At 51.1% G+C, this 142,146-nt stretch overlaps 2 protein-coding genes across 2 annotated transcripts; one reads left to right on the top strand and one right to left on the bottom strand.

Annotated features, from left to right (window-relative positions):
• Positions 1–2,486: 2,486 nt before the first annotated feature.
• On the bottom strand, positions 2,487–5,429 carry POU3F1 (POU class 3 homeobox 1). Its single transcript, XM_086716521.1, has one exon. The coding sequence runs from the start codon at positions 5,390–5,392 to the stop codon at positions 4,034–4,036; it is 1,359 nt and encodes a 452-aa protein (XP_086572647.1). The 5' UTR covers positions 5,393–5,429; the 3' UTR covers positions 2,487–4,033.
• Positions 5,391–74,133, top strand: LOC147577929 (uncharacterized). The gene is made up of 3 exons (XM_086715167.1): positions 5,391–5,483; positions 5,605–6,274; positions 73,605–74,133. The coding sequence occupies exons 1-3, from the start codon at positions 5,391–5,393 to the stop codon at positions 74,045–74,047; spliced, it is 1,206 nt and encodes a 401-aa protein (XP_086571293.1). The 3' UTR covers positions 74,048–74,133.
• The last annotated feature ends 68,013 nt before the right edge of the window (positions 74,134–142,146 follow it).

Below are 142,146 nucleotides of genomic sequence, written 5' to 3' on the forward strand. Positions count from 1 at the left end.
ACACACATTCATACACCAACACACAGGTTCACATGGGGAGAATGAAGCTCTCTTAAGGAACAGAATCTGTGTCCACATGATCATAGATAATAATTTTCTTCAGGTGAGAAGGGGAGAGAGCTGGGATCAGAAAATTCCAAATCTGCTTGGGAGGGCTTAGGCTTCCCTGAAGACTGATGCTAGGGCCATCTGCCTCTCTTGAATGCAAGGAAGTCTGGGGCCCTCGGGAGTGAGCGCGTAACTCCACGTACACACGGGATGGAGAAACCTTTCCTAAGCTGTATTGTATCCAAGGAGGAAGACTCCAGGACAAAATCTGCCTCTCTCCCTGTGGTTTCTCCTCACACAGTCAAATGTGCTATGGTTCCTATGGCCATCCCAAGCTGGAGACTAGGGAAAGGACCTCTGGGGGCTTCTGTGACCAAGGGGTCGGTCACCGGGTAGCTGTCCCAGGCTGGTGCTCATTAAGTAAAATCTAAATCTTCACAAAGTGGAAGCTTTTCTCCCATCCTTGTTTCCACTTTTTTTTTTTCTTCATTTTTTTGTTCTCCTCAGCTGCTGCTGGTTCTTGGGAGGCCACATTGTTTTGCTGTTTTTGAGTTGACTTGCTTAAATAATAAATCCACCCTCTTGTACAGGATTAAGCAGACAATTAGGAAATCAATCAATCAAGGTGTCAGCTGCAGGCAGAGGCCAGTGAAAGGCCTGGTCTTCCCTGTTGCCTTTCCAACCTCCAAACCTGCTGAGGCTCAGGGTGGTGCAGGCGGCAGGGAGCTCTGAGCTTCATTTGCTTCCATTTCAGGGCCCCGAGGCTGGGACAAATCCAGGAATGGAGGAATGAGGAGAGAGTGTGGGGGAGTGTGGGGCTGATTCGAAGTTCTCCACTTAGTGGAGCAGGAAATGGAGGCCATGCTGTCACCTGGCTGTTACATTCCCGGCCTCGTATTTAAGCGTTGAGAAGGCTCGCTGGGCCCACCAGCACAGGCAATGGCTGGGACACGGGCGCGAATTACAGGGCTAATTGCCCACTAGGCTGGACTGAAGAAGGGAGGAAAAAGAAACCAGCAGTGAGAGGCTGAGCCTTGGAAAAATCTTGGCGGCCTGTGTACTTGCAGAGACAGTTCCTCCTGAGGGTCAGAGCCCAGAAAGTCACCAGGGACTCTCAGCATGGTACCATCATCCTAAAGCCTCAGCCTAGCCAGGTACCACTGAACTGGCGGCCTAGGAACACCTCTCTGGGTGCCCAAGATGCGTCGGCTGGAGCCAAGGCCTCTCCCAGCCCCTGGGCTTGGGCAGCTTCCCTGGCAGGAGGGGGCCACGCATACACGCTCACTAGGGACACAACTTATCCCCACCCCCCAACCCTGTCCAGTGCTTGTGCTGCTTCAGGTTTTGTGTCCATGAAGAGTAAGAGAAACCTCATTTAGTTCCTCCTGAGAAAACTGAATCCATGTTTTATGCGTATCTTTAAAAGTTGTTTTAAAGGAAGAAGAGAATCTTGACCGGGATACAGGTAACCTTGAGCCCTGGCCCTGGAATCCAGATCTTCCCCCACCATCATGACTTTGAGGAGGTGGTGGGGAGACATTTGCTGCTGAGAGCTTGAACGGGGAGATGTCTGAGACTGCATCTTTCCCCCCAGGTACATGACTGTACCACTGTTGAGTCTTCCCACAGGCATAGGCATCACTCCCTGAGTGGGGGAAGGGGGGTTTCCTTGGGGACCCATCCCTGGAGAGATGGAAGGGCCTTCTGGTGGCACAATTGTTTTTGCCCTCATTCCTCCACCAGAGAAGCTGGGGCAGGTGGTTTGTTTGCAGAGAAGTAGGACTGGCTTTGCCTAAGCAAACAGGCAGGACTCCCTCCCCAGGCCCACTTAATTCCCGCAGGACCACTGTGGAAGCTGTTAGAACTCCCAGTGGATCCAGGTAGGTTCAGGCACCATTTGTTCTGTGGGTGGAGAGCCAGCTGGGGTGGGCTGGTGGGGCCTGACCCTGCTTCCGACTGCCCCATGACCTGGGAGAGTAAAGCTGGCCTGGATGCCACACACGGAACGCAAAGGGAGACCAAAGTCAGGGTCTGGGGTCTTGGGTGGGGAACACAAAGATGCCAGGCTGGTGGTCCACGTGAGACAGGCAATTCTTCCTTGGCTGAGAAGCAGTTGTGCCTGGGGAATGGCTGTCCCGAAATCAGTGTGGTGTCTGTGGTGTCTGCAGTGTCGTAGGTCCTGGTCTGGTCTCAGGATAGTCTTGTTTACGGGAGGGGACACGAGGCAGCTTCATCTTCCCTAAAACTCACTCGCCTAAAGGCAGGGGCCCAACTGTTGCCCAAGTAACAGGCAGTCCTCATACTGGCCTGAGAGAAGGTCTGCGTGGTCACCTTGCTCCAAGATAGTGTGGCTAGAACTTTAGAAGAGGTTAGCTAGGGTATCCCAACGCTTTACCCGCAAACCAACCCAACCCTCGTAGTAAAAAGGACAGGACACAGCCCTGGGGTACATGTTTATGTGAGTAATAAAATATTTACTATAACATAAATATAAAGGGAACTTCCCAGTCTACATTATTTTTTTTTTGCAATAAAGATACAAAGAATGCACCAAAACATTGTTCCAAAAAATAATAAAAATAAAATAACAAAATTTAAATCCAAACTGTAACAAACAGAACAAGAAATGGAGAAGGGGGGAAGCTCCAAACACATCCAGAAAATAAATAGAGATGGGTCAGAAATTTGGAAATCATATTAAAATATTTTTTTTTTCGGATTATTCGGTGTACAAAATCCTTTAGGATGGGGATGGAGGGCAACCCGGAAAACCAAAAATAAAAACCAAGCACAAAATGTTTCTTCTCCCCGCCAGTGTGTACATATCTCACATATTTACATGGTTCCCACCTCACCCCAAACTTGGGGATTTCTCTCCTGGCCGCCCAGCATCCCGCATCCCAGGTGGGGCTGGAAAGGGAGCAGGCGGAAGCTGCAGGGAATCAGGCAGAAGGTTCTCAGGGAACGGCTTATTTCTACAGCTGGTCCAAAAATATCTCCAACTTTGTCAAGTTTCGTTTGTTTGTGGCCAGGAGGGCAGGGCCCCGCGGGGAGCGGGGGCCCTGCTGTGCAGCGGTCAGTCTGCAGCGGGGCAGAAGCCTCTTCCCATGGACTATGTTGTGGGAGCGCAGACCCCTCCCGCGTGGCCGGGAACCGAATCGCAGCTCGGATAAAACGAAACGAAAAAATGAACACTCGAATCTTTTTTGTTAGTTTTTTTTTTTGTTTGTTTTTGTTTTGCTTTTTGGGGGTAGGACAGGGGAAGGTAAGGGGAAAAAAATAAATTAGGCTAGATTAAAGCTTTGGCTATTTCCTGCTTTTATACACAGACGCGGCTCTCGCGGCCTCCCCTCCGGGGCCCCGATAAATACAGTATACAGCGATTTAAATTAAGGGCGCGGGCGGAGTTAGAAGGACCCCAGGAGCCGAGAGGCTCCGTGAATAAATAAAAACCGTAAAAAACCAAGCCCGGAGGAAGGGTAAGGGGGGGGGGGTGGGGCGCATCCTTATGGGAGAGAAGAGGCGTGGAGCGAATAAAGTGACAGTCCCCCACCCTCAACCCGCAGGCTCGGGAGTCCGCGCCGGGGAGAGGGACAGGGCACCCTCCTCTCTTCGTCCTCTCTCCCGGGGAATCCCTAACCCCGTACCGCGTTACCTGTCGCTGTGGGGAGGCCGCTGCCGGGATCCGGCCCCGAACAGCCCGGGGGGGGCAGGGGCGGGGGTCGTCGAGGGGATGGGGGCGGGGAGCAGGCGGCGGGCAGGATGCCCGGTGAGTTGGCGCGTTTCGGATCTCCGGCTCCTCTCTCCCGGGGCTCGGGCGACGCAGCCTATCGGCCGTCTTCGCCGCTCGCCAGAGAGGGTCATCCGGGTGTTTGGTTTTGTTCGAAAGTTTCTGGGCTTTTTGTAAAATCCAAAGCAACCGAACAAAAAGAGTTCAGGCCGCGCGGCGCCTCGCCGCGCGCCGGCGGGGGCCCGGCCCGCGGGGTCACTGCACCGAGCCGGGCAGTGTGTGGTGGTGGTGGTGGTGCAGTGCGGCCGGCGGGGGCGGCGGGGGCGCCGAGGGCGGCGACGCACCGCCCCCGCCCGGCCCCAGCTCGCCCGGTGCGTAAACGTCGTCCATGGGCGGGTGGCCGGCCCCGGCCGCCGGGGTCATGCGCTTCTCCTTCTGCCGCCGGTTGCAGAACCAGACGCGCACCACCTCCTTCTCCAGCTGCAGGCTGTCAGCCAGGCCGGTGATCTCGTGCGCCGAGGGCTTGGGGCACTTGAGAAAGTGGCTCTCGAGTGCGCCTTTGACCCCCACCTCGATGGACGTGCGCTTCTTGCGCTTGCGGCCCTGCGCCGCGATCTTGTCCAGGTTGGTGGGGCTGCCGCTGGACGAGTCGGTCTCCTCCAGCCACTTGTTGAGCAGCGGCTTGAGCTTGCACATGTTCTTGAAGCTCAGCTGCAGGGCCTCGAAGCGGCAGATGGTGGTCTGCGAGAACACGTTACCGTACAGCGTGCCCAGCGCCAGCCCCACATCGGCCTGCGTGAAGCCCAGCTTGATGCGCCGCTGCTTGAACTGCTTGGCGAACTGCTCCAGGTCGTCCGAACTGGGCGCGTCCTCGTCCGAGTGCTCGCCCACCGACGAGCCACCGCCGCCCGCGCCTGGGTGCAGGTGCGCCGCCGCCGCGTGCAGGCCGCCCGCGTGTGCATGTCCGTGTGCGTGTCCGTGGGCGCCCAGGTGCGGCGGAGGCGACGGCTCCAGCTGCGCCTCGTGGCCGTCCTCGTGCAGCGCGTGGTGCAGGCCGGGCCCCGCGCCGCCGCCGCCCGCCGCCAGCATCCCGGCCAGGCCGCCGCCGCCGCCCCCCGGGTAGGCCGCCTGCGCGTACAGCCCGAGCGGCTGGGGCTGGTGGCCCCCGCCAGCTCCTGGGGACGGCGACATGGCCGGGCCCAAGTGGTGCGCCGTGCCGCCCTGTGCCCATGCCGCGCCCGCGTGGGCCGCCCCCTGATGCACCAGGCGCGCGTGGAAACCTCCTCCGCCGCCGCCGCCGTCGTCGGCTCGGCCGGTACTGCCGCCGCCCGCCTTGCCGTGTTCCAGGTGCGGGCCCCCGGCCCAGTCGCCGCCGCCGCCTCCTCCCGTGGGTAGCCATTGGGGGTGCGCTAGGCCCACAGGGTGGCCCGCGCCCGCGCCCAGCCACTCGTGGTGCATCAGCTTCTGCACTTCGCGGTACGCGGCCCCCGCGTGCAGCCGCTCGGCGGCCGCCGCCGCCGCAGCTGCCGCCGCGGCGTCCGGGTGCATAAGCGGTCCTGTGCCCCCGGCTCCGCCGCCGGGGCCCCGCGGCAGGTACTGCGCGGTGGTGGCCATGCCGCCCCGCGCCCAGCGCCGCGCCGCCGCCGCCGCTCCGCTCCGTCTGCGGGCCCCGCCGCCGCGCTCCGCCGGCTTAAAGCCCCGACCCGCTCGGCGCTCCGGAGCCCCACCCCACCCGCCGCCCATTGGCTGCCCGCGGAGCCGCCTCCCGCCCCCCGGCCACGGCCCCCGCCCCCCGCGTCCGCCTGCCGCCCGGCCCGGCCGCCCAGAGCTCGCCATTGGGCCTCGCTCCCGGGGTCCCGCGCGCCGGCCGTGCTGATTGGCCGCTGGGGCTTCATTCACGGCCCCCCTACCGTCCGCTTACATACTCACGCCCCGGGGGCGCGGCCGCCACGTGGGGAGTGGCGCGGGGGTGGCACTGGGACCGCACCCCCTCTCGTCCTGGCTGCGTGGGCCCCGCTTACCCCCGGTGCAGGAGACTCGGAGCCCGGCAGGTCCCACACTCCACGCGAACTGAATTCCCGCCCGTCTCCTGCCCGGGCGGCCAAGAGGCGGCGGCGGGGATTGCGGGCTCCGGGAGGCGCTCAGGCTCCGAGAAGCAGCTCAGCCCCGCGCTCCTCCCTCCGCAGTGCCGCTGCCGGCGGGCCGGGATTCCCGCGGGTTTCGGCGGCTGCGAGCCGGAGGCGGCGCGGGTCCCGGCTCGGTTCCGGCGCGGCTGCTCACCTCGGCCGCCTTGCCTCCCGCGGCTTCAGCCGGCACAGAGCTCTCCTCTGCGCGCCTCCCCGGCCCGTCTCGTTTTCCCTCTTCTCCTTCTAGACCCAGCGTCGCAACTCCGCCGACCTACGCGGCCCCGAGAGCGCGTCGGGTGCGGGTGGAGTCGGACCGGCCCTGGCTTCCCGCCTCGTGCGGGTTCCCCTTCTTCCGGACTCCGCGGACCAGGTGAGTACCGCGCGGGCGGCTCGGGGCCCGCATGGCCGGCGGCAGCGATGCTTCGGGAAGGCGGGAGCTCCCGTATCCAGGCCGCGTTCCGGGCTTCCGGAGTGACAGGACCTTGAGGTAGAGACCGAAGCTCCGGCGAAAACGCCGCCGACGGGGGTGGTGGACGTACTGCGCCCACGGGTATCTGTCCCATGCCGCTGCCGCCTCCTCGCTTCGTCTCTCTGCGTGACCGGCTCATTGGTCGGGGTCATGACCGGGTCACTCGCGGACGCGAAACTTGCTCCAGGTGAGGAGTGGCATGGACTTGGGGAAGGGCGGCTGGCACTTCAGAAATGCCGCGTGCAGGCCGGGAGCTGTCCAGCCTCGCATGGAGCCCGGGCTGGAATTTAACGGACTTGCCCGGGCTGCCGAAAAGGGAATTGAGATCGAAGAAGTCTTGTTAGAAGGGTGAGGTGTACAGTGTGGGGATCTCCTCATCTCCCCAGCTCTTTGAGGGCTCCTTGAAAGATCCTGAGTGGACGTGGACCTCAGTGCAGCTACTCTGTGCCTGTAAGGCCAACACTGGGCTGGAGGCCAAGAGGAGTGAGCTGCAGTCTCCATCTCTTTTCTGCACTGAGGTTTGGGTCCCAGGGAGTCTCCCAGCTGACGGCTCACCGCCGCCCCCCCCCCCCGCCTTGCCCCCCCTGGATCCACAGATTCCAGGGCCCTGGGGTCCCAGATCACAGAACTGAGCTAGGGGCCCAGCTAGACCCTACTGGGGAATTTAGAACTGCAGAATGGAGCCTCAGTGAGTAAATAAGGGTGATGGGGGCTCAGATAGCAGCTGCATTGGGAATGGTCCTTGGGGTAGCTGGGGCAGAGGCCACAGTGATAAGGGTCGTCCTGGGCACAGACTATGCTCATCCAGGCCTTGAATGCCCTAGACCAGCCTCTGGCTAGCCCTCAGGGGATGGAGTGGGACAAGGCAGGGCCCTTGTCTGGCCATTGGCCACTGTCCTGAGCAGTCATCTTGGGTACCACCCTTGCTTCAAGAGCTGTGATGGAGCTCTGTATGAATCCAGCTGGGGATGCTTGGCTTTCCTAGACTCTGGCCCAAGAAGTGGTCACCTTGAGTCACCTTTCCTTCATAAGATCATAAAACACTTGCCTTCCTGGCCCCTCCTCCAAGCCTAGGAGTTAGGGCCAAGGTGGGAGTTCTGTAGTGAAGGCTACTCTTATGCCAGCCCTAACCAAGGCCAGCATGACATTGAAGCCTGGGCTTCCTACCTGGACCTGCCACCATCTTCCTGGGCGAGAATAACTCTGGTCCAATCCCTGTAGTTCTTGGTTTTCTTCCCTGTAAATTGGGAGTAACGGTACCATAGGCAGCCCACCTGTCTCACTGAGGGAAGTCAGATGGTAGTCTGAGACAGTGGGGGTGAAAAACTCTCAGGAAGGGCTTTTACTCTGGTTGTTTCTATTGTGAGTGCCCAACGAGCAGGCATGTTACTCTCCTTCCCTAATCAAATCTCAGTTTCCTTATCCATCAAGTGGCATTGTGGAGGTTTGGACCAGCTAACCTCTCAGTGCCTTGCAGCTGTGATGATCAGATTCTGTGAATCTCTCTGTTCCTGTTGGAGGAAGGGAAGTGTCTGGACAGTGGTCAGGTGTTACAATGTCTGGCCTTTGAATCGTCACTGAGACTTGAAGAACAGTGACCCATGGGCACAGTGCTTTATCAAGTGCTTAAAAAAATTTTTTTTTAATGTTTACTTATTTTTGAGTAAGAGAGACAGAGCACGAGTGGGGAGGGGCAGGGAGAGAGGGAGACAGAATCCGAAGTAGGCTCCAGTCTCTGAGCTGTCAGCACAGAGCCCGACGTGGGGCTCGAAACCACAAACTGTGAAATCATGACCTGAGATCATGGTCAGACGCTTAACCGACTGAGCCCCCTAGGTGCCCCTATCAAGTGCTTTTACATCCATTCACGTTCACCTGCACCTCCCAGCCCTGTGGAGGGGCCCTGAGATTGTTATCCCTAGGGCAGAGATGAAGAAACTGAACTTGTCCGAGGGGTGCAGAATCTAAGAGGTCCTGCTTCTCATTGTGCTCCCATTGCTGTTTGATGGGGGGGACACCTGTGGGGACAGTGGCTTTGGCTGTCGCAGCAGAGAGAGCCCCCCGGCCCCATCTCTGGTAGCTCTCTGGGGAGCGGAGGTTGGGGAGGGCAGGCCTGGACCATCTGGGGCTTCTGAAGCCCAGTTCCCATGTGTGTGCTGAATTGAGGGGTGTCTGCAGCAAAGCCGGGCTCCGAGGTTACCAGCTTGTCAGCCAGCAAGTCTCAGTCCTGGTCCCGTCTCCTACTCTCCCACTAGCAGCCCGGTGGCTTTGTGCTAGCTGCTTCGCCTGTCACAGCCTCGGTTTATTCATCTTAAAATGGGGACAGGACTGTCTGCTTCTTAGGCCTGCCCTGAAGTCTAGTGTTAGATACTGCCCTGGGGCGAGCCATGTGGACTAGGGCAGGGTAACAGTCCCGTCTCTGTTTTGAAAGTTTTAGAGCCTCTACAATGTATGGGTTTGGTCTGGAGTCAAAATTTTCTTGTATTTGAGAGTTAGGCTTCTGCCAGAGGTCTCGACATCCTCCTTGTGTTTGTTCCTGGAGATTCTGTGTAGAACTCCAGGGACTCTGACATGCCTGTTGGCAGAGATGCCTGCAGTTAAACAGCCCCTCTCTTCCAGGAGCCCTGCCCTCCCAGGGCCTGGGGAAAAATTGGGAGACAGAAGTCAGACACCTACCTGAACCCATGTAGGCGCTGAATGGTTGAGGCGTGTGAACAGACATGCGTTCATACACATAACACACAGGTACACACGTGCAATTTAGCTTAGGGACGAACATAACAGATTCACAATAGGGACACAGGGAGTCATCCTGTTGGGTCAGAATTCACAGTCGCACAAACAGACACACAGTGATAAATACAGGCGTGTGTCTAAAAGGAAACATGCATAAAACCTGCACATAGGCTCAGGGAGGCTCAGGTAGGCATCCCTTCGGTGACGCGAAATACAGGAGACCTGCAGGCCCCTGGGGTCACAAGCATGGACGCTCTCCTCTGGCATGCCAGTTCACACAAACAGGCACACCCTGGTGTTCGCAAACATGAACGCACAGACACATGCACACTCTCCCCACCAATGCACAGATACAAAGAGGCGAACCCCGCCTATCACGCAGACAGGCTAATGCATACACCCACACCCTATGGAACTAATATATCCCGCACAAGGGATCAGAAGCTGGAGGAGGGCCCATGCCCTGCTCAGAGTTTGGTTCATGCCCGTCAGCAGCAGTGCTAGTCCCAAGGAAGCAGGGAAGCCCTTTCTTTTCCTATTCCCCCCCCCCCCCCAATTTCCTTGTCTGTGGAGGGCAGCTCCCAGCCAGGCCGCCGCCAGTCTCAGAGGCTCTGGGGCCTCCCTCCCCAGCGGGGCCCCTGCTCAGCCCGCCCCCGGGCTAGGAGCTGCTGGGCTTTCCCAGAGTGGTGCGGTCTCCTCCAGGCTCTGGAGTGTGACTGAGCGCCTGCTCATTTGACACAGGTCACCGAGCCTCCAGCAGATGGGGCCCTCACTGTGGGGGGTCTCACAGCCTGAGGGGGCTGCAGGGAGGGGGGGCGCGGGGGGGGAAGCTCCGAAGGGATGAACTCCAACCCCACACAGTCTTTCTGCAAAGCCCTGAGTCGCAGACGCAAACTCTGTAATCTACATTCATGCTTCCGCCCAAGAGAGTCAGACACGGCCTCTAGAAGACAGCCACACTCACCATCAGCACCTGTGCGGCCACATATGCACTGTGATATCCCAGACACACATCCCAGGCTGGTGAGCCGGCACGCGGAGCAAGATCTGGGAGGGAGGAAGAGGGGGCAGCTGGGTCTGGCTGCTTTCCCCCTTGGACTCTGAGCCCCTGCGCTGTGTCTTCTCAGTCTGGTCGGTGGGTGCTCGGGAGTCCCAGAAGCCCTGAGAGCAGATGTGTCTGCAGACCCAAGGCCTCTCACTGCTGGGGGAACACAGGCTCCAGGACGCTCCCCCTGGGTTCCTCACTGGAAGTCATGAGTGCTGAAAAGAGCTAAGGAAAGGCAGATCTGGGCTACTGGGGGAGCTAGTGTCTGAGGACACCCTTCTGTGTGCAGTGCATGAGCTTTGAGGTTTTGCTGAGGTGGCCGGGCTGGGGGTAGGGGGACAGGACTCGGCCAGCACTCACAGCTGCTCCCTTTCCCTTCTGCCAGTTTTCCCCTCTCACCCTGGATCCCGCATTTTCAGAGTGTCAGAGGTCCAGGGTTCCATCTTAGCTCAGACTCAGGTCTGCTGGATGACATTGGACGAGACTCAGCCTCAGCATCCTCATCTGTAAACTGGGCAGGGTGGTCCCTGTTGGGTGGCTTATGGAGGCGAGATGAGACCACTGCCCCGATGGAAGTTTGGAAAGTGTGGTTTGCTTTTTCTCCTGGGCTGCCTGGGGTGAGCAAGAAGCTCTATGGACAGGAGTGGAAACTGCCTGCTCCCCAACCAGTTCCTGCTAAGCCGTGTCAGGAGTGACCACACCCACACCCTGCTCTTTTCTGGGCTGCAATGTGTTTTTGATTGAAAGAGTCTGGCAGGGTCCTGCTGTCACAGATTCTGACCTGGGGCAGTGCCAGGGTCATCGTGTCCATCCGTTGCCTCCGTGCTGACTGGTGCCAGCTGGACAGATTCATAGTGTTCACCACCATCCAAAAAGCTGTCCCATATGGGATGTGATCACTGTTCTGAGCTGTCAAGCCCCCACATCTTCCCCTCTAAACTCAGCCCCTCCAGGTGTCCTATCCCTTCTGTCCTGCCTGTGCTGGCAAAAGCCTGGTGTTGGGGAGTAGAGGGGTGGGAAGGGCATTGCTGCCTGTGGCAGAGGAGGAGGAAGCAGCCTCACCTATTGAATCTAAGGCTCCCTATTTCTCAGTCTTGGTGAAAGGCAGGAGGGATGGAAGGTGAAATATCTCTTAGGGATGAATCTGTCTTTGCATTCTTTCCCCTGCCTCAGCCCCTAAGTCTATGGGTGGGGGTGGGGGGTCCTCCCAGTGCATCTGTAGAATATTCAAATTAGGGGTGGCCAATTGCTCTTAAAATTGACTTTCATTTTTAGCAGAATGGCAGCCTCTGAGCTGGTGTTAATGCCCACCATCCGGTTATGCAGAACACGCTCTCTGCAAATCGGTAAATCATTAGCAGGGATTAATCACTCTGAAAGGCTGGGGCTGGGTTTGAGTTTCTTTCTCTTTCTTTCTCTTTCTTTCTTTCTTTCTTTCTTTCTTTCTTTCTTTCTTCCTTCCTTCCTTCCTTCCTTCCTTCCTTCCTTCCTTCCTTCTTCCTTCCTTCCTTCCTTCCTTCCTTCCTTCCTTCCTTCCTTCCTTCCTCTCTCTCTCTCTCTCTCTCTCTCTCTCTTTCTTTCTTTCTCTCCCTTCCTTCCTTCCTTCCTTCCTTCCTTCCTTCCTTCCTTCCTCTCTCTCTCTCTCTCTCTCTCTCTCTTTCTTTCTTTCTTTCCCTTCCTTCCTTCCTTCCTTCCTTCCTTCCTTCCTTCCTTCCTTCCTTCCTCTCTTTCTTTCTTTCTTAACACACTTTTTATCTGGATGGCTGCAAAATTCACCACCGCAGGGTGGGGTGGGAGCAGTGAATGATAATTTAAGTGCTTGTCACCTTCAGTAGAAGAGTGAGGTGGTTTCCCGGGCCTGGTGTTGACTTGGTGCCCTGACTGAAGGTGGGGAGTGGGCAGCTTGGGTAGGGTGCAGGGAAAGAAGGGGGGATTCCCTTGCATTTGTGTGTGGTACAGCATTTGCAATAGTGTGTTGGGCTTGCTGGGCTTGTGTATATGGTGACTGTATATCGGTGTGCTCGCATGAATCCATGTTTGTACCTTATACATTTCCCTAAAGTGTTTGTGTGCTTGGGTTAGGGTGCTGGTGCTTGGTTTGTGTTGATGTGTGTGCATCAGTGTTGGTCATTGTGTCAGAACGTGTTTCTGTTTGACAGGGGTTTTAAAGACCCAATTCACCTTTCTCAGCTTCCAGGTAGCTTTTCAGGGGCAGTAGGTAGAGCTGGAAGGAAGGTCCCACCCTTCACCTGCTGGGGGTGTGGCTCAAGGTTAATTTACATATTCATGAACTGCTGCCTCCCTAGCTCTTCTCTGTAAGAGACTTAGACCAGTAGGGAGGCCCCTCAGGGCAGATGGGGCTGTTAGGCTCTCACTAAAACCCCTCCTCCCCATCCCACCGCTAGCAGCTCCCTCCTCCACCCACAGACCGGGAACATTCAGCACTCCACGGTTTCTGAACCCCAACTTCTGCACAACAGCCGTCCATGCAATTCTAGCTCCTGACAATAGCTGTGTGGTTGTGAGGGGAAAGGTCTTTTTCCTTCTGGATCCCAGCTGCCCCTGTGAAGGCTCCTAGAGAAGGGGGGGTTGGGAGTGGGGGCTCATTCTTCCAGCCAAGCTGATGAATGGAACTATCTTCCACTTTGTGTCCACACTGGGGCCGGCCTCCTTATTCCTCTCTCCCTAGCCTAATGCTGTCCAGCTTTGGAGAAGTAATTACCCTCAAATGACTGAGTAACGACGTTTTTAGGGTGTTGGGCAGAGATGGGAATTTGCGGATGAGGTCACAGGGCCTCTTCCCTCCAGCCGGTCCCAGAGCGTTGGTTAGAAGTAAGACTTAGTGGGCCTGGTCCTTACATCAACCCACTCCTTCCTTTAACCCCCCAGCCCCCTCTCCCTGAGGTCAGCTCGGGTAGCCCAGGCATTACTGTCTGCCACACCACAGATGGGACAGGTGCCCTGTACTCCTGTGCCTGTGCCTCATTCATCACCCCACTCTACGTACCTTTCTCCCTTCTGTGTAGCAGACTAGCCTGGAGCCAGAGGGAGGGACAGGATGATAGGGCTCCTTGGCCGTTACAAGTTGGGGGCTCTGGAGAGAGTTGGCTGGGCTCAGTGCTGGCCTTCCTCAGCTTTCTTGAGGGTAGCAGGTGGAGGGGGGGGGAGTGGCAAAGGAGGATTTAGGAATTATATTTTCCCAGGGACCTCTTAGCATCTTTATGTATCTCTGGTGGCAGACATCTGTCTGAGCTTAGGGTAGCATCTGCCTGGGCTAGAGACAACATCTGTTTGAGGCTGGGACACCTGGCTGAGCCCAGCACATTATCTGGCCCCGGGATAGCTTCTGTCGGGGCCCAGGACATGTGTCTGAACTTGGTACAGCATCTGTCCGGGCCTGGTGCAACATCTTCCTGGCCTGGGGGCAATGTCTGTTTGAGCCCTGGACATCTGTCTGACTTGGGGATGTCTGCCGAGTCTGGAACAATACCTGTCTGAGCCTGGGGGTGGACTTGTCATTGTAGATAAAATCACCCTCGAATCTCAACTTTGCTTTGTGGCTGGGAACAGAGTATACGTTAGACTCCTATCCCTGCTGTCCTTTCTAAAGGACCCTCAGGTAGAGTGCCTTAGTTTACCTCCATTTGTAAGCCCATCGGCCTCCTGGCTCTGAGCACCTCAAGGGACAGCCAAAGCCTACACCTCAGTGGCTCCAGGAAAGTAATGTTAAAAGAATGTGTAAGGGGAGTAGATAAATCCTCAAATCTAATGACTGGTCTAGGATGAGTCTCCCTTCCTCTGGCCCCTGTGTTGTGTCAAGTCAGAATGCTTCCCCAAGACACAACTTGGACCTGTCACTTGCCTCCCGAGAAGCCTTCCATTTCTCTTTACTGTGCACATTGTTACATCCAAAGTCCTGTCCCACCTCTGCGTATCCTCTGAATCCAGCAGCTCGGAGCTTCTGCCCCCCCTCCCCTCCACACCAGGCCCTAATGGCTCCCTACCTTTGCACACGCAGTTCCTTCTCCTTGGAATGCTCCCTCCTCGTATTCTTCAAGTCCTAGTTCAAGGGTCTCATGCTCTGGGAAGGCTTTGTGCTCCCACTCGAGACTAAACCATGACCTCTGCCCTGCTTCCACTCCGTGCTAGCATTTTCAGCCCTGCATGGTCATGCATTACCCTTTGTGAGTCTGTCTCTCCTATGGAGCTGTGAGCTCCCGGGGGTAGTTGGTTCTGTCTCTCCAGCACCCTGCCCAATTCCTGGTCTGTAGTGGTACCAATAAAGAATGGCTGCTGAACGATGAGCACATGGTTGTGCCACTACGATCTCATTTCCTTCATTTTTAAAATTGGGGTGGGGGGAGTTGGAGGGGAGATACTGGCTTTTAGTATCAGAAGGAAGTAGACACTGGCTTTCAGTCTTAGAAGAAGGGGGCTTCAGAGAAGAGGGTGTATCTTTAAAAAACATTTTTATTATTATTATTTTTTTTAGAGAGAGGGAGTGCAAGCAGGGGAGAGGGGCAGAGGGAAAGAGAGAATCTTAAAAAAAGTTTTTGTAAGTATGTATTTATTTATTTTGAGAGAGAGCAGCATGAGCGGGGGAGGGGCAGAGAGAGAAGGAGAGAGAGAATCCCAAGCAGGCCTCACTTTGTCAGCGCAGAGTCTGATGCGGGGCCTGATCACATGACTCTGGGATTATGACCTGAGCCAAAATCAGGAGTCGGACACTCAACGGACTGAGCCATCCAGAGGCCCTGAGGGCGTATCTTCTTATTTGTACCTGGTGAGCTGACTAAAGCTACAGGGTGCTGGGTGATAGGCCCAGGGCACTCCGGACAAGGGCCTGGTCCTGCCCAATGTTCTTTATCCACGACATGGGTGAAGATGCGCAGGATCTGAAGATCCCGCACATTGGCCGCAGATAGGAGCAGGGAAGAGCAGCAAAGTTCAGGGGGCCACAGTGAATCCAGACATAATGGCCTCTCTGGGGGTCATGGGGATGGGACCGGATCTAAGCAAGGAGGCTTCTGCCCGGGTTCAATCCTTGAGGGCAGGTGGGAGAATCAAGGCCTGGCTTAGCTTGTGTGGAAAAGTTCCAGGGTTCCTGGATTCACTTGTCCTGCCGGATATGGGGAGGTCATGGGAGGGGTTATGAATGTAAATGTCATGTCCAAAGCGAACTGTTTCCCCTGGTCGAACCTACCTGGCACTTGCCAGGTTTCGAGGGAGGGGGGTCCCCAGGAGAGTAGAGAGACAGGCAGGACGATGGGGAGGCAGCTGAGAAGTGAATGGTCCCATGACAGGCTCTTTGCCTTGATAGCTTTTATTCCACTGAATAGGAATGTCTTTATAGTTTTTGCTGATGATAAAAGCTTATTTGTAAAAATTCTTTCCCTCAGAAACATACGAAACAGAAGGTGGAAGTCCTCCATTAATCTCTCTGCCTCACCCCCTCATAACTACTCCTACTGGCTATATCTTTCCAGAATTTGTTTGGATAGACACACTCTATTTAATAATAATAGCTAAGATTTATTGAGTGCTTACTATGCGCAGGAATTATGCTAAGTGCTTCTACCTGGGTTTATACATTACAGCCTCACCAAAACACTCAGAAGAAACTGAGGCTCAGAGTTGGTAGTAATTGTTGTAGTCCAAATATAGTGGGTATTTACTCGGTGCCAGCTGCCAGTCTAGGCACTTTACGTGCCATCTCATTTAACGTCTGTAGGAGCTAGTTGTCTGGGCGACTGCATGTGGTAGGCGATCAGTAAATGGTGGTGGATACTCCCAACTTGGAAGTTTGAGAATCTCAGGTGATGAATCTGGGATTGTTCGGTGGACCTCGAGAATGAGAGGTGCTCTTGTCCCGAAACTCCTGAGCACTGAGGCAGGCAGCCTTCCCTGGAACTGGGAGATGCTGATTCTGCAATGGAAGATGTAAATTCCCACCTTGGTTTGCATGTGATTTATGCATATTTATTTATGAGTGTCTTTGATTGATGTCAAAGTGCCTCCGTGATTTTTCTGCCAACCTTCAGGGTCCTGCAGAGGGCATGGCTAGTGGGCACGGGCTGTAGGCTCTGAGTGTGCACGTGTGGGCTATTGGACGGGGTGAAAGTGACAGCCGTGGGTAGGTGGGCGGTGGCCGGAGGGTTGAGTTGTGGGCAGTCTGGAGCCCAGGGTTCTGGAGTGGGTGCTTTGGGCAGCTGGTATGAGTGGGGGGGGAGGTGCGTGTCAGTGTATGGCAGGGTCCAGATAAAGGGCTGGGGCAGAGTCAGAGCTTCAGACACTGGGGTGGGTGACTGATGAGCCTGTAGGTCGCCACCGTCTTGGAGAAGCCAGGGTGCCAGCCAAGCTTTCTAGGTAGGAACTCAGACCCAAGGAACTAGAGCAGGATCTTGGGTTCAGGGTAGGACACATGGTGGTGGAAGGCTTCCAAACAAAGCAGAGGATCAGAGGTAGGAAGGGGCCTCCCTCTAGAGTCCCTCCCCCTGGTGCTGCCCAGGGCAGGAGTCCCCTGCTTGGGTGCCTCCCGGGAGAGGGAAGGGAGTGCTGTCTGCAATCCAGGCCTGGGGAAAATCTGCCAATCAGCAAGAATATTCTGTGTGTGCCGGTTGTGCCCAGCCCTGTGCCTGGCACCACGGGGAAGACCAGTCTCAGCCTGCAAACCTTGGCAGGGGAGCTGGTGAGATAAGGAGGCAAGGGCAGGCCCCGGCCTTGATTGAAGGCTGCATGCCTGACACCGGCGGCACTTTCATCCATCACCTCCTTTGATCCTCAGCAGGATCAAAGGCAGTGGCTGTCTTATCTCCTCCTAACAGAGGAGGAAGCAGAGACTCAGAGAGCTGTAGTGACTTGCCTAAGGCCACACAGCAAGTGAGTGGAAGAGTACAAACTTGAACCCAGCTCTGTCTCATTCCAGAGCCCCAGTTTACTTAGCCACTCAGCCAGTTTATTATGCCTCAACCAGGTATGAAGTAAAGATAACACCTACCTTGCTTAATTGTTAAATGAGCTCAAGGGTGTAGAGAGGTTAGCACAGAGGCTGGCACACAGTAAGTGCTCAGTAAGAGTGTCTTTTTTCCCCTTAAGTGGTAGAGCAAGGATTCTTAAATCCTGGTCCAGTGGACTCTACTGTTTGCATGCTACCATGGTTCTTGCCAAGGCTGATTGGGAGGGTGTGGGCATGGTTGGGGACAGAGCATGATCTCCTTTGTGGGTTGGGTGAGCCCTTGTCATGCATGCACACACACAGTCACCAGTGCATGGGAGGATCATCTGTCAGGCCCAACAGAGCCCCTATTGGCTCATGTTCTAGCTCTGGGTTGGGCAGGGACACTGACTTTGTCTAGTTAGGATTGCCTGGATATGTGTGTGTGTGTGTGTGTGTGTGTGTATGTACTTGGTGAGAGTCGACTGAGGAAGGAGACACAACTTCGGGGAGTGGGGGAGCTCTATCAGCAGACACTGGTAAGGGCCCTTTCTCATTTCCAGTGGCAGAGATTGGAATCAAATGAGGACGTGAACCACGTGAAGATGCGATGGAAATCACTCATGGCAGAAGGGACAAGGGCACGGGCCCTGGGGTTGGAATGAACTTCATATGTATATCTCCCTTGGTAGTTATAGAGACAATATTGATTTGTATCTTCCAATGTTTGATGTAGAGGAGCAAAGTGGGAGCAAGATTCACTCATTCATTCATGCTTTTTTTTGAGGGAGGGAAATACAGAAAATTTCCTTTATATATATATACACACATATACATACACACATATGTGTGTATGTATATATATTATTAAGTATAATGGTATAGCATAGTGATTTGATATTTGCATACACTGGGAAATGACCACCATAATATCTAGTTACCGTTCATTACCATACAAAGTTACAATTTTTTTTTCTTATGATGAGAACTTTTAAAATTTACTCTCCCTGGCAACTTTCAATATACTACAATATTACTGACTGTAGTCACCGTGCTATACCTTACACCTGCAAGACTTATTTATTTTATAGCTGGAAGCTTACACCTCTTTACCCCCTTCACCCATTTCGTTCACCCCCCAGCACCTCCACCCCTGGCAGCCGCTTTTCTGTTCTCTGTATTTATGAGTTTTGTTTTGTTTGTTCGTTTGCTTTGTTTTTCAGATTCCACAGTGAGACCATATGGTTTTTGTTTTTCTCTGTGTGACTTATTTTACTTAGCATAATGCCTTCCAGGTCCACATTCATTCATACATTAATTCAACAAATATTTAGTGCCCACTTTGTGCCAGGTACCATCTTAGGTGCTGATGGCTAATGCTTATTGAGCACATGCTCTGTTTTCTAAGCATTTTACATTTGTTAAACCTTCACAACAACACAAGGAGTTGGGGAAGCCTGGGGAGACTGTTGGGCTCCCTTCCATTCCTCCAGCCTCTTTCCATCTCCCAGCCACATTGGGGCACCTAACGTCTGCCACCTGGAAAGACCAGGATCCTCACAGTGGATGAAGCAGGGCGGTCCTGAGAATATCAAAGCTACCCAGCAGACTGAAGCTAGAGAGGGTGAGGTGCCTAACTTAATCCCATCCAGCCTGGCCTGCCTGAGAACTTCCTCTCCCTGGGGCTCTCAGCCACATCTTCCCGTCTCCCCTCTACGGCTTAGCACCTGGCTCTCTCCAGTTCCCTGACTAGCTCAAGCCCTGTCCTCTGGGCTCTGCTCAGGGAACCTAGTCTCAGCTTGGGGCTGAGGTTCCTGGCAGGGAGAAAACAAGGTTCCATTCCTGCTGTCTGATGGCACTGTCCCAAAACACTCCCTGTGCTTTGCTAACTGTGCTGGAGGCAGCATGGCTGGTGGTTACCCTGCCTGGTTCCCTCTGTCCTTTCCTTAATATAGTCAGTGTATAGGCCTCAGCCAGAGTGGGCCTCTTAGTTCCTGACCACCTACCTGTGTCTGTGGTCTAGGCTCCATTTTTGCCTCACTCTCTCCTGCAGGAAAAGGGACAGAGAAGAGGAAATAGAAAAGTTACTGGAAATTCAGAGGCCAAGGGAGGAGTCTGGTGCCTTAGTCAGTCTTTGGTGAATAAAGAAATCTGGCAAAAGGGGTTTTCTGGGTGGGATGAAGGGAAAGGGAGGTCTTATAATGATGGGCTTCCTAATCTGCAAATCATGACTCCACCCGTCTACCTATCCACCCATCCACTTACCTATCCATCCATCTATCTGTCTGTCCATCCACCCACCTGTTCATCTACCCACCCATCCATCCACCTCTTCCCCCATTCACCTGTCTCTCCATCGGTTCATCCATCCATCCATCCACCCACTCACCCACCCACCCATCTATCCAACACACTGCTGACTGAATGCCTATCGTAGTCACTGGTTCAGTTATGCTTATCGAGGGCATGTGTTAGAGAGCTTTTCAGTGTTTATACATTCGTGACCCTTCTGTTTATGTATTTCCTCTCTCCACCTGCTTCTTAGAAAAGCTCCTTGAGAGGTGGGGCTCCCATCTCTATTGAACTTGTCAGAAATGCTCTGTCCTGGCTGTAGGGTTGTCAGCAGCTGCCAGGCTTGGGCACCCTGGGGTCCTGGGGAAATGGGCATCTTGCACGCCGCTCCTACCCCTCCTGGGCCGGGCTTGTGACCCTCATCGGGGTCCAGCCTAGAGGATGCTGTGCTGCTCCAGGGGCGGGGCCTTGCTGCTTGGCGGCCTGCCTGCGGCTGCTGCGGGAGCCGCTGGCCCCTTTTGCCAGCACCCAGCTTGAGGAATGGTAGAGTTGTGTGGCTGTGGAGCCTCTTCACACCACTGTAGTTAAACAAACATGCTGGGAAGCAGGGTCAGGGGCTGGCTGCCATGCTGGGAAGAGCAGGAGCTGAGGAGGAGCGGAGTGTGGCCTCAGAGGGGTGGCCGGGTGAGCTCGGAGCTCAGGAGCTGCTGTGGAGCCAAGAGTTCAGGCCAATCGCCCCCCACCCCCCACCTGCCCTCCCTGCCAGGCCTGGCCAGGACAGCAGACGTGGGCGGCCAACGTCTGTGGGGTTGAGTTGGCCCGGCTGGAGGTAAAACTGCAGAGGAGGGGCCAGAGACAAAGACCCAAAGGAGCACAGAGTGACTCGGAGGGGCAGAGGGATAGAGAGATTGAGGTTCAGAGAGACAGAGAGAGAGACTCAGAAAGACAGAGACAGACTCAGGTGGGAGAAGGAAGGTGTGAAGGGCTGGGAAGAGAATGGCCAGGGGAGGGAAGTCCAGGGCAAGGAGAGAAAGTGGTGGGCCCAGGGGAACAACAGCTCTTCCAAAGGCAGGAAGTTTGGAGCTCATGAAGGGCCCCCTTCCTTGTGGATGGCACCAGCAGTGAACAAAACTTTTCCACTTGCTTAAGCTCATTCAAGCCTCACAATGGCCTGCTGAGAAGGACTTGGATGGGGGCGGGGATGGGCCCTGCTGTGGGGAGCAGTGGGGGAGGGGAGCTGCAGAGCCAAACTGGGACCTGGGGACTGGCGTGAGGGGACCCGCGGGATGGAGGCGGGGTGGCGAGTGATTTAGAGACAGAGCCCCCGGCTGGGCCCGCGTCCCTCCAGTGACTGAGCCTTCCCTGGCCGTGCTCAGTGGCTATTTATGGACTTGGCTGGCTAGGACTTGATGCTCCTGCCGCTGTGACAGTATTGCTCCTGGGAGGAAGAAGCTATCCAGGAGGCCTCTCTCTTGTCCCCTTTCTCCTGTCCCCAGATGGCCTGACTGTAGTCATGTGGGCTGTTGACGACTGCTAGCTGAATCTATCTCTGGGGATTGACGTTGGTGATTTGGTGGAAAAGGGGCACGTCGCCCAAAGTTCTGACCCCTCCCTGGGGGCGGCTTGCCTCCCGGGGCTGGTCAGTTGTTGGGGGGGGGGTGTGTGTAAAGGTCAGGTCCCCTTGCTTCACCTTGGGATGCTTGTGAAGGGCCATCCCAGCCCCAGAGCTCCTCGTGAGCCTGGCCCCTTTGGTGCGACTATATCACACGTCAGCTTCTCCCTTTGCCGAGTGCTGTTCCCCTGTCTTACTGTTGTTCTCAAGAGTGCATTCCAATAAGTCTTCATGCAAATTTCATGGTCTCAGAGAATTTCCAGGGAATTTCACCTGCAGCACTAATTCTAAGCTCGGGGCTCCAACCTGGGCTCAGCTCAGCTCCACTCTCCAGTAACCTTGTCTTTGTTTTAATCCTCTCCCCCATCAGATAGGGCTGGATTCTGCATGCAGGTGTCTGTGTATATCTGGGAAAAGTCGGGGCAGGAGGGGATGTCCAGGTAGCCACCTCCATCCTGGGCAGAAACCCCCTCCCCAGCCCCAGGAGAAAAATCACAGGGAACTTGCCACCTGGCTCATGGGAGGTACTCAGCAGTTTTGAAGAGGATGATTTTGGTGCCCGTCTGCTCTCATCAGAGAGGCAGGAGAGCATAGTGGTTAAGGGTCTGGAGCTGGACTGCCTAGTTCCACAGCAGCCTGCCAGTCAGAAGCTGTGTGACCTTGGGTGATAAGGGAGAAGTGACCTAACAGATGTATAAAAGTACTTAGCACACAGGTGGCCCGTGAATGTTCACTATCGTGTTATTTTTGTTACTCGTAGAACAACATCTGAACCTGTAGGTTGGTGAGGCTGCACAGCCCACGTCTAAGAGATGCATACACATGAGGCAAGCAGTTACTTCCTTACGTTAGCGAGGGGTCTCGTGTGTTATCCAGCATGCCTGTAACCCGTGCTGTGCAAAGCCCTCACTTTGCAGACGAGGCCGAGCAGGCGGCCCAAAGCCACATGGTGCTTCTGGGGTTAGGGAGACCTAGGCTCTGGTGTCCAGTTCCTAGGCTAGGCTCGAGCGTCTTTTCTCCCGTATCCTTGGGGTCCTGGCTCAGGGGACTGGGCAATGGCCCAGCAGTCTTAGTAGTATCTGCAGGCAGTGGAGCTATGCCTGCTCAGGAGTGGGATTATCTCAGAGGTGACAACTGCTTCAAGATCATACCCTTGACCCCGGTTCTGTCCCTGGGGGCCAGGGACTGGCCTCTTTGGGTTTCTAAGCGATCAGATGAGAGGTCACTGAGGTTCTAAGGATTAGCCCCTGGCACTGTGCCTGCTGCCCAGTTAGTGTCTTCAGGGGTCAGTCAATTTTAAGTAATAATACCAAACAATAACAGCCAACCCTCACCCTGTACCCTGCTACGTCCTACCTTCTTTCCTCCTCACGGTGATCCAGCAAAGGAAGATTTGCTCTTTCGACGGTGACCACTCAGTTCCAAGCCCCACCTCTCCATGTCTGGCAGTTGCCTCTTACCCGGTCTTCCTGTTTTCACTCCTGACCCTCCAGAGCTCCGCTGTCCCTCACAGTGTCCCCGTGTCGCTAGTGGGCACTTGGAATGGGACCAGTCCCTACTTGCAGATAGGCTGCAAGTACAAAGTACACACTGGATGTCAGAGACTTGGTATGAAAAAAAAATGCATAAAATATCTCTAATCATTTTTCGTATAGATATATTAAGATGATAATATTTTGATGAAGTAAAATATATTACTAAGATGAATTTCACTGTTTCTTTGCTTTTTTTTTTTTTTTTTTTTTGCAAGTGGTGGTTAGAAAATTATCAATTACGTGTGCCTGCATTGTATTTCCGTTGGACAGTGCTGCCCCAGAGTCTGTTGTTGACATAACAACCAGAAAGATCCTTTAAAATCTTGGATGGATCATGTCCCTTTTCTGCTTACAACCTTTAAATGCTTCCATGTCACACAGGATGAAAATGAAGTGCTCACCATGGCTTTCAGGGCCCCGGATGAATGACCCTCTAGCTGCCTTGCAGATCTTTTTTCCTATTATCTTCCCCCTTGTTTCCTTGTTCCAGGCCGCCTGGAAGTCCTTAAATTTGCTAAGCTCATTCCTACCTCAGGGCCTTTGCACTTGCTATCTCCTCTGCCGGGAGTGGCTTCCCCACCTCTTCACATGCTCATTCCCTCATTTGATTCAGATTTTTGTCCAACCTGGCTAAAACACATGCCTTCTAGTTCCTCTCTCATCCCTTGGGCAGAGCATTTACCTTCATGTAAGTTACATGGTTGATTCAGTTGGTTACATTTTGATTGTTTGCCAAGTTAGAATGTAAGCTTCATGAAGCAGGGATTTGGTCTGTCTTACTCATCAAAATTCATCCTAGAGCTGGACCCAGAATAGAAGAGATGGTCAATGAATCTTGGCCGAGTGACTGAAAGTCACCAATGGCAAAACAGATCCAGAAGGATGAAATTGTGCCCAAGGTCACACAGCCAGGCAGGGACAGAGCTGGGACTAGCTGAGGACTGTCTGAAGCCAGATTCTATAACTCTGTCCACTACAGGTCCGGTCTGCAAGCATCTCTCTTTCCCCCTTGGTCCCACTCAGGAAATACAGTTGTCACGTTGAGGAGAGGGGACCTGACTGTGCAGAGGCAGCAGACTGTTTCTCTGGCATCTCTGATTTTCTGAGTGCTGGAGACTTCCATATCCACCGTCCATTGTTCGTTCCCTTCCCCATGCATCCAGACTCACAGGCCCAAAGAAGACCCTGGGGTGGGGGGTGGAGGGAAACAGGACTATAGAGGATGGGCGTGTGGACTTCCCAGGGCTCAGGCAAGAGCACTGTGCTTCTATGCTATGACACTGCTTAGTATTGTGCCTAGTGCTGAGTGTGGGGTACAGGAAGCAGGTTGTGACCATGAGTGAGGAGACCAAACATCACAGACCTTGGGTTTGGGCAGAAAGGAGAAGGGAAGAGAGAAAGCCTAGAAGCCCAGCATGGGGGCTGGAGCAAATTGCAGGGCCCTCTGCCCAGTGAGCCACCCTGTAAGGATCTCTGCTGCTTTGGCACCTGGGGTGGCTCAGGTGTGTTGAGGTTGCCCTTGACCCACTGGCCCACCCACAAGGGGGGTGAGAGTGCTCTCTGCGCTCCGACTAGTTTTCCTATCAGCCGTATTCCTTAGAAGGGGCACTTGGGTGACTCAGTTGGTTAAGCGTCTGCCTTCGGCTCAGGTCATGATCTCACAGTCTGTGAGTTCGAGCCCCGCGTTGGGCTCTGTGCTGACAGTTCAGAGCCTAGAGCCTGCTTTGCATTCTGTGTCTTCCTCTCTCTGCGCCTTGCCCGCTCGTGCATACACACTCTCTCTCAAAAGTAAATAAACATTAACAAAAAAAAAAAAAAAAAAAAAAAAAGAAAGAAAGAAAAAAAAAAGAAAGGGCACCTTGTTCAGAATGAGTAGGACTTTGGAGCCCGGGATGCTGGTCTGTCTTTGCTTGGGGAACTCCTACACATCCCTCCAGTCCCAGCTCAAATGCCCTCTCCCTTGTCCAGAGCCCCTGACTCTCAGGCAGACTTAGTTCCGCCCTCTTCTGAGCACCCAAATAGCTCCTTATTCCTACAAGTGTGTAAGCATTCCTTGCTTGCCTTGTAGTTGTTTGCTTTTATGACAGCCTCTCCTGCCTGACGGCAAGCTCCTTGAGGGCCAGGTCTGTCTTTGTTTATTTCTGTGTTTCCAGCCTGAAGCTTGGTGGTGAATAAACTTTTACCACCACCACCACCACCTTCGTCATCGTCATCAGACCTGAAGCCTGTTGACGTGCTCTTGGCACATGCTAACTACTTCCTCTAAAGCAGACCATGTAATCCTCACTGTGACCCCATACAACGAGGCGGGGATTTTATCATCCCCATTTGAGGAAGTGAAGGCTTTGTGAGGCTCTCAGGGTGGCATTGTCAGTAAGTGCAGAGCCAGGACTTGAACCCTGATCTTCTGACCCCAAGGCCAGTGTTCGCTGTGCTTTAGGGGACCAAGGGGTGAAATGACCCTCTCTTCTCTATGGTCAGTCATTCAGGTGAGGCTGCAGGCGGCTGCGGGGAGCTGGGTGGCAGAGGGAGTGCGGTGGTTCCTGAGGCTGAAGCACAGGGTGTGTGTAGGGCTCAGAGGAGGTGCAGGGGGGGATGGTCAGAGGGAAGGTCTGGGGCACACGGTGAGTTGGACTCAGGCCTTGCTGAGTTTGAGGTGCCTGTGAACTATCAACATAGAGATGCCCTGTGGGCTGTTGCATCCATGGGTCTGGAGCTGGGGGGACGTCTACTCTGGGGAAGGAGGTTTGGGGTTATTGGCATCAGGAGAGATGAGTCTGTGGGTGAAGGGGGAGATCCAGGGAGAATGTGGTGTGGGAAGAGGAAAAGGTCAAGAATTCTGGGGACCCCTTCATTTAAAGGGTTCATTGAGGGTAAGGATCTCACGTAGGAGCCTCAGAAGGACTAACAGTAGAGGGAGGATCAGGGCAGAGGGCTTCCTCCAAAATGTGAGAGGGCTCTAGAAGCATTTGTAGAACGAATGAATGAATGAATGAATGAGTGAATGAATGGACTAATGAGTGAATGAATGAATGAATGAGTAAAGGAATGAATGAATGAGTGAGTGCAGATGGAAAAGATTGGTAATCCCCCCACTGGCCCCCCACCCCCTCAGCCCTGAGCTCCTCGTGATTATTTGTTGATGACTCAGAATCAAGGCTTCTTCTCTCTCCCCAGGACACTCTCGCTCTTTCTTCTCCCCTCCTGGCCCTGCCCTCTGCTCACCCCTTCCTCAGGGAGCTAAGAGAGGATTGCTACATCATAACTAGGGAAACTGAGGCCAGAGTGGACCAGACACCAGGCACCCCCGGTCTTAGTGCAGGTGTATTCTGGGGCAGGGGTAGCATTTCCAGAGAGGGGGGCTACCAGAGGGGTGGGGCATCTCAGGGGCTTCTGAGACCTCATCTGTGGCCTGGGGATTCTCATTCTGTGGTCATGGAGATCCCACCGGCACCTGGGGGGCTCTTGGAGATCAACCTCCTCATTTTATAGATGTGAAGATCAAGGCTCAGGGGAGAAGAAACTTGCCCAAGTTCATAGTCACAAAAATAATAATGCCCAGCTGCCATTTTTTGAACAACTACTATGTGCCAGCGGTGTCACACCTATTCTTTGGTTTATTCTCACCATTTCCTTAGTGGTCTCTGATTTTGTAGATGAAGAATCGGAGGTTCAGAGAGGTAAAGTGATTTGTCTAAAGTCACACAGTAGGTGGGGCTTGGGCCAAGATTCCGATCCAGATCAGTTTAACATCAAAGCTTGTGTTACACCTGACCCTCTGTGGCCTCCCAAGTCCCAGAACCTGGTCTCCTGTATCCCAGACCAGAAAGTTTTCTCTACCGGCTTGCAGCTTCTGCAGGACTCAGACAGTGTTTCTGAGGAGGGAAATAACAGTCAGCAAAATGGAGGGAGCTCCAGTGTCTGGCCTTGAGTGCTGGACGTGCACAAAGCAAATGGGAGAAGGAAGAGAGCAGCTCCCCCTGCCCCTACCCCTGCCCCGTGGCCCAGCCAGGCAGGCCCCCAGCAGCCTGGCTCCCTCCCTCCCTGGGGGCTGGGGCTGCCTCTCCGCCTCTGCCTGCCCGCCTGATCGGGGGCAGAGCTGGCTTCATGTATTATTAATAGCACTGCCAGCCTTCCTGTTTTCACGCTGATAAACCTGCTGGGGAGGGTGGGTGGGAGGGAGAGAGCAAGGTGGCAAACCCGGAGCTCGAGGGCCCCTCCCCACTCAGCGCTCAGCGGAGCTGCTCTGCGGGGGCTGGCCCAGCCCCAAGCCTCTGAAGTTGGTTTCCAGAGCATCCCCATCTGAGCCCACAGGGGGAGACTGGGGCTGTGTGCAGGGAATTCGTGTGGAAGGTGGGCCTCCCTCCCTTACTCCTCTAGGATTCCAGGGGCTCCAATCACCTTGGCCTCTCCAGAGGCAGATGTGCTCATAATCCAGGTGGCCACTGGGCTCAGGGTTGAGAATTCAGGTGTGTGTGTGTGTGTGTGTGTGAGAGAGAGAGAGAGAGAGAGAGAGAGAGAGAGAGAGAGAGAGAGACTAGTTCCCAAGATTCCCTGGGGCAAGGGCTAGACATGGACCTCAGGCCACATCTGAGCTGGTGTTTCCCTGCCCCCAACCCCATAGCCTAATCGGTTTCCCTTCTAGAGCCTAACTTGAGGGCCAAGGGCTGGGTGTAGAGGGAGCTGGCCCTGTCAGGGACTGGGGTGGGGTGAGGTGGATGGAGGCCATCCTTCTGAGCCCACCCGCAGGCTGAGGTCGCTGTGTGGGCCCGCATGTCCCAATTACACATCTCTTCCCAAGTTCTTGTTCAGCGATGTCACTTTGGTGGTTTGAAACTGGCCTTGGTGGGAGTATTTACCCTACAGAAATTGACAAATGTTGCACATCAGCCCTCCCCCCTCCCTGCGCCCCCCCCCCCCCCCCAGAACCTATTGGTAGACTTTTACTAGCACAGTCCCGACGCTGGTATGGAAGCCGCTTCTCTAACCTCAAACATGCCTGTACTTCCGTCTTTAACCTCTGCCCAGGTTGCTCCCTAGAATTCTTTTTCCCTTGTCTGTCAGTTTTCATGAACGACAATACAAGCAGCGATAACGATGGCTCGCATTTACTGTGTGCTTCTTAGTTATGTTCTGGGTCTGTTCAAAGGACCTTACAAATTCGATTCATCTTCACAGCCATCCAGTGAGCAGGCACTATATTATGTCCATTTCACAGATGAGGTAACTGAGGCACGGAGGTGGAGGAACAGCTGAAGTCACACAGCTGGTGGATGGCGGCGCTGAGGCCCACAGCTGGCTCCGTGGCCTCTGCTGCCAGCTCTCGTGTGGTTTCCGCGTGGCTGCGAGAGCCACTTGTGGGCGCCTGCTATCCCAGCTCCCAGACCTCCCTGGCTGACTTCCTCCGTCGTCTCCCAGGGGCTGTGCTTCGAACACTTGGAGCCGCTCTTCCCGAGTCTGGGTTTCTCCTGCCCCTCCCCAGACTGGGAGCTCCTTGAGCACAGCGCCTGACTCTGATTCACCTGGTGCCCCCAGTACCTGACCCAGGAGCAGGCGCCCAGGGCACCTGGTAAATGAGCCATTCATGGAGGTAATCACAGGGACCCTTGGGCACAGTGCTCGGCATCCTGTACATACTTGTTTGTACACTCCGGAAGGGCATTTATGCTGGTTGGGGGTGAGGCTCAGCCACCCAGCTAAGTTTGTACTAGTGCCTTCCGTATGCCAAGCTCCGCGTTAGGAACTGCGGATTACAGTGACAAGCATGACAGACAAACGTCTTTGTCCTCCGGGAGCTTTTGTTCTCATGGGGGAGGCATGCAATGAACAAGATACATATAATATAAAGCATTTAGTGATACATGCTAAGGAGAAAAAAATAAAGTGGGGAAGGGGGATGGGGAGTGTCTAGGAGGAGGTTGAAATTTTGATGAGTCAGACTTCTCTGAGAGGGTGATATTTAAGGAAGGGAGGGAGTGGGGCGCCTGGGTGGCTCAGTCCGTTAAGCTCCGACTTTGGCTCAGGTCACGATTTCACAGTCCATGGGTTTGAGCCCTGTGTCAGGCCCTGTCCGGGTAGCTCTGTGTCCGCAGTTTGGGGCTGGAGGCTGCTTTGGATTCTGTGTGTGTGTGTGTGTGTGTGTGTGTGTGTGTGTGTGTGTGTGTGTCTCTCTCTCTCTGCATCCCTCCCCCCCACCCCCGCATTCTGTCTGTCTCTCTGTCTCTCGAAAATAAATAAACGTCAAAAAAAATTTAAAAAAAGGAAGGGAGGGAGCTAGCTGTGCTGCTTATGGGGTGGGAGAGAGCATTCTAGGCAGTGCAAAGATCCTGACACAAGAACTTACTGGGCGTGTTTGAGCAACAAGGAGGCCATTGTGCTTGGAGTAAGGTGAATGGAAAAGAGAACAGGTCAGAGTATTGGAGCTAAGAGAAGCAGGTGGAGGAAAGGAAGGCTGGTGGGAGTTACATGGAGAAGAGGCACAGAGAGGGTCATGGTGGGCAGTGGCTTTGTCCTCTGCCCAGGAAAGGGACAGATGTGAGGGAAAGGCATAGGAGAGCGCTCTACTTTCTGTAGCTAAAAACAGTCTTGTAATCTTGACTGGGTTTTTTTGCAGCTTGTAGGCCCAGATGCAGCACCGAATTGCCTCAGTTTCCCCTCTAGACTCCTACTAGCTGTTCCCCTGTCCTGACCACAAGAAAGTCCTGCCCACTGCTCCTCTGGAGTGGCACCTCCTTCTCCTTGGGTTTCTGCTACCCACTCTGCCTGCCACCTCATATCTTGGGGAAGACTTATTCCAAGATCAGGTTCATTAGGGGCTAACCACGCAAGCTTCTGCCTTCCAGCCACTCCCCTCTGTGCTTCTGAGGTCCAGCCTCCAGGCACAGCCTGCCCCAGAATGATACAACTGTCTTCCCAAAGATAGGGAGATCCAGCGTTTGGAGAGGCTGGCAGTACCGAGACGAGGTTGTAAAGTGTGAAAGAGCCTTGCAGGCAAGGGGAGGTTGTGAGTTCAGTGGGGGTAGGGATGCAGCAAGGTCTCCTAATCCTAATTATCAAGAGTCTAGGCCGGCTGAGTGGAAGTGATGCCTGGGCGGCGGGGGTGGGGGGGGGGTATGTGGACTGGATTTATTCTTCCAATCCCACACCCCACCCCAGAGCCCTAAGTGCTCAGCCTCGTAAATAAAACCTACCTAATAAATCTCCCCTGTAAATTTTCTGCGTAGAATTTCATTACTTGTCTCGTTTCCAGTCATTAGGTTTTAGTCCAATTTGGAGTTGCCCCGATGGCTGTGTAAATCATGCCTGCACTCTGGGGAGCGTGAACTCTGGGGAGAGATCACGCCTTGCCTGTCGGGGTGACAGCTTGAGCCTGGAGATCGGGACCCTGAGCAGTCGCCCGTGGGGTGTCAGCTGCTCTCAGCAAGCTCCCGCTGTCCTCCGCGCCTTGGGAAAAGGGGAAGGAGATAACATTAAGTGAGCACCTTACGTGCGCTGGGAACTTTACACATGTCGTCTTGAACCCTCACACAAGCCCCACAGTGTGGGAACTACTGTTTCTGTCTTACAGAATCAGACTAAGGCTCAGAGAGGGGAAGTGACTTGTCCAAGGCTGGTCTGCCTGGATGGTCTGCCTTTGAGCCCAGGTTTACCTGACTTCAGATCCATTGCATCCACTGCCTCCCAGCTTCATGGATGGAGGAAGCCGTGGAGAACCTAGCACAATGCAGCCTCTTCCATGAAGTGCTCCTTGGTTACCAGCGGGAGTCAACCCCTCTGTCGTCTGTTGCCCCGTATGAACTTTGAAAGATGTTGGGAACTTTTATCACATCCAGTGGCCTTCCATGACCTTTCATGTGCTGTGTTCTCTAACACATGGCTCCCCGGGCTTTTGATTCATATCCCTTTGCACACCTGTAATTATACATCCAGTTCTGTGATTGTCAGGTTATTGTCTTTCTTCCCTTTTAAAACGTAAGCTCCGTGAGGGTAGTGACCACATCTGCTTGGCTTACCAGTGCATTGCCAGTATCTGGTACAATATATAGCACGTAATAGGTAATCAATAAATTGTTCATTGAATAGACAGATGAAATAATAAATGAATGAAGCAGTCATTCCAGGATGGGGAAGAAGGTGTCAATATACCAGTGTCTCCATTGTGCAGGTCAGTTAGGGTCCCAAAGCCCAGTGGAGGTCTGTGTGGGCAGGGAGGATTCTGCCGCCCCATGCCCAGCCCCTGACTCAGTGCCGGTCTCAGTTCTCACACCAACTTCAACCTTTAGCCCCAGACCCAGCTCAACGTCCAACCCCAGCCACAGCACCTAACTCAGCTCTGACTCTGGTCTCAGCCCCAACTGGAACACACATCCAACCCCAACCTCAGCCTCACTACCAGACCTCAGCCCCATCCTAAATCTGATCCCAGCCTGAATTTCAACCATAACCTTGCCCCCAGTTTCAGCTGAGTCCAGCTCCAACCTTAACCTCAAGATCACTAGCCTTGGGACAGCGGTGGTTCCTTCTGGCCCATGGGTCGGGAGCAGCCATGGCCACCGGACGGTGGTCGTCCCGGCGGTCTGCCGTATTTCGCCCACTGCCTTAGAGAGGTCGCAGACCTGTTGGCTCCTTGTGGGGTCTCAGTAATAGTTTCTCATTGCTGTGTTGTGGTTACAGTTTGCAAACCACGTACACATTTGTCAGCCTACTAGATCTTCGAACAGCTTGAGAAGTGTGCGTTTCTTTATGTTACATGGGAGGAAATGGGAGATTATTAAATGCTCTAGCTGGTTTGTGGCAAAGGGGGTGCTATAAACCAGCTCTTCCTACTCTGAGTTCCAAGCTGTCCCTAGTTCTCCCTGACCTGCTGGGAAGATGAGAGGGACTCTTGGTTCTGTGGTGTGTGTGTGTGTGTGTGTGTGTGTGTGTGTGTGTGTGTGTCTAAAGGAAGCAGGGACCACCCTGGGGTGGCCTTCACTAAGGGATGTGACAGAAGCAATCTTAGTATTTCCGACCCTGAGTTTAGGAGAACTTGAAAGGAGAGAAGGCTGAGGACTATGGAGGATCTCGAAGAGAGTGTGGATGGGGTTGAGGAGTGTTTGGTTAGGGTCCTGGCAGGAAGCAGAATTCCCTTCAAATGGTTTACATGTACAGACTATAATGGATGGGCTACTTACAAGGCATGGGTGGAGTTTATTTTATTTTATTTTTTCTTAAGTGTTTATTTATTCTTGAGAGAGAGAGAGACAGAGACAGAGCGTGGGCAGGGGAGGGTCAGAGAGAAGGAGACACAGAATCCGAAGCAGGCTGCAGGCTGTGAGCTGTCAGCACAGAGCCTGACATGGGGCTTGAACCCACGAGCCATGAGATTGTGACCTGAGCCGAAGTTGGACGCTTAACCGACTGAGCCACCCAGGCGCCCTGGCATGGGTGGAATGTAGGAAGCAACAGGGGATGGTGAGGTCCCAGAGGCTGGCAATAGTCTGAAGCCTTTGCAACCTTTAGGGCTGATGCAGCAAGGTGGGGGAGATGGGCTGTCACAGCCCAGGAAGGGCTGGTGCTGTGGAGGACGGATGCCTGGTGCAAACTGTAGTCACGGAGAAACATAGCCACTGCCAAAAATGTTGCCCAGGAAAGAGGGGGTGGGGAAGGAATCCCTGACCTCCTCTCCCCCCTCCCTGTAATCTCTGCCGGTGTCTCCCACCAGCTGAACCCCACCTAGGGGCACCCAGGCCATGCAGTGTGCTGGGGTCAGCCTCCCAGGGCACAAAGCGGGGCTGAGAAGGGCAGGGATTGAATGTGGAGCAGGGGATCAAATGGCGAATAAACAGCACGAGGAGCAAGAGAGACCGAGAAGCAGGTCGTCAAGGAGAGACAGACAGACAAAGAGAAACTGAGCGAGGTGGAATGTGTGTGAGAGAGGCAGTGAGAAAGGGCTCAGCCTGTTTGTCTGGGCAGGTCTGCTGAACCCAAATCCGGCTCATCTGCGTCTCCTCAAATAAACTTCTGGGAAGTGAATGCCTGAAGCTGGCAGAGTGCAGAGAAGTCAGCAAATATGTGTGCAGTGAATTCTAAGCCTTCTGTTCCCAGCTCCTGGGAAGAGCAGCAGAGTCTTGGGTGTCCCTCCTCCCCCCCCCCCCCCCACCCGGCATCCCAGTCCCCTGCCTTATTGCTCTGATCCTGGGAATGGCCCCCACCACAGGTGCATGGAAATAAGGAGAGAAATCTCGCACTTAGCAGATCTGGGGTCCAGAGAAATACAAGTAACACTGAGCAGTGAAGCTTATCTCTGAAGTTATGCAAGCCTTCACATGCACGATTTGATGGCACTCTCCTAACACCTCCGTGAGGCACGCTGGGCCAGGATTGTTGTTCCATTTTATAGGCAAGGAAACTAAGGCTAATAGAGAAGGGACTTTCCCAAGGCTGTTATGAGTTAGTGGTGGGCTATTGATTAGGACCTCACACTGAGCCCTAGCCCAGGCCCGGACTGGCCCTGAACCTGGCCCAGCACTAACCCCTGAACATGGCCTCACACTGAACCTCACATTATCTGGGCCAAGAGGTCTTGGTGGCCCAGGGTACCCTCGAGTGTTTTCATACTAATTCTGCTGTGGACAGACTCCTGGAATACCCTCGAGGCTTGGAATTTTTCCAAGAGAAACTTTTACTAAAAAAAGATCACTATTATTTTTGATACATATTCTGTCCTGGGCACCATGCTAAGCACTATGCTTGAGTTATCTCATCTAATCTCAACAATTGATCATTTTGGTACTATTATTATCCTCACTTTTCACATGAAGGAACTGGGACTCTGAGAGGTTAACAAGCTTTACAGTATCCCTCAGCTAGTTCCTGGTGGAGCTAGGATTCAAATCTGGGGGTGGCCTGTGATAGAGGAGACTGGAGAGGGTTGCCTTCCTGCACCCCCAGGGGAAGGAGAGGAGGTCCAGAGGACCTGTGGGTCATGGAAAGAACATTCTCAGTCCTTCCCCGGACAAAGTATCTGTAGTCATTACACTGCTGGGCACAGTCCACAATGCATGGACATGTGTACTAGTCAGGGTCCTCCAGAGAAACAGAACAATAGGATATATCGAGATACACAGAAAGAGATTCATTATGAAGCTTGGCTCACACAATTATGGGGGCTAAGAAGTCCCATGACCTGCTACCTGCAGCCTGGAGGCCCAGGAAGTCCAGTGGAGTAGTTCTAGTCCAAATCCAGAGGCCTGAGAAGCAGGAGAGCCAAGTCCAAGTCTGAAGCACTGATGTCTGAAGGCAGGAGAAGACGGATGTCTCAGCTCATCAGAGAGCAAATTCGCCCTTCTGCCTTTTTGTTCAATTCAGGCCCTCGATGATGGGTTGGATGAAGGGTGATGTCAGCTCCCCCCTCTCCCACCAGGTGACGGTGATCTTCTCTATTCTGTCTGCTGGTTCAAATGCTAATCTCTTCTGAGAATGCCCTTGAAGACATTTCTAGAAATAATGTTTTACCAGCTATCTGGGCATCCCTTAGCCCAGTCAAGTTGACACACGAAACTAACCATCATAGAATGCTACACACTTGTGAGAGATATATGTCTGCCTTCCAAGAGAAGGCACTGATGTGTGTCAGGAGCCTTTCTACCCACCTTTGCAGTGCCATGCACAGTGCTAGGCCTGGGAATGGCCAATTAAAGCCTCAGCTCAGAACTGCGAGGAGAAGAGATAAGCAGAGGACACTGTCCAGAAATGCTGGACCAGGGCTGAACCCCAGGGAGAGCTCAGGTCTCTTGCAGCCATCTAGTCCCTCAGGCAGCCCTTTCCGGGGTCTCCTTGTGCATCAATAACTCCCCTCCTGTGTCCTACCTCCTAGAGAGTCCCAGGAAGGAGAAGGGGACTCAGAATTTCCACGCTTCTATCTGTAGGGCAGTGTGAGATGTGGAGAGGCTGAGCTTGGAGACCTGGCATCTTTATGCTTATGGGCAAGTTCCTCACCCTCTCTGGCCCGTTTTCTCACATGCAAAGGGAAGCAGCGTGCTTCAGTGATTCCCGGGATCCCTGCACACTGATTTCCCCCGCTGGTCCTCCAGCCCTGAGCCCTGCAGCATCTCCTCTACTTGCTCCTCCCCACCCTTCTCCAGCCTCTGGGCAGAGACTCTGGCCATGGTGCTGAAGGCGGCCATGGCCTCTACACGGGCTTGGAGGTATGGAGGTGAGCAATGTACCCATCCCAGGATTTGTGAGGGCAGAGGAAAACTACCTTAACTGAGCGCCTGCTGTGTACCAGCCTCTCTGCTCTTCACTTTACCTTCGTTGTCACACTGGCTGGTCACAGTGTCCCTTGGAGGAAGAGATTATCATGGGGAAACTGAGTTTCAGGAGTGTGGGTCCCACAACCTTCTAGAAATCAGAAAGCTACTCTCCTGACTTTGGATTTCGAGTAGCCTTGGTTCCCAGAGATGGTCCTGGGACAATTAAGGGCAGCTGAAAAAACAGTGACACGCAGAAATGGTTGATAAAACTGTGAAGGAACGTCTGTTGGCATTGGTTCTGAGCCCGCGGCCAGAGATGAATGATTGAAACACCAGGCTTGTTAAAGCGAGAGCACGTTTGATTTCTCTCCCCTGCACTGCATGCGATTTCGCTGGAGGGAAGTTAGCAATCAGCTAATTGACATTGAATTAACCATGAAACTCAGCCCGTGCCTTCTCTCTGAAGCGCTCTCCAGCAAGACTTTATCAAGGCTTTGAATTATTGATTATTACTTATAGCTCTGATGGGGTGATTTACTTTTATTTGTTTTCACGTTGGGTGTCCTTCATAAGTGTCCCTGAGAGTGGGAGGCACCCAGACAGCAGGGCTTTTTACCTGAGGAACAGGGGAGAGTCTAGGGACAGAGGTCTGGAGAGTCCCTTCTGCCCCAGAGAAATGAACCTGTTCTGGTCAAACCATGGAACTTTTGTTTTTTGTTTTTGGTGCAGTTACTGTAGCAAGGCCTAGCCTAATCTAACAGGGACTCTGAGGGCTGGCTTCCTTCCCGATTCCTTATGATACCAAGCTTAGAATCTGTGTCCTTACCCCTGCCATCTGAACTCTGTCTGTAAAGACTCTTACTGGATGTCTATTTCAGCTCCTTCAGATACCTGAATTCTTTCATAGCACCCAAACCAAATGGCTTTCTGGACTCTGCCTGCATATTCTGCATATCCTCGAGGCAGGGAATCCACTCTCTCCTGAGTCAATCTTTTCAAACGTGCTCAGCTCTCGACTGTCTCCCTTGTCCGTGTAAGTTCCACTTGTCTGGGAGGACTCTGCTCCATGGAGCCCCACAGAGTAGTTTCATTCTTTTCTGTCCCATGACAGCTTTTTAAGAATCTGAAATTAGATATCTGAAGCCGCTCCTCTTCCAGGCCAAACATGTTTTCAACTCTTCCTCACAAGACTAGATTTCCAGCCCCATCTTTGATTTGGTCTCCTCTTTTGTTGGGAATCCGTGTGTCTTGGAGGCTCTGAAAACACAACACCTAGAACTGATACAGCACTCTAGATGTGGCTGGAGAGTGGTCGAGCTCTCAGAACCATCAGCTTCTTCAGGTTGGATGTCAGACCTTTAATGATGCAGCCCAACTGAGATGGATGGCTTCATCCTAGGGCAGAGGAATGTACTTCTCATTGAATTCACGTGCTACTCATATTTCCCAGCTTCCTTATGGCCAGGCAGAAGAACCATGTGACCAATCTGGCCAATGGTCTATGAGCTGAAGTGAAATGTGACATTCTGGAATGAAACATTTAAGAGTTGGTGAATGACATTCCAGCTCTTTTTCCTCGCCATGGTGACCTGGAAGCCTTGTGTTCCAGATGGTGTTGCTGTAAGACACAAGCAACTTAGATCAGATGCCACTTTAGAGATGGGCAGCACACATGGGCAGATGTCATGTGGAGATAGTGTGCTCTACAGGGGTCACTCCAGGCAGATGTCATTGTGCCGATGCACACCGATTTTGAATGCCTAATGTCCTTGTGGAAGAAAAGAAGAGAGGGAGCTTACATATTTGAGCACCTACTATGTGCAAGCTATAAATGATATCTAGTTTGTTTCTCACAATTCTGTGGGATAAAGATTATTCGTATTTAAGAGATGAGGAGGCTGAGGCCTAGAAAGTGTGTGAGCTGGGAACTTGACTTTAAACACTGCCTGCTTTTAATCACCACCAGACTCCCAAGACGTGCCCTCGGCTCAATCTCTCATTGTCCTTCACCTTGACAAATGCACCATTTCCTTTCTTTCCTAAAATATTTCAGAATCATGAGGCACTGTGGTATGTTTCGAGCCTCAGTTAACCCTCCTGAATTTGGGGATAACACTAGTACCTACTTCTTAGGGTTGTCCTAAGGATTAATTGAGTTGACATGCATAGAACCGTTAGCACAGAATTAACATTATTTAAGTGTTAGTTAGTCATATAGTAGTAGCCAGTATATATGGGGTACTGCGTGTACTACGTGCCAGATATATTGCCAAGTGCTTGCTTCATTTTATTTAATCCTCAAAATGACCCTTGAGGCAGGTGTTAGCGCCCTCATTTTCAGCTGGGGAAATTGAGGCTTTAGAGAACTTGAGTGAATTATCCAAGTTCACATGCTGAGGCAGTGGCAGTGTAGCACTCTGAATTTTGGTCATCTGAGGTTAAGGCTGTGCTGTGTGAGGTCAGAGCAGAAGAATAATAATAAGATGGGAATAACTTCTATGTACTGAGTGGTTATTATATGCCAGGAACAGTGCTCCTGTATATAATCTTAATTTTCAAAACTGTCCTCTCTGAGGCAAGTCCTGTAATGAGCTGAGTCTTTTGACACGAGAGACAGAGTAAGCGAGAGGAGGTAACTTACTCAAGATCTCCCGACCGGGACATTGCGGTGGGGATCTGGACCCATGTTGTTGACAGCTCTTGCACTCACCCAAGTAATCACCTTAATAGCAGGGAACGTGTGCATGTTACCTCCTCCGACTGTGATGGGATGCTTGGATTAAAAAATGCATTGTAAGGGGCGCCTGGGTGGCTCAGTCGGTTGAGCGTCTGACTTCGGCTCAGGTCATGATCTCGCGGTCCGTGGGTTCGAACCCTGCCTCGAGCTCTGTGCTGACAGCTCAGATCCCGGAGCCTGTTTCGGATTCTGTGTCTCCCTCTCTCTCTGACCCTCCCCCGTCATGCTCTGTCTCTCTCTGTCTCAAAAATAAAAAAAAATAAACATTACAAAAAATGCATTATAACACTGTATGTTAACCGTACTGGAATTAAAATAAAAACAAATCATACCGAAAGCAAAAGAATTCAAGAAGTTTTAAGAGGAAGGGACACAAAGCTCCACCGGGCAGAGGCCAACACAAAAGAACTGGGTGTTGAATTGCTGGCCTTCCCATGGCTCCAGGTGGTATGAGCAGGTCACAACCGGTTTGATTCAACTTCATTGAGTCTTGGCCAGCTCCATGCATTTTGAGCTGGCCCCGACAGGTCTGGTTTGATTTGAGCCAGCTTGAATCAGTTAGATCTAGTTGCAGCCAGTTGGGACCAGCCTGAACTGGATTGACCTAGTTTAAGCGTGTTTGTCTCTTCAGCCGTAGCGTTTTGACTCCCTGTGGATGTACTTCTCTTGGACTCCCTGGTCAGATGGCTTTGGTTGGGACGCTAGTGAGAGAGAGAGTATAAGTTATTAACCTTACAGGGGCCAGCCCTTGTACCCACGGGGGCCTGCAGCTGGAACACCTCGGTGGTGAGCCCTGGCTTGGCCAACTCTGCCAGACCACCTGTCCTTCATTTCCCTTCTCTGTCCCCATAGAGTCCCCTGACCCTATGCTCTGACCTCACCCTTTCCTACCCTAGAAGTCAGCCCTTCCTTCAATTTCTTTTTGGGGGTACAAACCCAGGGGATCCCGGCATGCTGATCTAGGATGGTCCCTGAGCACAGGCTTGTGCCCATGTGGGGGTGGTGCCCCCTGTAATGTGTGACTTGCTAGTGTCGCTCACTTTATTGCCAGACCCTGAAGCAGATGTGACTTGCACCACTACCCTGGTGATTCAATTAAACATTGATGTGCATGGGGGCTGGGGGAGGAGGGTGGGCAGAAGGGGCAGGTGCTGGCTAATGGGATGCCACATCACATCATCATCCCACAGAAACCACGCCCCCTTCAGAGAATCATGGTGGCTGAAGGCACCATGGGACTTAGGGACAGGGCTTAGGGACAGGGCCTCCGTGTGGGCTTGCTGCTCTGTTCCCAGCTGGACCGGACAGCGATGGAGCTGCGGGACTGAACAGAGCCAGGAAGAGTCAGAAAACCAGCACCAGCCGTCGCCTAGAGCTGACTGTCCCCAAGACTGGCCATCTCCTCCTTCCCTGTCGGTGCCATGCCCAAGGCTATGAGTATTTTGGTTAGTGACCAGGGATGGCCACCTGGTCGGGAATGTATATCCTTGGAACTAGAAGAAACTTGTCCGGCACAGGTACCCATGGCCACGCAGACTTTCAGTAGCAGGCCAGCCCATGCTCCTTCCACAGGCCTGTGGGATCCATTCCATATATCTAGAGAAAAGAGAGCAGAATAGAGAGAAGGAGGGTGTCCCGCTCGAGGTCAGAGCCTTTTGTACCATGTTTTGTGCACCCTCCCCTGCACTGAGGCCAAATCACTGGACAGAGCTACTCTCTGCTTCCCCTGCCCCCGATTCCCCTATCCTGTCACCTCCCCCTGCCATGAAGCAGGCCATGCCAGGGCTCTTGGGACCCTAGAGGATCCTTCCTATTTCCTCGGTGGGTCCCAGTTCTTCAGGCCCTAAGAGGAGGGATGGGGGCCACAAAGGAAAGGGGTGATGGGTCTATGCATGTTAATCGGCGGGAGGGGTAGGGCGGATCTCAATGGACTGTGCCTATCCAGTTTGTCCTAAGGTCAAAGACAGACTCCAAGGGACCAACTGAGCCCAGAAACAACTGTGTCCAGAGAATGACGGCTAGTTGTGCCTAGGGATTGCCCTGCCCAGGGGCTGGTGACTGTGCCCAGGGAGTAGCCATATCTAGGGATTGACCATGCCTATGGAATGGCTATGCCAGGGACCCACAGTTCCCCAGGACCAACTGAGCCTAGAAACAACTGTTCTCAGGAGAACAACTGATCTCAGAGACCCTCGGAGGACTCCCTGTGTGTGGAGCTCATCTTTGCCCTGGGACTGACTTCGTCCACCATGACTGCCTGAGGGCTGACTGGACCCAGGGGCTACCCATGCCCAGGGACTGATTATGCCAGAGGATGTCTGTGCCTAGGGACCAGCTGTGTGTAGCCTGACTGTGCTCATAGACGGTTTCCAGGGACCATCTATGGCCAGAGACTCACGTTGCCCGCTGACCAATTGTGTTCAAGAACAGCTATACCTGGCAGGGGCACCTGGGTGGCTCAGTTGTTTAAGAGTCCGACTTCAACTCAGGTCGTGACCTCACAGTTTGTGAGTTCGAGCCCCGCGTCAGGCTCTGGGTTGACGGCTCGGGGCCTGGAACCTGTTTGGGATTCTGTGTCTCCCTCTCTCTGCCCCTCCTCTGCTTGCGCTCTGTCTCTGTCTCTCTCAAAAATAAATAAACATTAAAAAAAAAAAAAAAGAAGAGCTATACCTGGCAAACCAGCTGAGCCCAGGGACTGGCCCTGCCCAGGACTGTACTGGGCACAAGGATGAACTGTATCTGGACATCTAAGACCCACTGTGCCCAGGGACCAGCTGTCCCTAGGGAGTCTGGTGGCGAGCAGAAGCTTTTCTACCTGGAGATAGTCATGCGCCTGGCATACGGGCTGCCCGGATGCATGGCACGATGCCTGGTGTGGGGGCCTCTGGCAACAGCTTTTCTTCTGGGACAGTGGGAGGAAGCCTGTGCCCTCAGTGCAGGCAACCTCAACCCACCCCCACTTCCCCCATTTCGGAGCCCAGTGAATAGAGAAAGAGAGAGAACACAGAACTATTGAGCACCTATTCTGTATCAGCATGCTCGGTCCTTCCTTGCCATTATGTCATTTCATCCCAGGGACAATCCCAGAAGGTAGTAGGTATCATACTCATTTACAGGTAAAAAACCGAGGCTCACAGATGTGAAAATTCTTTGCTGGCCTTTCGACTCCAGAGTTCTTAGGCACGCTGCTATTCTGCCTATAAGACTGTGGCTTACCGCACTCCATGTGGCGCCCCCCCCCCCCCGCCCCCAAACAGAGGGAGAGGGTTGGGGCCTCCCCCAGCTTACAGAAGAGGAGACTGAGGAAGGACCTGAACCCGGACATCTAGTCTGCACTTGGCAAGTTAAACCCGCTCCTGGCAGCGGCCCTGACCTCTCAGGCATGGGAAGAGCACTTGGCAGGCCTGGTAGGAAGGGCTTCCTGCGGGCTGCATTCCTGCCCGCTGTCTTGGAGGCAGGCAGGCTGGGGTGCGGAGGCCGTCGGCCTCACACAAGCCCCCTTTCATGATGCCCAACAAGGCTCCCTCAGAGCCGGGACTCGGCTGTGCAAACACGCACATCTGGGCTGCTGGCCGGAGCAGGGCAGCGGAACTCCCCCGCAGCTGGCCAGCTGCTCCTGACCTCTGGACAAAGGGAGCTGTGGCCCCGTGGGGGCTCCCAGGGAACTTGGGGCTCTGGAGGGTACAGCCCCTACGCGGCCCTCCACGGGGAACAGTCCTCTCTGGCTGCTGCCTGTCACTTTCATCAGGGCTGGAACTCGACACTGACAGCGTTTCCTGCTGAGGGCACGCTCTCCCCCGCCCCCCCCACCCCCACCCCCAGCCGGGCCCACACCCAGCCAGAATGAAGAAAATAGCACAAAGGCTTCAGGCAGCGAGGGGCTTGAGTGGCTTCAAAGAAGCCTCTGAACAGCCACCCCATCCGCACGGAGTTTGTTATTTCACGGAGGAGAAAGACCCGAATCAAATAATCGCACACGCAGAAAAACAATGATAAATGACGGCGAACTCTTACATCTGTGTTTTTCAGGTTCTAGGCGTTGCGTTTGGTGCTTTACACATTTCAACTCATTTCATCCTGATAACAACCCCCTGAGGGCAATATGATTATTATGCCCATCCGTACGTATAGATTAGGTGGTTGAGGCACAGAGAGGTTCGGTGACTCACTCAGGGCCACACAGCTAGTAAGTGGCAGGACCAAGATTTGGACTCCGTGTACATTCTTAACAATGACACACATTTATGGATCCCTGTAAAGGCAGTGACGGGGAAGGGGGATGTCACTGGAGAGGGAAATAGGACTTGAGTTTAGGGAAGATCGCTTTGGTTGCTGGGAGCAGATCTGAGGGTCTGGATCCTAGGCTGTCACAAGAGTATAAATGAGAGACGGTGGAGGTGTGGCCTGGATTAGGCCTGAGGAGAAGAAGATGGGTCTGGGGGAGATAGAAGCCTCTGGAATGGTGGTACCTGGCAGCTGACTGGGTGTGGGAGTGAGGACTCCACCCTGCATTTGGAGGTGAGCCAGCTGGGTCCCAGGTGCCTTCTTCACATGCCTGGCAGGACCCCTTTGGCTCTCCCACCTGCCCAGAGGCAGGAGGAGTGGTCTGTGGGGCATGTCTGTAGTGCTCCAGCTCCAGGAGCTGAGGGAGCAGGGGGAGAGGTCAGCGGTGCAGTGGAGGAAGCTCCACATTGGGCATCAAACATGGATTTAAATCCTGCCTTCTCTGGCAAGCTGTGGGACTCTGGGTGAATCGCCTGCGTCGCAGAACCTTCATTTCTTCTGCAGTCGGAGAAATGGTGCCTCCCTGGCAGGACTCGTGTGAGACATGAAAGGAGCTGCAAAGAGAGAGGCTGAGACTGTTGCAGCTGCTTAAAGCTTCACTTGAGGCCCCCTTCTGTGTGACGGGGGGTGGGCAGGGAGGGTGCAGGGGACCTGCCTGGCAGGCAGAGAGAATAGTCCTGCCTGAGTTAGTACCTGGAGTGGGGCCAGCTGGAAAGGGCATCCCTCATTCATTTCAGCTCATCCTCGCATTTAACAAACGTTTAACTGAACATCTACTAAGTGCCAAGCCCCGTCCAAGGGGCTGCACTATCGAGATGAAGCGAGGTCTGCCCAGTCCTGGCTTTCGAGAGCTCCCTTTCCAGTGGGGCCAGCCGGTAGCGCTGAGCAAGAATAATTAACCAAGAGGGTCGTGAAAGCCCCCAGTGAGGTAAGGAGAGTGACCGGGGAGAGGGGCTCCTCCAGCTGAGGCCTGGCTGACAGAAGAAGGCAGCCTAGAGGCGCCAAGGGGAATGTCTGGCCCGCTTAGGTGTCTGGTGAGAAAGGAGGGGTGTGGTGGCAGAGGCCTCGAGAGATAGGAGGGAAGCCAGCTGCCTTTCGGCTCCGCAGGCCCTTCTAGGGAGTGTGAACTTGACTCCAGGAGCGATGGGAAGCCTTTGAAAGGATTAATGCCAGGCCAGGGCAGAATCGGATGCACTGGTTACTCCAGTTGTCTTGCAGAGAACCAGCTTAATTGGGGGAAGGATCCTGATGCGCTCCAACTCCTGCTCCCTTCCCCCAAAGGACCACACCTCTGTTGGTGTAGGCCTTACCTGCCCTCCACGCCCCCACCCCTCTTTCAGACTGCGGGCTCCAGAGGTGCCGTGGCCCCCCAAGAGCACCAAGAGGCAGAGGGCTGAGGCGGAGGGCTGGCTGACTGCCCCGGGCAGGCTGGGCTGGAAGCCCACAGGCGGGGACCCAAGTGCAAGGGCAGTGGGCGCACGCCGGGCTGCCCTGCCAGCTTCCACCCACCATGCGGGGCAGGCCCCCCACCCCCACCCCGCATGGGGCTTTTGAATTAAAAAGTCTTAACTTTTTCTTTTAAATGGCAGCTCTGTGTACTGTACATGGTAATTAATACATTAGCATTTATGCAAAATACCATCGCAGCCGGGCTGGTATGTCAGCTGCCTTCCTGAGCTGTAAAAATGTGAGCGCCCCGAGGTACCTCAGACGGGCCCCCCCCAGCCCCCCTGCCCACCCGCCCCCAGCAGACAGCTCCGTCTGACCTGCGCCGTTCACTAACACCCACCGGCGTGTGTCTGCACACGCTGGCCAATGTATATGGGTCCTCTTACGAGGGCCTGCGGGTGGGCAGACCTGTCCTCGCCTGTGCACGTACACACACTGCCTGCGTTCGGATGAATGCGCGTGTGTGGTACACGAGGGCATCTCTGTGTCTGCATGTGCCTGTGTGCCGGTCTCAGACGTGTGGTTCTGTGTGAGCATCTCCGAACGTACATGTGTGGACATCTCTGTGTGCCGTGTCTGCAGGTGGTTTTGTATTTGCGACTAGGTACCTGTGCGGGTCTGTCTGTGTGTATGCCTGGGCAGTGTCAGTGTGTGTCCGTGTGCATCCATGCGGGTTATGCACGCACGTACCTGTGGGCACGCGTATGCCTGCTCATATTCATATGTGTGCATCGCTGGGCGCTTGTGTGTCAGAGCCTAGGTTTGGGTCACTAGGCATGCCTGTGGGGGTCTGCCATTTGTGTCTGTGCATCTGGGTGTTAGTAGGGCTCTGTGTGCCTCTGTATGTGTTTGGATATACCCGTGTGTGCTCCTATACATGCAGAAGTGTGTGTTTGTGTGTGTGTGTGTGTGTGTGTGTGTGTGTGTGTGATGCTTGCTAGAATGGCTCAGAAAGGTGAACAGTGACACTTGGGGTCAGGCTGGGGCTCTGAGGGGCAGAGCCTCTCTGGGGCACTTGCTAGCTCTGAGGTCTTGGGAAAGTCACACCTCAGTGTCCTCATCTGTAAACTGGGACTAATGAAATCTACCCTGCCCCCAAACAACAATAATATTCACTGGGCACTGGATGCCCTGCAGTCAAATGGGGGAGATGAACCCATAAGCAGGTGATAGCTCAGGGGGCTGCAAGGAATGTCACTTAGCCCCGACAAGGAGATGGGAGATGGGCTTAGGGAAAGCGTCTCTGAGCAGGCAATTGTTGAGCGAATCTTGGAGGATGAGGAGGGGTTAGCAGATGAAGAAGCCCAGAGGGTGAGCCAGCCTGAAGGAGTGCAGATGTGGAGTGGTCTGGCCCATTCCGATTGGCTGGAGACCAACCAGCAGCGAGCTGGCAGGAGTCGGGGACCTGCCTGGTGGGTCATCCAGGGTCGCCCATACTGGGGCAATGGGGGGCCAGTGAGGGCCTTCTTAAAGGAGAGGGTCAGGGTCAGAGTAGAGCCTCACTCTAGCTTCTGCAGGGAGGAAGGACTATGGTGGGTGCCTGTCTGCTGAGGGGTAACCTGAGCCCAGGCAGTGGGGGAGAAGAGAAGGCGAATGGGTCAGAGGGAATTGCTGAGTCAGCATCCACAGTAGGCAGAGATTGATTCGATTATGAAGTGCCGGGAGGGAGCGGGAGAGCTGGGAGGGGGCCCACTCCATCTGTGGCCCCAGTGATTGGGTGGTTGATGAGGCTGTCCACCGAGACAGTGGACACAGAAGGAGGAAGGAAGGGGGTCTCTCTGGAGGGGGGGTGGTGAGTTTTAGACCTCTTGAGGCTGCAACACCCATGAGATATCGTTCATTCATTTCATTTACTCATACATTCCCCGTGTATCAGGCATCTGAGAGACCAGGATGAACAAGACAGAAGATTGTCATAGGCAGAGGTAAAAGCAGGTGCTGAGGCCCAGTAGGAAGATACCGTGGGGTCTGGGAAGAGTAATAATGAACGGCTCAGGAAGGCGGGAGAATGTAGGAGAGGGGGGTGAGCACTTGAAATGTTTGGGGATGGCAGTGTGGGGCAGGCACTGGCGGTTGGGGGTTGCATTTTAGGAAACCCTTTCTTTTCTCTTCTTGCCCATGTTTGTAGCCCGCTGAAGGATCCCTGGGTTTCTGATTTGTGAAATGGGGCTGATGCGCTGTACAGCGTTGTAAAATAGAGCGATGCTGGGCCCTGGTAATATGTCCCTGCCGTCAAGGAACTTCCAGAAACAGACACTACGTGTGGTAGGTGCCCTGAGAGGGGCCAGTGCGTAATAAGTGGCCAATACCCGCTTGTTGAGTAAAGTGCCCATTGAATGCATAGTAGCACAGGGGTCTGGGGAGCTGAATAAAGGAGGCATCGATGGATGGGATCCATCTGGGAGCAGGGGAGTTATTAGGGAAGACTTCCCAGACGAGGTGACTCCCAAGTTGGGTCCTAGAGAATGAGTAGGAATTACCCAGGGGAAGTGGGGTGGCGGCGGGGGGGGAGCAGCATGGGCCAAGGTGTGGAGGTAGGACGGCACGGAGGGCTGGGGGAATTGTAAGTCATTCAGCGGGGCTGGAGCACATGACTGTGCAGGGTGAAGAGTGTAGATGGGTGCGGTCGGAGCATGACCAAGGTCTTGTCACAAAAGACCTTGAGTGTCAGGCTAAGGGGCTTGGATCCCCCGGCTACCCTCCCCACATGGGCAGTGTGGAGCCTTAGGTACCTTTTAAGCAGAGGAATGGCTGGTGAGTAAATTTTGTAGAAATCATGCTGGGTACTGCGTACTGACTGAGGGAGGGCAGGGCTAAGGACAGGGAGCCCAGTCTTTTGTGGCTTCGTTTGGAAGTAATGACCGTGCTGCTATACCTCTTGGATTTATCTTAAGGGATGGGGCACCAAGGCTTTTAAAAATTATGGCATGCACTGGGCGAGCAGCAGGAACCCTGGTTTCAATCCTGCACCCTGCCATTATCTTGCCCTGTGACCTTGACTTGGCCAAGTCAATTAGCTTCTGAGAGCTTTAGGTGGTTCGTAGGTCAGGAGACCGGCAGGAGGTGATCCAGGTAGAAAGGGAGGGTTGCTGGGAAGGGCTTTGTTTCCCTCACCTCCTGGGCACCAGGGGGCAGGGAGGGGGCCTGCTGCTTCCCTCCTTCCTTCTCCTCCTAAGGAGGAGGGTGAGGACGAGGACAAGGGCAAGCTCATGTATTTTCATGCCGTGGCCTCGACACTCAGCCCCACAGTCCCAGCTCACAGAGGCTGGGAGGCTGCTCTGGGGTGGGTCGACCCCGCCCACCAGCAGACACTCCGCTATTGTTCAAAATGGAATTGGTCCCAGGAAGCTTGGAGCCTGTGAAAACCACCATGAATTTTGCAAAACAGCTCTGAGGCGGTAAAGCATGTCAGAAGAATCAAATGTGGAAATCCCTATTTAGAAACTCCACTCTGGACAGGCATGATGTGCCCGGAGAAGGGATGGGGCAGGGGCTCGGGCCCTAAACGTCCTTCCGCTGGAGCCTCGGGAGTGTGCCCAGCCGACGCCAGAGGAGAGACAGCCCCTTGGCCCGGGCTTCTGCCTGGTTCACCTGGCCTCGGATCGAGTCCTTCCCAAGGCACCCGCCCCCCCCATCCTTGCCCAACGTACCTATACTTTCTTTCTCTTTTGAAAGCAGCTTTATCATTTTGTAAAAAAGGATACATATGCTCGTTGCAAAAAATTCAGACAATATGGAAAAGTTCAAAGAAAAATGTAAAAATCACCTCAGATTTCACCATCCAGAGATAACCACATAACATTTTGGTGAACGTCCTTCCAGACTTCTCTCTGTGCATAAATATACACAAATAGATTCCACGTATGCAATTCTACCCTGAGTGAGATCAGACGCCACATGCTGTTCTGTCACCTGTTTTTTTTCCCCCACTCAGCAATATGTCATGGGCATCCTTCATATCAATACATGTAGATCAACCTCTTAGTTTTAATGCCTGCATTATGCGTGTGGATAGACCTCACGTTACTTACCCAGTCCCCAGCTGATGGTGATATGTGTTTTTCCAATTGGTTTGCTTTTACAGATATCCCCGCAATGAACTTCTGTGTGCATACATCTTTGTGAATTTCATTCATTCATTCGTTCATTCGTCCGTTTGTTTGTTCTTTCGTTCATGCCACAGATGTTACCAAGTGCATTCTACGTACCAACCCCGGGACCAGGCTGGGGATAGAAAGGGCGAGTGAAACAACGTGGTCAGTGCTTGCTTTTACAGAATTTATGACGTAGTGAGGAGACAGGCCATTCAGCCCCTGCCAGCAGGGGAGACAGCAGTTTTCTTTGCATGGAGCTTGTGTCTTAAGTGCTTCCACAAAATAATGATCCAATAAGCATGTGATGCGGAGTGCACAGAAAAAGTGCTCAAAGCATGAATGAAAAGTTCCAGCTGTGAGCGAGTAAGACCAGAGAAGATAACCTAGACTGGGGAGTCAGGGAGGGCTTCTCTGAGGGGTTGGCACTGAGGTTGAAAGATGAACGGGCAAGAGGCAGGGTCAGCGGATGGACGAGGGAAGGGTAGGTGGATGCGGAGGGGAACAGCGTGAGGATTTCACTTGGGGGGAGCGGTAGTTTCAATTATTAACATGCAGAAGATTCCTAAAGATGGAATTGCTGGGTCAGAGAGTAAAAGCAGAGTCTGTGTTTCATCTCACGTTATATCTCGCTGCCCGCAAAGGTGTTCTGAGATTCAGTAAGAGCGGGCACAGAGGGTTAAGCCCAGCGCTCACGTACAGGAAGCGAGCCGGTCACTGCTGTTGCCATTATTATTATAATTATCTCTGCTAATATAATCGGTGAAAAATGATATCTCATCTTTGTTTTTAACCAACGTGTCTTTTTTTTTTTTTTTTTTTTTTTTTTGACTCTGCAGGAAATGAGCCCTTGGGGGGAAATGAACTATCTTTCTTTCTTAAGTCACCTTTGTCAGAACCTTCCTGTGCCCCTTGGCGGGGCGGGAAAGCTCTCTCTGTCCCATCCTCACAGCAGAGCGCCGGGGACTTTGAGATGACTCCAAAGCCCGTGTGGCTCAGGGTGTCCCAAAGCAGGTGCCGCTCGGAGAGGAGGGTGGCTTGAGACCTGTGTCGGCTGGCTGGGTGTTATGCCCGTAGGGAGGGACAGGCAGAGAGGTGGGGGCCCCAGAGGCAGAATCCACGTGCTATTAGAAGTGCTTAGAGATCCCCGGAGCTTCTGGATGATGTTAATGCAGCTGTATGAATATTAACAGAGTGGCCATTAATATTGATGACAATAATAAGCAAGTGTGAGTATTATTCTTAAAGAGGGCTGCTGCTTCAGCTGTTGCCTCCCTTCATTGAGACGCTTCTGAGGTTCTCGGCCTTCCTCTTCCCAGACCTCACGCAAGACTCAATGGCATCCTCGTGACTTCTGCCTGGGCAGGGACTGAGCCAAAAAGGCATTTCCGACACTTCGGATTGGACGAGAATCAATGCAGGAAACCCGAGTTTCCGTCCCAGGCGCGCCGTGGGCCGTGTGAGCGGGTCGGGGGGCGGGCAAGGGATATATCTGCTTGTATATGGGCCGCCAGCTGTGAGGACTGTGCTTCTGACCCGCTCGGGCATAAGGCCCCGCCGTCTACCACCCCAGAGGAGTGTGGGCAGGGGGCTTGCAAGGGGCCCATCTCCAGGTGGCTGGAGGAATTACCCTGCTAAAGTGGTCATGAATTATAGAAAGGAAGAGGTGGGGGGAAGGCCCAGAATATCATATGTGTAAATAAACCAGAGTGGCGGTCAGACATAAAAGCCAGCCACCAAGCTCTTGTACCCAGGGCGTCCCTTCTCTTGCCGACCCACTCGTGCCGAGTACACAGCGCGTCGCTTACAACCTCCTTCTCCAAAGGATTTGTTAATAAGTCAATGACGGAACATCTAAAGGGGAAAAATATTTCTCTTTATAGTTGGAGATAATTGTCCCAGGAAAAAAAAAAAACAACAAACCTTTAATTACAACTCACATGGAGAAAGCTTGATTTGTGGGCAGAGCCCAAATGCTGAGGAGCTAGATGTAAAATATTTGTAATATTTAGGGAACCTAGAGTTTTACATAAAAGTAAACAGCATTGCCTGAAGGCACAATTTCCAGCAACACAATAAAATGTGCAGTGAATTTATGGCGGCCATCCATTAGCTCTTACCAAGGCAACGTCGCCCCTATCTGTCGTCCATCATTATAATAGAGGGTTAATGCACCGAATTTACATAAAAAAGTCATATTGTCTGCATGAATTATTTACACTCGAAGCTGTTTTTACAGCTTGGTTTCAAGCTGGATTCTGGGAGAGATTCTGCCAGTAAATTACTCTGTGGAGACCTGGTTCTCTAACTGCGCGCGGAGCCAGCAATGAAAAGAAAGGAATATGGGCAGGCCCTGGCGGGTCGTTGGCGCTGACGCCTCTCGGGTGGGGGCTGGAGGCGGCGGCGGAGGCTTCCGGAGGCTGTTGGACCTTGCCGCAGACGGGGCTCTGTTTCTGGGCCCACGGCTTCACGGTTGCTGCCCGGCTGCCCAGCTGGTCAAAGCCAGTTTGGGCCCGCGGGAACGCAGGGATCCTTCCGAGGTATCCGGGGCGGGTGGGGTGGGGGGAGCTCTTGGAGGCTGAAGTCAGAGGTGTTTTAGGGGATCAGGGTCCAGGAGGGGAAGAGGAGCGCCTGTGTTTTAGGAGCAGGGGCCTGGTTCGGCAGTGTGAGTGAGACCCATGGTTCCCATTGTACAGATGGGAAGACTGAGACCTCGGAAGGCACCTACTCAAGAAGCGGGAAGCCCATTCATTCCAGGTGGGCCCAGGGAAGGTGGGGACATACGGACACGTCAGGCAGAGTGGGATGGTGATGGGGCGTCCATCGGGGGACAGGCACAGGCCCCAGGCCTCCCACCTCAGTGCTTATGTTTTCTAGACCTTTGAGTGAGTGGAAGGCAGTTTCAGTGCTTGGGCTGGGGATGAGCTGTGCTCTTGGCACAGAGTTCTTAAATTCTCTTTGCTTTAGGGTTTGGGCTGCTGGGGAGAGCTGCTCGTGCCTCCCGGTGAGGCGGAGGTGGGAGAGCCTCGGCACACAGTGGAAACACACCTGGATTTTTAAGCCCATGCCTGCTGCGTGGCGTTGGGCAGGCCCCCTAGTATCCGGGGGGACTCAGTTTCCTCATCCGTACAATGGGATTCCCAGTCCCGGCTCCCTCAGCCTGTTCCCCAAATGAGGGGAGGCTCGAATGGGATGGCATGCTCTGGGAGGTGTGCAGTGTGTCACAAGCACGGCCACAGGTGACAGGGGTCAGCAGAGGAAAGCCTTGAGGTTAGAGCTGATAGAGGGATAGACAGATGGAGAGAGAAGACTGGAGAGATCAAAGAATCCCAGAGACAGAGAGAGAGGGAGAGACAAAGAGCGATCACACAGAAACAAAGAGAGAGGGACAGAGATGGAGATGGGCAGGAGGTGTAGACCCAGGAAAAAAGAGTCAGGCAAACTGCGTCAGGCTGTGACTTCCTGGAGCCCCGATGGTGTTTTCCTGGCCAGCGGACAGCGTGGCAGGCTGGGGGCTGCCCTTTAGCCTGGACTCTCTCTCCATCCAGGCCAAGAAGTTCCCCGGGCTTCTCTCTGGCCTGGGGGTTCCCGCCTGGTCACCCTCTGCTTTTCTGTCGCACAGGGAAGCCTGAGCTGGCTGCCAGCCCCGTCCTCCCCCATCCCCCAGCGCCCGGGACCGGCTGGTGCTCATTGCTGCTACACTCGGGTCTCCCGCTCCAGGAGCAGCCACAGCAGGTCCCCAAGGGCCTGGAGACAACAAATGACTCCCCGCTGACGGGTTGCTCGCTGCCTCCTGCCTGCGAGCCCGTTCGGCTGCACACCGCACGCAGATAATCATGTAAGGCAAGGGAACCCCTCCTGCCCGTGGTGCTGTGATTTAAACCTGAACTTTGCTTTGCTTTCATCCCCTGGAGAAGCGAGATTTAGATGATAAATTTCTCCGTCTTCCCGGGAGCGTGCACACACATGTGCGCAGACCTGCGCCTCCACGCACACGTAGAGGTGCTCACACATTGCGGAGCCCCCGTGCACGAGCGCTTACAGATGTGTCCACCCCGTTGCAAACCGCACGTGTACACATTCACATGTGATGCATTTGTATGACACGCATGCCATCCCGGGGGGGGGGGGGACCCGCGGCCCCCGGTTAGGGCAGGAGGAAAATGTCTCGGTGGCCGGAACGGCTAGCGTGCACGGGGTGGGTGGGAGAGGGTGAGGAGGACAGGCAAGGCCGAGACCGGAAGACGCTGTCCAAATCTCGCCCCACCGTGCTGCCTGGAAGAGGGGAAGGAGGTTTGTGTTTTTGTGTGAGTGTGCTTGTCTGCACGTGTGTCCCTGTGCACGAGTCCGCGTGCCCATCTGTGGGTGTTGACAAGCGTGGGAACCTTTGTTGCACGCTGAGGTTGGCGGCCTACGGGCAGGGGAGGGTGCGGTGCGTTGGAAAATCACACCCCCGCTGCCGCTGGCCCGCTGTTGGCCTCGGGCAAGCTGGCACCCCTCTCTGGTCTTCCTTCTGGCCACCGAGGGTCCAGCCAGTTCTGACTTTCTAGTCTGTCTGTGAGAACGTGAGGGTGTGTTTCTCTGAGTAAGCTGGGCTTGGGTGTGCGTGTGTGTGTGGTGAGTTTGAGAAACGATCTGTGTGTATGTTTCACTTAGGATCTGTGAGAGCGAGGACATCCTTGTTTTAAATTGCACCCCTCTTACTCCTGGTCGCCCCTGAACGCCACTGTACTTTTGCTTATTTATGTTGTGTATGGTTTCCGTCTCCCTGGCGGAACGTAAACCCCACAAGGATCGGACTTTTAGCTGCTGTGCTCACGCGTGTATCCCCCCGTTAGAACCATCTCTGGCACAGGTGGCCTCGTGAAACTTCAGTGCATATTCATTGAATGAACAAATGAATGAATGAACAACCTTATCAGCTCCCTCAGGTGTTCTCTTACGGGTCACTTGCCTTCCTTTCTCGAAAATGCTGTTAATCATGAAGTCCTGTGTGTGGGCCAGTAGAAGTTGACATCGGCGAGGGGCAGATCAAGTGTGGAAAGCCAGGCAAGAGGGAAAGGTACTTTTTAAAAAATGTTTATTTAGGGGCGCCTGGGTGGCGCAGTCGGTTAAGCGTCCGACTTCAGCCAGGTCACGATCTCGCGGTCCGTGAGTTCGAGCCCCGCGTCAGGCTCTGGGCTGATGGCTCGGAGCCTGGAGCCTGTTTCCGATTCTGTGCCTCCCTCTCTCTCTGCGCCCCCCCCCCCCCCCCGTTCATGCTCTGTCTCTCTCTGTCCCAAAAATAAATAAAAAAAACGTTGAAAAAAAAATAAAAAATGTTTATTTATTTAATTTGAGAGGGGGAGGCAGAGAGAGAGAGAGGGAGACCCACACACAATCCCAAGCAGGCTCCGCACTGTCAGCACAGAGCCCGATGCAGGGCTCGAACTCATGAACTGTGAGATCGTGACCTGAGCCAAAATCAAGAGTCGGATGCTCAACTGACTGAGCCCCCCAGGCGCCCCGGGAAAGATACTTTTTAAGAAAGAGAGTGCTGTGTACCTTCCCAGGAGCAGCTTTTCTGACGGAGCTCTGAGGACGGAGGGGCAGATTTCAGGGTGTGGGAGGAAGGAGGGACGAGGGAGGAGGGAGGTGAGGGTAAGGTAAAGACGGTGGTTTAGGTAGTATGTGCAGGAAATGAGAGAAGGCATTAGCTGGAGGAGGCAGTGGGGTCCTGTGGTCATTCCCACTAGCTTGGTGACATTTATCAACCTTCTTGTCGGGAGTGGCCCACGTTCCTGGTAGCTTAAGTAGGTCTTCTGGGATTTGAGACAGAGAATATCTACCCGACTGTGGGAATTCATGTTGATGGAAACGTCTAGAACTATGTGTCCGATGCAGGAGGCACTGGCCACACAGATGTGGCTGTGGAGCACTCAAGTGTCACTGTTTAAAAAAATAATTTTTTAATGTTTATTTATTTTTGAGAGAGAGACAGAGCGTGAGCAGAAGAGGGGCAGAGAGAGAGAGAGAGAGGGAGACACAGAATCCGAGGCAGGCTCCAGGCTCTGAGCGGTCAGCACAGAGCCCGACGTGGGGCCCGAACCCACAAACTGTGAGATCATGAGCTGAGCTGGAGTCAGACGCTTAACTGACTGAGCCACCCAGGTGCCCTAAGTGTCACTTTTTACAAAAAAGTTTTATTTATTTAAGTAATTTTCACATCCCACGTGGGGCTTGAACTCCTGACCCTGAGATCAAGCGTCACACGCTTCTCTGACTGAGCCAGCCAGGTGCCCCCCTCAAGTGTCACTTTTTTAATGAGGCCCTGACCACCCTACTTAAAATTGCTGCCTGCCTCCTCCGAGGCACCCAGATTCCCCTTGTCTGATTTTAATTTCTCTTTCGCCCTTATCGCCTTCCAATACACTAAATGATTTATTCATTTAAGCTTGTTTTTTGCTGTTGGTGTTCCGGTGAGAACGAGAGACCTTGCAAGGGCGGGACCTTCGTCTGGTTTGGCCACGGATGTATCCCACGTGCCCAGGAGAGCGCCTGGCGTGTGGCAGGTGTTTCGTCAGTGTTTGCTGAGTGATTGGCTGCACTTCCGCCCGAGTGGATTTGTGAAGTATGTTTTGTGAGTGGGCTTGTAAAGTAAGTGCTTGCAGGATGTGAGTGTCAAGGGGCTGTGGGTTTTTTTTTGGTTGTTTATTTATTTATTTATTTTGGGGGAGGAGGGGCAGAGAGAGAGAGAGAGAGAGAGAGAGAGAGAGAGAGAGAGAGACAGAATCCCAAGCAGGCTCTGTACTGGCAGCATGGAGCCCAGCGTGGGGCTTGAACTCACGAACTGCGAGATGGTGACCTGAGCCGGAATCGAGAGTTGGATGCTTAACTGATTGAGCCACCCGGGCGCCCCAAGGGGCAGTGTTTTTGCTTGTGGGGGTGACTGACTGTGTTTGGGAGGTGGGTGGGTTTGCTCCAGAGCTCTGTCCTCTGGGGCCTGGGGAGCAGTTCTCTGATAGAGGCTCTAGGATCTGGGCGTCTTGACTGGACATCGTCAAGGGTCTGCCAACAGGCCCAGGATGGCTTCCCCTGGAAACTCCAGGAGTCCTTTCCTTGACACGCTGCCCCATTGGTGGCCATGGGCCTGAGCCCTAGCTCTGGGAGCTCCCTCGGTCCGCTCTCTCCTTTCCCCATGGGCAGACCATGCCCCAAACTTAGGGAATCCCCGCACCCTGTAGCCAGTCTGCCCCCTGGGCTGGGAGGAGTCAGGGGGGTGAAGGCCGGTAGTCAGTACTGGAGGACAGCCGTGCTGGGTGGCTGGACTCAGCATCTGGATAATCTGGACGTGTGGTTGGGAGGAGGGGCCTGGCGGTACCCCTTGGGCAGTGGTCAGTTCAGAGGTGTCAGGGCTGGGCAGCAGGTGGCTGGGCCCGGGGGGAAGGGCTGAGGAAGAGGGGCCGGGCTGGCCTTGTGCTTAGGCTATGGGGGGTGGTGGTCAAGGGCCCAGGAGTCAAGAGCTTAGGATGCCCATGTGGAGGTCAGCCTCTAGGGCCAAGACAAGGAACCCAGTGGTCCCAGTCTTCAGGGAGCAATGGGCTTTGGTGCCCCAGTTCATTCCCTTTTATGTGAAGGTGGTGGCTACAGAGCTGCCGGGAGGTGGGGGTGAGGCGTGGCCACCCCTGTGGATGACAGCATCGGGACCCAAAGGCGCTCAACCAAGTGACCTCGGTGCCAAGACCCAAAAAGACAAGTGCACTAGGGCTGGAGACAAACTATCCCCTCAAGGCCTACATTTAGGAAAAATTGTCTACTATTGAGAGCATGGTGTTTGGGGTCAGACAGAACTGTGTGTAGCTTTCACACTTTCCAGCTGTGTGACTTTGGAAAGGTCACTTAACCTCTCTGAGCCTCAGTTTCCTCATAGGTAAATGGAGATACTTTTCTTTCTTTCTTTCTTTCTCTTTCTTTCTTTCTTTCTTTCTTTCTTTCTTTCTTTCTTTTAGTGTGAGAGTGGGAGTGGGGCAGAGGGGCAGAGAGAGAAACAGAGAGAGAATCATGAGCAGGGTCCACACTCAGCATGGAGCCCAGTGTGGGGCTCAATCTCACGACCGTGGGATCATGACCTGAGCTGAAATCAAGAGTTGGACCCTCAACTGACTGAGCTGTGCAGGCGCCCCGCTACTTTTTTTTCATAGTGGGACTGGAAGGATTAAGCTGTCATTATGACTGTTGCTATTTTATTTAAACGACCGCACAGATCCAGGAAGGGAAGACTGCTTTGACAGGAGTTCACCTCAAAAAGACCCAGGGCTTTGGCTGATCTCAGATTAATACGAGGGCCTCGTATGGATGGTGACGTCTGTGATTAGAAAAGAAGGGGCAGCTGGTGGCTTGGTCGGTTAAGCGCCCGACTCTTAATTTTGGCTCAGGTCATGATCTCACGGTCTGTGAGTTCGAGCCCCGCGAACTCAGTTTGGAGCCTGCTTGGGATTCTCTCTCTCTCCCTTTCTCTCTGCCCCTCCCCTGCTTGTGCTCTCTCCCTCTCTCAAAATAAATAAAAACAAGCATTTCAAAAAAGAAAAGAAAAGAAGGTAGTCATCCCCGGAGCCAACATGGGCTCAGCAAGACCAGGCGAATCTTTCAGATTCCGGACAGCTTAGCGATTGGGGGAATCTGTTATTTATTGGGTGCCTGTCGCGAGCTGGATACTTCACATATATGATCTTAATCTTCACAAGTTGTGCTCTGGATGTGACAGTATCCATTTTACAGATGGGAGATTGAGGCTCCGGGAAGTTGAATGGCATTCCCAAGACTGGGGGCGCTGGGATTCAAGCCTGAATCTGTCTGGCCCTTCGTGTCATATCGCGCTGCCTCCTAAAACACTGGATAGGGTCTGTCATGCTCTCTAGGACATGATGGCTGGCTGGGAGGGCATCGAGGGGGCTCCTGTCTGGCTGAAAGACCGCCACAGAATGTTCATAGAGTCGGAACCAGGTCAGTCTGCGTGGGTCTTTAGAGGTAGCCGTGGGGCTCTGTCTTCTACCCTGTTCTGACCGATATATGCCACAGACCCAAAAGGAGGTATAAAGGGTGCGGGCCTGTAACAGCAAGAGGTGATAGAACAGAGAAAAAGGACAGAGCAGAGCTCAGATAGCAAAGTCAGGATCCTGAAAGATTTCAACAGGCTGGAGTGGTCAGGTGGGTTTGGCATGATGAAATGTCCCAGGGACAGTAAAGGCTGGGGCCTGTCTTGACTACTGGAAAAAATGAGAAAGGGATTTAGGAGTTCAAGGGCCAGTGAGTTCAGTATGTGTCACTAGGCTACATTAAGAAAGGTATGGAGTTTGGAACAAGGGAGGGGGACCACTGTCCTGGCCCAGCCTGCTTTCTGCCCTGGGGCAGTCTCTACTGTGCATATTTGAAGGTCATGTGTGATTTTCTGTCCTTCATCTTTTTTTGCAGGGGGGGGGGTAGTGGTGCGGGGGGGCGGGTGGCGGTTGAGGTAGGCAGAGCCCTTCTGGAGTTTGGCCCTTGGATTCCATCCAGAGTAGCCTTCCAAAATGCCACCTTTGGAGGTGGGGAAGTAGCAGCAGATTTTCTGAACTTCTGTTTGAACAGAAAGTTCTGGATCTGGTCTTTATGCTCTCTGGGCAGAGGAATGTGCTGGTCCCTGAATGCTGAGGAACTGGGAGGGGTCCTGGTCCCCTTGGCCACTGGCCAGGTGGGTCCACTCCCTTTCCAGCTACGTCCTTCTCCTCTCAGAGCCTTATCCCGGAGGTCAGTGCTTCTCCAGGGCCTGGCAGCGTTGGGTCTTCTGTGCTGGAGGCGGGCAGGAACAGAGAGCCTTGTAAGTTGCTCATGTCGGGGCTGGATCCCTGCTTGAGCTGGGGTGTCACCTGCCAAGCTGAATTCGGCACAGGAAGCGCCTGGCTGGGAGACGTACTGTTTAATTTGGAGGTTCTGTTCCACTCTGAAACGCACTGCTCCTGCCAGCTGCAGTGAAGGGAAGCTGTTCAGCTTTCCTCTCTCATGCCAGGATCACAGCCACTTTTTCCTGAGAAAGAAACAGGGCTGCAGACAGTTTTACTCATTAAATGCTTCTTTTCCTTTTAAATCTGTTTTTACAAAAAAATTTTTTTTTTTTTTGCACGAACAGAAAAGCGAAACGAGTGATATTAAAATAAACAAGGCATTGGAGACAGGAAGGTTAAAGCAGATTGTTGGGGGTGGGGAAGGGGGTTGGAGACGCCCCACGTTTCTGCACACAGGCTGCTCGTAGCCCGTTGAAATGCGAGCGAGAGAAAATGTCCAGGAGTCTGCCCACCTCCCAGCCCAGAAGAGCTTTTTTTTCCCTCAAGTGTCTTGGGGATTTACCGAGAAAGAAATGGGGAGGCGAGCTCTCATTTATCAAGAGCCCACTAAATAAATGCTAGACCTGTAATCTGGGTGATGTCATTCAGTCTTCCGAGGAACCCTGGGGGATAGGGCCCATTTTATAGATAAGGAAGGTTGAGGCTCAGATGTATTTTTTTTTTTTTTGAGAGAGGGAGTGTGAGAGAGAGAGAGGGCACAAGTGAGTGAGGGGGGGAGAGAGAGAGAGAGAGAGAGAGAGAGAGAGAGAGAGAGAGAGAGAGGCAGGGCTCACCCGGGGTTCGGGTTCGTGTTTTACCTGAATCAGGGCTCGAGCTCACCTGAAGCAGGGCTCGGAGGCTCACATGGGTTAAGGTTAACCAGTCGGGGATATACGGACCTGGGATCTGACCTTGCATGTGCCTGACCTCAGATGCCATGCTCTTTTGCGCTATCCTTTGTCACCCTGAGCAGTTGTATATCCAGCTGGCGGATGCAGAAGGAGGAAGAGGAGAAAGATGAGATGTTGGCCAGCCCTGAAAAGTGGGTGTCCTACCTGGCGAGAGAGCACAAGACACTGATTGCTGTGAGTGAGCCAAACCTTAGTTGCTGGGTTCTGACAGATACAGGGGGTTGGGGGAAGGGTGTGGGGTGTGGATGGGGTTGGCTTGATAACCAGGATAGGTTTCCCGGAGGTGGCCCTCTGGAAGTTGAATGGAGGTGAGAGAATGGCCTTGAGTAAAGGCAGGAAAGGTGCTAATCTGGCTTGGGTGTGAAGAGGTGAATCAGGGTGGGGTTGTCCGGATGGTTGCGTTGGAATCAGGGAATCAGGGTGGAGAGTGTGATGCCAAGAAAGAGTCTTGGACTGCGAGGCAGGTGCCTGGTTCTTGTCCTGGAGCTGCCACTGCTCACTTGCTGTGTGGTCTTGGGAAAATCCCTTTCCCTCTCTCGGCCTCAGATTTTTTGTCCGTTAAAATGGTGGAATTGAACTTGAGAGCCCCTACAGACACTTGCAGGGTCCCATGAAGACAGGTGACTATAAAATCCAGAAGGCCTTGAATTAAGGACTTGGCATTAGAATCATCATGAAATATTAGTCTAAGAGGCCCCCAGAAATCACCTTCTAGATCATCTTACTTCAGTCTGCAACGGGTTTTCGAGGTGAAGGGAAGGGAGGTGGGAGAGGGAGGGGCCTCCAGAGGCCTGGATGACATGCAGAGGACACCGAGGGGTCTGGCGGGGTTTTACATGCATTCTGCACCAACATGCGGTGGACCAAGAGGTAAGGGGTCAAACAGGAGAGGGAGGTGAGGCCAGACCGTGGAGGACCAAGGGGCTTCCGTTCTATCCTCTGGGTAGTGGGGAGCCATCGAAGGAGTGGGAAGGACCTGCACAGAGGGGCCACTTTGACAGATCACGTGTTTGATGATGTGTTTGACGGGGGCTGGGAGTCGATACAGGCCAGGGTGAGTGCCGGGAGGGCAGTTAGGGCGCCGCGTGTCCACTCAGGGAGAGATGGTGATGGTCTGAGCCGTGGGAGCAGAGTGGGCATGTTGAGGACAACATGCATTCAGGAGGAACCGGGAAGGGGGGGGGGATAGGATTTGTTGATTGACTGCACGTGAGGAGTGAGGCAGAAGGACCCCAGGTTTCTGGCTCCATGGCCCTTACTGAGATGGAAACACTGGGGGAGGGACAGATTTTGGGGGGAAGAAGATGAATTCAGTTTTGGCTTTGGTGAGTGTGAAGAATCAATGGAACACGTATGTCATGACTTTTTCATTCAATTGATCACTCCTTTCTTCATTCATTCGCCATTGAGCATTCACTGTGTGCCAGGCACGGCTGGCTGCTGCCTTCCCGAAGCTGTCAGTCTAGAGGGGCACCCAGAAAGTTCTTCCTCATGCTGAATTTCAGTCTGCCGGATTTTTGGTCTTCTTCTGCCCTTCAGGACCTCGTGGGACTTTTCCACCTTCAGAGAGTAGAGACCAGTGGTCGTGGCTCCCTGCGTTGCTTCTGGTTCAGGGAATATGGGGCTATGCAGGCCATGTGAATTTAGAAAGTTGCATAGAAATGGATTTCGGCCCTGAGTGCCTTTTTGCATGGCCTCATCTGTCGAGTGGGTTTAATCAAGCCTCTCTTACAGGCGGTGGTGTGCTGGAGTGGGTTCCTACTGGCTTCCAGAACCGACTGAAGGCATCTCTTCTCAACTCTGTGGTCAGTGACGTCCCATTAGTAGCTCGAAGTCAACCACGGTGGGAATATTTAGACCATGGGAATTGGCCGCTGCTACAAGCCGGGTCTCTTTCTTTCTTCCAGACTGCTAGTTGGTAAATATCTGCCAGCATCCTACTGCTTAAGGACTCACGGGCAGGATGCAGGATGTTGAGCACCTGGTGCACGGCCCCCGTGTAGGCACACCTGCTTGGCACACAGTAGGAGCCTCACAAACGTGACTCCCTTCTCCTTAGACATCTCTCTTGTAGGGGCAAAGCGATTGTTCCATTCACTCAGAGCATCACCTCCCTTTCAGCCAGGGACGACTCCTCTCTTCTCAAACGACGTGGTTCCAGCGACAGCTGCCCTCTACTTGCTCCCTCTGGCCTCGGCAGAGGGGTGGATCCAACAGGATGAGGAGTTTGGAGTCTTATGAATCTGGATTTGAATCTTGGCTCTGCCCCCTGCTAGCTGTGTAATAACCCTGGGCGAGTTATTTAATTGCTCTGAACCTCAATTAAGTCACCTGTAAACTGAGGACAGACATGCCTCCCTCATTAAGTTGTTGTGCAGATGGAATGAGGTAATGGGTGTGTGTGGGTGCACGAGGCCCTGGCAGCGAGGCGGCAGTTTCAGTGGGAGCTTGACCGACGCTGGTCTCCTTCCCTGAAAAGTCCATTGTGGACTCGGGGTGGGGGGTGGGGGCGCTCTGACAGCCGGCAGGGGGGCAGGGGAGGCAGCGGGGAGGCGGAATCAGGGCTGCATCCTTGGGAAAGCTATTTCCTGGTGGAACGCATAGGCCCGGAGTGGCTGCGGGCCGTAGGACCCTCCAAATGCATTCCGAGTGCAGCGGAGGGGAACTCCCCAGGCCGAGGTTCACGCTTCCAGACCGTCACCTGCAGATCTGCAGATATAACCGCCTACCAGCAGCTCGGCTCGTGGGTTTCTGGAGCGGCTGTGGCAGCCTGGGCTGCGCTGATTTACCACCCCAGCCCCAAGCAGATTAAATCACCCAGAGTCATTTGAATTGTACCTGGCCTTGTCACACAAATCTTAGAAACTGCTGTCTGGCAGGAAAACTTTCTCTGTACTCTTTGGAGGAAGTCTGAGAGCTCTAGAAATTGAGGCAGAGTGGGAAAAAGAAGGTGGTGCTGGGAGGGGGAGGGGTAGGTTTCTGCATCTTTGGGTCAGGCCTGAGTTGGTGGTTGGAGGAGAGACTGTGGGGTGTGTACCCGTGAGAGAGCAAGCGAGCAAGCGAGCGAGAGAGAGAGAGAGAGAGAGAGAGAATGAGAGAGTGCGAGCTCATTGCAATGGCCTTTGGGGGCAATGTCATCTCTGGCTGTGTGACACAGGGCAAGTCACTTAACCTCTCTGAGTCTCAGTGGATTGTTGTGAAGGTCAAAAGGGCTAGCTTGCTAGTGTTTTGTAGACTTTATTAATCAGCTGGAAAGAATAGACAAATGACTATATAAACAAATTATATATGGCCGTACTTACCATATGTTGAGCAGAGAGTAGGGACTCTGGGAGTTAAAAGAGAGTGGGTCCATTATCAGAACTCTGGAGCTTGACTTGGGCCTTAAAGGAAGGCTAAGTCCCAGGAGAGTGATGTGGAAGAGGTTATAGTGCAATTAAAATTGTCAGCCCCCCATCCATCTCCCATGGTGTATGTGGCTTTGGAGTGGAGTCCTGATTGACTTCGCCAGTCAACATAGTCCTTCTCCCCAAGTCCCATTTTTGACACATGGATTGGTTCTAAACCAATCAATACACACATTTCCCCAGTCACAGGAATTGGTTTAGATTGGCCCAGTGAGACAGAAGGCCAGAATTTTTTTGTTAGATGACTGGAGAAAGACATCCAGTCTCTCTATCTGGATTTGAATGAGGTAGCTTGTGGATCTAATTCCTGGCAGGCATCTGGTGACTGGGAACACAACCGGAGATTACTGTAAACATATGGATGTGGGAAGAGCCTGGAACATCACAGAAGAATTCTGTCCCAGCCCTGATCAAACTGTGCCTGAAGCCTGTTGCATCTGGACCTTCTATTAAGTGAGCTGATGAATTTACTTTTAAAAGCCCACTTAGATTTTAATTTTGCATTATTTAGAGCTAAAATCTGATACAGGGATCTGAGTGGAGAGTGAGGACCTACTTGGTATCAGGCAGCCATTAGTGAGGAGAACATCTAGGCTGGAGGAAAGGGTTGGGAGGGGTGTGTGATGAGCAGGGGTGGCAGGAGGCCACAGGTAATAAGGCTGGAAGAAAGTTTGGAGTTGAATAATGGAAGATCTCAGACACAAGTATAAGAATCTGGGCCTTCATTCTGTAGGCAGTGGGGGATATTTGAAGACTTGTGAGCTAGTGAGGGCATGGTAGGGTGCTGTGAGCTGAGTGGGATTTGAGAAGGTCAACCTAAGAGTAGGATATAGGTGGGACTGGAAGGAGAAGTTGGGGGCTAAGACCTGAGAACATGATCATTTACTGATACTGCACCCAGTGTGTGGATTATCTCACTTAGTTCTTATAATAACTCCTCTTTTCTTTTCTCTTCTTTTCTTTTTTTTCTTTTTTCTTTTCTTTTCCTTTCCTTTCCTTTCTTTTTTCTTTTCTTTTCATTTCTTTTCTTTCCTTTCTTTTCTTTTCTTTTCTTTTCTTTTCTTTTCCTTTCCTTTCCTTTCTTCTTTTCTTTTCTTTCCCTTTCTTTTCTTTTCCTTTCCCTTCCTTTCCTTTCCCTTTTTTCTTTTCTCTTTTCTTTCTTTTCCTTTCCTTTCCTTTCTTTTCTTTTCCTTTCCTTTCCTTTTCTTTTCTTTTCTTTTCTTTTCTTTTCTTTTCTTTTCCTTTCCCTTCCTTTCTTTTCTTTTCTTTTCCTTTCCTTTCCTTTCTTTTTTCTTTTCTCTTTTCTTTTTTCTTTTCTTTTCCTTTCCTTTCCTTTCCTTTCTTTTTTCTTTTCTTTTCTTTTCTTTTCTTTCCCTTTCTTTTCTTTTCCTTTCCCTTCCTTTCCTTTTTTCTTTTCTTTTCTCTCCTTTTCTTTTTCTTTCTTTCTTTCTTTCTTTCTTTCTTTCTTTCTCTCTCTCTTTTCTTTCTTTTTCTTTTTGTTTCAATAATCTTCAATAACTTGACAAGACCGTATAGTTACTAAATGACAATCAGGACCCGAATACAGGTCATCTGACTTCAAAGCCTGTACCTTATTCACATTTGTGATGACACAGGTGACAAATGAATACAAGCCAAACCAGGATAGTGGTCACAGGAAGGGATGCATGGGAGACATTAGGCTGGTGACCCCTTAGATATGTTCTCATTAAAGTCAGAAACTAGACCAGGGCAGCTGTTGTTATCAGTATTTTAAAAATCACTTTTGCGGCACCTGAGTGGCTGAGTCGGGTGGACATCTGACTTTGGCTCAGGTCATGATCTTCCCACTTGTGGGTTGGAGCCCCAAGTCAGGCTCTGTGCTGACAGCTCAGAGCCTGGAGCCTGCTTCAGATTCTGTGTCTTCCTCTCTCTCACCCCTCTCTTGCTCGCACTCTCTCTCTCAAAAATAAATAAACATTAAAACATTTTTTTCTTAATAAAAAAATTTTAAAAACCCACTTTTCCTAGGGGTGCCTGGGTGGCCAGTTGGTTAAGCGTCTGATTTCAGCTCAAGTCATGATCTTGCGATTCATGAGTTTGAGCCCCTCATCAGGCTCTACACTGACAGCACAGAGCCTGCTTGGAATTCTTTCTCCCCCACTCTCTCTCCTCTTCCCCTGCTTGTGCTCTCTCTCAAAATAAAGAAAATTTAAAAAAAAACCCCACTTTTCCTAAGGTGCTAGGCATTGTAATTAGACAAGAAATAAAAAGAGATACATATTGGAAAAGGAGAGCCAATAATCATATCTAGCAGATATGATTATTATTTATCTGTAAAAATTCAAGACAGTTTCATGAAAACAACTGGAAAAAGTAAAGTTTGGTAAAATGGCCAGTAACAAAACAACATATAAAAACAAATAGCTTTTCTATTTATAAAATGACTACCTAGAAGGTAAAGTAAAAGGCCTCATTTGCACTGTCAAGAAGAAAATAGTAACACAAAATGCCTGGAAATAAACTTTATTAGAAACATGTGGGATTTACAGGAAGAAAACCAGAAAACTTGCCTGATAGAAAAGAGACTCGGATAAATATGGCATGTCCCTAGTTCTTGGGTGAAAAGATTTAATGCTTTAAGTTTGTTCGTGCTCCTTAAGGGAGTGTACAAAAATGAAGATACTCCAATTAATACTGCAACAGGATTTTTAAAAAATTTGACAAAAATAATTATAAAGCTAATCTGGAGGAGTAAAAAAAAAAAAAAATAGAGTAGCTAAGGGAAATTCTGAAAAAGAAAAATGATGAATACTTACCCTCTCAGATATTAAAATGTTTTTAAAGGGACAATAATTAAAATTCTTATGTAAGAATAGCAGATCACCAGGATAGAATAGAGGGTCTGGAAATGGATCCAAGTATTTAAGGGAATTTTGTATACGATAAAATGGCATTTCTGTTGAGTTGGGAAAATATGGGCTGGTTTATAAATGGTGTTGGCATGGGCCAGCCATTACAACACAAGCTGGTTTTCTGTCTTTCTCCAATAAGACCAAGGCATGAAGACTACAGAGTCTTCATGAATACGAATGAATAAATATGAATGACTATTTTGGTCATCTTAACGTGGTGATGTTCCTTCTAAGCATGATGGGATATCCAGGAATCATAAAAGAAAAGATTGATACATTTGAATATATGAAGATGGAAAGTTTAAGACCATTAATAGTAAAGGAGAGGGGCGCCTGGGTGGCTCAGTCGGTTGAGCGTCCGACTTCCGCTCAGGTCATGATCTCACAGTCTATGAGTTTGAGCCCCGTGTCAGGCTCTGTGCTGACAGCTTGGAGCCTGGAGCCTGCTTCAGATTCTGTGTCTCCCTCTCTCTCTGCCCCTCCCCTGCTCATGCTCTGTCCCTCTCTGTCTCAAAAATAAATAAAAACATTAAAAAAATAGTAAGGGAGAAAAGGGAAAGTGTATATGATAGATAATTGTTTAATCTGATTCTCAAATGTGCAAAGAACTCTTAAACCATTCATTAAGAAAAAGATAAATATCTCATTAGAAAAATGGGCAAAAGACACGAACAGGCAATTCACAAAGAAAATAATTACAAATGACAAAAAAAGAAGAAAAGATACTCATTTACTTTCATTAATAATTTAAACAATGCCACTAAAAATGAATGTCTTTTGCCATCTGTTGATTTGACCAAACATTAAAACCTGGGGCTAGTGAGGGTGTGGGAAGATATGCTGGGACACTGTTGATGGGAAGTACATTGTACGTTTTCAGAAGGACAGAGTGGCAAAATTGGAAATAGTGTACTCTTGCAGCAATTTCCTTTGTACGATTTTATCCTAAGGAGATAATTACAAAGAATAAGCAAAGAGATATGTACATGGATATTTACCACAATATTGTTTATGAGAGTAAAATCTTGACAACGTTCTAAAGGATCAATAGAGACCCAGCTAAATAAAGTATGATACATACATACAATGGAATACTATGAAGTAATTAAAATAATTTTGTAGAGCTCTATTTATTGACATAGAAAGATGTCTATGACATATTGTTGAGAGAGAAAAGCAGGTGTCAGTGAGAACAGTATGTATAATACAATCCCTCGTCTATAAATTATATACATAGATCTCTATGTGTATATATGCATAGAGATATGTCTGGAAGGCTGTTCACCAAAATGCTGGAGTGGTTATATCTGGGTAGTAGGATTTTGAGTGATTTTTACTTTCTTTTTCCTACTTTTAAGTATTGGTTTGATTTTTTTAAATTTTTTTTTATACTGAGGATATATCATGTTCTTCAATCAGAATAAATAATAAAGCTATTTTTATTTTGGAAATTAGATAAATATTAAATAAGAGGACTCGGCACATCGTGATTTAATGGATGCAGATAAAGAGTCAAGATGCTGCCAAGAATTTGATCCTTGAGCCTGGGAGGATTATGCATCGTGGAGAACCTGGAGTGGGAGCTGATTCTGGAGGAGAGAGGAAGTGCTGGGATTTCGGAGCTTTGGCTTGTTGCTGTGGCCTGTAGGCAGCAGGACGGCTCTTAGGAGGCTGATCCTAGGGGCACACTTGAGGGGCACAGAGGGCTTTTCCCAAGGACCAAGCTGTGGATGAGATCTCGGAAGGAGGGGGTGTAGGAGCAAGAGAAGGCTGGAAATCGGGCCCTGGAACATGGCCACATTGATGTGATGGAAGAAACTGCATTAATGGTCAGAAAGGCAAGGAACCACGGGGGGCGGGGGGTGCATAGCTTGTCTTGGAATTCCATAGGGCGGGGGTGAATTTCCAGAGAAAGGTCAACCATATCTAATGCTGCAAAGGCACGGACACCAGGGAGAGGGTACGGGACTTGACAAATAGGAGTCTGTTGGTGACGTTGGAGGGAGTGGTTTGGGTGGGGGAATGGGGCCATGTGTGGGTGTGTGTGGGAGTTGGGTGTTTGTTAAGGGAGAAAGGAGGGTTGTAGCTTGGGGGAGTAGTTTTGAGGGAAAGGGACTGAGCCTTGCTTGGGGGGGTGGCATTAACTGGCATGGGCACCACCCTGCCCACTCCCCAACACTGGCAGGCATCTCTAGACATTCTGCGCAACCTGGGGAAGCTTCAACACCTTTTTCCCAACAGCCAGACCAGGGAGCCACCAGAATCTATTGGACTTGGCCGGTGAGAGGAGCCTCTTTTCCATGCCTGGGCTTGAACACATACTTGAAGGATGATGGGAAGGCAGGCATGGAGGCTGTGATTGAAGGTGCAGGGGAGAGGCCTGGTGGAGCCAGAGGCCCCCAGTGCAGGTGTGGGCTGTGGCTTCAGCCCCAGAAGACTTCTGGGTCTGGAGCCCAGGGTGATTAGAGTGCTCTGTCTGTGAGTGTGCGGTGACTAGATGCATGCTTTGTGTGATGCTGTGAAAAAGCCCGGCTGCATGTAAATTACTAGCTGGTACACAGATATTGGGGGCTCATCATGGCTCACCATTTTGCCATCCAGGGAAGGCAAAGCAGGGACTCATTGTTTGGACACCTGGCCTAAGGGGAGTCTGCCTGTGGGCTCCAACTGCAGGGTCTGAGAGCAGAATAAGGAACTGAGATTCAGTCGTGGCTTGCTGGAGGAACTTTCAGGAAAGACACTCAGTGGGGTTCAGCTGCCATCCTCCCAATGGTGTTTTGATTGCATCAGTGAGAACATGGGGTCCTGGATACTGGAGGGAAAGGCTCTTCTGGACCATCCCTGACCAGAGCTTGTCTGGAGCAGTGGAGGAACACAGGCATATGGCAGAGCTCACTGACAGCAAAGGTCCAGAATGGGGAGAGACCCAGGCATCACGCCCAGTGGAGGAGAAATGTTGAAGGAGCTCAGGCCAAGGAATTAAGTGTTTGCTTTTAACATTCTGAAGCGGTGTTTCCTAAAATGTGCTTTTAGAGCCCTGGTTTCTTGAGGTTGTTCCACAAAAAAAAAAAAAAAAAAAAAAAAAAAAAGGCTTCTGTGAGCAAATACATTTCATGAAATGCAGCACCCTCAGCTGGGTGCCTGTGAGCACAGTAAAGGCTCAGAGAAGTCCTGCAGCCAAGAAACGGATGCAGAAGTTTTCCAAACTTATTTGACCACAGAAACTTTTTCAATTGCAAAATTGAAATTTACCTTCTGCGAGGTCAGTGGCTGACCTCGGACAGATGCAGTGACATGTCCTGTGTGGTGCCACGGGCAATGTTTGGGCCAATTCAGGGATGTTGCAAAGAAGCAGACTTTGGCTCAGTTCAAGGAAGAACTTTGCAACAATTGCTGATATTTTGTTTTATTTTTTTTAATTAAAAACATTTTTTAATGCTTACTTATTTTTTAGAAAGAGAGAGAGACAGAGCGCGAGCAGGGGAGGAGCACAGGGAGAGGGAGACACAGAATCCGAAGCGGGCTCCAGGCTCCGAGCTGTCAGCACGGAGCCCGACGTGGGGGCTTGAACTCACAAATCGCGAGATCACGACCTGAGCCGACGTCGGATGTTTAACTGACTGAGCCACCCAGGCAGTAAAGGACTTTCCGTCCCCGGAGGCCTTGAGCAGAGCCAGGCTCCAGGTGGGTGTCACCCTTGATTTCTGGGGGTCCATGAACCCTGAGAGAGGGTCTCTTTGGCTACTGAAAGGTGGTACTCCTCCCTTAGAGCCTGTCGCTTGGCTTGTACTGCTTCGTACTCGGCCCAAGAGTACTTGGGATACTTGAAATGAGCAGTCTGTGAAGGTAAGATGTGAACACATAAATATCCTCATTAAGTCCCAAATACACATCCCAAACTTTACATAACAGGAGCAGCAGCTGGAGACGCCCACAGCCCTAATTGCTTCTCTGCACTAAGAGAACATCCTCTCTCCAGTTCTGCTTTTTCCATTCATTTAGGTAATTACTGGAGGGAGCCAGCTGTGGTAGACCGGCGGGCAGGCGGGCTGGTTTGTGACACCACGGGACGGGCGCCACCACGAGGATGGGGTGCTGAGGGGCGCTGGAAGCTCTCAGCCCTCTTCATGGGGAGCAGGGACCTGGGGACGGGAGGCCGGCCACTCAGTGCCTGTCCCGATCCCACTGAGCTTCTGGGACAGGATGCCTGACCTCCTGGGGACCTGACCAGCACGTGCAGGGCAACAGGAAGGACCCAGGGCCAGGTACAGGCACGGGGACAGGAATGGACGGGCGTAGACGCCCCTGTGTAACAAACTACTCAAGATGCCTTCTCGGAATCTTGTGCTGGGCTGGCACGCTGAGGCCACAGTCCCTGCCCCCGGAGCCCACAGCCCGCGGGTAGGAAACAGCCACAGGCGGGAACAAAACCGGATCAAGGCAAGCTTTCAGGCCCGGGAAGGTGGGTGCCTGGGACCGAGAACCAGACTCTGTCTTAGAGAAAGTGGTTAGAGAAAATCTCCTGGAAGAAGAGGCAATAGGATTGACCCAGAGAGGGAAGTTGCCCGCATTTGGGGGGTACCCTTCGGCAAAACGGGGCCACGGCGACTGTGGACTTCTGGGTCCCAAAGTAACACCTGTTTTGCCCCCTCCCCCCAGCCTCTGGTCTCTAGTAACCATCCAGGATTCGTGAAGACCGTCTGGGAGACACCTTCAAGGATGTGCGAAGCCTGGAGCTCTCTCAGCTGGGAGCTGGGCCCTCGGTGGTCGGCCAGAGAGGACACCCTTGAACGGTCAGATCGATCCCCTCTTTGGAGGGACACTGGGGAAGGCTGTGGCCCAGGCGCGCTGCCCGCCAGTCTTCCCGTGGGTGGCGGGTGTAACTTTTCTTCCTGGTTCTCTCTGAGCCGCCAGCTCTGCTCCCCCAGCCCCGAGTGGCGGCTCCTTGGGCCGGAAACAATGTGCTTTCTCCACGCCTGGGAGTGGAAGTCAGCAGTTTGGCACCGTCTGGCTGGCAGCCTCCACCGGCTTCCTTTGGCACTTTATTGGCAAAGGCGGTGACATTTCTTTCAGTTGGGTGGGTGGAGCTGTTATGCAGACTCTCGCTCTCCTCATTCGCCAGATGAATATTCATGACTCAGGCAATCTGTACCAGCCAGACTTTCCTGAGGGCGGCAGCTTTTCTTCTCTTCCTCTCTCTCTTTTTCTTTCTCCTTCTCTCCTTCCCAGCTCTTTGGAAAGCTGGAGTACAGCTATATTTAATTTACAAATACGGAGCTATTTAGCTTGCCTTTTGGGGTGCAGGCACTGGGGAGGAGATGCCGGGAATGGGAACAGTGGAAGCATTTGGTCCCTGACCCTGGGCTTCCTGGTCCCAGTGTCCAGCCCCCAGCCTGGGAAGCCTTATGGATCCGGGGCTCCCTTTGAACTTGGCATCTTGGTGCCTGCATGCCCGAAGGTGCGGCAGCTCTGTGCCACCTCTTTCCGTGCTGGCTGCCGAGGTCAACGTGGACGTCTGAGAAACTGGTGCCTTCCTGCCCAGTGCATGGCAGACCCCAGCGATAGATGAATGCTCCCTCGGTCTCCCTACTGTGCTCTCCCGCTTGTCAAGGCCCACTCAGACCCTGCTCCAAGCCCTAGACAAAACCCCAGAAGGCACTGGGGCATTTGCTAGTCATTTCTTTCCTAGAGGAAGAACCAGTCCCTACTTGGGGTCCCCGTTCTCTGGGGATACACCTGCTCCTTCCCTGGGAAGGGTGGCTACCTACTTTCTTTTGTCTCTTCCCATAGAGGCACCAGAAACTCTGGCAAAGGGCTCAGAATTTCCAGAATTTGCCAGGGAATTTGGTCTTAGCAAGGATGTTCTCGTGTATGTCTTGTGTGTGTGTGTGTGCGCGCGTGTGTGTGTGTGTGTATGTAAATATTTACACACAGCTTAAGTGAGTCTGTATGCCTACATCTATGTTCGAGTGTTTGAGTGTGTGTCTGTATGTGTAAGGGCGTGAATGTGTATGTGGCGGGAAGTCTGGGAATGTCTGCATGTGCGAATGCGCCTCTCCAGTTAGAGTTGCGTATGTATCGTTGTGGGTCTGGGTGTTGTGTGTCAAGGTGCTCCTGGGGGGGGTGCAGAGGCTCGTCTGTGTAGTGTGTATGTGTGCATGTGCTAGTGAACTGTAAGATGTGTGTACAAGTGTATGTGTGCATGAGAGTCTGGAGGAGAGAGAGAGAGAAAGAGAGAGAGAGGGAGAGAATGATTCCCCCTGACCTCCATTCTCTCCCAAACCTCATCCTCTAGCGAGGTGGAGGGAGATGTCCCCCCCCCCCCCCCACTTTGCAAGTGTTACAGATTCTATCCAAGGACGGGAACAGAAGGCTTCCCAGCACAGAGCGTCCTGAAATTACTTTATATTCCCCCCTCCTTGTTTCATCTAATCAAAATAGCGTTAGGCTCACCCATTCTCCCTGCCCATCCACTTAGCCCCGAGGGAGGGAGCGAAGCGGGCCATCTTGTCTGACCTCCTCTGAGAGCACCTTGCAGCCCCAAGCCAAGGAGCTGTCTTCCAAATCTCCTCGTTCCACGGCCCATGCTTCAGTGGCAAGAGCCAGCTGCCTCCCTGCCTGCCAGCAACCGCCAAGCTCTTCCAGAACCCACATCCAGGCTCAGCCTCATTTACAAATATGCAAATTTGCATCTTTTCTGGTATGCAAATGGAGACATGACAAATAGCTAATTAGGGTCAAAAGAAGCACTCTGAACCAATTAGTTGTAGGGTCAATTCCTTTCTGCTGGGAGGAGACTGGCCTCTCCTGCCCCCCTCCATCCCTGGCTCCCCCAGGCCCACACACTCTGGCCTGTCCCGTCTGGCTGGGGCCATGGACGGTCAAAGAGCACTGAAACAGGGGTTGTTGCTTGAATCACAGTCCCACTCTGGGTGTTAGCTGTGTGACCCTGGACACACTCACCGGGACCTCAGTGTCTCCCTCTGTGAAACAGAGCAACGGCAGTGGCTGTCTTGTCCCTAAACCTCCACCCCAGTGTCGTGAGACTTTGGGGGGACTTGGATGGCAATAGCCTCTGGAAACTGTACTAAAATGCCTCTGATAGGCGCATCACTTGTGTTCTTCCAAAGTATTCTGCCCTTGATTTCATGTAATCGTCACATCCACCCTCTGAATTAGATGAATTAGATGTAGCGACAGCGTGGCAGTGAGTTTCATCCTGGGTGCCAACTCTGGCCAATTACGATTGTCTGCCTGGAGCGGTGCGTTGAGAAGGATGTCAAGGCCAAGTCTGGATTCCCCAGGAGAGAGACTGTGATCGATTAATGATGTCTGCCATGGGCAAGTCATTGGGCTCTGGCAGTCACGTGCTACATATTTACCGCCCAGGAAAGCTGTGGAGTTCGGAGCAGGCACCCGGGTTCCGGTCCTGTCTGCTCCCTTGAGTAAGTGACGTCCCCTTCCGGAGCTCCGCTACCTGGTCTAACCCAGGCACAATACAGCCTGGGTCTCAGAGCTATTGTGAGGAGGCAAACGCTTTCTTTCATCCGGGAGGTGATGTGGACACTTAATTGACACTTCAGTGGGACGGGCGTGCTGTCCCATTACAGAGGCGGGGAGCCCAAGGCCTGCGGAGGGTGGATGACTCGGAGAAGAGGAAGCCAGCAGCCTTACCAGGCAGGCCCGCACGGGCGGCTGGGGCTGCTCTTCTCTCTGCCACCACAGGATCTTGGCTCCCTCCTGCCTCCCCTGCGCTGATGCCCCAAGCAGGCTGCAACAAGCCCCGCTGGCCTGGCTCCACTTCTGGGTGTGAAGTTTGGCTGAGTCGGCACCTGGGAGAATGGGGCAATTGCCATCCTGGAGCCCAGGGCCTGGCCCAGGGCCAGTGGGCGGACGAGAGATGGTGGGAGGGCCCAAGGACCAGGGAGCCAGCCAGAGCTGGGCGGCTGGCAGGAGAAGGTCAGGAGAGCACCTGGCTTGAAGGGGGCCGGCTTGGGGGTGCTGAGAGCCGGGGCCTGAGTGCCGCACAGGGCCCAGCTGTGTGCGTGTCCTGGCTGTTGGCAGTGCCCGAGCACGGCCTTGAACGTGCCTTTGTGCGTGTGCATGCGTCTCGGGATACATCTGCGAACGTGTGTTCTTATAAGTCTTTTAATGTGTATTTATTTTTGAGAGAGAAAGAGGGAGAGAGAGACAGAGACAGAGCGTGAGTGGGAAGGGGCAGAGAGAGAGGGAGACACAGAATCCGAAGCAGGCTCCAGGCTCTGAGCCGTCAGCACAGAGCCCGACGTGGGGCTCGAACTCATGAACTGCGAGATCGTGACCTGAGCTGAAGTCAGCTGCTCCACCGACTGAGCCACCCAGGCGCCGCGCGTGTGTTCTTATAAATGGGCATAGATGCATCACCTAGCAGTGTAAGAATAGGCGTGATCTATGTAGTTGTGCACATCTGTGCATCAAGGTGTGTCCGTGTGTCCGCGTGTACCTGTGTGTGCGTGCCTGGCCTGCACCTCTGTGTCCAGGTGAGCTTCTTGCATGTACACGTCAGCATCCGTGTGTGTCTGTCTGTACGTTTCTACCCGAATGTGTGGGTGTCCATTTGTATGTATCTTTCAGTATCCGTACAGGCGTGTGCACACTGGTGCGTCCGTATTGGTGCACGCGTGCCCACCTCCGTCAGTATCCATGGGTATCGCTGTTCAGCGTGTGTGTCCTGTCTAGTGCCCTGTGCCTCTCTGTGTCAGTGTCTGTAAACCCGCCCTGTACCTGCACTCGCGAGTGCCTCTGTGGCTGTGCCCATGTGCTGGTCCATTTCTGGGTGTGCACGTCTCCCTAGGAGGGTGTTGGTATCTACTTCCGAATGCAGGCATGGCTGTATCAAGGTGAGCAGGATGGACTCTTCTCTGTGACTGCCATAGCTCCCTTTTGTCCTCTCCATTTTTCTCTCCTCTCCTCCTTCCTTTCCTTGCAATTCACTCGAAGGGACCTGGCTGGCCCAGGCTGCTGTGGAGGTGACAGATGAGTCTTAGAAGCCCACTTCGGCCTCTAGAGAGGGGCTCCCTATGTCCATCTCCCATGTGGGCTCAGCCCCAGAGCCACACAGGCGTCGGGCTTTTTAAAATGGAAGTTGTTGCCCGCCCCCCCTCCCCCCCGCCCCGCTGCATATTAATCATCGGCCCCAGCAGCAGTGAGAGCGACAACTCATGACTTTTTCTCCTTCCCTTTGCGGCAGCACTCCCGGACTTCCCACCTGCAAAAGGGCGGCCCCACCACCTGCCGGAAGATCTGCCGGCTTGGGCTTTGGAGCATGAGTGCTCCAGCTCAACTGTTTGCCTGTCGACGGTCCCTCTGGCATCGCTGGACCTTTTCTGGGATTGGACTTGGGACTCCTCTCCTCCTGGCTGTGTTTGGATTCTAGCCTTCCCCGGTTGGACCTCCCTGCTCAGTTCCTTGGGTCATTCCCAGGCAGCCTCGCCTGGATACGGTTCCCCTCCTGTGCGGGCTGCTCCCCCAGGGACTGGGGCTGCCTTCCCCGTCTGCCCCAGGCTCCCTGGCCCACGGCCTGGCCCACAGCCGTGCTGGAACACGAGCGTGATGGATGATTCCAGTGCCTCAGCTCATATCTTGCAATCATCCGATGGCTCCCCTCCCCTTACAGTCTTCTCCCTTCACTGATGGTTTTGGATGGAATTTAAAATAAAAAAGATTGATTAAAAGTTGGAAACTGTGTAAGTGAAAATAAAAGCACTTAAGACCAATAAGTATCATTTGAGCTTTAATGGAAAGAGAAAGCATGGTTAAGATGGCATTTTAGGGACATTTCTCAGCGGGTAAGTGTCCTGACTTAGTTCCCCATTTCTGGGAGTCTGTGGCTAGATATCCTCCTTGTTGGAATCCTGCCCAGGCAGGCGCCGGAGCAGAGTGTGAAGAACTCGGGCTTCAGGCTTGGAGAAGCCTGGGTTGACTCACTGGCTGTGTGACCTTTCTGAACCTCAGTTTCCTTTTCTGTCCTTTTCTACAATGGGGATCAAGGACCTGCTTCACAGGGTGGTCGCGAGGATGACGGAAGATAACGCCAGGACCAGAAGCGACGCCTGGCACGTAGTCTTTCCCCTTCAAGAACACACCCCAAACTCAACCACCTCCCTCCACCTGCACTGTCATGGCTGAGCACCTCCATCCGTCCCCTCTCCCGAGCCGTCTATTCCCTATGCTGCGACACAGCGATCCTGTTAACATTCAAGTCACAGCACGTCACTCGTCTGCTCAGAAACTTCACTGTGGCCCGTCTCAACGTGGTGTTAAGCCGAGGTCATCACAGCAGCCTCAGGGTGCCACGTGCTCAATCTCCCCACCTGCCATTGTCGCTATTTCCCCCCTTTCACTTCCCTCCAACCACACTACCCACCTGGTTCCCCAAATGTACCGGCCACATTCCTGCCTCAGGAATGCCTTTGTGTGCGCTGTGTCCTCTGCCAGAATGCTCTTCCCCCGGATCTCCTCATGGCTCCCTGTCATCCCCTTCAGGTCTGTATTCAAACGTTACCTTCTCTGGGGCGCCTGGCTGGCTCAGCCGGAAGATCATATGACTCTTGGTCCTAGGGTTGTGAGTTCGAGCTCCACCTTGGGTGTAGAGATTACTTAAGTAAACGAAACAGAACAAAAAGCTACCTTCTCTGGGAGGAACACCCTGTTCTTTCTGACTTAGTGTTATCTATGGCTCTTAACACACTCAGCAATACCGTATTATACTTTTTACTTATTTATTTTCTATGTTATTTGTCTTCCCAAGAGAATGTAAGCTCTTTGAGCACAGGGATTTTTGCCTTTGTTTCCACCATCCAAATAATACCTGGCAAGTAATGGGCACTCAATACATTTCTGCTGAATGAATGAACGGCTCATCATAATGGAGAGTGTCACGTAGCCATCTACCGGCTTGGGCAATCAGGGGTTGTCATTGTCTGCCAGCTCTGGAGGGGCGTTGCTTCAGAATGACTGCCTTAGCAAGGCAGTGGGGGCCCTTGGGAGGAAACCTGTCCCATGGGCCTCCTGCTTGGGGGCAGCCAGCTCAGGAGGACGCACCCAAATGCTGATTCTTGACCCAGCCTGAGAGTCAGCATGGTCCTTGTGGGCCAGCCAGAGGTCAGGGCTGCCCTCCCTGGCATTCTCTTTTATATCCATGCACCACAGCTACAAGAGCATCCAAGGCCAAGGTGGTCCTTCTTGGAGACTCACACTCAGCTGGGTCTCTCCATGGGAAGAGGGCACTCCGCCTAAGGTGGGTAGTCCCACCGGGCACTGGAAGGCTGAGGGAGTGTTAGCTATTAGAAGGGCATGGGACAGGCACTCAGGCTCAGGGAGCACCATTGGCAGAGCTGAGCAAGTAGGAAGCCTTTGGTGTGCTAGGGAAGGGCAGGCAGCAGGGCGTGGCTGCAGTGCGCCTACCTTACCTGGTGGGAACTTCTGGAAGCCGGGATTGGGTTCAGTCCCTCTTTGCCAGCCCCTCTCGAACGTGCTTAGCCCTCAGTAGTGCCGTCAGTGTCTGCTCAGATCCAGGAGTCTGGGAGTCTGGTGGTAGAGTCACCTCAGAGCACAGAAAAAACACGATGGGAAGGTCAGACTTGGGAGTGGGTCTCGATCTTACCCATCTTTCCTTAAGTAGTTTCTTCAAAGGTTGGGATGGGGGGGGGGCTTCTCCAGGGGTGGGAGACGCACCCAGGCCAGAATGATCTCTCCACACAGCACCTTCATGGCTAAAAGTGGCCTTGTCTGGATTCTGGAACAGACTTCTTAACTTTTTGTTTGTTTGTTTGTTTGTTTTCTTCAAATGCCATGGACTTCTTCAGCAGTCTGGTGAAGCCCATGGAACCTTCTCAAACAGCAGAAACTCATTCTATTGAGCTGCACTTGTCACCATGGACCCCAGGTTGAAATGGCCAGTTGTGCTCTTTGAAGACAAAGACTCCGTGCTTTAAAAAGGGTACAAACCCTGGCTTCTCCTCCTGCACGCTGGGAGGGCGGGGCTGGGGAAAGCTGTTGGTGCACCTCTTGGCTGGCTGTCCTGGGAGGAGGGAGGGGAGCAGCCCTCTCCCACCGTACTCAGAAGGCAAAGTGTGGACCCTTCGGGAGGAAGCCACAGGGAGGGGGACATGCTGGGCTGCCTGGGGGGAAAGGAGGGAGCTCCCCTACCTCCCGGGGATGGCAAGCTGGAGGCCCATCTGCCAGGGGTTCTGGGATCAGGCTGTGGTGGGTGATCGCTTCTTGGGTGGGAGAAGATTTTGGCAGATTTAGCCCGAGGTCCTTTTGGAGGTGGATCTAGGAGGGGCCCATGGCTGCCGGGTCTTTCTCCTTTACCAAGCTCCGAGCCACCTGCTACCTGGGAATGGGATGGTGGGCACTCTCTGCTGACTTCTGTTCGCCAGGCCCGCACTAGGGATCTGCATCAGTGTCACTAATTTTTCCTCGGAACCAGCAGCTGCTCTTAGTCTTTATTTTTTAAATTTATTTATCTTGAGAGAGAGAGAGAGAGAGAGAGAGAGGACACGCGTGCCACACCAAGTGGGGGAGGAGCAGAGAATCCCCCTGACAGTGTGGTGGAGCCCAATGCGGGGCTCGAACTCACGAACCACGAGATCATGACCTGAGTTGAAGTCGGACACTTAACTGACTGACCCACCCAGGCGCCCCCTGCTCTTGGTCTTTTGAAGATCCTGGGATCAGGGCTGGGGAGATGTCTTGCTATTCTGAGTCTGTCCCCCCAGAACCATTCCTGGGCGTGGGGACGTGAAAACCATCTCGCCCAGCCTCTCCGCAGCTGTCTAGAGTTTCAGTTCGGAGCCTAGGATGGGGTCCCTCCTTACCTCTGTGGCACTTTGGCCGTCCCCAGCAGCTTCAGGGCCCTCAGCAGAGCCTCACGCAGTCTGAAATTATCTGGGCCACACCCCTGTGGTGTGGATGGGGTAAATGAGGTGCGGGAGGGTAAGGGCTTAGCCCAAGTCACATAGCCTCTGGGTGGCAGAGCTTGTTCTGGAACACCAGCACCTGACTTCCTCCCCGCCGCTGAGCAGAGGCAGCCCAAGGCGGGAGAGAATCAGTAGGAAGGCAGCCTTGGGTCCCCCTTGACAAACACATCATGCTTCCCACCTAAACCACCTCCGTGGGTGGGGATTCGGGGACTGGTCTATTAGCTTTCTCCCGCTGTCCCCCGAGGGTGCATTTGTCTGTTTTGCATTTTTTCCAGGCTGTAGTTAGACAACTCCCGGTCCTGGGGGGAGCGCTGCAAAGAGAAAATGTCAGGGCGACACGCCGCCAAGATAACATTAGCGAAATATCAAGTCCTTTATGATGTCAGGAGGGATTCCTTCCCGCGGCCGAAGCTGCCTAATGACATCATAAAATAGGCCTGCGGCAGCCACAGTCCCCCTGAGTCATCAATCAGGCCTGTCTGTGGAGGGCCCCGGCACTGGGGGGTGAGGGGTAGGAGGGGGGGGATGCAGGATTTGAAACTTAAAGGGGGCCCCAACACAGCAGCACCGGGGCTGAGCTGAGGGGCTGAAGGCACCCACCACCCCTCGGAAGTGTCAGCCCCCTGAGAGCAGGCACGTCCCCTGAGCCCCTCCGAGATCCTGAGGCCAGTTGGCCGGCCACTAATGGCTCTCTGGGAGGCCTCTGTCCAGGTCACAGCACTTCAGTGGTGCTGAGGGAGAGGAGGGGGTCTAAGCCCAGGCTTCCTGTTTGCCAATATTGTCCGGCACAGACCTAGGCCCCCTTGTCTGGAGCAATGGGACCAATGGGGACAGGGCGGCGGTCCTTGACCTGCAGGTTGTGTGTTTGCCTGTGTGTGTCCATCTATCTATCTATCTATCTATCTATCTATACCTGGGGGTGTTTGCAACACATACACTGTACGTGGATTATCCGTGTCTGCGTTTGTCTGGCTGTGCACACTCACATCTGCAGCCCACTCCTGCCTCCCGCCTCTGCGTCAGTGTCTGTCCCTGTGCCTCTCTGCATGTCCACGCGCTTGTGCTCTGATTGTGTCAAATGTCTGCAGCTGCGGGCAAGGGGACATAGAAGGGGATCCGGAAGACCGAAGAAAGAAGGAGGACCCCAGAGGGTGAGGGGGGCTGTGGGGCGTGTGTGTATGTGTCCCACACTTCTTACCACCCTTGGCTGAGAACTTTGGATTGCACTAGAATCACCTTGGGAGATTTAAAGACCTACCCATGCCCCAGTCTCACTTCAGATCAATTAAATCACAACCTCTGGAGGCAGGGCTTAGGTATTGGTATTTTGATTTATTTTTTGAAAATATTTTCTAATGTTTATTATTTTTGAGAGAGAGAGAGACAGAGAGAGAGACAGAGAGACAGAGCATGTGAGGGGGAGGGGCAGAGAGAGAGGGAGACAGAATTCAAAGCAGGCTCTAAGCTCTGAGCTCTGAGCACAGAGCCCGACGCAGGGCTTGGACCCATGGACCATGAGATCATGACCTGAGCTTAACCAACTGAGCCCCCCAGGACCCCCAGGTATTGGTATTTTTGAGAGTCCCCCAGGTGGTTCTGAAGTGTAGCCAGGGTTGAAGTGTGTCCAGAGACTTGCCATTCCAAGGTGGGGGTGGGGGGAGGGTGGTCTGAGGACTAGCCTCACCTGGGAGCTTCTAGGAAATGCAGAGTATCAGGCCCCTCCCAGACCTCTGAGTCATACTCTGCACACCCTCCCCCCTGTAATCTGTATTTTAATGGGATCCCCATGTGATCTGTACATCCATTGACGTTTGAGAAGAGTTGAGAGCGGTGCTTCTCAACTAATTCACATCTAAGAGTTTCTGATTTAGTAGGTCTGGGGTGGGGCCTAAGAATCTGCTTTTCGCAGGAGCTCCCAGGTGATGCTAATGCAGCTCATCTGGGGACCACACTTGGAGACCGCCCCCCACCCCCGGCTTAGCTCTTATGCAGAGGGAGGCAGACAGCAGGAGAAGGAGTGGAGGCGTGTGTGTTGCGGGTGTGGGGATGAGAAGGAAGGGGAAGTCACTGGTCACCCAGCCAGATCATGGGTGGCCCTGCCATCATCTTAGGTCTTCCATGTTCCTGACTCAGGGACTAGTCTAGGGATGAAGCCAGGAGAGAGAATGGGTCTCCTGAGAGCTGCTGGCATTCATTCCCCGCCCCGCACCCTTTCTGGTCCCTTCCCCACCCCACCATTGTGTTAAGAAAAAGAATCCGGGGCCGAAAACAACATTAAATAGGGGCGCCTCACTGGCTCAGTCAGTCGAGCATGCGTGAGACTTTTGATCTTGGGGTCGTGAGTTCGAGCCCAGGTTGGGTGTAGACATTACTTAAAAGAATTTTTTTGATCCAGGGCTGGACACTTCTTCATTCCCGAGAACCCCGGGCCAAAGAGTCAGGTTTTCTCAGAGCCTAAGCTCATCAAGATGCCCACGTGCCTTCTTGGGGCCCCAGCGCAGAGCGGGGGCTCCAGTTGTTAGGGCGGTGGTCTCCAATTCGCCCAGGACCATCTCAGCGTGTGATGTCAGTGTGTGATTCTCAAAAGTTTACATGATAAACCAGGTTCCCTTAACTGCTAACGGCTGCTGGAATGACTACAGTGTGGTGGCGGTAGAGGTGAGCAGGCCTAGAGGTGGGGTGGGAGGTGACTAGGGGTGTTCCCAAGGGGAAAGCCCTCTGGAACCTGACCCCAGGCTCCGTCCTCCTGGCCTGGCTTCCTGGGTGAGCAGTGGGAGGGAGGACAGCCAGCCACCAGCCACAGGACAGGGTTTACTCTGGTGGAGGTGGTGTGCTGGGGTGGGGGTGGGGGCAGCTGGCCCTGACTGTCCATCTGCTGGGGCGGCAGGAGGAAGGACGTGGGTGGCCGTGGGAGCCACAGGCCGGGCTCAGCCACGGCTCCTCCTGCCTCCTGCAGGCTCTGCACTATCAGCACCTCTTTGGGCCGCATCTCGCATCTCGGCAGTGGCGGCAGCGGAGTAACCTGAGGGCTAGGGCAGGAGATAGCGATCAGCTGGAATACCAGAGGTGTGAGGCAGGCATGACCTCACCCAGGGTGTGCCTGCTCTCGGAGCCTCATCAGGCCACCCTCCCCACCCCGCTCCCAGGCACCCCCAGGCCGGCTTAGACAACAAGCTTCAGCCAGCCACAGTAGGGGCGTCCCTACGCGCTGGGCTGGGTCCCAGCCAGGGCTCAGGCCAGGTAGCTCTCTGGGAGGAGCCTGTAGGCTGCCTGGGGGCCAACGCTGTGGTCTCTAAGGGCATCCGGGTCCTTCTCCGGCTCCCTGGAGAAGCTGAGTGGGAGGGCTGAGGCTGGGGAGAGCTATCCAGGACTGAAACGTGGTCTGGAGTTGTTACTGCCCAGTCACCAAGGGAGCTTAGAGACCTGTCTCAGCTTGGGGCCGGAGGTGAAGGCCAGGAAGGGGCAGATCCTGCCTCACAAACAGCAGGGGGTCCTGCTGTGTGTGTGTGGGGGTGGGGGGGTGGGGGGGTGGGTGGGGGTGGGGCGGGCTGGAAATCAAAGCCAAAAGTGCCCAGAAGAGACCGGGGGAAGTATTCACTGAACCAGATGTATTGGAACACTTGTCGGCAACTCCATTGAGCCTGGTGAAGCAGGCTGTTAATGTCAGGTGGTTGACCGTGGGCTCTGATGCGAAGGTCCCCTCCCCTGCCAGGAGGATTTTGCCCTGCAAATCCCTGAGGTCTCTAGGAGAAAATACCCCCACCTCTGATGGGCTAGAGCAGAAAGTGAGCAAGTAGCAGCAGCGGGAGCTGGCCCCGAGCCTTGGAGTTGGGGGCTGCCCTTGGACCCCTCCCACCGCCCTCAGCTGTTCCCACCTAAGCCCGCAAGCACCCCCAGGTCCTTCCCACACACGCTCATCGTCCCACTCGGTCTATAGCCGCACCCCCTCCTGATCTACCGACACTCGTGCCCACTACCTCCCTGTACACCCCACACCCACAGGCACACTCACAGGGAGGCAAGCAGACCTCACCGAAGAGCACTGCACAAACAGCCACTCTGAGACACCTTTGCATAAGGAATGAATGGATCCACCTGTGAGCTGCTGGCCTCTTCTGGGCATGCTGGGTGTCTGTGGGCTCAGAGTCCCAAACCTAGCAAGGCCGACCACATTCGTCCCAGTGCCCGAGGCCACAGCCCTGCTCCGCACAGTGCCTCCTGGTGGCCGCCTTCCCCCACCTCGTGGATCTCAGCTGCCGTCCAGAGTGCAGAGACCCTTTCTTCCATGCGCTTATAAGGCACCTGGCCGTATTGCAGTGCATCTTGTTCTCTGAGTTATTTATTCAGCTCAGCAAATGTTTCTTGGGATTTCCATGTGCCTGGCCCTCTGCTGAGCTCTGGGGTCCGGAGACAAGGAGAATAACTCATCATTTTCAAAGAGCATCTGGGGCTTAGCAAGACCCTCAGATGGGCTCCCCCCGGTCTGTCGTGGGATTACATCCTCCCTAGACCCTCCCCCCACCTGCTCACTCCCCCATCTGCCCTCACACACACTTTTCTCTGCCACATGACAGCCACCCTCCTCCTCCTTGTCATTCTCTTGCTTTCTTCATCCCCCTTGTTTTCTTCCTCCACACTGGCTTTGCATGGATGATGTCACCTGGTCATGCCCTCTTGGTTCTGGGGCAGCGTGAGGAGGGTTGTGGAGAGGTTCACATTGCTCCCCAGCCATCTCTCCCCCCTCGCTTCCCGGCTTTGGCTCTGGGCGACACAGAGCCGGGCAGACCCCGAGGGGCGGGGGTTCACAGGGATGGGAGAGGGGTGATGGGGGATGTCCTCACTGGGTTCTGGGTGAAGCGCTTAGCTTTTTGGAGGCCTGAAGCATGGTGGGAAGTGGACACAGGAAAGAACGACAGGGAGGAGGGGGAGAGCGGAGAGAAGAGGGGAAGGAGGGCAGAGGAGGAGGGGAGCCAGGAGGGAGATACAAACAGAGTTAAAGAAAGTCACGGAGACTGAGAAAAACCACAGGGACAAACAGACCCAATACAAAGAGGTTCTGACCTGGTCACCAGGCACTTCTGACAAAAGCAATCACCCTCTTCTCTTAAGGGTGAACTTGGGTCTCTCTCGGTGCATGCCGGGACATTACACACACCACACAGGCCTGGAACGGGCCTCAGAAAGGGGGGCTGGGGTCAGCCCTGGACCCCTGCTGGACTCAGCTCCTGGCCTGCTGTGAAGGGCAAAGGTTCTGTGGACAGCAGCAGTGAGGTCCTTGGAGGGCAGTCTAGCCGGGGGACCCTCCCATCGGGCCCCTGGCTTGCTGTGGTCTCGACACCTTCAGCTCAAGCCTTCAGGGAGTTATGTCAGAGATGGGAAATTTCGCAAATTCCCAGCAGCCTCTGGCCCCACCTCACGTGGGCGTGATCTCAGAAGCTGAATCCTCAGAGCCCCCTTCTTTTGGCTCTTGGTGCCACCCGGGACCCTATGAGTCCCCTTCCTCTTGTTCCTGTGAGGCTGCCTGGGGTGGGAGTGGGGGCCCGAGCTTAAGAGCCTAACCTCTTCTCCTTCCCAGCCCAACTGCCAAGCAGCTCCTAGGTGGGTACTGATCTGACCCAACCTGCTCCGCAGCGCTCCTGGGGCCCCTCCCCTTTGCCCTTGGCCTGGGGGACCCCTCCCCAGCCCTGGCCAGCGCAGAGGAGCCCTGTCAAGAGCCATGAGCCGTCTCAGGAACCCAACAAGGGATGTATCAGGAGCTGCGAGTCCCGTTTCGTCCCCGCAGCACGCAACCGCCCCAGGACAGAGGGGCCTTGGCAACCTCCAGCCTGGTTATCTGATTTGGGGACTGATGGGGCTTCTAATGGAAAACAATATGGTAATTTCAGAATGTTCCTGATTAGATGAAAATGATATTGCATCAAAGTTACTTCCTTAATTTATTCAGAAAATAACAAGAGAGAATTCTCTAAGATCCTTAATTAAACCAGAGCTTTCGCTACACAGGCAAAGCGGGAGCTGAGTTCCAGGTGTGGGGACAATGGGGGTTCCAGGATGGGTCTGCCAGGGGCTGTCCTTGAGCTGCAGGGTCTGCACAGGTCTTCGCCCACAGAGACTGCCTGCTCTGCCCGGAGGAGGTATGGGCAGCCAGAGCATGGGACGAGGCTCCCTCCCCTGCAGGGAAATTGGGGTGGCCATCCTCGAATCATTCCAGTCCCTTCCTGTCTTCTCTGACTTTATCTTGCGAGGACTCAGTGACCCAAAGCCACAGGGACTCAGCAAAGCAGGGTTGGCAGGGCCGCACGCCCAGGGTGTCTTTAAGACACAGAACACCCGGCTGAGCATCGGAAGATGCTGGTAGGTCCAGTCATGATCGGCACTGGGATCAGCATGGGAAAGTTGGCATACCCGAAAGGCTTGAGTGAGGATAGTTGGATTTGAGAGGGAGAGGCAGGTGTAAGAGACACAACAAAGGCTGGTGAAACGTCTGCACATTAGGGAGAGGAAGCCGCGGCTACTCTTAGGCCTGAGCAAGAGAAGGAGGGACAGAGAGAGGGGCCGCCTGACAGAGCTGTGGCCCTGGACCATCACAGCCAGTGCCAGGATGTGGTGAGTCTGGGAAGAGACGGGGATACATTCCCAGCCTCTCTCTCTTTTCCTGCCCTCCCGTCTCCTGCTGGTGCTGAACATTAGCTGGACTGGACTGGAAGCCAGTGGGTGGGTATCCAGGGTGACACCTTTCAGGTTAGGGAGGCTCCTGGGACACAGAGGGGGGCATCAGGTGGATCTGGGGGAGGGGGAGCAAATGGAGGATGATTAGCACAGCCCCCGAGGTGACAGTAAACAATCGTTCATTGTCTGGTGCTTCAGAATTCTCTAGCATATTTTTATTCATTTTCCTGGTCGCACCCCACACAAGGGACCTAAGTTCAGATTCTTGTCTCCAGGAAGAAACAGGCTCAGAGAGATCAAGTGATGTCCTGGAAATCACCCAGTAGGAAGGGTATGGATTTCAACTTGCTTCTGTCCCACTCCAGGTTTCCTCTCTTTCCCCTGGAATCGAGGCTTGGGTGCATAAAAGGGCGACTTAGCTGGATGTTTTGAACGCTTCCTGGCGTGAAAGGGCCCTGTCTAGAAGCTTCTGTGACGTCGTGAGAGGAAGTCTTGCCTACCACTCATGAATGAAGCTCTCCAGTGCCCTCAACTGTAGAGCAGACCATGACAAGCTGCTCAGGGAGTGGACATTTCCAATTCTGGTGGGACCTCCTACCCCTGGTCTGGTGTGCAGGGCTGGCTGGGACAGCCTGGCTGGAGCAGGAGCTGAAGGAGGAGGCAACACTGCAGAGTTGGGATCACTTTGGAAGGAACTCCCCATTTGCCGGGGCTATCCCCATTTGCCCACGTGCCTGCTGATCTCACTGCACCAGCCCCACTTCCCTTTCCAGCAGGCACCGGCACCCCAGCCACTGAGCAGTGTAGCTGGCCAGGTTCTGGCTGCGGGCATGCTGTGCCTGATTCTCTGGGAGACAGTAGGAGCCTGGGCAGGGCTCTCGGGGAGTTCCTGACTCAGGATTCGGATGTGGCAAAAGGGTAGGGAGGTAGATAGAGCCCGGGGCCCCCGACGCTGTGGCTGCAGGGGACCTCAATGTGCAAGAAAAGTTCTGGGGGTGGGAAAGCTTTGCACACGTGTGTGTGTGTGTGTGTGTGCCCATGTGCATCTGAATATGTGAATCTGGGTGCATCCGTGTGAGAGGATGTGCGCGTGAGAGAGGTAGAGAAAGAGGGGGAGAGAGAGAAGAGGAAAGGAGGGAGAGAGGATTTGTTAGGGTCATCAAGGATCAAAGTCAAAGAAGGTGGGGCTTAGATGGGCCATGTGAGCGGAGGAGGGGGGGGGGAGGGGGAGAATGATAGGTACAATAATAATGGTGGCAGGTAACATGCAACGCTTACTATATGCCAAGCCTGTTCCAAGCCCTTTACATATATCACCTCTATATATCCTTACAACCAATTTAGGAATTAGGTATTATTATCACCCCATTTTTTACAGATGGGGAAACTGAGGCACAGAGGTTTTGTTTCGTTTTGTTTTTTCATGATTGGCACCAATACCAGAGCTAGGAATTGGGCCCAAATCTTAACCCCGGAGAGGTACAGCCTGCCGGACATGGAGGGTGTGACCCCCGGTCTCTGATTCACGTGTGGAGCCTCTGGGAAGCTACTTCGATTCTGTATCCCTGTGTCACGTTCTTTGTTCTCAGCAGGACTTTTTGTGTCTGTGGGGGGAGGGGGGGGTGGAATATGAAGTTGACCCTATAAAGCCTGTGTATCAGACAGGTGGTCCTAACTGAGCCACAGCAGGGAGGTGTCAAAGGAACTCGGGTTCGGGAGGGCCGGTTATTCTGTGTGGTTGACGTATGGGGTGCACGGGGGTGAGTAGGGTGGCTCGTGAAGGGTCTTTGCAGGCCAGGCTACGGTGTAAGGCGTCCATCCTCTAGCATATGGGTGGTGGGAGCCGTCCAGAAGGCTTTCAGGCAGGAGGGTGGCCTGGTTACCACGGAAGGGCACTCTGGCTACAGCACAGAGCAGAGAGACACGGGAGCCAGGGAGGCCCGTGAGCTGAGTGGGACAACCATCCAGGTAAAAGGGTGGTGAGGCTTAGGCTGGGGTAGGGTTGGGAGGGAGGAGATGAAGGGATACACTTTGGGAGGTTGAAACCTGCATATCCGGCGATAGCCTGGACATGGGGGTGTGTGAGGGAGTTGCTGAGAATGACTCCTGGGTTTGCAGGCATCTGGGAGGACGGAGAGCATGGGGGGAGAGCAGCTCCAGCCACACCCATGGGTCCCTCCACAGGGCGGGAAGCCTGTGGCCCCGGTGGCTGAGACAAGGTGCCAGGGCATTGCTTGGCTCTGGAGAGATATGCATTGGCCCCATAGTCTCTCCTGAGGGACACTACAGGCTGGGGAGGCAGGAGGTCAGAGCCATGGCCAGTGGACTCATCAGGAGATGCGGAGTATGGATTTCCCCTCAAGTACTTTTCATTTTCTTTAGGTGTCCCCATTTCTAAAAAAAGTCACCTGGGATGGTACACGATTCGTTCTTAAGTCGCAAGTACTAGAGAAGCCCTGGGGTACAGTGGTTAGAGCTCTCATTCTGTGGCCATTGTGGCGGGGGGGGGGGGTTCAAGTTCCAGTGTCACCACTCTGTAGCTGTGTGTTCTTGGGCAAATCACTGCACCTCTCTGAGCCTTGGTTTGGTCTTCTGATAGTTAGGGATCATCCCCAGTGCCTATCTCGTAGGCTTGTTGTGAAGACTGCCATGAGTTCAGCGCTGGTTATGACCGCCCAGATCTGGCAGGATGATACAGCATTTCTTGCAGGGCCCCTTCCCTCTATTTCCACCCCCCCACAGGTAGGGATGCAGCCTTCTTCTGGGCCGGGGAGGGCGGACGCCTGCCAGACAGGAAAGGGGAGGCCTTCCTGGCCAGCGAAGGTTCCCGATGAGCCTTTGCTGCCTGGCACCCTTCCTCCAGCGAGCCCCTTCCCCTTTCCGGTTTCCCCAGGCCCTGCGTCTCTCCTGCAGTCCTGGAACCAGACACAGGCTGCGACTCAGGTGCCCATCACCCCACTAGACTCAGCCTCCCCAGAGAGGGTCTGGACCTGCCAGCTCTCAGCCCACCTTCTCTCTGCCTCAGCTCAGTGCCTCAGACTCCAGGGGCCCCTGTGCCCACTGGCCTGCAACCCCGTACTCTCTCAAATGTCCCAGGCCCCCCTCCCCCCGCCACCCCGGCAGGGCCCAGTGTGGCCGCCGACCCCCCCCCCCCAGCCTGGCGCCCAAAGAAGCCGTCAGGAGAAGACGGCTGCCTCCCTCCCCCGCCCCTCCGCACCCCCTGCTCCCCAACGGGGCGGCAGGGCCTGAGCCCCAGGCTGAGCTCAGCTCTTACCCCAACCCCAACTCGGAGAGTTTGCTGGCAGCAGCGTAGATGACTTTGGTGTAGTTTCTGTGGTTTAATAAGCTACAAAAACGGCATTATTTTAAGCCAATCTGGATATAGCACAAAAACTCTCACCCCGTCTGTTCTGTGAAACTCAGATACCCTGACGAGAACACAGCTCACAACCAACTAATACAATATTCCACCGGGCTCGCTGTCAGCGGGCCCCACGCGGGAGCCGGCTCCCCGAGGACCGCCCAGGCGCGCTCCCCGCGGCCGGGAGGGAGGCGGCGGCCCAGGCGGGGGGGAGGGGGGGGCGCGGGGGGGGGGCGCCTCTCCCCTCTCCCCTCCCCCCTCGGTGAGGCGCTGGGCCGGCCGCAGCCCCCACCGCGGGGACGGGAGAGGAGAGGAGTGTGTCTGGCCTGCTGACAGCAGTTTTACTCCCACCACGGGCATATGTCTGATTTCGAAGCAGGGAAGTGTGTCCAACACACCCAATGCAAAGACAGGTTGTTGAATATTTTTTCTCTCATCACTAAAAAGGATTCCCTGCTGGGTGCAATCAAGATCCATAAACTCACGGCTCGAGTCGGTGTGAAAGCAGCGCTCCAGCCCAGACTCCCTCGCTGGCGCTAAATGCAGGCTCCGGGCGGAGATGCACAGACATCCGCTAGCAGTCTGGCCTTGCGACCGGCAGTTCCCGGCACATTAGGCAGCGCGCTTATTTTGGGCTACGCTTCAGTGGATTAACTTTCAGTGTAAAGTTTCGGAGCTCGGGCATCGTCCCTCTGGCGCTGCACGCCTCTCCCCGCCCCGCCCCCCGCCTCCTCGGTGGGTACCGGGGTTGACAGAGCCAGAGGCAAGGGGCTGGCTGACACAGGTCCTCAGCAGCCTCAGGATTCAGCCCTGGGAAAGGAAGGCGGGCAGGGGCCCCCACTGGGGCTCCTGGCAGCCCCGGGGAGCCCAGCTCCCTGACCCAGCGCACCCCAGGTCCACCGGATGCGCGAGGTCTAACTTTCCCAACAGACACTGAACTTGCAGGCTTTGAAGGTCATGTGGTTTCCTTGAAGGGCTGATCCTGGGTGAGAGTTTCCCCTCCTCTGGTTGTGGCCAGTCTGCCATCCACCCATACCTTCCCAACAGGGGCTCTGTCCTCCCAGACAGGATTCCAGGACGGGAACTGAAGGTTAGAATCCTGTTGTTTATGTAAAACAAGGGTGCCTCCCTTTCCTTCTGAGATGCACCTTCCATCCCTCAAGCAAGGTGACCGAGGCAGAAAGGGATGTGGCTGGGGTCTTAACTGGGGGGACCTGCTGGGAGTTGTGGACAGGGGAGAATGGGAGTAAGGGAACACCATCAGCCCCCGCCTCCCTTCCGATGGCTTGGGAAGGAAGACCTCAGCATTCTTGCAGAAACGGAGGGACCCTTGTCACCCCAGCATGGCCATCCATTGGGAGGTGCCTTCAAATCCAATGATTTAAAATCCTAGCTCTCATGAATTCTTAAGCGGCAAAAGCACAAAACCCTCCTCTCTTCCCCTGGTATCCCAGTTTTCTGGGAGCATAGGAGGTATCATATAGAACCAGAATGAACTTCAGAAATAGCGTGTGGAGTGAAGGGCAGCTTAGCCAGCATGTGGAAGCCCGACAGGGTGTGGAGTCTGTCATTCACTTCCTCGTGTCTCCAGAACATGTAATCCGGGCTGACGTGGTACAAGTTCCTGGCTCAGGCTGTGGAGACACAAGAGGTCTCCGCCCAGGGAGGAGACAGATACATACCCATTCTTCCGTTTGTTCATTTGTTAGCATGGACTCTGAGCCAGGCACCGTGTTTGGGCCCTGAGTGCAGGAGATGAATGAAGTTTGAGTACAGAGCAGAGTGTGAAGGAGGCTGTTGTGCCGGAGAGAAGGGGGCTCTGGGAGAGGCAGCGCCACCCAGGTTCCCTCTCAACCAGCTTGCAGCCACGCTCAGTGAGAGTTCCCGGTCCACATCCTTCTAAGATTTCCACCTGCCTCCGGAGGCCCACAGGGGCCATTTTGCCTCGGAGTTACATGGAGGCAAAAACTAATGATGAGAAAGAGGAAATGGTGAGGTGGTTTTGGAAAGCCCTGGATTAAAAAAACTCTTCTCCTCTCTTGTATATCATAAATCTCTCTCCCTCCCCCCCTCCCCCCACTCCCTCCTGCTCTCCCTCTCTCCAAGAGATCAGCACATTGCAAAGACAGGTTGTGGAATATTTTCTCTCTCATCACTAAGAAGGCCTCCCTGCTGGGTGTAATCAAGAACCATAAACTCGCCTACGGCTCAAGTCGGTGTGAATCGAGCCCCGCGCCTCTAGCCTCGATTCAGACACGCTCGGGCCAGCTGACAGCAGCCAGGCTGCTCCCCCAGACGCACCCCGTCCCCGAGGGGCGGTGGCGAGGGGGCTGGGCTCCAGGCTCTGTTCTGGCATGGAATTCAGGGCACCTCTCCTGAAAGGTCAGGAAGAAGAGAAATCGATGCCTGCAGACAAGGAGTCAGGGCGTTGACAGGTGCCATGGGCACTCCTCGGCCTTCACCCCATGTCCCCAGGTCCCTAGGGAGAGGAATCAGGAGGCAGGGTGGCCTCTCAAACTGGCTGTTATTGCCAAGGGGCCGTCTGACCAGACGGAGTGGTTTCTGACTGGTCTTCAGAACTGTCCCTTTTGCGTGGAACAGGGCAGGGACCTGGTGTTGCTCCAGAGTTCTGGAAACAAGTGGGGGGGGGGGGGTGGGGGCCAAAAGGAGAGAGGAGAGCAAAGGAGAAGCACCGGGGAGGCTGGGCTGCTGACTGCTCCGCTAAGTGCGCCATCCGGCTCTTTGTCTGAAAATCCATTAGTCGGCTTGGGAGCCGTCCTCGGATGCAAAGCTGGAGGAGCCTTTCTTACCTTTTCTTGACTTTCTACCTCTGCCATGACTCTGTCCGAAATCACAGTCACTGCCTGAATCCCTGGGCCTGGTCACGCCTCCTCCCTGACCTCCCTATGTCCACTGTGACCTTTCCAAAACACGAATCTAACCATAACATCCCCCTCTCCCCACCTGCCCCCAAGTGCTTCCATGTGGCCCCATGCCTGCAGAAAATGAACCCAGGTGCATGATCAAGATCCACCCCCAGCATTCCTTTCAAACACCGACGCCCCCACCCCCACCCCCAATCTCTCATCTGGGGATCCTTCTGGACACAGGAGCAGTTTCCCAGATCTGCTCTGTATTTTCTCACCTCCAGGACTTTGCACTCACCATTCCCCCTCCTCCCTGCCAGGCCCGCCCTTCCCTCTCTTCCTAGTGACCTCCTCCCTGCCCTTCCAGGCTCAGCAGCTGACTCCTCCTCTTCGGAGGGAGCCGTCTCTGACCCCCCAGGCAGAGGCAGTCCGTGCTCCCTGGGCAATTTGCGCAATTCAGCCCTCACTATCTGCGCTGTGACTGTCCCCGTCTGTGTCCCTCTCCCCACTGGGCGGAAGCTTCTCCTCTAGGGCTGGGGCTGAGTCTGATGCAGCTCGGTATGCCCAGGGCCCAGCACCTCGTTTGTTGGGATGAACAAAAGCAGCAGTTTCATCACCAAGTTTCAACACTGCTCTCTGTCTGTACCTGCAGACCTGTGTGCGCGCGTGTGGGCACGTCTCCTGCCTACGCTTCTCCCTCTCTCCTGACCAGACCGGGAGCTCCTTGAGGGTAGGATGGCGTCTCGTTCATCTCTGAAGGACAAATGAAAATTGAGCACTGGTAAAACTTTGTGGAAGTGGCTTTGAATTTTGCTACAATGGAGCAGCGCAGGCTCAGCCCGGGAGATGGAGGGTCTCACTATGCAGTGTTGGTGATGGTGGTGATGCGGTTTTCCGTGAACAGTCTGCCGGTGGGGGGGGGGGGGGTCGTTGTGCAGGGTTTAGACGCTCAGCCTTCGTTGGAAGGGGTGTAGTCTTCCTGTTCAAGCTTGGAGGGGCTGCCGACCCACGACCCACACAGGGTTTACAGACTCACGCTCTCCAGGAGACAAAAGGGCAGGGCTGATCCTGCCAGCCTCCTTCCTCTCTTTTGGGAGGCCAGGAGCAGGGGCTCCGATGAGATTGGGTTTCCTCTCAGGCAGACGGCATGCCCGCCCTCCCGCCTCTGCAGAGGCCACGGAGATATTGCCCACCAGCTCCAGGGCTCTCATAACTCTTTCAAGACAATCACTTTATTTATATGAGTTTGTTTTAAAAAACCCACAGACGACCCACCGTGGGGACCTCTCCTACCGCCTTGGCTTGCTTCTCCCCTATCCTCGGGGTCCATAACTCTTAGTCTTTTGATTCTCCCAGTCCACAAACTATAAAAATCTTATTTCTATAAGGTCTTTTATGGTTACCAAGATAGTCAATAGTGTCATTTTCATTCATATCATTCTGCAGGGAAGTTAGAGGAAACGAACCAGACAGAGGAGAGCTATAAATAAGGCTCAGCTACACAGGGCCCCAAGCGGATCCCGCTGCGTTCTTTTAAAACGACTCATGCACAGAACACACACACACACACACACAATATACACATATTGTATATGTACACGTATGCCCACTCATGCACAGACAGGTGCGCCCATGCACACAGATGCTTCTGTGCACGGTGCTTGCTTACACACACACACACACACACACACACACACATACACACATACACTCGTGCATGTATGTGCTTACACAATTTGGCAGGCTTAGAAAAAAGCTCTTTTGGAATTTGCCTGGCTTTGAAGGGCCAAGAACAGGCAGCAGCACTTGTTATGGTGAGATGGGGGCACTGAAGCAGGCCAGCCTGGAGAACACATTCCAAAGCCATGAACTGCAGGGTTGGGCACCCAGCCACTCATGAGCTCATGTGAGGGAGCTTTCGGATTCCCACGGACACGGGAGTCTGTGCTCCTGGCCGGGTGCAGGGGCAGCCACACAGCCAGTACGATGAATGCCGAGATAGCTCTCAAGGCCTTCTCTGACTGTCTGTTGGGATTGTCTAAGGACCCAAACCCTCATTCCTGGAGGCTCGCCGGCCAGCTTCATGATTCTGATTTGTGTCTCGGTGCCACCTACCTGAACACATGTGCACAGCCCTACCGCCAATGGCTTTGCCCTTCAGGCAGGATCCCAAAGCAAGAGCCCGGGGTGTGATATGGGAGCAGAAAGTTGGGAGTCTTGGGCAGAGGGAAACTTGGCAAGTTTGCGTCCTGGGGTGAAGGGGGATAGCCCAGACCAAGGCTGGCAAGGATGGAGGGGGCAGACCCAAGTCTGGGGAGGGGGACCACCTACCCTCCCCAGGTCAGTGCAGTCAGGGCTCAGTCTCTACCTCTTGGGAGCAGGTGGGGGAAGGGAGGGGCCACATGCCGAGTGCAGAGAACCATGCTCTCCTCAGAGAACTCTGGGCTCATTGGCCAGGGGTGCAAAGGAGAGGATGGTTGCTGGAGTCAGCAGGCCTGGGTTCTAGTGCTAGCTCTGTATTGCTGCCCTGCCTAATGGTGGGCAAACACCTTCTCATCTCTGGGCCTCCTTACCCCAATGAATCATAAGGAGGGATGAGCACTCAGAGCCCTTATAGTTTTGGAGGTGCAGGTGAATTAACTGTACCCCGGAGCCCTAGGGCAGGTATGTCTCCTTAGTTTCCCCATCTGTGGAATGGGATGATAATTTTTGCCATTGGCAATATCCAAGGGATGCTGTGAGGGGAGTTGGGCAAAGGTCTAGGAGCTTGGATGAGTTTGTTTGGGAACTGGCAGGTTTGGGACTTGTAAAGGATGCAACCCATCGGGGGGGGCACGAGACCCTGAAAAGCCCCCCCTTTTCTCTTCCCTCCTTACCTCTCCCAGCACCCCCAAACACTGAAGAGTGAGGACGGAGCCCAGGGCTCTGAGCTCACAGCCTTGGAATCCCTCTGTTTCCCCTCCTGCTTTCTTCAAGGGAACTATTAATTGTAATTTAAGCCTCCTAAGTTAAAAGCGGCATGCAGATTTAAGGATTCTTTCATCCCAATTACACATCGTTTCTGGCTGCACTTTAGTGCCAGGCTTTTATCTGTTGTTCTGTGGAATCACTTATCGGCCAGAGCAGCGGGCTCCACGCAGATTTCTTCCTGATTGTGTTTAATGGCAAATGGAGAGTTAACCACCCTCCCTCCCCTGAGCTGTGTCGGTAGCTTCCCAGGCCCAGCCTGAGAGCAGCCCAGGGGAGCAGGAGGGCACGGAATGGGGGAGCTGCAGGGACTTTGAGGAGACCCATGTGGTGCAGGGTGGCTAAGGGGGCATCCCACCCCACCCCCACCCCCGGGGAGACCCAAGTGCTCTCTTCCTAATGCTGGTAGCAGCTGTTTGTATATTCTACACATTCCACAACTATAGGCATCTACGGTGGGTCAGGCCCTGAGCTGGCATCATTTGCTCACACATAGCAGTGTGCATCTGACTGCCGGAGCCACTGTGACATTCACATACACATTTGCACACTCCAAGGTGTGTCCAGCCCCTGGATCTGCACTGCCACTTGTACACACACTCATAGAAACTTGCACATACACACAAATACACACACTCATAGAAGCATATGTGCATGTGTACATACACACTATAAGAAGCATGCATACACATATGCACATACACTCAGAAGCACACGTGTGCACACATGCTCCGATGCACGCATGCACACGTATGCTCAGAAGCACGCATGCACACATACCCTCAGAAGCACGCACGCGCACATATGCTCAGATGCACACACGCGCACGTATGCTCAGAAGCACGCACGCACGCATACCCTCAGATGCACGCACGAACACATATGCCAAAGAAGCACGCATACATACTTACAGTAGCATGCACACGGGCACTCACACATACTCAAAATCATCACCTCCTTACACAGGGACACACTATTTGCACAGACCCCCTATTCTTACCTCCAAATACACTCTCAACTCTGTCCCACACGTGCACATAGTTTGACTCTCCTTTATTGTCCCACGGAGGCTTGTCTTTCAGTATTTCTATCATTCCCAGAATCAGGCTGCCACAGGAGCTTGGAATGGATCTTGGAATATCAGGTGACAGGATTACAGTCAGGCCCTTGTGCCACCCACTCCCACTATGTCCTTGAGCCCCGTCTGTTATAAGTATTTGGTTTGGACCCTGTCATGGAGCTCAGCTGGCTAGTTGGTCCGGGGTTGTTACTCTGTAAATCTCAAAGTCACCATGTTCAGAGTGGAACTCCTGGTCTCCCTAAACCTGCCTCCCCACAGTCTTTCTCGCTTCAGTTCTTGGCAAGTCTTTCCTTTTATTGCTCAGGACATAACTCTGGTTCTCATACCAGTTACAACCCATGGATGTTTTCCTCACATCACCAAGCATTGTCTAGCCGGTGTCCTATAGTTCAACCCGTTTCTGACACCGTCTCCCTGGAGATAGCGTTGGATCCTACAGGTTAAGGGCTCGGTCCCACAACCCTGTCCCCCACTTTAGATGCTCGTCACTAGTCCTGGTGGTCACCTGTGCTTCTGAGCAATCAGCTACAAATCAGAGGTGCCCACCAGCCCTCCTTGGGTTTGATTAATTTGCTAGAACGGCTCACAGAACTCAGGAAACCAATGTACTTACGAGATCACCGGTTTCCTACAAAAGGATATAACTCAGCAACAGCCAGACCGAAGAGACACATACAGCAAGGTATGGGGGAAGCTTCCATGCCCTCTCTCCCCGCATCCCACGTGTTCACCAACTCAGAAGCTCTCTGAACCTCGTCCTTTTTTTTTTTTTTAATGGGGTCTTCATTAGTTAGTCACGATTGATTAAATCATTGGCCTTTGAGGACTGAATTCAATCTCTAGCCTCTCCACCCTCCTTGGGGATGGGGGTGGGGGAGTGGGTTTGAAAATTCCAAATTTTTAATCCCGTGGTTGGTTCCCCTGGCAACCAGCCCCCATCCTGGGGTAACCTAGGGGCTTTCCAAAAGTCATCTCATTGACATAACAAAAGACACCTTAATCGCTGTCAACACTTAGGAAATTCCAAGGCTTTTAGGAGCTCCTGTGCCAGGAATGCGTACCAAGACCAAATATATATATTTTTTATTATAAATCACAATATCACAAGCATCGTTCTTGGCATCGTTCTTGATTCCTCTCTGTGTCTCACTTCCTACATCCAGTCCATTGGCTGATTAAACTGGCTGGATTTTAGAGGTGCGTCCCTACTCTGACCGCTTTTCACCACCACCTCAGCCACCACCCTCTCTGACCACATCAAGCCCTCTACCTATTTTACTGAAAGGACCTTCCAACAGGCCTGCCAGCTTCTGCCCTTCTCTATGCAGCAGCCCGAGGAAGTTTCAAGTCAGGTCATGTCAGCTCTCTGCTCCTTTCAGGGGAAGAGTTGAGGACCTCACTCCCTTTCCTTCTTCAAGTCTTTGCCCGATTATTACTTCTTCATGCCATCATCTTAACTTTTATTGAATTCTATAATCCAATGTGCCTTCAGTCCCTACCCTCCCAATGCCTCTTGCTCGGTGCTGGTTTGTTTGTTTGTTTTTTCTCCTATAGAACATAGGGTTCTGTGCACGGGGAAACAGATGCCCATAGAGCCTTGCTTGCAACAAGTTTACTGGGGAAATATCTCAGACCAAGACCTGTGGAGGAGGGGGCCCTGGTGCCTTTGTGACCCTGCTATGGACCAGACGTTGGCTGTGGGCTGCGCAGGGAGGGGAAGGATCTTGGGGCAGCTATCTTCTCTGAGGACAGTTCTGGAGGAGCTAGGTGCCCAAATGCCTGCCAGGGGCTCCCAGCACTCCCGAGCTGGGGTGCGAGTGCCTCGGTGGGGAAATTGGGAGCCTTACATGCAGCTTGTGCGGAACCTTTTAACATATGTAAATAAGTAAACGTTACTGTATTATTGTTTATGTCTGTCTCTCCTGCTAGAAAATGAGCCCCAGGAGGGCAGGGCTCTCCTTGGGCATAGTTCCCTGATATTTCCTAAAGTGGCTACAACAGTTTTGGCCCTAAATATTTGCTGACCGAGCCGAGGAGCTGACCCAGTTCTCAATGCTAATCAGCCTTTTTGGAATCCCAATCCCCTGTTCTGCTGCTGTGGGCACGTCTGTTTAACTTCTGGGAGCCCCTGCATCTTCATCTGTAAAATGGGATAATAGAAATACCCATCTCACAGGGTGTGGAGAGGATGCAACGAGCTAATGCTTCTACAATACTTACCAGGTACCCCAACAAAGCTGGTAATTGGTAAACATTAACTGTTGTTGGTGCTGTTCCTGTCTTGGGATCTCCTTGCTTTGGGTTCCTGCCAGGCTTCTGATCAGGCTTAAAGACAAAGCTGAGATTCTAGCTGGGGTACTTTGACCTTCCAGGTGTCTGCTTCTGCCAAATGTGACCTGCAGAACTCAGTTTTTGGTTAATGAAGACAGAGACCTGCCTGCAAGCTGATGGCTGAAATCTGCACTTCAGGAAGTCTCAACGTGTACCTGAGTGTGGACATGTGTCTATATACATGTTTGTATGGAGATAATGTAGGCTATGCTCGGAGCCATACATCCTAGGTGATAACTTGTTCTAGGCATTGGGCCCACAGAAGAAGCTAGCCATTAGCGGGGTCTGAAGAGGTCAAGAGTCATCTCCCTTTTCCCACCTTCTGTTCACTCTTTGCTTCCTGCAGGGGCTTCTCCCTCACTGTTCCCCTGAATGAGATGGCTTCCTAGTCTCCAGGGACCTCCTTGTGGTCAAATCCAGCGGACACCTACTTGACCTCAGCAACAACAGTCACAGACCATGGCTCTCCATCTTGCATTGCTTAAGAGCACTCTCTGGGTAGAGAGGATGCTCTGGTATGCCCTCAGGTTCCTCCCTCGGGACTGACATACTCACTCTCCCAGCCAATGGGAACACTGGGGGCCAAGAGTATTCAGTTGCATCTCTCCTTAAGAATTGTCTTTGACCAGGGGCGCCTGGGTGGCGCAGTCGGTTAGGCGTCCGACTTCAGCCAGGTCACGATCTCGCGGTCCGTGAGTTCGAGCCCTGCGTCGGGCTCTGGGCTGATGGCTCAGAGCCTGGAGCCTGTTTCCGATTCTGTGTCTCCCTCTCTCTCTGCTCCTCCCCCGTTCATGCTCTGTCTCTCTCTGTCCCAAAAATAAATAAACGTTGAAAAAAAAAATTAAAAAAAAGAATTGTCTTTGACCAAAGGGAAAGGCCCCTCCCAAGGTTACGCCCCTCTTTGGAGACAGTTCAGATTCAGTGACTGAATGAATCATTCTCTTTCCATTTTGAGACATCTCTAAAAGGCCATACCTGCTCTAGAGATTTCCATGGGACTGACGGACTTCTGTTGCAAATGCACCAGAGTTCAACTTCTCCCTCTGCCCAGTCCTGCTGTCCTCCCTCTTTCACAGGTGTTGTTACCGAGATCCCAATAAACCCTCTGCGTGCCAATCTCCATCTTCCATCTGTTTCTAGAGAACCTGACTTACTACAGTTGGAGCTAGGAGTGGTTCCTAGGAAACAGACTCTCAAGTGGGATTTCGGAGTTGTATCACCCACTGGCCAGTTGGTAATGGGAACCTTCTCCCTGGAGGTGGGCGGAAGTACTAATAGCCCCTGACATTCTCTAGCAGTGCAATTGTTGAAACTTTTACCGGTGGTGAATTGGGATGGGATGCTGGTGGAAGGGAACCTAGGGGTTGGAGTATTATCACCAGCATCTGAAAGGCTCAAAGGAAGTAGTAATTATAAAGTCTATGGAATTAAACGATTGTTTCTGGGGGCTATGGGTCTATTGGAAAAAGACAACTAAACTCTGAGGGTGATTAATCACCAATTTAAGGTGAAGTGTGAAAGCCGGAGGGCCTCCTTGCCATTAGATACAGAGATGTTCTTCTGTAGCTGGAGGGCAGGAAAAAACACTAAGGTTTGGCTCAGGAATTAATTATAAGGGTAGCAGATTTCCAGAGAAAATTGAATTCTCAGAGTAGCAAGTTGGCTATGCCTTGATTGGTCAGGGCCTTGATTGGAAGGAGTGGGGTCCCAACAGCTGGGACAGGGTCCTCTGGGTCAATGCACTTTCTTGAAATCCTGGTCACGCTGAGCCCTCTCAGGCAGTAGAGTGTCCCATGCCTTCCCCATGCTTGAAGGTAATGCAGAGGCTTCTACCCAGCAAGGTGTCCTGTATCACTTGATGTCCCCTCCACCTCCAACCACCTCTCCAGGGTCTACTTCCCCTAGCCTCCTGGCAACCCAACATCACCTGCCCCTGGACAAAGTCCACATTTTTGTGTTTGGTGTTGCTTCACCTCTTGCTCCCTTTCCTCTTCATCCCTCTTTTTGTACTTGCCACGTATGTTTCCACATCCGAGCCTTTGTTTTTGGTGTTTCCTTTGCCTGCAAACCTGCTCCTTTCCCTCGCTTCAACAGGCACTTCCCTGTCCCCATTCAAGTGCCACTGACTCACTTCCTGTGGAAGATACTGTGTTCTCACAGCTCTCCTCTTTTGGGCTAGTGCCTCTATCCTCAGCTACTGAGAATACTGGCTCGGAGGGCTCACAGCTGCATCGCTCCATGGGGACTATCCTCAGCTGCAGAGAGATGTCTTGACTAAGGTTATGCCTCTTGCTGGGGCCAGCCCACAGTTGATGCTGCTGCCTGAGGAGGGGATACAAGACCCAGCCCCCTTTGCCTCAATTTGGGAAAACCCTGAATTTCTTCTCACCTTTTTTTCTTTTCATCTTTCTTTTCATCTTTTTTAAAAACTTTTTTTAACGTTTATTTATTTTTGAGACAGAGAGAGACAGAGCATGAACGGGGGAGGGTCAGAGAGAGGGAGACACAGAATCCGAAACAGGCTCCAGGCTCTGAGCTGTCAGCACAGAGCCCGATGCGGGGCTCGAACTCACGGACTGCGAGATCATGACCTGAGCCGAAGTCAACCGCTTAACCGACTGAGCCACCTAGGCGCCCCTCACCTCTAGAGCATCTTATAGGATTGGCTGAGGCCTCAGATGCGACCACATTGTTAGTCCAATCCTAGCTTCCTCGCTTCTATAGGTGTATTTCTTCAGGGCGATCCACATGACCCAAAAAACCTTGTGCAACTCTATTTCAACATCTGCTTCCAGAGAACCCAATCTAAAACACCTCTGAAGATCCTTTTTCTCTGGACTCCCCCAGAACTGTGCAAATACATCTGCTATTGTGTGTGTTTCCTTCATCTGTTGCTGTGAAACAAACCACTGCAAAACTTTAGTGGTTACAAGTGATGATTGACTTTTGCTCATGATTTTATGGGTTGGTCAGCCTCAACTGGGCAGTGCTGCTCTGTCTGGTGTAGTTAGGTCACCTGTATGGCCACACTCAGCTTGGAGCCCTGCTGTGACTAGACTGTCCAAATGGCCTCTCTCCTCTTGGCCTCCAATCATTCAGTAGTTTAGCTTTGGCCTCCTTACAGTATGGTGGCTGGATTTCAAGGGGGAAGAACTAGAAGTAGTCATTCCTCTTAAGACTTGGGATTATAAAGTTTAGAACTTCACTTGGGTTGTATTCCATTGGTCAAAGCAAGTCACAAGGTCTGCCAGATTCAAGGAGAGGGGAAATACGTTCCACCTGTTGATGGGAAGAGCATCATTTGTGTCTGGGAATGAATGAAAGTGGTTGATGGCCATATCTGGAAACTGTCTACCGCAGCACATAAGTCATTTTGTTGGGAGCTCCTTGAGGGCAGGTATTCAACTGTGTATCCATTGCCCCTAAGTTCAGGCACTTCTAAGAAATGTCAGAGATTTTTGGTGACAGGGTGAGCTCCAGCCCCAATAAATCTCATGCTGTGTTGGTCCCCATAGAGCCTGGGGAGGGGGTAGAGAGGTAGTGGAGCCAAGCCCCAGGCTGTCAGCTGCCTCTATTGGAACATCTCTTTAATTTCCAAGATAGATGATTCAAATGCTGTTTGGGAGTCTATTTCTGGGCATAGACTCCACCCCCTGGGGCATGAGTGGGGCACATTTTATTCAGCCACATGGTTGCACAGGGCCTGGGATCCAAACACAGACTTAATAATTAAAGCTCGTATTTCCTCTCTCTTGTTATTGTACATTTAGAGCATGTGGAAGTCATTAGTGTTGTTTGTCAAATATTTCTGGCTATGCACCTGCTGAACACATGGAAGGATTGTACTTCTTGGCCCTCTTGTGGTTGGGTGAAGCCTGGTGGTTAATTCTGGCCAATGAGTTGTAAGTGGAAGTGACTTGTGCCATGTCTGGGCATTTAGTTGCTGTGTTAAGCCCTCTCCAGAGCTCCTTCCCTCTGCCTTGGTGACTGGGAATGTTGGAAATGATGTCTGCTTCATTAGTTGGGTGAGGAGACATGGAGCAGAGCCCCAACCAACCCAAGCCATGCAAATGACTTGAGTAATAAATAATCTTTGTTGTTTGAAGCTGCTAAGATTCAGGGGTTGTTTGTCACAGTGGCATGACCTTGTACCCTGGAGGATACCAGGGTTCTGGCTTGACTCAAGCTGAGCTCATCTTAGCATTCATGTAGGTCTGGAGTGGGATGGGGGCAGGGCTCTTGGGAAAGAACTCACCTTCAGGGAAGGGGGAGTATAGGCTGGAATAGATGTTGAGGTGGGAGTCCTACATACAGGCCACCTAATGTAAGAGACTAATATGTTAGTATGTGTTAGAATTATAAAGGCTCGCTATTAAAATGGAATGAAATAAATATTCAGGGAAGTAGGAGCATTTTAAAGATTCCTACCCTTTACCTGTATGTATTCATTATTCCCCACACCCCCAACCAACTCCCCCCACCCCGCCCCCACCATTCACTGCTAGGGATTTGAATAGTTGTCTTAAGCACAGAGAGATATGAATGTGCAGACATTTGCATGTGGGCTTTCCTTCTGTGACTTTCTTTATTCTAGTTCAATGCCTCCCTACCTTTAGTGTGCCTAAAAATTCTTCTTCATGGCTGTGTAAATGAACTCATGGATATTGGACTTTATGAGTAGTTTAAGAGTTTTTCAAGGATACTTTTGACTATACGCAATTCTTGTTTTATGCACAGGCTTAATACCCTCACCCCTATTAAAATGAGATTCCATTGTTCAAAACCAAAAGAACCTTGAAAATTTTATGAGATGCTGAGAGCACAAGATGTCAGCAGCAGCTGCTCTTTGCCCATTATCCACCCACTGCCCAGGTCCTGTTGATTTTACACCCATGGTCTAAGCCTTCATCATCTCCTGGAATACTATGAAGGGCTCATCACTTGCCTCTCTTTCTATTCCTTCTGCTTCCAATCCATTGTCTACACCACAGCCAAAGTAATCCTTTCCAAACACCAGTCTGGTCATGTTATTTCCCACATCTAAATCCTTCACTGGCCTCTCGTTGGTTTTACCAGAGAGACTGAACTCTTTAATGGGTTTTAAGGCCCAAAGGGCCTGGCTGTTGCCTGCCTCCCAGGCTCATTTCATGGTTGTCTTCCCCTTGGCCTCTATGATCCCTCCATGCTGGCCTTTTACTTCCACCAATCCTTTCATGTCCCTGTCTCCCCATTGCAGAGCCTGGGCACCTGTTATACCATCTGCTTGGTATGTTCTTCCTCCACTCTCTCTCTTTTGCCTGGTTAACTCCTACTCATGCTTCAGATGTCAGTTCAAGTGTTACGTCCTCAGAGAAGCATTTAAACCAACTTATTCATTATTTGCTCTCATAGAATGGTTTGCTTTCCTCCAGAATATTTACATAAGTTTGTAATTATACACTAATTTATTTGATTATCTGACGAGAACTTGTTTCTTCCACTGGAGCAGGGGCTGTGACTTCCTGGTTATTCTTGTATCCCTGTACATGCAATATATTGCTGCATGAATGATTGAATAGTGCTGATAACGGTTCAATGACAGCAATAGTGGCAGTGACATTGACATACATGATGGCACATCCATTTCTGTCTCTTTTGGGTTATTATCTGATCTAATTTTTACCTCTGGCTTGTGTGGTCTGGGAAATAAGAATTACCTCCAGATGCAAAAACCAAAACCCAGCAAGTAGACAAGACAAAGGGCCAGTGAGCAGCTGAGTCAGATCCAGGATTCGTCCTCCAGACTCCAGATATTGAGTTCTGTCTCAACCATGATACTACCCCTTGGGCCTTACTAAAACGAAACAGGAGGTACCTTCTAAAGTGTCCATTGTGGGTAATATGTGGGATAGAGAGAGTGGGGTAGCATCCTTTACAAATAGTCCTCTTGGCTCTCCTCCTCTTTCTCCTCTTCATCTTTTTCTTTCTCCTTCCTTTCTCTTTGATTCAACGATCTCCCTGCCACCCCTGCTCTTTTTTATTTTTTTTGGAATAGAGCATGAGTGAGACTCTTTGAAATGATGGGAGGATAAAAAGGAACTGGGGTGAACACAGCCTGGCCCAACTTGTGGACCAGTGAGGACCCATAGTAAGGCTGAAAGCTCAGACTCCGGGAAACGTATTGTTAGATTATTATTTAATTATATCGCTGGGGCTTTAGGACTGATCATATCTCTCTGGGAGGGGGGTTGAGTTTTTTTTTTAAGGACTAAGATTACCAATTACAATCATCCTGGGAGAAAGTTAATCCTGGAGCAAAAAATGACAAGGTATGAAGTAGAATTTAGCTTTGAAGGGATTTTCCTCCTCTTTCTGGAGCCTTGAGTCAGTTTGTTCTGGGTTTTAAGGCATGGGGGTAACTAGAGCATTATATTTTTAAGGTTAAATAAGTTAAGGTAACTAATATCAGTTATAGCCAGCTGCTGTAACAGATAAACCTTAACATCTCAATATCTTAACACAATAAAAGAATATTTCTTGCTTCCAAAATAGATGTTCATGATCACTGGTGACTTTCTACCAAGTGGCAGTTAGGGACCTAGGCTCCTTCCAACTTGTGGCTCCCCATCGTCATATGAACTCATCAACATATGAGTTCCAAGGTCACCATGGAAGTAGAAAAACTAACTGGGGTCAGCTTTCAGCATAGCTTGAGCAAAGGAGTACAGATCCTGCTCCAGAAGGAAATAGCTTATTCACCAAAAAAGCTGCATAAACTGTCAATATGTACCAGTAGGGGCCAGGAGAATACAATAGAGGTAGATCCTGAAGGTTTTGGAATAGGAAGGGGGAGGGTGGGAATAGAAGTTGAGATTATTAATATAGGGATGCTTTCCTGGCAATCAGAATTTATTGTCTGGCAAGGATATTAGAGCCAGTGCTAATATACTGATGAAATGTCTTCGTGAAGCTTGGACATGATAGTTGCCAGCAGTAAATTAGGTAAATTAGGTGAAGATTCTGGAATGTCCTGGTAGAGTATTGAGGAAATGGTCAGAAGCTGGTATGAGACTATGAGACCAACTGACTGTGTTTTCTGGAAAGATTCAGAGGATCGTTCTTTCATGAAAACAATAAAGAATGTGCTAGTCAAGAGTAAAAGGCGAAAGATTTATACGATCTGAAGAGAAACCAGAGCATAGTCAAGAGTATACAGTATCATTGAGGGGCTCAGTGGTGGCTATATTCTGAAGGTGAGGGTTGAAGGCAAGAAATGCTTCCATGGAACTGAGCTCCCTGATTACAAGAAGGGGGATAGAATTTCGGAATTGCAGAAGTTAGGTGCCAGCAGGTAACTGACAGAGGAATGGGTCAATATCATAATAAGCAGCAAAGGCTGGAGTGGTAGCTAAGGGTGTTGCCCCAAAGGGGTCTTACTGATAGCTAATAGACCATGCTCCTAGGGGCTTGCTATATGGTCAGCCAACAAGGATATTTTTTGGCTTGTGTAGCCAAGAAAAGATTAAGAGCAGATGAGTAAAAGGCTTATGGCACTTATGGCAGTCTCTGTAATAGAAAATAATGAATCCTTACCCATTTTTTAGATCAAAACCACTGATCTGACCGAGTCCATTGATTGAAGAGGAGGCCAGGTCCCCTTGAGGAAGGACACTGCAATATCGCTTCAAGTATATACAATAAACATTTCCCCAGTCTTCCTCCAAAGGGACCTATGGCTATTCTTTAGAATAACATTAGGGGAAAGGAAGAACGTGAAGCTTTTTTGAGGACCATTGGATTTAGGGTCTGAGCTGGGAGCCCAAATGTTGCAATGCCTCCCATGTTAGAGTTAAGGCATATTGAGAGCCCTAGCTTAGACTCTTAAACCCACATAGACTCTGTCCACTTCCTGGTTTCTGAGTGTAATTAGAATAGATATACTTAGTAGCTGCCAAACCTTTCACATTGGTTCCCTGACCATTATGGTAAGAAGCCCAAGAGGAGGCTTTAAAAAATGCTCTCAACTTCTTGGCCAAGATGTGAAACCTTAGGTGGCATAGTAGAAATTAGGGTTACCAGCAAAGACTTAAAAGGTTCAGGGTTGATTTTCCCCATCAGATTCCCATTCAGTTCATTGGTATAGCCTCTGAAAAATTCAGATTGGTCATGGATGGTGACAGTGGGTTACCAAAACAAATGGGAGCCCCAGTTGTAGCTGCTGTGCTGAATACGGTATCTTTACTAGAACAGATCAACATAGCCTCCAGCATTTAATATGCAGCATTTTATCTTTTCAATTCACACCAGGAAGAAGGATTAGAAGCAGTTTGTATTCACATGGGAAGGACAGCAATATATATTCACTGTCTTGCCCCAAGGCTATGTTCATTTTCTTGCTTTCTGTCATAACATAGTCTGAAGGGACCTTGATTGTCTGCTATTCCAAAACAACCATGCTGATCCACTATGTTGGTGGCATCATTCTCACTGAACACAATGAATAGGAAGTGGCAAGTACTCAGGATGCCCTAGTAAGGGACAAGCATGTCAGGAAGTGGGAGATAAGTCCTAAAAAGATTTATAGCTGGACACATTGGTAAACCTTTTAGAGGTATTGCTCCTTGAATCTCCTACCACTAAGAAAGAGGCACAGTGCTTGGTGGCACTCTGGAGTTTTGAGGAAGTGTATGCCACACTTGGATCTAGTGTTGTAACCCATTCGTTCAGGGGCTCAGAAGGTTGCCAGTTTTGAATGGGTCCTAGATCAAAAGAGTGTTCAACAAGTCCAAGTATAGGCTGCACTGTAAACTGCCCTGCTGCTTGGGTCATGTGACCTGGTAACTACAATAGTGTTAAATATATCTGCGGTGGATTCTGGAAAGCCCTGTTACAAGAAGCATTGGGTTAAAGTTATGGAGCAAAGCTATGCCTTCTGTCGCCAAAACTACTCAGTGCCTGAAAACCAACTCCTAGAGTGTCAATGGGTCAGCACCTGATCATGGACTATCAAGTGACTGTATGGCCAGAGCTGCCTGTCCTGAGCTAGGTATTATCAGATCTGAATCATAAAGGTGGGTCGATGCATCACTAATCCATTGTATGATAGAAATGGTTCATTTGTCTGATCTGAACAGGTCAAGAGGGCACATGTCAGTACAGGTCAGGTGGCTTAGCCTCCTATGTCTTTGAACCAACTTTGAGCCAGCCTCCTGTCTTTGTTGAATCAACACTGTCCTCTCATCTCATATCTATTACCTTGTGAGGAGATTCCCATGACCAACTGATGGAGAAGGAAAAATCCTGGGTTGGTTCATAGGTGAGTCAGCTCAATAAGTTGGTGGCCTTAAAGGACAGTGCTGAGAGAAAATCTTCAACTAGGTAGAGCTACAAGTAGTATATTTGGTTGTTAGCTTTTTATGGAAGGAGATGTGGTCTAAAGTGATCATACACATAGACTATTGGGCAAAGGTGAATTGCTTGGCTAATGGTCAAGGGCCTGGAAGAAGCAGAATTGAATATAAAGAGGTTAGAAGTCTGGAAATAAGAGGTGTGGATGGCCCTGTGGGAACGGACACAAGATTTTCAGATTTTTGTATCTCACATTAATGCTCACCAGACAGTATCCAGTGTAGAAATGGCATTAAACAACTGGAAGACAGGAAGACTTGTTCATTGGGTGTCAGCCAGTCTCTGTCCTCAGCCATTCCATGCATACACTATGGGCCCACATGAAGAGTAGCGTTGTGGTGGGGATGGAGGCTATACGTAGGCCCAACAGCATGGGCTCCCTCTCACCAGGGCCGACCTAGCTAATGTAGCTGTTAAATGTATGACCTGTCAGCAACAGAGACCAACACTGAACCCTCGGTATAATACTGATCCTTGTGGAGAATGACTGCCCACTTGGTGGCAAGCACCCCTACAAGGGGCAGCAATTTGTTCTTACTGAGAATGACACTCTAGATATGGGTTTGTCTTCCCTGCCTGAAGTATCTATTCCAGCACCACTATCCAAAGGCTTGCAGAACGTTTGATTTACTGACATGGGATTCCACACCATCTCAGATTAAGGGACACACTTTACAGCAAAGGAGGTATGACAATGGACACATGACATTGGGATTCATTGGCTCTATTATATATCATATCACCAGGAAGCTGCCAGCCTGATAGAATGCTGTAACAGCCTCTTAAAAACTCAGTAAGGTGACAGCTTGAAAAGTGGCACCTTGCAAATTTGGGATTCTGTTTTCCAGGATGCAGTATATACATTATACTAATGGCCATTAAGTGGTGTTGTGTTGCCATAGCTAGAATATATGGATTTGAAAATTGAGGGGTGAAAATGGGATTGGGTGCACTCACCATCCTTTCTAGGGACCAACTTGGGGAAATGTGTGCTTCTTGTCCAGAATCTTAAAGCTCTGTGGGACTAGAGGTCCTAGTCCCTAGGGGTGAGGTACTTCCACCAGGGAAAATGGTAAAGATTCCACTGAACCTAGCACAGAGATTTCCAGCTAGTTTTGGATTTCTCATGCTGTGGTAGACAAACATACAAAAGAAACTAGGGTTGCTGCTACATAATGGGGACAACAGGGAATAAGTCTAAAACTTCTACTTCCTATGAATTATCCCCATTCCTTACTTTACTTGTGTTCCTTGGGACTATCTCCTGCACCCAAACCTGTGTCTCAGAGTTTGCTTTTGGGAGAACAGAGTAAGATGGTAGGATTTTAAATTTTGTCCTAAGTGTAATGGAATCCACTGAAGGGTTTTAAGCAAGAGTAGTACATGATCAGATTTGCATTTTACAAAGATGACTGTGGTGGCTGCATGGAGAATGGATTGGAGGGGCCAGAGTGGAATCTAGTTAGGAGGCAATTATAAGAGTCCCAACAAGAGATAGTGGTGGTTTGAACTCACATGACAGTGGTGGTGGAGATGGAGAGATGAATAGATGAATTTGAGATATTTAGGGAACAGAATCAATAGGACAATAAGTGTTCTCTTTGTCTGTTTCAGATCATTTTGTTAGTCTCAGCGCATGCACATGCTTGTCGGTGTACTCATTGTTCTCTTTAAAGCTGGTCAGTGGCTCTAGGACAAGCCCTGCTGAGATCTCTTGTTGGCAGCTGTCTTTTGGGAGAAAAGGGCTGTATGTATGAGTCAAAGACATTTATCATTGAATACTGAAGCAATGCGATGCTTAAGAACTCTGTGGTGGGATCTTTCTAGCTCAGAATGACACAAAGAGACTGCTGTAGGGCAAAAGCTCTGAGTTCCAGTTCTATTGGAGCCACTCAGAGTAGCTCTGCCTAACTCTTGAGTACCAAGGCTGTGGTACGTAGCTGATTATCACTGCAATGAGCAGGAGTCAGGATGGATTTGTGGGAAGATGGTGGCAGCCCTTAAGATTCCCAGGAATACCTGGTAGGGGAGGTACAAGGAAGTAGAAGCAAAGATCGGATTTCTTGCCATAAGTCAGTTGAGTGCTTCAAGTTAGCAAAGTAATGTGAGTGTATTTGTGTGAGGGGAAGGAAATATGTGCTGGACCAGGCAAGAGGTGGGGCAGAGTCTGATGATTCCCAGGTTCCTGGCTTGAGTGACTGGTTGGTAAGGTATCGAATTCAGTTTTAGATATGCCGAGGAACACCAAAGTAGTAATATTAGCAGTCTGTTGGGTGTATTTGTACTTGTATTGTCTAAAATAATGCCTGACATGTCAGGAACTCAATAAATATTTGTTAAACCACATTAGTTATATTCGTCTCCCCAAATTCTCTCCAGCAATACCCAACCTCAGTGATAATCAGGATGGTTGTTACTTTCTGTTTGGGACAATTTAGCCTCTAGGTGAGGGACTGGTTAGTTAAAGTGCAGGGTCTCCTACCAAAGTATGGCTTTGGACAATGTCCACAAAGCAATAGACTCACTGAAGCCTTATTTGGATATGATTTCCCATACTTGTAACATGGGGATATTCATGTCTTCATCTTTATAGCATTGTTGTGATAATTAAATGGATAAGACATGTATCAGCTCAATGTGTAGCACACAGAAAGCAACCAGTAAATACTATTGATAATAATTAAATAGTCAATAATACTTATAATTATTTTAATCTGTCCAGTAATATCATGTATTCCTTAAACTCCTTTTACCTTGACAGAGAATCTTGGAGAGGTGAAATGACTTCACTCAGCCAAGAATATGGTACAGATGAGCCACCTTGTCAAGTCTTCTGATTCCAAATCCCATGTCCCCTATGACTCATTTCATAGAAGGGTTAAGTGTGGTTGAGTGAGTTTATCCAGCCCATTCCTGCAGCAACGCCTAAAGGTGAGACTTCAGTTCTAGGAGAGAGGACATACCGGCCAACTCAGCTAGGGATGCATATGTGTGTGTGCCCATGTGTGGGTGTGTGTGCATTGGAGGCTGAAGGTAAAATGGTGAAACATCGTCCTTAAATCCCCAAGTCTCCAGGAATCCCCAGCTCATAGAGGGCATATTTCTGCTCTGTCCTTTTAATAACCTCCTGAGACCTCCTACCTTTACTGTCTTTTGGAAAGCTCTATTCAATGAAGCTGAATTCAAATGAAAGAGAAAAACATTCTTTCTCCATGGGTCTCTGTATCCATATACCACTGTTCAACCTGAGTCAACTGAACAACACAAGATCTGGGAGAAATCTGAGATCAGACTATCTAGATTTTAGTTCAGATTGTATTACTTGCTGAGTAATTCCTTTTCTCTGTCTGGGCCTCAGTTTCCCTATTAGCACCAAATGGAGACTTCTTCAGCCTGATACTCCATAACTCAAGGTTGCACCCACATCTCTTATTTCTGGGGGATGGAGGGAGGGATTATGAGGCAGAGGCATCAATCTCCTTCCTGGGATGGCTCCTCTGAGCTCTATATTTCTTGCCTATAGTGACCAGGGAATTTTCCCCTATTGATTGCTTTCTGTAATCGAGCTTAACAAATAGAACTTCCCTCAAATGATTCTTCCAACTAAACTGATAGAAAGCTAACCTTGTTATATTTATTGACAGAACATTGAAATAAATATTATAGGTCTAGAGGGAATGTTTCAGCCCATTGATTTTTTTAAGGAAATAATAAATGGAGCCTATTCCCTTTGGCATATTATGCTGGGAATAATCTGAAAAAATGCTTAGCTTGTTCAACACAGAGCTTAGAAACCCTCCTTCTACTCCCCATGGAGCAAGGGCCCTTTGCATAAATCTGCTCTGGCCCAGACAATCAATTTTCAATTTTAATTATTTTCAAAACTCGTTTATTATTTGCTTGTTCTGTGAGTTGGGAGCTCCACTTTCTTGGTGAGTTTGCAGCCAGGAATGGTCAGACCTCTTCTGGTCTGGGTCTGGAGGCATGGAATTTCTCAGTTCTACCCACCAGAGAGGAAAACTCACCATCCCTCTTTCCAGCAGGGCCCCTCGTTTGAGAATAAGGATCTGCAAATTGGGTCTACCGCCTATCTTTGTAAATAAAGTTTTATTGGAAAGCAGTCATACCCATTTGTTTACATGTTATCCGTGGCTGTTTTCCACCACAACAGTAGAGTTGAGTTGTAGCAACAGAGACCAGATATTCCACAGAACCTGAAACATTTACCATCTGGTCCTTTACAGAAAAAGTTTGTCCACCCTTGTTCTAAAATTCTGCTTTCTCCTGCCTTTCCTTTTTTTTTTTTTAAAGTTTTTATTTTAATCACCCAGTGCTCATCACCACAAGTGCACTCCTTAATCCCTAGCCCCTATTTTACCCACCCCCCTACCCATTTCCCCTCTGGCATCATTAATTTGTTCTCTATAGTTGAGAGTCTGTTACTTGGTTTGTCTCTCTCTCATTGTTTCCTTTGCTCATTTGTTTTGTTTCTTGTTTTCCACACATGAGTGAAATCATACGGTATTTGTCTTTCTCTGACTGACTTACTTCACTTAGGTTGTACTCTCTAGCTCCACTCACATCATTGCAAATTCTCCTGCCCTTCTCAATGAGACCAGAATTCTTCACTCACTCATGGGCGGGGGTGGGGGGGGGGGTCTCTCTTGGGCCAAATGGCTACCATTAGCCAATGCCTATATAGTGTTCTTCTAAGTCCTGGGCACTATCCTAAAGACAGTATATATGTTAACCTTCATTTCATCCTCACAACCCCAGGAGGTAGGACAATTAGCCCTGTTTTAATAACAAAGAAGTAAGGCACAGAAAAGTTAAGTAACTCACCTAAGTCACACGGGTAGAACATAGCAGAGCTGGGGTTTAAATCCAGGCAGACTGGCTTCAGAGAGAGTGTCAAATGTGGTAGGTTCTCAGAAAAGGTTTAAGTCAATGTCCCTAAAGTACAGATGGGGAAACTGAGGCCTGAAGAGGGGTCACAAAGTTGGTGATAAAGCTGGAAGTAGAATCCAGATAACAGTTCCAGTGTCTTTTTTATTATTACATTGTTATGCTCAGCTTCTGTTTATCAGAAGTTAATCTGGCTATTACTGCACCTTTGGTCTTCTATTTGAAGCCAGATTGATTGGAGGAATTTCTACTCCATCATTGTCTCTGCATATTTCCCTCTCATTCACTCCTCAGCCCACTCTAGTCTGGTGTGATCTAGAGGGAGAGGGAGGGAAATTCAAAGACCATTAGAACAGAGCCTTGAAGCACCCACTCCCCACCCCTCAAGATGTTGAGATTATATTATCTACAACATCACTCAGTACTTCTTTCTCATAGTCATCTGCTCCTTTTACTCACCTGTGTTGGTTGGCAGAACTTGGTATCTGGAATCTGGGAAAGAACTTAAGCCATGTTATAAAGTCACAAACAGTCAAAGGTTGGGCCACATATATGCTGGTCTTTTCCAATTAGAAGTCATTCTTTGATCCTTTGTCCTCCCTGGCTACTACTGTATCTTTGATCTTCTTTTTGAAGCCAGGTTGGTTGGAGGAATTTCTACTCCATCATCGTCTCTGCATATTTCCCTCTCATTGACTGCTCAGCCCACTTCCAGTCTGGTGTGATCCAGAGCCCACCACTGCTCTGAGGCCCCCACTGATCCTCAAACTGCAAGGGCAGTATTCCTGATCTGTATCTTGAGGATCTCTCTTGTTTTTGAAACTATTGACCACTCCCTTCTCCTTGACATGTTTCTTCCTAACAACACTCTCCCAGCTCTCTCTTACTTCTCTAGACACTCCTTCTCAGGATCCTTTACTGCTTCTGCTTTGTCTGCTCTTTAGAGTCTGAGTTGCCTGGGGTTGCATCCTAGGTCCTTCTATTGCACTCAAGATCAGGCTAGAGTTCCGACTACCTACTTTTCTCCTAATCCCCCTGCTTTGGCAATGCTGTCTCAGAGAGGGGATGAGGGTCAAACTTGTCTTGTGTGGAAGCAGCCTGGCCTAGAGTTGAGACAACTGGGTGAACCCTGATCATGACTGAGCCAGTGGAGGGGTTGGACCCAGTTGGGCTTATCCTATCCTCCCATCACTAACACCCCCCACCCCCCACCAACCTGGCTTTGTACTGAGAGCAACCAGGCTAGAAACCCATAAGTCCTCACCCTTGCTGTCCTGTCTTATCCAGGCAAATGGTGGGAGGTGTTCCTTACATGGCCTTGAAGGTGGAGGAATTCAGCTGTGCCCACTGAACTGTGGTTTACAGCATAATGTGGCAGAATGGGAAGGCCAGGCCTGAACTGGTTCTATTTGGACTTTGGAGACGCTGGGTGTCAGAATTCCCCTCCCTGGCCTGTTGGGAAGGACAGACTTGTGCCTATGGATGCTAACAGAGAAAAGAGGAGCTTGGTTTTAGTTTCACAGAAGCAGGTGAGTCTTCCATGGGGGAAGGTGGGGATGGAAAGGAGAAAATCTTTTACATATGCTTTTTCCTGAATATGACTATGATACTCTCAAAACTTCTACTCAATAGGAGGACATTGCCCTTCTGTAATATCCATCCAGCCATCTTTCCACCTGTAATGACCGACCACAGTGAACAGAGATTAAGGGTGATAATGTCTTCAGGGGCCAGGCAGGTGATGAGCAAAGTGGGCTTTTGTGGGGACTGCAGAGAGTTTATGTTCCATAAAAGGCATGAGTCAGGGTTTGGGGTGGGTAGTGAAGCTTAGCTCTAGCAGATGCTTGGCATGTAGGAAATGGAAGCTGGTGTTGCCAGAACCTCTGAGTTTTCAAGAAAAGTCAGAAATCTGGAATTTTTTCTGTGTAATCTCTTGAATTCTAAATGTTGGCAACTAATCAATTAAAAAAATACCAGTGTGGACCAAACAAAGCTTTGGGCAGTTTTTGGAGGCTTTTGGGAGACATTTGGCCCGCAGGTGACCAGTTCACGATGCCAGATATAGAATCACAGAGGGACCTGAGGCATACTTGGGTCTAATAATAGCCAGGTGCACCAACTAATGCTGAATGCAAGTGAAAAAGCACTAGGAAATACTTACAATTTAATGTCCATGTGTTCCCAACCAACCAGGACTACCTCACTGTTCACAGATGCAGAAGATGGAGACACTTGTGACTTTTCATTTGGACCAAATACTGAACAATATCCAGTGTCTCTGTTAATGGTGGTTAGTCAGTCAATGGTTGAACACAAAATATGTTATTCCTAGTCTCACAGATATGCATGTTTGTTTATTTATTCATTCAACAAACTCCCATGATTGTGGTGTGAGACACAACACTACCTCTGTGTCGTGTTAAAAATCACCTACCAAGGGTTCCTGGGTGGCTAATTTGTTAAGTGTCCGGCTCTTGACTTTGGCTCAGGTCACGATCTCCTGGTTCATGGGTTCACACCCCATGTCAGGCTCTGTGTTGAAAGCATGGAGTATGCTTGGGATTCTCTCTCTCCCTCTCTCTCTCTGCCCCTCCTCTGCTCATATACTCTGTCTCTCTCTCAAATAGACAAACTTAAAAAAATCACCAACCATACCAGGCAGGATAAAATAAATGCCATAACAGTAAAGCAGAAAGATAATACTGATTACGTTTAGGGCACCTGGGAAGGTTTCAGTGACATTTGACCTGACCCTTGAAGGATGAATGAGTGGGGATGAAGTAGGTTTCAATCAGGATTCTTGTGTGCAAGCAACCAAATTAACTCAGCATAACTAACCAACAGGGAGCTGGAGGACAGGCCTGGGAAAGGCAGGAGGTGAGGAGGCTCTGGAAGCCTGGGGTTCTGGAAGCAGGGAGCTGAGACACTGGTCCTCAGCAAGAGCAGATGGGACAGGAAATGGCTGCTGGTGACATGGTTTTCTCTGACACTGTGGAAATTCACCTCCAAATGGCCCTGTGATCCTTGTGGCACTCACTCAAGATCAAGCCTCCTGGAAGTCAGTGACTACTGGTAGACTTTGGGTCATGTCTCCCCCCAGACCCTCAAACAGATGAAGGGTATGACAGTCTTTATGTGCATAGTTGGTGAAGAGCAGTGAGCAGTGGACATGGGCATTTACCTCCTGTCATGGCTGAATGCGATAACGAGTATTTCTAACCCATGCTCACTGGGAGGAGGACGTCCCAACTTCTTCAGACTGAGCAGTTCTGTGATGGGCAGTGCAGGGCCTCCTGGGGACTCTGGGTTCTGCCAGGAGAGGAGACGTGTGGCTGAGACTGTTGGGGAAGGCCTTAATGATGCCAGTGTCTGCTGGAGCCAGTCTCTGAGTGCTTCTGCCTGTACTCCAGGCCGCAAGCAGGAGCACGGTGACTTCCTGTGTTCTACCAGACACAGCACTTTGTCCCATCTCAGGCTTCATCCCTCCTAGTCAACTGGAAAAATAAAAGGCTAATTTTTTCAAGTTAAGGACTTTTTAGTTCTACTTGTAAATGAATGAAAAAAACTGAAATGTAATTTAATTAGTATTGGAAAGAACCTAAATATATAGCAATAAGGGGTTGATTAAATAAATGTTAGTACACACAATAAATATAATCTGTCCAGACTGCAAAATAGCCTAGCTATTCTTACCCTATAAAAAAAAAATTTACACACACACACACACACACACACACACACACAGAGTGAGAGAGAGAGAGAGAGAGAAATGACTGGAAGGATATATACCAAAATGCTAACAGTGATTATCTCTGGGGAGTAAGATTCTGGGTAGATTTTAATATCTATTTTTTGCTTATCTTGCCTGTTCTATGGTTTCTATAATAAACATGAAATCCTTTTTAAATCAGAAAAAAGGCAGGGGGATGCCTGGGTTGCTCAGTTGGTGAAGCATCCAACTTTGGCTCAGGTCATGATCTCACAGTTCGTGGGTTTGAGCCCCATGTCAGGCTCTGTGCTGACAGCCCAGAGCCTGGAGCCTGCTTCAAATTTTGTGTGTGTCTCTCTCTCTGCCCCTCCCCCACTCTCACACTGTCTCTCTGTCTCTCAAAAATAAATAAATATTTTAAAAAAAATCAGAAAAAAGATTTTCTTAGAAAAATAAAGTTGGTGAGTACCATTGTCATTGTGTGAATAAGCCACCCTTTTACTACCAGTCATGAGAATCAGCTGAGCACATACTGTGTGACATGTAACAAGGTCTGTATAAAGTCAAGAATGTAGCTGAAAAATGGGTTGGAGGACATCGCCATTGTCCCATATGTTGACTTTCCCTTGCCCCCATCAGAGACAACCATCTGCTTGACAATCCTTTTTAGGGAGTAGGGAAATGGGGTCATGGCTCCATCAGTCCAAGGCCTGTGTCTCAATGGTTTTGCCCATGAGATTTAGGACACTCTTACCATAATATTTATTTAGTTTTATAGCCTTAAATATAACACTAACTCCTAATAATCAGTATTGATTTAACTATAATATCTTATTTATAGACACAGCCCTCTGGTTTGCATGTGGACTCACCATAATGCAACAGAATCAAACCACTCACTCCCCTGGCCCTGGGCCAGCAACGAAGGAAAGAAATATCAGCCTCTGATGAATGGCTCTGAGGCAAATACAGGGTTTTGGGTTTCTGATGCCCACTTCTCCTCACTCCCTCCAGACTGGCTACTTCCACCAGCCAGAGACATCCTAGGGCTGAGGACATCTGTGTCATGTAACAAAACTGTTAGTCTTAAGAAGACAGGTATTCCAACTGACTTCATTGGGGGGCAGTTACAACCAGTTCTCAGTGGAAATGCAAACAGAAAGGGGACCTTGAGGAGGAGAGGGATAGCCAGAAGTACACAAGATAATGTAGGTACTGGGAAAGTAGTGACTTGCTCCCGTCCTCACTCCCGGACCATCCCAGTGACTCTGATAGGACAGTGAGGGTTTCTAGAGATGGTATTATTGTTGCTGTAATTAGTGTTGAAGAAATGTCTAGGCAGTACATCTGGTGGATGCCCCTTGTAGGAGCAGGATGTTGGCCTGGCAATCATGGAGCAGTGTGACAGTGATCCATGAAGGGTATAAGCAGCCAGAACTTATAGCCTGGAGAAGAGAAGACGGAGACTGGTGAAAACTGCCTAAGACTAAAAGGTGAAGGTGATAAACTCTTGTTTACAGAAAGGCTGTGCCTTCCAGTGACAAGCACACACCAGCTATTGCTCAGAACACCCCCCTCTGCCTCATGAGGCTCCTTAGAATCACCAAATCTGGTATTTGGTCAGCATAGTAGAGATTTATTACTTGTCCTCTCCAACCCCCAAACACACACACACACACACACACACACACACACACACACACATTCATTCACCCTTCTTTTGGAAACAGCTTTAGTCCACAGGTAGAGTCTATGATCCAGGCTTACCCAGAGCATGTCTTGACCTTGGTTGCAAATTGGTTTAGGACTTTTTTTTTTTTTTGAGGGAGGGGAGGAGCAGAAAGAGAGGGAGAGAGAGAGAATCTTAAGTAGGTTCCATGCTCAGCACAGAACTCCATGTGGGGCTCAATCTCACAACCCTGAGATCATGACCTGAGCTGAAGTGCAGAGTTGGATGCTTAAATGACTGAACCACCCAGGTGCCCGGCTCAGGAGTTAATGGAGGAGCTATCAGAAGAGTCTAGTTCTCTTTTACTGTACTTGAACTCAAGAGGATGTGGTGGCTGGAGATGCTGCAGCCATCTTGGTATTATGTGGAGTTTGAAGAAAAGAAGGAACATAGAAGAAGTGAGCTGAGAGATACCCTGTGAGACATGCCCATATTTCTTCCATATCTGTAACATTTCTTAGGGAATTCTGCACTCAACCCCAACAGTATTAGCATGTGATCATTCTTGATCAGAAATGGTTCTTATCAAGGGTGAACACCTAACTTAATCCGACCAATCAGATTCTTTATCTTAAGCATTTGGAACTGAGACACAGACACAGGGACTAAATCAGTAAGATGGTACTACTTGGGCACTAAAAAAATCATCTGGAGTTGGGGCCAAAGATGGATGCCCCAGCTTGCCCATTTGCTCTTGGGACACACTCCCTTCACATGCAAGTTGGAGTTACAGGGAAGTAGATAGAAACAGAGAATAATAATTATATTAATAATGTCTTAGTTACCAATTGCTAAGTAACAGAGCAGCCCAAAACTTAGTGCCTTAAAACAATTTATTATTATCTATCAGGTTCTGTGGGTTGACTGGACTTAGCTAGGTGAGTTTCACTGTGGAGGGATCTCTCCAGATGTTCTAATCAAAGTGTTGCTAGGGCTGGTATTATTTCAAAACTCAGCTGGGCTGGATGCCCAAGATGGTGCACACATTGGCTGGCAGTTGATGTCTCCTCTAGTGTTGACAAGGTGGCTGGAACAACTAATTCACACCTGCTTACAGATGATTGGACCAGGGGTAAGCATCTGACCAATCTGGACCAATCATATGGCAACAACCTCACATGGCCACATCTAAGGTGGGAAGGAAAGGATAAGCTTATCCTTGTATCTTTTTTCTTTCATTGAGCTCCCTGTAGACTTTTCCTTCTGTGTCATTCCCCAGAACCGGGATAAACCAACCATTGGCAAAGGGAAATAGGATTATCATGACTGGCTTAAACAACAACAGGAAAGAGAGAAGCAAACTCATAAACACAGAGAACATACTGGTGTTTGCTGAAGGGGAGGCGAGTGGGTAGATAGGTGAGATAGGTGAAGGGAATGAAGAGGTACAAACTTCTGGTTATAAAATAAATAAGTCACAGGAATGAAAAGCACAGCATACAGAATTTAGTCAATAATGTAATATACTGGGACGCCTGGGTGGCTCAGTCGGTTAAGCGTCTGACTCTTGATTTCAGCTCAGGTCATGATCTCACTGTTGTGAGACTGAACCCCGAGTTGGGTTCCTCACTGGGCGTGAAGTCTGCTCAGTATTCTCTCTCTGTCTCCCTCTGCCCCTCTCCCACTCCCACTCTCTTTCTCAAAAAAAAAAAAAAAAAATGTAGGGGCGCCTGGGTGGCTCAGTCAGTTAAGCGGCCGACTTCGGCTCAGGTCATGATCTCGTGGTCCATGAGTTCGAGCCCCGCGTCGGGCTCTGTGCGGGCTCTGTGCTGACAGCTCAGAGCCTCGAGCCTGTTTCGGATTCTGTGTCTCCCTCCCTCTGACCCTCCTCCGCTCATGCTCTGTCTCTCTCTGTCTCAAAAATAAACGTTAAAAAAAAATTTTTAAAAATGTAATATATTTATTGTGGTGAGAATTTTGCAATGTATAGAATTATTGAATCATTATGTTGTATATCTGAAACTAATTGAATATTATATGTCAACTATAATTCAATTAAAATTAAAAAATTAAAAATAAATAAAATAAGTAATGGAGATGAAAATACAGCATAGGAAATATAGTTAATAATATTGTAATATTTTGTATGCTGATAGATCATGGTGAACACTGTGTAATGTATAGAAACGCTGAATCACTATGTTTTCTAAAAAAATGTTTATTTTTTATTTATTTTTGGGAGAGAGAGTGTATGTGTGAGATGGCAGGGACAGAGAGAGAGAGGAAGAGACAGAGAATCACAAGAAGGTTCTGCACTGTCAGCGGAGAACCCAAAGTGGGGATCGAACCCACGAACCACGAGATCATGACCTGAGCCAAAATCAAGAGTTGAGCGCTTAACTGACTGAGACACCCAGGCATCCCTGAATCACTATGTTGTAAACCTGAAGCTAATATAACATTGTATGCTAGCTATATTTCAATAATAAAAATAAATTAAAAAAAAAGACTGATTTAGACCAGTCATGATACATTCCTCGTTGGACTCAATACTACCTGATTTTTGGACAGTCTATGTTCTGCTGGCAAGGAAGAAGGTGGCAGTATAGCTACTATACAGGGCAGCCAATAGTCTCTGCCATATGTGTCTTTAAGAAGCAAAGAGAATGGCCTCTGTCCAGAGGTTACAGTTCAACCTATGGGGCTCTTGTGGGCTGAATGCACTGTCTCCTGTCCCTGAGGGTCTATGAGATCACCTGTCATTGTCTGACAACCAATCCTCTTTCACTAAAGCTAATTTGAGAGGGTTACTAGTTTTGGCGACCAAATGTATTATGCCTAAGACAACCACTGAGACATTTTCAGATGCTTGTTTAGCAATTTTCTAGAATGTTTCTTAATTGACTAGGATGCTTGCACCTGATGCTGCATTTGCAGTCAGGAGACCTGAGACTTCACGACTCTAACACAGGGCTGGTGTTACCTGACATTCTCACTGCCATAACCTCTTTTTGAAACCATGGCAGTCACTACCAGTTAACTACAATGTTCCTTCCCACTGAATCCATATATGGCTTCAGAATTCTTCGTAGCACAATGCTCAGAGCCAGCCACCAGCTGAAATCTGGTATATGAGATGAAACCCATCACTATCACTACTGCTGCTCTAAGTGGCGTGGTGGTCCTGAAAAGCCTCTTCTCTTCTCTAAGTTTCCCTGTGTATCATGAGGGAGGTTGGATCAGGTAATTGCAGGCATATTCCTTCATTGGCCTTCTTCTCATCTTACTACCCAAATTCCGTTTTTAGGCTGAGTGTAGCCCATGGTCTCTGGTCACACCCTAGGGAGCCCAGCAAATATTTAGATGGTCAAATGACAAGACCATGGGTTTAGGCAGTAGGTGTAGATCCGTCCTGTTCCTGTAAGTAGAGATGCTTCATCTTTTCCCAGGATTCTGGAGAAGCCCTGATCTCCAGGTGGAGATTTGAAGCTCCTATCCCCATTGTGTCACTGAGAGGGGTCCGCATAGGCAGCTGACTGTTGCTTTAAGAAGATTCTGTGGGCTGTATAGAATTGTAGTCAAGAGAAATATCTGGATTCGAAGCCTGTCTTTACTTCTTCCCAGCTGTGTGACCAGTGTGACCTTAGGATGGTTATCCAACCAGTTGGGGCCTCGGTTTCTTCATCTGCAAAGTGATAATAATGCTACCTTTATCATAGTAAAGATTAAATAAGGTCATGCATGTAAAGCAATCAGCTGAATACCTGGTACATAGGAAGTATGAATCCAACAGTAGCTGTTATTGTTATGCAATGGGGAGGGGGTTCGGTTTTGCCTGTTGTTAGGGTCGTGACATCCCTTCCTGGATACAGAGTCCCAGAAGATCTCCTGAGTCCAGGCAGGAAGCAGGGAGAGAAGATAGTCTTCCAAGATGGCTGGAACAGCCCATGACCTGCTTTTCTGGCTGGACACTGAGCAGATCTCACCGTGTCTCATATTTTAGGCGACAGTGGCACATGGACTCACTTGGTGGACACTGGGAGTTGGGGTCACTGAGACAACTGGAAATGCTGTCCCATGAGGCAGGGCTAAGGCAGCTCAGCTGGGAGAGGACCCATGCTGGGGACTCTTTTTTTTTTTTTTCTTTAGACCATCGAAAGGCTGTCGTGGGCAGAGAGTGGACACTTTGCTGTCATGCCAGAGGGGAGGGAGGGAGCCACAGAAGGCACTCTGCTCCAGTGCCAATTCTGATGCTCACAGCCATCTGAAGCTTGACGAGCTGGGGCTCTGCCCTCTGTTTCCTTCTCACTTCACACCAGTGGCTCTCAACTCTGGCTCAGCACCAGAATCACATGACAGCTTTCTAAAAATACCACTTCCAAAATCCCACCCACGAAAATACTCCTGATTCAGGAGATCTCAGGGGGTGAGCGCAGAATCCCCATATGCTTCCCTCAAATCCCCTTTTCCTTGAATAGGAAAGAATAGGTTTTGCTTTCTTAAAACCTAATGACCTGCAAACTGGAGGTGCCTGGACTTCCTCTGCTCCGACTTGGGAACCTCAGTCCCTCCTCGGGGGTGGCATCATGCCAGCTGAGGGTTGCACACATAGACCTTCATTCTGATCCTAATTCCTTTGGGACCCTGGCCATGTTGGCCAGGAGTGGCTGGTGAGGAAGAAGCCCTTGACAATCTGTGTGTGTGATGTCACTTGGTGGCTCAGACTCTCACCACATAGGAGACATTCATCCCCCTCTTCCCTACCTAGGGGAGCATTAAGAAGCCCACAGGGCATCCTGCTGCCTCTGGCCACCCTATGGACTGGGTGACGGGGTGGGGGGGGGCAGTCCAGGGGAAGCAAACAACTTGAAGACCCTAGACTCTCACTATGGCACTTGTGGTACCCACGAGTTTTCAGGAGGCACTGACAGTTGTTGGTGGGGGCTGGGGGGCAGGTAGAGGGAGAGGGAAATACATTTTTAAAGATAACCTGGAGGCAAATATAATATTTATACTTATTTATCCTCAGAGCTCACTCGCAAGGCCCCAGACATGTCTAATGAGCAGGAATTGCAAAATGGCCACGAATTCTACTTGTTTGCCTTTTGCAGAGTCTCTGAGCAGTCACACGGACCCAGATTTTTCAACTGTGTGACTGCTGCAGGCAAAACGGCTGTAAGGAACACCAGGACGTGCAGAGAGCGCCCGACCCCCAGAGGCACTGAGCCATGAAACTGCCGACCCAGGAAAATGAGGTGCCTCCCTCCACCCCCTCCTTGGCAGAACACGGAGCATTCACACACACACACGAGCCCACATGACACACGTATCCTCAGGCACACACACACACGCACACACACACACAGACACGCACGCACTCAGTGAAGCATGCAGAGACCCTTGCACACCTTCATGGCCTCCCTTACAGGCCTGGCACATCCTTGTCCAAATTCATACACACTCCCCAAAGCAGGTATAACATATGATGTGTCTGGACAGGGTCCTCCCTGGCTAAAGTCCTGTTCTAGATGAGGGCCCTTACTTGTTCTGCTTGCTCTGGACACCAATGATCAGAAATAATATCTGAAGACAGTTGCAATGCATAGTCAACAGTAGGATTAACTGAGACCAGTACAATCTGTTCTGGAATGAGAGTTACTATATGGGTAACTCAAGTATTATGCATAGTGCATGTATTATAGTATATTATATAAACACATATAGAAACATATATGGTGCATATAAATAGAAAAATGTATAGGGGAGTCCTTATCTAATCTAATGGTAGTATGTCTGTCCTGATCTCTGACTCCCCAGGCTGGGTCAGGTCTGCTGTCACTGGCTCCCACAGTCACTGGTGTGCCTTTCTGTAACACTTACTATGGTTATTGTTTTACCTCTCTTTGTGATGTTAGTTTTCCAGTCTATGTTACCCTGATTGTGAGCTCCAGGAGAGAAGGGCCATGTCTCTTTGCTCACTGTTGCATTCTGAGTGCTTGGCACGTCAGCAGGGTCTCAGTAACTAGATGGTTGAATAAGGCACAGTCCTTTCCTTCTGTTGTGTCTCTTTTCTGGATGGCTTGACATTCCAGCCTCATACTTTGGCACTAGAAGGGTCACTCCTTTTATTTTTATTATTATTTTTAAAGTTTATTGGCATGCCTGGATGGCTCAGCCGGTTGAGCACACAATTTCTGCTCAGGTCATGATCTTCAGATTCATGAGTTCGAGTCCCACATCCGGCCCTGTGCTGATAGCTCAGAGCCTGGAGCCTGCTTCGAATTCTGTGTCTTCTTTCTCTGCCCCTCACCTGCTTGTATTCTGTTTCTCTCTCTCTCTCTCTCAAAAACAAACATTAAAAAAAAGTTTATTTATTTTGAAAGAGGAAGAGACAGCACAAACAGGGGAGGGGCAGAGAAAGAGGGAGAGAGAGAGAATCACAAGCAGGCTCCACACCGTCAGCATGGAGCCCGATGTGGAGCTTGAACTCACTAAACTGCAGGATCATGACCTGAGCAGTAACCGGGAGTCAACGTTTAACCGACTGAGCTACCCAGGTGCCCCAGGAGGGTCACTTGTTTTAAATGCTAACAGCGGAGAATTCCCACGCTTGGTCTGAAAAGTTCAAATTTCAAATATAGCACTGACATGAACTGTATTTCTAATGAGGTGATTTTCCTCCTCCATGTGGCCAGTGGCCTATTTACTTGGGGAAATGGTGTCTCTGTTTACTTGGGAATATGGTCTATGTACAAATGCCTCTCTCATGGTTGGTTTATGGCTGGCCTGACTGAGCCACTGGGGCAGAGGGCATGGCATACAGAATCACAACCAGTTCAGATTTTCATAGGACAACGTCATTTCCAAGTATGGTCTGGTCTGAACAATACCTGTGTAGAAAGAATTACATGTTCTTTTTTTTTTTTTAAGTTTTTATTTATTTATTTGGGGGGGGGAGGGGCTGTCAGCACAGAGCCCTATTGGGGTTTAAACTCACTAACCATGAGATTATGACCTGAGCCGAAGTCAGATGTTTAACCAACTGAGCCAGCCACCCAGGTGCCCAAAAATTGCGTGTTCTTAAGGCCACAGTCTGAAGTCTTCATATAGAACCACTGCACTGGGTCAAGTCTGACCAGTTTTTGTTATAAGTCAAGGAGGGGGAGGTTGGCAGGATCAATCTCTTGATGGATCAGGGCTAGAACAATGATAAATTCTGACCTATCCTCATGCTAATTTCCATCAAAATGCTTGCTCCAGCTTCTAGGTGGCTGGGTGCCTGCCCTCTCACCTCCAAAGGAAAAGAACAACAGTTTCTTGGATGTCACTGACATGACTATTTTTTTTTTTTAACGTTTTATTTATTTTTGAGACAGAGAGAGACAGAGCATGAACGGGGGAGGGGCAGAGACAGAGGGAGACACAGAATCGGAAGCAGGCTCTAGGCTCTGAGCCATCAGCCCAGAGCCTGATGCGGGGCTCAAACTCACCGACCGCGAGATCCTGACCTGAGCTGAAGTCGGCAGCTTAATCGACTGAGCCACCCAGGCGCCCCTGACATGACTATTTTAACAAACAAGGAGTGTCTTCGATAGCTCGTTTTGATGGCGAATTACTGCTTAAAAGCAGGGTTTAAAAAGCCATAAAACCCACATCCTCCTTTTGGGGCAGAATCCTTCCAATATATAACTGGCTTGTAAATGCCAGTATTGGGACACCTCATTTTTTCACATAATAAGATGAATTTCTGGGTATTACCAGTGTCATGGGTGAGTGGGAAAATCCTTGACTCAGATCCTCAAGTGTGGTCCCTCACTCTCTCCTGTCCATTTCTGTGGGATGTGGGAGGATCAGCCAAAGCCTTTGTTCAAGTTCTGCCTCCGCTCAGTTCTGCTTCCCTCACTCCCAACAAATGTGCAGTTCTTCATAGACTCCACGTCCCAGAGTCTGTTTCCTGGGGAATCAACTTACATCAGCCACTTTGGCCCTTTTCAGCATTTTGCTGCTCAGATTATTTGGTGAACATTTGGGGCTATATTGCATACTGTTGAGATTTGCCATGGCCTTGGCTGGTGCTGGCTAGCTGAGATGTAGGGGCCAAGTGTGGTCAGATTTCAGGTGCCCCCTGCCAGGACCTTGCTGGGTTTTAAATCCAACCCACAATTTCTGTTGAGCTCAAAGCTCTGGATCACAGGCAGATAGGTAAAGCTTGCCATGACTTTGGTGTCTTGGCCTCTGCTCAGAGGAGTGATCTGTCTGTACCTGGGGCAGTCAGGTTAGGGCTGAAAAATCCCCAACACTTACTTCCTTCCCCTTCCTCCCTTGTGGAGGAAGAAATGAAGCTCAAGAATTCATGTGCCATATTGATTGTGGGTGTCGTGGGATCCCAAGATTGCACTCTGTGCTGGGGAGTGCAGACTGCATGTCCAAGTGCCTCTGGATTAGGCCAGTAAGAGACACTGACAGAAGATTGGTTGGTGGGAAATCCAGGATACCTGTCTCCTTCTCTTTCTGCCTTGTTGACTTCTCTGGCAGAGCCCCTTGTCTTCTACAGCTCCAACTCCTCCACATTCTGTAATTCCAGCTCTTCTGGTGGCCCTGACTCCTGGGATCCAGTGACACCATTCTTCCTCCCTTTGTCTCTCCAATCCAGAGGTGACAGTGGCTTCCTGCTAATCTCTTGTCACCTCCCTGCAAACTGGTTGGGGTTCAGCTTCTCTATCACTCATGTAAACTGATCCACTGCATTAAATTCCTAAAAATTCTTAAAGTGGTTTCTGTTTTCCTGGTTAGACTGGCTTGTACAATCATTTTTGTTGTTCCAGTTGAGTTGGGATCTGATTTTAAAAGGGGACTACAAATGGTTGCAAGACTAATTCCCCAGACCATCCTTCATCCTCTCCCCTCTCCCCAGCTCAGGATCTGATCTCAGAAGGGCTCTTTTTCCTGTATTTTCCTTTTCCAGGGCTTGAGGTGAGTTCATGTCTGCATCTTATTGAATTTTAGTTTGTCCCATGTATTGGGAGGACTTTCAGTGAGTAAGGTGCTTTGCAAGCTAGATTTGTCCTACAGGCTAGCTGAATTGCCCAAAGGTGTTCCAGTACATTATGGCTAGAGCTTTAATAAACATTAGGTAAGAAGAAGGGTTTGGAGGGCAAATAGTTTTGGGAAGCATTACCTTGAACAGGATTGGGAGGCTTGTTTACTCTAGGACTTTGCAGAGCCTACAAGGTGCTAAGGTCCTTTGTGACTCTCCAAGAGGGGGACATAGTCTATGGAGTTTCCTTAGCCCATTTAACCCCAGAATCCCCTTTTCAGGGAAACATGTCCAATCAGACCCATCATGGAAAGCCTTCCCTATGGCCCACACTTGAGTTTTTGATTGCTCATTTACCCATGTTGGAGCTGGTGTTGTTTTCAGAGAAACAAGAGTGACCATCCATTTGGGTCAAGTCCTGGTTCACTATACTTCATGAGCTAGATATCATTTCTGATTTACTTAGTATTTCCTTCGTGTTTATTTATCCATACCCAGCCACAGGAGAAGGATGGTCCACACTCTCTGATAGTTAAAGAACTTAAGTAGGACTTCTAGTAGGACTGAATGGGATAATGCATGAACTGCGCTTAGCACATCTTCGTACAGTGCTTGGCACTTGGGAAGGGCTCAGTAAATACTCAGTTGCCATGTGCTCTCAGCTGCACTGGTCTCGTCTCTTCATTGTGTCCGCACTCAGGTTGATGAGGGTGCTAGAACCTACCCCAGACTCTGTGGGTCCCACAGCTCCCTCTCCTGGATTCTGAGGTCGGCTAATGCCTCAGGGACCCAGTGCATGGGAGCCTCCAGCAACCTCTTGAATGGGTGACAGCCCATGACAATTCCTGCCTTCCTCAGAGCTGATCCAGGCCCCACCTGCCCTCTCTCTGGGGGCCTAAACTACTCTTAAACTACTCTTTGGTCCTGTCTTCTGGAGGCCCCCTCTAAAGCATCCCCAAGTTGTTAGTTCTGTTCGGCCGGGCCCAGCCCATTCAGTCTGGAAACCCTGTGATCCCTAAATATCCCTTTGAATCCCCCAAATATCCCTTAGCCCAGATAGCTGTTCCCTCATCATTTTGCAGAAACAAGGAGGTGGGGAGAAGTTGCTACAGGAGCATTTAGAAATGGGAACCAATGGCAGCTCTTGCATCAGGGACCAGAAGCTCAGAGTGATGAAAACAAAAGCATGTTTGTCCCAAGGGGCTGGTGACCATGGTCACCTCCCAGCCAGGGAGCAGTGAACTTCACAGAATGCTCCTTGCTCCAGCCTCCTCAGGGACAGGGCCCTCCTTGATGCCTGGGAAGCTGACCTTTCCAGGAGAGGGGGGGTGGAGGGGAATGTAGGGCTGCAGCTGGGCCCCCAACCCTTTGCCCTCCTGCCCTCCCCAGCTTGAGCCAGAGCCGGAAGGACGGTTTCCAACAGTGACTCAGACCTTGTCCTCTGATGGCCTGGCTACACAGTGACAGGAGGACCTCTGCAGCTGGCTGAGTTTGCTTGCCCAGCTCTGGATCCACTGTCTGATTTTCTGCCCCCACCTCCAACATTTTATTTTGGAAGTTTCCAAACTTACAGACAAGTTTAAAGAATAGTCCAATTATTACCCGTATACGCTCCATCTCAATTCAGCATCTGTTAACATTTTGCCATATTTGCTACAGCTCTCTCTTTTTTGGTATAGTGTTTCATAGTAAGTTGTAGACATCATGACACCTTACCCTTAAATACTTCTCACGCTTTTTCTAAAAATAAGGATATTCTGCTTCATATCCACAGTGCCATTATTGCACATGAGAAAATTAACAGTAATTCCATAACATCAGGCAATTTCTACTTCATATTCATATTTCCCCATTGTCCTAAAATGCTTTTTCTAGATGTTAAAAATTTTTTAAAAAATATTTTATACTTGGTCTTTTAAAATCTACGATAGTCCTCTTAGCTTTATTATTATTTTTTTCTTATCACATTAACTTTTTGAAGAATGGAGGCCAGTTTTCTTGCAGAAGATTCTACATGCTAAATTTATCTGATTGTTTCTTCCTGGTGTCATTTAACTTGTTCCTCCTTCCTGAGTTTATCCCTGTAAACTGGAAGTTAGTCCTAAATGTTTAATTAGATTCAAATTAAACATTATTCATAAGAATGTGTCCCAGGTACACTTCATATTGATACACATAAGAAATGAATCCTAGTTTCTTTGAGCTTTTCTTGAAGTTCACCTTAAAAGAATGAAATAAGACTTAATGGCTGCATGTTATATGACAGGTACTTTGCAGAGCTATGTTATCTGGACTCACAAAACAATTTTGAGGAGAAGAGACTGACATCCCTATTTTATTGTTGAAGAACCAGGGCTCAGAGGTGGCTGTGGTGGGGAAAGAAACATACATTTGCTAAGTAACGATTGGGTGCAGGGCACCAAGCTGGGTGTTGCTGTCCATGCTATGATGCCCACGTCATGCAGGAGGCAGATCTGGGCAGTTAAGTGGCTTGTCTACAGTCACAAATTCAATTGAATGGCAGAGTTAACTTCACACTTAGATCCTATCCCTAGGACGTCCTGAGCTCTTTCTGCCCAACCATGCTGCTGCCTCTCCGTGGATCCCTCACCTTCAGGATTCTGCTCATCCAATGGATGGATGAACTAGTCTGCTGCCCAGATTCAATTGTACTGGATGTACCTTCCCTGTGAGCTCATGTCCCAAGAAGGCCCTGAGCAGTAACTCTGAGAGGCTGGATGCTGGGATGGGACTTTGAGGAAGATGCTTTTGGTTAGTGGAGTGGGCTGGGTAAGTGGGCATGTCTTCTGCCTCTCCTAAGAATTCAGGTACAGATAGAATAAGGTGTGGCTGTGAGGCCTGAGGAGGCCTCCTAATCCTGGGAATCCAAAGTACGAGGTCTCAAACCTAGAGTCTAAGCAGAAGGCATTTGGGGAAATGAAGGCCCAAAGAGGAGAAAAGGCTTGCCTCAGGTCAGACAGCTAGTTGGGCAGCTAAGAGTGGAGTGCAGCTGAGAGTCTGGAATCCTTATACAGTGCTCTTTGCAGCTTCCACTCTGTTGCCTCTATTATCTATGGAATTCCTTCTTGGAGTGGTTAGGGATCTGGAGGAGGACAGTAAGTGAAGGGGTGAGGGGGTGGGATGATGGAGGAGGAGGTAGGCAGAGAGAAAATAACACAGGTAGGAGATTGGGTGTGGGAGTTCTCTCTGGGTGTGGGACCCCCAAGGCAATCAAGGGTGTTGGGTGTGTGTGTGTCTTTAGGGAGTAGTCTCAAAGAATGTTTCCCTGACATCATCGTATCTCCCCGGGAGACGCAGGGGCAACTCTCATGCAATCCATCCCTGTTGCCTTGATAAGACCACTTGGGACTCTGACCTCAGCCTCCTTGAAGGTCTCCAGCTTCCTGTTTTACCTCTTCTAACCTGTTCTCCATATCATGGCTACAGTGTTCTTTGTAAAACAACTTCTGGTCAGGTTAACCCTGTTGAAACCCTTGTGTCAGTTAGCTGTTGCTGCCTCACAAACTACTCCAAAACATAGTGGCTTAAAACAACCACCATTTTATTCAGCTTATGATTCTTTTGGTAAGCTGGGTGGTTGTCCTGGTCTGAGCTGGTTCAGCTGACCTGGGCTCTATCACGGGTCTGCTGGCAGTTGCCTGGTGGCTGATGGTGGCTGTACGATTCAGGATGGTCTCACATGTTAACTTGTTGGCAGGCTGTCAGTAATCTGGGCTGTGCCCTGCTGGGATACCTCATTTCTTCTCCACGTGACCTCTCAGGTCTGTTTCCATGGTGGTCTCTGGGTTCCAAGAACAGCGGGAGAGTGAGCCCCAATGCATGAGCATCTTAACAAAGCTCAGCTTGCATCACCTTTGCTAATGTCCTGCTCACCAAAGCAAGTCATGTGGCCGAGCCCAGATGTAGCTGGGAGGTGGGGTGGAGAAACAGACTCCACCTCTTTATGGGAAGAGACAATTTATCACCGTTTTCATAGATTGCCATAAACTTATGTGACCCCCAGTGCTTTCAGAATAAAACCCAGACTCTTTACCTTGTGTTCCATGCCTTCTGTCATCTGCTCCCACATTGCCTTCCCATTATGTACACCATGCAAATGTTGCATTGCAGTAATTCCAGAATCTCAGTATTCTCAAAGCACCTCTTTTGCTCCAAGCCTTTGCATGTGCTGATCCCTCTGCAATGCCTTCTCCACAACCACCCCTTCACCCCCAGCCTCAGGCCTGTTCATTCTTCAAGGTCCAGCTCCAGTGTTGCTTTTTCAAAGCCTTTTCCAATTTATCTCCACCCAAATTCATCCTCACTTCCAGATCTCAGAGCCTTTTGCCTGCCCCTCTGTCAGATGTCTTTCCTGTTGTCTGGGGGTAGAGCTTGGCTCCTGGCTGGAAGATTGAGGGCCCTGGAGAGGACTGTCCAGCTTTGCACCCTGGTTCCATCACTGGCTGTGGGACCTCGTGCATGTTGCCTCAGCTCTCTTAGCTTTGGTTTTCCCGTTTGTAAGAAAAGGGAGATAATAGTGGTCCTGGCCCCATAAGGTTGTTCTACGAATCCACTGATGCTCATGTGAAGCGCATGGCAGGGTGAACGTGAGTTCCCGCAGACTGTAAGCACCTTGTAAACAGAGACTATGTTGGTTAAATCCCCTCCTTAGACCCAGCACGTGACTTGACATAGAGCAGGTGGAGGAGATCCTGGTGATCATTTTTGTGAGTTGACATCTCCCCCAAATGATAATGGGCCCCTGCAGATACCTCAGACATGAAGCTCACCTAGGTTTTGGCTTTGTCCCTGACACCCGTTAGTGTGGGACACGGCTTAGCTGGGCCCACAGCCAGCAATGAAGTGGATGCTAATAATATCATTATATGCTGAATAATTAACTGTCATTTAAATATTCATATGTTGTTGGGGGCAAGGCCTTTTATCAGCATCTGGGGATGTGTCGGCAGAGGAAAGAGATGGATGTCAGCAAGGCTGACTTTGCCTGTGAAGGGCGACCCAGGGTCCAGAGAGAGCTGTTGGAGTGGCCACCAGACAGTCAGCTAATATATAACTGCAATATCCCCACGTGATAAACTGCAATTTCATAAACGCTTGATGCATATGAGCAAGCCTAAAACAATATTGAAAGCATTAATTTCATTTGACTAATGCTTATCTATATTTTATTCTGTTCCATCTTTAAAGGAGTCTCTCTTTTCTGCGAAGGGAGGTGGGGCTGGAGACCTGCGGATGGTATGGAGCAGAGAGGGGTTCCGACCTGTCCTGTGCCCAGAGCTGCAGGCATGGGCTGGGGGGGGGCATGCATGTTGGGCTGTCCCTGAGCCTCAGAGCCCTACCTGGGGGAGCTCTGCTTCTGGCTCTTTGGAAGAAGAGCTTAGGCTCTCTGCCGGGGTCAGGGGAGAGTGGTATGGGCACCGAGGTCCTGGCCAGGCGTGCTGAGGCTACTGTAGATTGCCTACCCGTTTCTGTTAGGATGTGCCAGAGGGTTCTCCACAGGGAGAGGCTTGGGAAGGCAGGGACTGTTTCAAGGCACAACTATCCCCCGGTGTGGGTGAGGAGAAAGAGGAGAAGGTGAGGGAGAAGGATGAGATTGGAGGAGGATGGAGGAGAGAAGGGAGAACAGGAAAGGTGGGAAACAGATGAAGGAGCCTGTGTCACGTGAACTGCTGCCCGAGAAGGAGGGAGGCAGCCTGATGTGGCGATTGAGGGTAAGGGCTCTGGGAATGGACGGTCCTCGACTTGAGTTCTGGCTGTGCCTCAACTGATTTGTGACCTTGAGCAAGGTTTTCACCTTTTCCAAAGTACTTAACTGTCTATTTCACAAATCCTAACAAATTGCCACAAACTTAGCGGCTTTAAACAACATGCATTTCTTTTTTAAAGGTTATTTATTTATTTTGAAAGAGAGAGAGAGTGAGCACAAGTTGGGGAGGGGCAGACAGAGAGGGAGAGAGAGAAGCCCAAGCAGGCTCCATGGTGTCGGCACAGAGCCCAGTGAGGGGCTCAAACTCACAAACCGTGAGATCAGGATCTCAGCCAAAATCAAGAGTTGGACCCTTAACCGACTAAGCCACCCAGGTGCCCCGACATGCATTTCTCATAGTTTCTGGGTCGGGGGTCTGAGCACAGCTGGGTCTATAATGTAGTGCAGATCTTGGGAGTGAGATCATGCCACCTATGCCATATTGTATTGATTAGAAGCAAGGCACAGGTGCTGCCCCCACTCATGGGAGGGGATCACATGAGGCATGAACATCAGGAGGTGCGGGTCGCTGCAGTCTTTGCCATGACCGACAACGGCAGCCTGAATCTACTTGGAGCCAGACGCTGTTCCGCGTCCTTTGCTTGGACTATCACATTTACTTTTCAGAACAACCCCATGATGGACTGTCATTATCACCGCTGTACTGATGAAGAAATGGCAGGTTAAGTAACAACTACACAGTTAGCAGCAGGTAGAGTTTGCATGTCAACCATGTACAGTGGTTCCAGGCTCCAGCCTCTTTTCTGCTATGAGACCCCTCCTCATGGGGCTGCTTGTGAAGATAATCCACGTAAGATGCCCAGCACAGGTCCTAGTACAAGGCTTTACTTGTCTCTGGCTTGTCCTCCTTTGCCAGCCTCTGCTCGCCTCCTTTCCCCATGTGGAGGAGGCCACAGCCACAAATGCCTCACATGCCCAGGATAAGCAGGCCCAACCCCAGAGCAAGACAGGGAGATGAAAGGATGATATGGTGGGTGTGTTTCCTTCACCTGAACCACTCTCAGCCCAAATCTGTTGGTCTCCTAGGCCCCAGCTTAAAAGTCACTTGTTTCCTATGGCTGCTATAACAAATGACCATAAACTATGTGGCTTAAAAAATACAGATTTATTATTTCACAGTGTTGGGGGTTAGAAGTCCCAGCTGGGTCTCACTGGGCTCAAATCAAGGTGCTGGCATGGCTGTGCTCCTTCTAAAGGGTCTAGGAGAGAATCGGTTTTGTCTTGCCTGTCCCAGCTTCTACAGCCCACCTGCCCTCCTTGGCTTGTGGCCCTTTCCTCCATCGTCAAAGCCAGGAATGGCCAGCAGAATCTTTCTCACGTTGCATCCCTCTGATTGGACCCTTCTTCTGCCTCTTGGTTATACTGGACCCACCCAGACAATCCAGAATAATGTCCCTACTTTAGAGTCAGCTGATTAGCAAACTTATTTCTATCTGTGACCTTAATTTCCTATTCAGAGTTTCAGGTATTAGGACATTGTTATGCATGGAATGTTGATGTACCTCCTAGAGTCACCTTTTGAGACCCTACTCCCCAGTGTGATGGTATGAGGAGGCAGGACCTTTGGGAGGTAATTAGGATTAGATGAGGTCATGAGGGTGGAGCTCTCACGAATGGGATTAGTGACCTTATAAAAGAGACGCCAGAGAGCTTCCTCATCCCATCCACCATGTGAAGACACAGCAAGAAGATGGCCATCTATGAACTAGAAAATGGATTCTTACCAGTCACCAAATTTGCTGGCACCTTGATCTTGAACTTCCTAGCCTCCAGACCTGAGAAATAAATTACTGTTGTTTAAGCCACTCAGTCTATGATATTTTGTCACAGCAGCCCAAACAGGCAAAGACAGATGTGGTTGTATCTTTGGGGCTGTTCTCCTGCCACCACACTTCTATAGGTGGCCTGGGTCGTGGCTGTGGGACGGGTGCTCCTGTGGCATCCTTCACTTTTCTATCACCACCCCTTGGCTCACTTCTAGGGTTCTTAAACTCATATGACCTAAGGGTCCAAGAGCAAATGTAAATGAATTTTCTGGGTATAAGATAATGGGGAGTCGTGGCTCTGTGGCCAAAGAAAACTCATTTCAAATTCAAACAATTGAAAACCTTGTGCTGGCCACAGAGCATGTTCTGTGGTATGTTCAGCCGGCAGACGGCCAGTGTGCTCCTTGGGGTCCTGTTGGGCTATGAGCATCCCCTGATCAGAGCAGGGCTGCATGGAGGCCAGCACCTCAGTGAGAGACATGTCCCTGGGCAGCCCGGTCCCTGGGCAGCCCGGTCAGGAAAGGCTGTCCTTCCTCTGGGCTGAAGCTGCCTGTGCTGGGGTATAGGACAGCCCCACTTGGGCTCTCTGGTCAGGTCCCTGGGCAGGGTTCAGCCAGCACTCTGTCCATGGTGCTGTCCCCAGAGCCTCTTACAGTGCATGCCCCACAGCACAAATGTGGACTAGGTGGGTATTTGTTAATGCATAAATAAATGAAATCCAGTGCCTTCTTGCTCACTTTCTATCCTGTTCAGGGATATATGACCCCCTTCCAAAGAGCTCAGTTTCTCTTTACAGGCACCACCAGCCATGGCCACAGGCACAGTGCGTACATGAGTGCATGTGTCTGTATGTGTGCGTGGTGTATATGCATCAATCAGGGGTTTCAGAGACTTGGAACCCAAGGTCTTGGCACCTTTGCAGGAAATTGCCATGGCCTGTGACCCAAAGGCCGGGGACAGGGGCTGGCACATGGAGGGGGATCCAGCTGCCCTTGCTGCTGCCGGGGCAGCTTCCTCCCCTCTCTCTTCCCCCCCTCCCCTCGCATTCGAGATTCCCCGGAGGTCGGGCCTGGTGTAATTACAGGGTATCTGCTGCCTCCCTATAAATCGAATAGACTTTTTGGCCTTGTCAGATTAAAACTTACCTATCAACCCGCCGCAGGCCTCTAGATCTCCCTAAATCTGTACTTGGGAGAGAATTTATGGCCAGGAATTGCATTTTGCAAAATGATTAAAGTTGCCAAACAGCCATAAAAAGTTGCAGGAGGAGATATGGTTTTTTTGAAAGTCTGCTTAATTTATAAGGGGTGGAAGGTTTATTGTCATTTAGAGTCCGCGGCGAGGCAGCCATGGAGCGTTGGGCGGCAGCTGTGCACAGCTGCACGCGCTTTATGCCTTTTACATGTTTTTAAATTGCCCTGTTTGAATCCGGCCTTCTGCAGCGGCAGAAATGCCGTGGCGGCCCCGCTTGCCGGAGAGAGGCTGCCCCTCCCCCCCCATCCGGGCCCCCGTCTCTGATGCTCAGACCTCACTCGTCCTGCTCCCCCCTACCCACCCCAGGCTCACCTTCCAGCAGCAGCGTTTCTAGCTGGTCTCGCCCCTCGCTGGCCACCCTGTCCCACCCCGCAGTCCTCCACTGGCCCCCGACTGAAGTAGTAACAGATACGTGCGTTAAAGCCTTTTACGTTTATAGGCGATTCCATGTGTAGTATTTTAGCGCTTATCACCCCAGATTAAATGATTAAATGAGATAAAACATGGAAAGCTCTAAACCTAAGGCTGCTACCTAGCGAGCCAATAACTGGAATCATGGCTCCCACTTACTGACCGCTTATGAGGTGCCGGGACCTCTGCTCTGAGCTTCACACGCATTAATTCATATAATCCTCTGTGCCACCCTCTGAGGTAGCTGTGAGTTATTCCTGTGCTTTAGAAAGCTTAAAGAACGTAAGCCTCAGGTCATGCGCTGCAATGCTCGATGAATAATAGCTATCCTTTTTAATACTCTTAGGACGGGAGCTTTATCTGTTTTGCTTCCAGTGTGCACACAGTAGGTGTTCAATAAACGCTGCTGAACACAAGCATATGCATGAGCGATACGGTCATCTTTGCCAGTCTAACGGTCCCTGTGCCCCATGAATTCAAGGGTCAGGCTCTGTTCACCTTCTAACCCCACTACTGAGCCCAGTGTCAGGCACATCATGGGCGCTCTTTATATATTTGAAAAATGATCGAATACGTTTAATCCTTACAACAGTCCCATGAGGAAGGTATTAGAAATTCTGTCTTGCAGAGGAGAAACTGGAAGTTGAGAGGGAGTTTGACACTGGGTTTTCGGTCCCAAGTCCTGTGGGTTTTTTTTTTTTTCTTTTGTGTTTTTTGTTTTGTTTTGTTTTGTTTAACACAACCCATTAGGTATTTTGGATAGATTTGGAAATTTTCCTCCTTCATTATTATCAGATCTAATATTTATTAAATACCTGGCATTCCCCAGCTACAGTTATCACGCCAAGTGAGCCTCCCAACATACTTGCAAAATACATATTATTTCTCTCATTTTATAAACGTGGATACGGAGGCATAGAGATATCATGCAGCAATTGGCTGAACTGAAACTCAAGCCCGGGTGTATGTGACCTTGGAGGTGGGCAATTACAATACAGGGTGACAAGTGCTCTAGTGAGGAAGATCTCCAAATCCAGCCTGATAGGGGGCAGAGGAGTGTCAGGGAGGGCTTCCTGGAGGAGGTGATTTCCAAGCTGACATTGGGAGGATGGGCAGGGATTTGCCAGATAAACAACAGGGAAGCATGTGCCAGGAAGAGGGAACAGCACAGAGGCAAGAAAAGGCAGGGCTGGATGAAGGATGTGAACGTTTCATCCTGGCCAGAGGCAGTTCTGCATTCTCTTTGGCATCAGACGAAGTGCAGTCCTGACTCCACCTCCCTGGGTTGCAGAGATGTTCAAGGTCCAGGAGGAACAGGTGGACTGCGAACTGGCTACTCTCCAAGGTCTCCATCACCTGCATCCACATTCTCTCTCTCGCTCACTTACTTCCTACGAGCACCAGGGAAGTGGGAGCTGCCTGCGGGTCTGTGATGGATGAATCAGGCCCACTTAGATTTGACCCGGTGCTCTTGAAATTGCCTGTGTCCCTCCCTCCATCTTTTGGGGCATTTCCCTTCTTGCCCACAGTGTGGACATGGGGGTAAAGGAGCCTCCTCTTCTGCTTTCCTTCTCTCTCAAATGTTCCAAGATTTGGAGCGTAAGATTTCTCCAGGCTCTCCATTCATTCATTCATTCATTCATTCATTCAACAAGTGTGTTTTGAATGCCTAATATGTTCTAGGGGTTGGAAACCAAGCAGTGAACAGAGACCAGGATACTGTCCTTGGTGGGGTTACCATAAACAAATGGATAAATAAGACGATATTAGATAGTGACGTGTGCCTTGATATCAGTAAGGCAAGTTGATGTGATAGTAAGTGACCAAAGGCATGGGGTCAGTGTGTGTGTGTGTGTGTGTGTGTGTGTGTGCGCGCGCGCTGCTTTTGGTAGCATGCAGGGACTCTTGAACCAAGATCTGAATGAGAAGAAGCCAAATAAAGGAAGATCTGGACAAAGAACATCCCATACCAAGGGAGCAAGGTAAGCAAAGGCCCAGGGGTAGGGATGAACCATACCAACTCAAGGAACGGAAATAGGGCTGGGGCTTAGAGAGTGAGGGGCAGAGTGGTAGTAGGCAACCAGGGAAAGAGATGGGCAGGGGTCAGATCGGGCAGAAGCTTGTAGGCCATGGTCAGACTTCAGATTTTATCCTAAAGGCAATAGGAAGCTCTTGGAGGGTTGGATCAGGGGAGAAACATGATCCAATTTACATTTGCAGGGGCGTTCTCTCCCTTCTGTGCTGAGAGCACAAAGTGAATTTTCAAGACAGCCACAAATCCTAACCCAAACCAAACTCTTCTCCAGATAGACTGTATACTGTCTACCTCTAGGTCTTTGCAGCTACAAACCCCTCTTCCAAGAATGCCTCTTCCTGTACTTCCTAGAGCACCCTGGTTCACTCTTCAGGCCTCACACCCTCCCTGTGACTCCTTCTGCCTCCCCCTCACTGCCATTCCCCAATTCCTGCTGTGAGAACTCACCCTTTCCATGTCCCTGTCTCCACTTGACCAGCAGCTCCTCAAGCACCAGGACGGTGGCTGTCTTAGCTCTGAGAGCCAGGGCCCCATACACAGCCCGGCCGAGGGTGGGTGCCTGACAAATGCTTTCTGGTTGACACCCCAGTCATTGACAAAAGCGCTAAATGAGCAAACACCCTTTGTTTAAATAGATAATAAGATTAGAAGTGTGCTTGTATACTGTTTACCATAACATTTACATTAAGTCTATACTCACTAGGATTTTTGGCAACTGGAGGTTAAGTTTCTGAGTATTTACTAAAAGCAGCAATAGTCTGTGCTAGTCAAATGTGAATAGCTCTCTCTCTCTCAAGGACTGTTCCCTTGTTACTTCAAGACTATGAATGTTGGTTAAAGAATACATTTGTTAAAATACTTCTTGTAAACACTTGTGTTTGAAAGAATGCATTTGTTAGAACACTTCCCGTAAATACTTGGTTGTAAACCTGTGTTTTGTCACTGAATACTGCATGTGGTTCTAATTAACCTACCGCTATAGAGGGACTGTGCATTTTCTTATTAAGCTGGGAATGTATTTAAAAGCTGTCTCCCTTGTTTGAGATTTATGCAAATAAAAACTAAAGACTTTTGAGACAATGCAGTGTCTCATTCTCCACCAACTGTGAGCTGGGTGAGGACAAGGACACAGGAGCCTCCTCTGCTGAAGTATTCCCAGCATGGCCCCCACTGGCCTACACTGGGGTCCGTGGATTTCCCTGGAAGGGACACTTAGCTCACCCCCAGCCCACTCTGGGCGCTGAGCTGCCTGTGCACAAGCAGTCTCCGGGAAGCGCCCACAGAGGGCAGCCCTGTAAACATGGCACAGGCCAGGCTGTGCGTGCAATTCTTGGCAACCTCTGGGGGAATGCTAAAAACTGTGTTCCCAGATCTGCGTCCTCGATCCTACAATGCCCAGCTTTGAGATACGGGGAACTAACTTGAAAACTGAAATGTGCAACTGTCACTTGACTATTGGGTGAAGACGCCAAGTCCCTGGACAAGTTATGTAGCTTTTTGGAGCCTCAGTTTCCTCCTGGGTGAAATGGGGATCATAATACACGTAAGGTGATCTCCAAAGCCCAGGGGCCCTACCTGACTGCTGCGGGCCTTCATCCCACCTTCGCCTCTGACATCTGAATGTAGAGAAACAAGAAAAAGGACCTGTCCCAACTCTGGTTAAATCCTGTGACTGCTTCACTCAGACATCTCAGAGCCCAACGCGGTGGGAGGTTTCCAGTCAGACCAGACTCTGTAGTTCTTAACCCCAGCGCCAAGAGCCGAAGTCTAGACCTGGCTTGGTCACCGCTGCTACCTGACTTGTTCTTCACTTTACTTCTCCAAGTTGAAGGCATCCTGGCAGGCGGCTCCGTGTGACTGCGTGCCAAATGGTGACCCGTCCCTCTCCAGTGATAACATTGAACTTTACCTCTTACTGCCTCTCTTGTAACGTTCGTTCAGTCCACAAATAGTCACGGGGATCCTCCCATGAGCAAGCACTGTGCCGGCACTGGGGATACAGCAGAATAGGACAGAGAAGTCCCCACGCTCATGGAGCCTGCATCGCAGCGGGGAGAGGGTGGAACTTTTTGGGTGGAGACACACAGGCAGCTGAGGTCGGTGAGGTTGCAGGAGCGCGATCCTAAGGCCCATCGGCTTGGGATGCCCACTCCTGAAAGCGAATGTCCACCTTCAAGTCTGACCCTGCAGTGCCCACCTTTCAAGTCTCTGGGAGGGTCCGTGAACATAGCACCTGCATGGTGGCCGGTAGAGTGCCAGGCGCGTGCTGGGCGCCCCATAAGTTGGAGATCCCCTCTCTTTCTCCAGACGCAGATCTTCTTGTGTCCCCCTTCCTGTGTCTCCCTCCCTGCCCTGATTTTCACAGAAAGCCAGAGAGGAGAGAGGCTTTTTGTGCTCAGGGCTGAAGGTGAGACATTTCTTCTTTTTGAAAAAACCTAATTTTGTGGGGCGGCGGGGAGCCGTTTTAAGTTCATAGCACAATTAAGAGGAAGGCACAGAGAGTTCCCATATAGCCCCCTCCCCATACATGCACAGCCGCCCCCATTGTGGATATTCCCCACCAGAGGGTACATTTGTTACAACTGATGACCCTGCACCGACACATCATTATCACCGAAGGTCCATACTTTACCTTAGGATTTACTCTTGGTGTTGCACGCTCTGTGGGTTTGGACAATTGCGTAATGACACACACCCATCGTTATAGTATCATATAGAACCTGTTTACTGCCCTAAAAATCCCCTGTAGGTGAGCCACTTCTTTGGGTTCAGGGACAGCCTGCCGGGCAGTGAACGAGAGGAAGACGGCAGATGTGTGGCGCTCTTGGGGAAAGCCTATCCTGGCGCCGTCCCTGAAGCAGAGGGGGCAGGGCGCAGCCTGGGGGCTCCTTCAAGCAAGCCACCGAAGGAGGACATGGTTAGAGCGGAGTGAGGGAACACAAGCCGCACGAAGCAAGCAACGGCGACAACATTTATACCCCAAGTCCCACCACAGTGCTGTCGCATCCCGCGGCGCAGTCCGGCCAAGTGGCTGTTCGAGACCCACCACCGGCAAAGGGGAGCATGGGATTGGCATCCATCATAAAAATCAATGGTTCTTTTGCTAAGTGGTCAATATTTATTTGGCTTTAGCATTGTTTAATTCAATGCATCAATTAAAGATAGTGTAATGTCTGCTCTGGTCTACAGCCCCAGCTTCTGTGTGTCGTTACCTCATCTGTTTGAGATCACTCACGTCCTTACGTCTCTGCTCCTTTGTCCCCTTGCATAACTCAAGGACAGGAGTAATTGACGTGAAACTTTTAAAAATTAATTTCGCTGCATATGCCACCGAGGGGGAGTGCAAGTCCTCCCAGCCATTTATAACGTCACGGTGATTGGTCCTGACAAAACAATACCTTAAAAACTCACCAAAGTAAATTATGGCCCGAGCAAATGGCTGCTCTGCGGCAGGGCCAGAGGCTTGGAGGGGAGCCAGGCAAAAACAAAGTAATGTGCTTTTGATATTAATAACAGAGATGATATTGATCTGCAAGCTAGTGTCACTTTTCCACTCTGGCGAGGAGATTGCTCCCGGCATTTAGTCCACTGAAAGCCACTTTCCATGCAGGCCATTTAATTTTGTGAGTCTTTAATTATGTGAAATGGAGTCTAGTTAAAGGGCCAGGTCCCAGTTTTGCCGGGCGGAGACGTGGGCTGTGATTCAGGAAGCTGTCAGAAATGAATATAACTCAATTCTTAGATCTGCAAATGCAGTTGTCTTTCCAAATGTTTATTTCATGCCTACACTTCTCTGGCCCAGTGCCACCGTGCATCAGGACAGACACAGCCTCTGATTACAGGACCACATTTTTCAAAGGCCTGAAGTTAATGTGCCTGTTTTCTGCATAATAAAAGTCATAACTCACGGGGGCCGTCGATGCCTCTCTCCGGAAAGGGGGCCTGGACAGACCGCGGAAGGGCTATGCATCCCAGCCCAGGCACCTGGCCTGGCCCAGTTTTGGACACTCGATCTCGTGGTGGGCGCTGGCAGACCACAAGTCAGACCACAGGCCAGTCCGTGGGTCAGATTATATCAGACCGTGAATAGGATCACAAGACACATTGGGGAGAAGCCCACATAGCAGACCACAGAGAAGTCCAGGATGCCCGATTTAGGATTCAGGAAGTCTCATCACCGCAGCTCCACGCCTTGGCTTTATCTGAGTGCCCTTCCTCTGATTGGACCAAGTCTCCTTCTGCCTTTCTCTTAACACACACACACAGACCTCCCCATATGTGTCCATATGCTCCTCCAAAGGCACCTTTCGGGGCGCCTGAGTGGCTCAGTCAGTGAAGCGTCCGACTTCAGCTCAGGTCACGATCTCATGATTTATGAGTTCGAGCCCCGCGTCAGGCTCTGTGCTGACAGCTCAGAGCCTGGAGCCTGCTTCGGATCCTGTGTCTGTCTCCCTCTCTTTCTGCCCCTCCCCTGCTCATGCTCTGTCTCTCTCTCTCTCTCAAAAATAAATAAAAACATTAAAAAAAAAAACCCCAAAGGCACCTTTCACATACACACATACATGCATGTGTAGTTGTATGTGTGCACGTGCTTGGACTCAGCTTTACAATTGTTCCTCATGTTGGCTGCTCTGTCCCTTTTCCGGATAAATCTCTCCAGAACCCCACGGAGGCTTCCTATTGAAATGCATATTCAGCATGTGCAGTTCAGCCTGCCTGGGTATCCTATCCTGGGGCTATTCTGGCTGCCGCCTGGGGGTTCCAGGATAGGAGGTACCTGGGGGTGTTCAGCTCGCCCTGCTGTCACCCTGCCGGGCAACATTCTCCTGTCTCCGGCTTTACAAAGAGGGGTCAGCGCGGAACGGCAGTCTCATGTCTAGAACTCAGCTCTGAGACAGTCCACCTTCCCCGAACATCGTCAAGGATTAAAAGCTGAAGTGATCAGAAACGCAAAGAGAAAACACCACAGGATCTACACACTTTACCCACAGGAGGATGCGCCAGAACCTCACTTTGAGCTCCTTTGTCTGCTTTACAAATAGTTTTGACGCTGTCTATTATTGTTTGTTCAGCCCACAGAGGATTTAGAAGCAGAGTGAGCAGGTGGAGAGTGGCTTCTAGAAGCAAAAGTACTCAAAGCAGCAGGAAATCACAGCTGAAAGCGAGGGAAGACAGAAAAACTCTAAAAGCAGACAAAAGAACTCAATGTGGTGAGGTTTTTCAAAGTTAATTTTATAGTATAATGTGGGGGAAAGAGGTGTGTACCCAAATATATTTAGGAAATGCTGGGTAAAGAAAGCCAGAGTGGTTTCTTGGCTGCAAGGGATTTCAGTGCCCTTAGTATGCTAACATGCACAGTGCAACTGAAAAGGCAGCAGGGGTAGAATTCAATTTTTCCCAAACTTATTTACCCATGAATATCTTTTCTTCCCTAGCCCTCATCCCAGAGGATTTTGAGAAGTTAATATTCAATGGAACATACTCTGGGAAATACTGATATACCACGATTGATGTTTGTACTGGTGACTTCAGTGGACACCATCTGTTTTTTGGTTCTGCCTGCAGCAAC

The sequence above is a fragment of the Puma concolor genome, chromosome C1, assembly GCF_028749965.1.
Source record: "Puma concolor isolate L17-30 chromosome C1, mPumCon1.1.hap2, whole genome shotgun sequence".
Classification (NCBI taxonomy): Eukaryota; Metazoa; Chordata; class Mammalia; order Carnivora; family Felidae; genus Puma; species Puma concolor.

Bases quoted from the DNA above. Each gene is read 5' to 3' on its own strand.
- LOC147577929 (XM_086715167.1), top strand. From the start codon at position 5,391: ATGCCGCCCCGCGCCCAGCGCCGCGCCGCCGCCGCCGCTCCGCTCCGT. The intron at 5,484-5,604 runs GCTCGGCGCTCC...CCGGCCGCCCAG, and splicing joins CCGGCTTAAAGCCCCGACCC to AGCTCGCCATTGGGCCTCGC. The intron at 6,275-73,604 runs GTGAGTACCGCG...CCTTTGCGGCAG, and splicing joins TTCCGGACTCCGCGGACCAG to CACTCCCGGACTTCCCACCT.
- POU3F1 (XM_086716521.1), bottom strand. From the start codon at position 5,392: ATGGCCACCACCGCGCAGTACCTGCCGCGGGGCCCCGGCGGCGGAGCC.